Genomic DNA, 144,179 nt, shown 5'->3' with positions numbered 1-144,179 from the left:
TGTCAATTCTCTCTGCTGGGCAGCCGAGCCCTCAATCTGATTGTTCAAAGTATGGTTAGTGTAATGACTTTAAGTAAATTGACATTTTAAACAACTGTGTAAACTCCTGAACATTCGGGCTCATTTTACCTGCTATCGTTATAGTTAATAATATGCACAAAATAATGTTTAAATGAATTATGACATCTTTGAAAATATTTAGGTAACAGTTCTAAAAAAAAAACTAAAAAAAAAAAAATCTTCCGTTAAGTTGACAATGCGTTGATCAGTTGAATCCTAGTATGTGAATGAGTATTACCTGGAAGGTCCACTGATACAGGTAAACATGTGATGATCATGCTTTACTTGACCAATACTGTGTATCTAGTTTGACATTCACTTTCCCCGGGGGCGGTCACTGGACTGTATCTTTACGTATAGTTCTCGTTGATATCGGTCATCCTATATCTATATGCCATTAGTAACACACGATGTCTGCAATCACACTACCCGGTATAGCAAGATTGCTTAATTGACCGATATTATAAATACGTAACTCTAAATGATCAGAAATGAAGACGGTTTACCAATGATAAAGACATAAACTAGTATATTGGAAAATGTATACAAAATACATACAATTATGGAGAAACCTGGAAAATCATTTGTTTTAAAGTTAAGTTTAGGGGTTTTATTGAATGAGTTTATAGTGTGGTCACAATGAAATATATCACATCTTGACATGAGTAACATTTTACAAAGAATACTTTACTTGTACCAATTTTATAAATTTTGGTTCGTCTCTGTCATAAGAAAGAGTCCATAAATTTCTCCGCTTGGATGTTAACTCAACACCAAGACAAAGACGACGTTTTGCTAAGTGAAACGTCACGGAAGATATTTTAGGTTAGGAGGAATGATTTTATTTCGGTTGTCGTTTTCTTGACACGGCAGAAATTCTGCAAATTTCAACATTACTGCGTTCTTATACAAATTCAGCGGGTAATAAAAGGAGTCGTTTTCTTAAATATTCTCCGACATGTCAGGGTTTTAATTTGAGAATAGACTTAGTCTAGAAAATAAAAATAACTAAATAAATAAAAAGATAATCAATAAAAAAACAAATCTGTAAATAACAAACAAAACAAAACGCCAAACCAAAAAAAAAAAAAAATATGTACAAAACGCATACATCTTGATAAACTTGCCGCTTTAGTGTAAAATATCGTGACCATATAAGGAGATGTCCTGAGGATTTCATGATGTCAGAAAAACAAAGTAGGACCAAACATATTTCCCGATATGTGTATAGACAAACCCTTGTAAGTGTGAGACAGAGTGGATCATATCTAGGTGTCGGGACTTCCTCAGGCGGTACTGTGATGGCTGGTACCGAAATATACAATACCGCTTATACACTGAACCATAGTACCATTTTGTTTATTAGAGATTTTTAACCTGTTTTGTTTTCAATAAAGGACCTTTATAAGAATTGGTTATACATTTCTACATAAAAATTGTCCAAAATCTTCCTGATTTACAGTTGTCGATAGTAGCTAGTGTTGTAGTCTTCCAGAGTTCTATCATTTAGAAAATGTATTATCTTGAAACACGAGAACACTTTTGTCTGTGTTAAATAAAATTTTGCTTATTTTAAGATAAAAAAGCTACTGTTTAGACTTTTTAATCTTTTATGAGATATAGGGAATTATATATTATACATTATCATAGTTCAATACAACATTGCGAACCACATCTATCCCCTTTAGGTTGAGTATTGACTATGATAATGCTGGATATTTATGTCTGTGTATATAACATACATCATTAACCTGTCCAGCGATTTCCATAAATGGTTATATAAACACACAATTTTGTTGTAATTGTGAAAATGAAACTAATGTCACATGTATTTCTTAAGCTTCAGGAGTTGAAACTGAGGTTATCCGCATGACAAAAACAGTCTATTTCAGTCCCGCTATCATGAGAGGAAAAGTATCGTTTGAACTGTCATCGACATTGACATCTTTCCTATGATCATCAAGATGTAATTTCACCAGCCTAACATCCATTAACCTCTTGACCGATTTCGCCCTGATCGGATTAAATCTTAAATTAATTCATTTAGGATAAAACAGCGACATCGGACAAAATAAATTGCTTTTGATCAATCAATAATCTCATCCAGTGATATATGTAAGGTAACGTATGTGTTCCAATGTCAACTACACCTTAGCTGTTTACGTTGTCAGTAACCTAACGATTAGCGACATGAAAAAGAACAGAGCAGTGATTGTCTTTACGCGACCGGCCCACACTAGAAATAAGTCGATCTTACTTTAGACTTCGACCACGCTAACTCTTATTTGAGCTTGTGACTGGACCTGTCTTTGATATAGATTTGTAGGGCGGCAGACGCTTACTCTCTCAGAGCACAGCACAGTAGAGTCTAATTGTGCAGAAATCTGGAGTACCTGGGGAAACCCAACGTTCAGAAATGTTAGATTATGCGTGAATGTCATCAAGAACTCAGTCGGGATGCACAATCTAACATTCAATTTGTTTTGTGTCTATTTCAGCCGCCTCTTTCAAGTGTCAGTGTGAGCAATGGTTCGGCATTAAGCAATGGTGTTAATGGCAATGTCAATCAAGCGTTCGAAACTAAAGACGAACCAAACTTCCTGACCTGGGATTGCAGATATTCCGGAACGAACAGATCTTCGTATAAATGCCATATAAAACATACTTGTGAGATTCTAGGGACGGACAATTGCAAAAGGTGTCTTTTGGAATCAAATTTACAAGGATTATATGACCGCAACTACAACTCCATAGTAGGGAAAGGTCGAGGAGATGACGCATGCGTATTATCATTGGTAATAATAAACTTAATCGTAATTTGTATTAATATCTGAAATTATAATTCTGCAAATTTTTGACCAGTTCAGATTTTTTGCTTTTATTTTCTCGTCTAATTTTATAATTTTATACTTTGTTGACATTAGTTTGATTTTTAATTGAAAATGTTAACCCGTAAACGCAAAGCAATTGGTTTGTTATTCATCTATTTTTTTTCCTAAAATATTACTTCCTTCCGTCCTAACAGTAACATAAATTGGTTTATATATTGTTTATTTCGTTCACACATTTCTAATGTGTATATATAGCCATATTTGAAACATGTTCGTTAAAAAGCTGGTATCTTCTTGTATATCAGAGATCCCATCTGTTAACGGAACTCACCGGTAGCGGAAAAGGAAGTGGACACCGTAAAAAGTCATCGTCTGCTCCATCATCAATTCGATTACCAAAACAAAAGCAAAAGTCAAAAATTAGCAAATGTCAAGGTTGGTGATGAATCGGAACATGAAAAATCACTTTTTTGCGAATATGGAGGATTTACTCATAAGATTGATGACAACCACTTTTGTCCATTATAACTAATAGGTTGATACATTTGAATTAGTATTTGAACATTGTTTAGTTATGCTTCTCATTCAATAACGATTTTGAGATATACTGTCACTTTTGTACTGGTGATAATGATAGCTCTCTAACAAAGTTTGAGTAAACTGGACATCAGGTTAAAAAACAGTCTTCAATACAAAACTTTGTTATTGAAATGTAAACTTTAATGAAAATGCAATTATAAATCCTGAAAAAACCATGGGAAAATAAATGTGGAATCATTTTATCTTTTATATTTCCATAAAAAGCAACTCTCGCCAAAACCAACGATTCCATATATTGTTAAAATAAGAGATTATGGTAACATTTTGTAAAAGTCGAAATGTACCGAAATCAATATTGATGATAAATATGAAAAGCAACCTGTTTCATAATTTATAAAATGCAAGTGTTATAACATTGCCGAACTGAATCAACTTTGATAGTTCTTAATTTTCCATAACATGTTCTATCCATGCTTCCGAGAGAAAGTAAGGTGTTTTGAACTATCTAGCAACTGATGAACAATTGAAGCAGAAAGATTTTATATACTAGTACTCTATTGTTATGTCACAAAATTCAAATAATTCAAAATATATATTCATCAATATAATGTAGACTGTTATCGTACTTATTGTTTTTTTTACTTGACAAAAGAGGGACTTCCACGTTATCCATCTTGTATATCAAACCTGTGTTTTTTGATAACGTATTATACTAATCTGTGTCAAAGTAGAACTATCTCTCACTCACCTATCTCTTCTACAGGTTCGTCTGATACATGGAAAATTAATCTGGATCAGTTTAAAAGCGGAAGAAAAATACTCGAGAGCGAAAAAGATTTACCCAAGTCGTTAAGGTAAATATCACGACAATTTATTTTTGCTGTAAACTGCTTTACGGCTATAGAAAGGTATTGTCTCTTTTCATAACCATTTACTGATCTGGGTTCTTTTGTTAAGTGTTCAGACCCTGTAAAAGAACCGATATGAACCGATGCTAAGGGAGCCGATTTTGTTAACAGTGTATCCACAACCATTTTATGCATTTTTCTTTTTCATCTTGTTAAACGATGAATAAATAAATATTACTAAGAAGCTCCTATTGAAGTAGCTACACTTATACGGAGATTTTTAAGAGGTAAGAAAGTATGTCTTAAGTTTTGCCCAGTGTTTACTCATTATTTTATTATTGCCAGGTCATTCTACAAACAACAGGCTGCGTTGATTGACAGCTACGAAAGCCTCAGTAGGGATAGCCAATCATGTGATGGCAGAAATGCAGCGGATCTTCTGAAAAAGGCAACATTTTACTCCAAACTCACATTCTTTGTAAATCTGGTAAGTATTAATTCGTTTCCCTAAAGAACAAAAGACATAAAAAATGTCATACGTTTTGACACAAAACTTACCTCTTCTGCCTTACAATACATCGATTGTTTGTTTCATTACTTCTGGTATTTTGCTATTTTATTTCAGTTTCTCTTGATTGCCAAGAGTATAGCAGCAGGTATATCCGGTTCAATGGCGATCATCACAAGTCTGGTGGACAGTGTCGTTGACTTAGCGTCAGGAATCGTCTTGTGGGTCACAGCCCGGACGATAAGGAAGGGCAATCTTTATTCCTACCCTCAAGGTGAGTTATTAGAATTCATGAAAAACAGTTCTACTCATGTGTTACGTTGGTACCAAACACACAAGCTAAAACAAGTCACATATTTCATAAATTCAATAACAATATCATCAGAAACACGAAACCATCGAAGTAAACCATAGTTCAGAGTGCTGTCATTGTTCTGCAATGCATTTTGATACTACAACACATACCTTGTAGACATAACCTGATTCCAGCAGTTATCCTAATAGTCATGTGGAACTTACTACTCTTATGATATAGACCATCACAATGCAATAGCCAAGTTTATATTTGGGGAGGTGAATATTGGAATAGTATTTAAAAGAAATTATGCCTCATCTAAGAGAATCAGGTTCGTTTGTTTTGCTTATTTTCTCTTTTCTATAAAGTCGTTCACCAAAATAGCCAATTACCTAAACATAATTTCCCTGTGTTGTTAAAATATTTATGCCATTTTGTTGGGACCCTAGGTAGGAGCCGACTGGAGCCATTAGCTATCATAGTACTGTCGGTTATCATGGGAGTAGCCTCCCTTCAGCTGATAAAAGAGTCGGTCACCAAAATAATCGGTCTCTCCGACAGATCAATGAAACCTCCAGTGGTTGATGCAATAACCATTGTCATCTCTATAACAACTGTAGGTAAGTATGGTGTCATCTCTATAACAACTGTAGGTAAGTATAGTGTCATCTCTATAACAAGTGTAGGTAAGTATGGTGTCATCTCTATGACAGCTGTAGGTAAGTATGGTGTCATCTCTATGACAGCTGTAGGTAAGTATGGTGTCATCTCTATAACAACTGTAGGTAAGCATGGTGTCATCTCTATAACAACTGTAGGTAAGTATGGTGTCATCTCTATAACAACTGTAGGTAAGTATGGTGTCATCTCTATAACAACTGTAGGTAAGCATGGTGTCATCTCTATAACAACTGTTGGTAAGCATGGTGTCATCTCTATAACAACTGTTGGTAAGCATGGTGTCATCTCTATAACAACTGTTGGTAAGTATGGTGTCATCTCTATAACAACTGTAGGTAAGCATGGTGTCATCTCTATAACTGTAGGTAAGTATGGATTAGAGTTTTATTAATGATCAAGTAATTATGCTATAAATAATCGACGTACATTTGGTAACAATAGGGTATTGATAATTGGATCTACGAATGTGAAAGAACGCCTCTTGTGTGGGGACATGTATTGTGGTAGGTGCTGACCTCCATGGCTCCCAAACCCTGGCAACCTATTTATCTTTGTTGGGGGACGGGGTGGGAATTTAATTGAAAATAGGTATTGTTAGATTAGACGTCTACAGCATGTGCATTGTACTTTACTTCTTTTAGATATCTTAGTCATAATATAATAATAAAATAATATTAAAACAACAAGGATTCCGAAATAATAATGAAACCATAATTCAAGCTCAAAATAGATACAACGAGGGCGAAAAATGAACAGAACTATATATCTGCACTAAGACTCCTGAAAAAGGATAATGATGATTAGACCAGGGCTCCGGAAAAAGTAGGCCTCTAGCTTAAAAATCAAGAACTTTATTTCAAATATTAATCTACATCAAGAACATAGAGAATGATATACAATTTTTGTACATGCAACCGGATAAAGTATCTGATATGTTGAATTATTATGTATCTATTGTGAGTCTGGTATAGAGAACTTTATGTAGTTCTTAATCAGAATAAAATTTATCTTATATCTAAATCTGGTTCACAATCTCAAATGAAAGTAAAGGGGTGACAACGGAACATCTAGGCACATCAAGTTGTACAATACATTACGACATGTTACTAAATGCCATGTCCTTGTAACTATTATCTCATATTCCATATTTGTAGTATGCAAAAAAAAAAAAAAAAAAAACCCAAAAACAAACAAACTTTTATCCAGACAGAACTCAATACTACATACGTACATCAGCGCTGGATATCGTCTCTTACGGATGTTTATGTTTGCTATTTTTACAGTGGTGAAGTTCGTGTTATTTCTGGTGTGTAGGAGAATAAAGAGTCCAACAATTCAGGCCCTCGCTCAGGATCATAGGAATGACGTCATCTCCAACACCTTGGCTATCCTCTGCGGCTACATAGGTAATCTTAATCGTCTTCAACTCTCTAACATTTTTCATGAACTTCATAGTCCTCACTTTTGTACATGATCTCAAATTCCACGTCACTATCTAGGTATCTATACTGTTTTACATTAACAATATGCATGGAATTTTCGCATTTATTATGTTATATCAATATAACCTACTTGGGGGAGATTGAATCGTATTTCATTCAGACGAAATTGATAATTTTACATTATTTTGTTTGCAATATATATATATATCCCTTTGTTGCATTATGTTGCTTCAGGTTCGGAGGAAATTCGACAACAAACCAAGAATATAAATCTGGCTTACGTAGACCCTGTTGGTGCAATTTTGATTTCATTGTATATTGCTGTTACATGGTACATTCTTGGTCGGAGTAAGTAATACATACATTCTATTCATCTAAAAAAAATACTCGCAAGTTTTCGTTACGAGTTACTGAATACTATTCATCTAATACCAACAGGATTTCCCCTCCAAATCACGATACACACCATTTGCGAGATTGACGGTTCCGCTCTCGGTTTTTACTTCATTTTCATGCAGCCTATATATATCTTGACAATTAGAAGGCCTACAGTAAGCATTTTGATGCATTATAGAAAAAAAACTGACCAATCGCTGCTCGGCTTATATCTGTGAAAGGTTGTAATATACATATATGATTACATCTACCGAAATTCATAACGAGACCGCAACGCCTATATTTCTTATAGTTTCTGTATATGGGTGTTTCCTTCTGTTATTTCAGAGATGTGTTCTTAACTCAAATCTTCAATTTCTTCTAAACTAATATTTGTCCAACTAAAATGAGAAGCCACTTTCTAATGACAACACTCAATGTCATGTTAAACGGTGTATCAGCGTGGATGAGGTGTATCTCCTGCTTAAATAAAAGGTCAGCAATAATCAAGTAGACTTGCGTTCGTTGCCACTTTCTTATTTAAATGGATTCTAGTATATTGAGCTCATAGCAAGCGTCAGCAAGTATTTGCTCATTTTTATCACACTTCAATTCTGAGCGCAAATAACAATATTTTGACTGAATGTGTAAAATTTTAATCTAATTTTAGTTCAGGTAAGGATTATAACCGGACTGACAGCCAAGCCAGAGTTTCTTAGTAAGATCATATGGATTTGCCTGAATCATCACAGAGACATCCGGTACGTCACATCCGTTAAAGCAGTACACAGTGGATACACGTTTGTTGTCGAAGTTGGAATTTTGCTTCCAGAGGATATGTCTCTAAAAGCTGCACACACGATAGGAGAATCCCTGGAAAAAGTTCTAGAGAATACACAACATGTGGATAGAGTATTCGTCCACATGAACTGTACAGAAAATGATAATCCCACCTTCTATTGACTCAACCTATCTATGACGTCACAAGATAGGAATATGGTATTAATTCATGTGAACTTACAGAAAATCATAATTCTTCAGCTATTGCTTCCATATTTTTGTGACGTCATACGTTGTTAATTATTACTTTTGTTACATTGATTAACCATCACATACAAGTGTTCCCTAGTTAACTCAGCTGCGACACTTTGTCTTTATTACAATCTATCATATATTATACTCAGTTTTACTCCCAGATAGTTTCAAATCGGAAATCTTTTTCATTCCTGGCATAGAAATCTTAGAGCAGTGTACAATAGTCTTCTTACTTGTTCTCTCAAAACGAGAAAGGGAAGTATTAACAGGTCCATCATAAACATAATTTGTGTATGGTCGTGATTTTTTTACTTAACTATTTGCAATGGATTATCAAACATTACCTGTCAAGAAATAAGTTAAAAAATTACGTTAGTTAATAAACAAATGCTTCAAAACGCGACCCTTAATTACATAGAACATGACTAAAGATAAGTAATATCATGGCGTTTATTGTTATGTTCGATTGTTGATGCTGAATTTGTTCTGTGCCTCCTATCCGAAGTCTAAGTGTAGTCTGGTTTAGAGACTAGTCCTGGATTAGTCGGTATTTGGATTAAATAATCAGAGGCCTTTGGAGAAGATGTAATGTCAATCCTCTCTTAAAACAAGCTACGGATATTGACAGTGAAACAAATACAGTAATCAGTTTCACAATCTGGCGGCATACATAAAAACAATGAAAAACGGTGCTGTCTCTTTAGTTTGAGTAGCAATATATTGCTGCATAATGCAATTACTATGCATTCGACCAAATAGTGCTTTGTCTATTTTGTATCTGTATATCTTAATTCTACAAAATGATACAGGATATATGTAATCTTCATTTGCTGTCAAATATTAAACAATACAATCGAAAATATATGTTGACATATTTGTGTTTGTGAGTTTTGTTTTAAATTGATTTCGTTGTTGAATTGGATGCTTCATTAAAACTGATACATATCGAGATTATAAAATCACAATTCAAAATCGATTATAGAAAAATATAGATATGCAAAGAGATTTGTGAAAAAAATAAAAGACGGAATGACCATGATACTCCTGAAGGGAAAGCGTCTTCTACTTCATCGACAATACCCGACAAACCAAACTTGATCAGATCCGGGTTATGTCACAGGAAAATTAGGATGGTGACAACGAAAGGACTAATAACAAGCATCAAACACGTCTTCAATAATATAACATATAAGATTATGAAACTTTACCTTGGTCAATCAGTGTCTGCCAAAATGTTATCCCTGGCTCAGTCTTGTATACATAGTGCCAAATTTTAAAAGTCTGTTTTTCAATTGGTTGGTTGTTCCCTTAAATCTAAGAACTTAAGGTTCATGTATGTATAGCGAATCCGGTGATATTTTGACAATGAACCGAAGTTACTTGACCTATTGTGAATATGTATCAAGGCTATCTATATGTCTTGATTATTACACGTAATCTGAAAAGATATCTGTAACTTTTGGCTAAACATGCTATATGCCGTAATTGTTTAATATAATTCACAGCCGCCATTTGCATTTCAAAGTCAAAAGAGAATCCATGTTTATGTTTTAATAAAGTCAAATTTTAGCAAACAATCGCGCGCACTACCTACTATAGACATTTATAAGCAAAACGTCATGGTCATTTTGCGCAGTATGTCTGATCCACGTGAGCTTTCAGAAACTAGCATTTTACGTATGTGTTGGCGAAATTAACTGGTAGGATAACAAATCAAATGTCAAAATCAAGACCCATGGATAGTCATAAATGTCAAAATCAAGACCCATGGATAGTCATGATTCATGCTAACAAGTGGTCCAGTTACTTCTGTTTAATTCCACCAGAATAGTGATTTCATTCTGGTAAAACATTACTCGATTTACTATTTCCATGAACCTTAAGTTCTAAAATCCTCAGTATTACAATAGCGATAACAAGTCACCCCACTTTCTCTGACGTAAGAATTTACCTTGTAAAAAAGAATTAGAGAAAAAACTGATTCTCCTTAAATGGTCTTTCCCATTAATGTACGAACGTATGTGACCGTTCGTCTTGGTCTATCTATATGCCATCGTTTCTGTAATGAGTTAATTATCTACCGATCTATCTGTTGTATGAGCTTTTCTAGCTGACTTCGGGTCAATCAACTCTAGACGGTTCATTTTTGTGACTGTGTGCATGTTTTCTTTGATGTTAAGCTGTTTAAATTGTCTGTCTTCATATATACATTTATCCTGCGACTGGCATCCGCATTCTCGGAATACACCCATCGCGGGTATTTTGCTGTATTCGGCAGAGACGAAAAAGAATCTTAGCTGCATCAATTCGACTGACCTACTTCCAAGTGCGAACATATTTGGGACATTGTTGATACCGTTTCACGTAAAAATGCCTCTTTTTCATGACTGTTGCAGGATACATAAAATACGTGGTCAGTGTCTTAAACACATGAGCTGTATATTCTTTACCCTCGCCAAAATTTAGCTTATATTTTAGGACACTGACCATGTATTCTCTGTATAGACTGTATATATAGGGTAAAGTCCGATATTTTCGCAATGAAATTATCGAAAGAGATCATTAGAAAATATTGATTTATTCACAAATGTGACTTCACACAATGTCATACATAATTATCCAATATCACCGTAACCAGTAATCGAATATATTTAAATTCACACATATGTAAATTGATGGATAAACGTGAAAAAAGTGAACGAACTAGTGTATACACTACGCGATTCCGAGTGCTTAATTACACACACTATGACCTCTCTATTCAAATGATTCAAGGTGTAGGTTTTCACAAAATCCTTTCGTTGGTAGTTAATCAGGCCAAAATCTAGTACGCGAACAGAGTAAACTTTAAAAAAAACTTATATACACAAAAAGACATGCAGACATATATATTCACAATCTAAAATCTCAAGATATTAATCTTCGTACTATTCATTAACAGTAACACCGCCTAAGTTTTACGTTTTAAAAATATATTTAAGTAAGGATTTCCTGTTTTGTCGGTTATATAAATCAATAAATCAATTTGATTATTTTAGTGTCATATATAACAACTACATTGTACAAGTATATAGCTACAAAGTATAAAACACAGCTTGATATCGGAGATAAATCATCTTAACCATAATTATATGTAAAATATTGATATTCTGAAAAAGAACTGTTACAATAATGTTAGATAAATAAAACCAATCACAAAATCACAAATTCCAATCCAGAGAGCAGATAGTTTGAAACGTCTCTCCCTACTAAACTATCTGAAATCTTACTGCCATATTCATATTGATTGAAAGACTTCTTTTAAAATTACGTTTTAAAATTAAAACGTTATTTCTTGCTCTTCATAGAAGTGAAATTTAGTTTCTCAATTTTGGGGAGAGCCCTACAAGTGAGGTCTGCTCAATTCACTCTAAGCTAAATACAATATATATACGTTACACACTGAGAGGCATGACACATACATGCATACGTACCCGTTTATCTACCTAGATATGTAGAGCTTACATGCAAGACGACCTAGATCATGACCCTATTTTATTGAATGCCCTTTATATATATATATATAATCGACATGGATATCAATTGGGCACTGACAAAACATTTTCAGAAGCAATAACGAAACTCTCATCCGACCTCAAAAAGTTTTGTATCATTTCTACTGTAAATACATTATCAAAGAAAAAGTATCAAATTAGTACGACTTCGTCGTTAACTATATGTTTTACCGATGTGACAAGACAGCTTGATAACCTACCAAGGCACGAAAGTTTATCATTACAAACAATTCTATACATCAATGCGATATCAAATTCATATAAATGTAGATAAATAAAGAGATTTTATGACATCGTTGCTTTGAATATTTACACTCACCAATTGAAAACGTATAATACAATGTTCTTCTTCAATATGTAAGATGACTACTATTTCTTGCTCAAATTATCACAGGTCACGTGATTGTGACGTTACTGCTTGCCAAATATTGAGTAAAGCCGTATAAGGGCATCCTATATATATATATGATATAACCGTATATGTACAATCCCAGGTTTGCACTTTGATGCCTCACTCAGTAAAGATTATCGACAAGGCCGACAGAGCATAAGTATTTGACTGAAGTGACCTTCACACTACCAAAGCAAACCTGTCATTTACAAATATAGCTCATTACAGTCATTGTCGATTATCAACAGCATTTCGAAATATCTTTTTCATCTAGGCAGAGGTGATATAATTCGTCGAAAATAGTTCATTCATCTAATGTGTAGAGAAGCGAACGGTTTATTGTATATGACTTATACCGACGATAACACCAGGAGAACGCCATGATGGAGTCAACGGATGAGAAACAACCTCTTTTAGGAGAAAAGGGATCAACGAATCAAGACGAGGACGATCCAGACACTTCAAAGTCAACGTAAGTATCACTATTTATTTATTTATCTTTTTATATTAGTTAACTAAATAAAATATATATTTGCATTGTTTATCGATAGACACTAGTGTCATATGTTGTTGACGTTGAAGATATATTAAAGCAACCTAAGACGTCCTTCTTTCATATGCTGTCAAATTCATAATAATGTTTGCACTATGCACAGTTCGGTTATTTGATTCCTTAAAAAAATCACGTATACAGTTACCTGTACTGTCAGTCTGGGGAATGGCTGAATAATGGCTAAAAATAGATTACATGTAGACCAGTACATGTATGTAAACTAAATGATCGAAAAGCAGGTAAAATATATATGCTGATACGAAAATGTAGCTCAGAGTAAATTCAAGTATTATATACAGTCGAGTCTAGTAAACACTTTAAGATATGCCGGACATTCGAGGCTACCGATAGATTTTATACAGGATGTTACAGGCGTAAATGAATTTTGATTTTTATTTCAGCAGGATCTTTGATTTATCAGAGTTCGAGTAAACGAATTTTGACTACAGTGAATTAATACACCGCTAAAACACATTCAAGTATTAAAGGCTGACTAAACATAGAATTAAAGAGACAGCGTGAGGCTTACTGAAATCTCTATTGACATACCATCAGGAGTTATATGATGTCTCTAAGCCGACCCGTTGTTAAAATAGGACAAATCATAGAATTGAAAGCAATTATTTGCTACTACAATAAAATGAGAAAATTATAATCGGCCTGATGAAACAAGATGCGGAGTGTGTGCTTATATTGAGTATTTAGTATACATGTAATTCAATCTCGTTATCGATGTAACCTACGTATATACTAGTTTTATACAAGACGATGGTGTTAAACTATTATAAACATGAGGATTGAAAAACAAAATATATCATTGAACCTCCTCCTCTGAATACTATAAAATGATATGGTTGGTGGGTGAAGTCTAAATATTTAACAAGGAATAGAGGACTGCATTGGCTAACCACTAACATCATAATCCCATAATATAACGATAAATGTAAGACAGTTTAAATCATTCTAATAGTAATACCAATTTGGTTTTATTTATAACACTACTTGTAACATCTATGGCGTCGTATATCATTAATAAGGCAGTGTAGATCCGTTAAGTTAAACACCACGTTCAGTGATAAGACATGCCCTATATACATGTAGTACACATTCGTAGATAACTGACCTGGTACTTTATCGCAGTGACTGACCTCAGTATCTTATATTATAGTAACCCACGGTGTATGTTTCATCACATAGACTTAGCACCTGATGACATAAGCTTTAAGTGAGGAGAGGATTGACGAATTTTTTTTCTTCTTTGTAAGAAGCGGCAAAAAAAAAAAAAAAAAAAAAAAAAGTTTGGTTTACATTTGAGCATAATATTTAAAAGAGTTGGAAAAAAATACATGTAAACACCTGCGGTTAGTGGATTCAGGCATAATGCCGTCTAGAAATGGAAAATTAACAATAAGGAAATTGAAATAATAGATAAAATTTGATTATTATTTTGTTACAATTACAGTAAATCTCAAGTAATGAATATATAGATGCAATCTACAGCTCTTTGTAGAACTCGATGCTAGAGACAACAAATTCAATACCGTTTCTTATCATTTTTATAAGACGTTTAATCTTTGTTGGATGTGTGCATGAAAACGACACCAGATAATCGATCATCGAAAGACGAAATATCATCTAATATTTCAATTTTCTAATCGTTAATTTTGCAAAACAATTAAATGAAAACCGGTTTATAAACAACACACCATACCTTAATATGCAACAACAAACATCATCACAAGTCACAAGGCACCAACGGGACTAGATCGTCTTTAATGCTATAACACAACACAATCCTAAGTCAAAAGGCACCACCCGGGCTTGATAGTCTTTGATGATATAACACAACCTAATCCCAAGTCATAAGGAACCACCCGGGCTTGATAGTCTTTGATGATATAACACAACCTAATCCCAAGTCATAAGGAAGCACCCAGACTTGATAGTCTTTGATGATATAACACAACATAAACCGCCAACAATAAGTTGACGAGGAAAAGCAGTGACTGGTACAACACCAATTTGTCACAGCGTCACATTTTACAATGAAGCTTACATACTTCTTCAGGAGAGAAAGTGCCTTTTAAATGATGTCTCTCTACCTATCTATAAATCTTATCTTTCCAAAAAAGTTAACTCGTCGCAAACATTTTGTGTGCTACCAGGAAGATGAACTGCGAAGTGCCTGAATGGGATTATACCCAATTCTGTTCAGGAAATAACGTTAAATTCGCTATATGTTATATGGTAGATCTGTACACATATCTTCACCTTTACCTACCGATAACACTCTCGAGGACGCATTGACTTATCATGAAATTCTTTTGCAGGAAATTTGTATTATTCATACATTACTGCCTTCATTAGAGGGCACTATCATCTGATAGTATTGTCTCGGCTACGGAGTATTCTATTGTATCTCCAGACAACGCTATCAGACCACATTGCCCTCTAAAGACAGTAATACTGTTTTAGTACACCACACTTAAATTTTACTCTACTCATTTCAATGATGCACACTAAAAATGTCACCATCGGACTGCCTGTCAGCGTCAGACATTTCGTCGTCTATGTCAAATGCATTAGAGATACGAACATTTAATTCACGTTCAATCTTGCGCTAAAGTTGAAGTTATCTTCTTTTGTGAAAATAATATAAATGTAATAATAACTTATATGTTTCATATATAAGCCGAGGAAATAGAATCTTCTGTTAACATCTATGAAGAGTTATTCAAGGGAGATAAACCACACATAATCTACCTTTGAGTCTGTGTATTGTGTATTAGTTTTGATGTCTCACAGCACTGATAACCGATATATTTGCAGCTATAGTCACTTGACCCTATCCCCAGTTTATATATTTTATAAAGGACATATATGAGTATTATAATCAAGTCTAGATAACATCGATTAGGAATAGTACAAAATCTAAATGAATAACACTTTAGTAATATATAGGTGGAAACGAAGCCTGCGTCATATCTTGAAATATTTTTTTTTCATATGTTATATATTCCAGAGTAGATATATACCTTATTTGAAGGTCGTCTGCTTTAACATATACCAAATGGCCTTGGGTAGATATGGCAGCATATCAATTAAAATACTTCGTAGTTATAGCATAAGATTAATTAATACAATTAGGTATATGTATTCAGTGACAGCCGGCGTCGAAATAGAAAGGGCACATTTTAATCAATTAAAATTTGTATCAGTATTTTCTTTTTACTCAACATCTGATCTTTCATCTAGGCGGTCGGGGTTCGACTCCCCCGCCGGACTTAAAAAGTTACGAGGTCACCTGCCCGACCATGCGGTTTTCTCCGGGTACTCATGAGTTCTCCTCGGTAACACCTCTCGTGTTCTTCCGTCCGGCACACAGTACTGATTAGTATAAGTTGGTATAACTTGTTTTGTCATTGTTGTAAAATCAATAAAGTTTACAGAAAAAAAGACTGAATCAAAATATTAGCCCCACGAGTGAAATATATTTGGTATTACTGAAGACACTGTTAGATATTCCGTTTATTACATTTTTTATCAACGAAAAACCTACCCCGTATGCTAACTAGGCCTACAGCGAAAGTTTGAAAACAAAAAAAAAGTAGTTTCCCCTGTCCAGGTGCTGACATATATGTCAGGCTTTCTGATTGGTCAATTATTTTGGTATTTTCTAATCATTAATTTGATTGGTCAAATCAGCAAAAGTGGTATTTTTGATAATATTTCTCACTAGTGAAAAATATCATTTTTATAGAATGAATAATTTTTGATATTTCACTGGTAAAAATGTAATAAATAAAGTTTACAGAAAAAAGACTAAATCAGTATCCATAATCCTACGGTTTTTATCAACTACAGTTGTTCAAAAGAGTGTTATCTTAGATACCAATAGCCAGGTATGCCTTATACATAAGCGGATGGGCGTGTTTCACAGGATAGGTACAACAACGTGAGGTCCCCTGTGATAAGTATAGCGCTGTTATCTTGGAGGAGACCCTAACATTGTCAGTATGCATACGACTTAAGACTACTACAAAATGGCTGTTAACGCCACGACAGTTGTTAAGCTAAATAGTGTCTCCATTGGTGTAATTTGCTTATATGTGGCCGAACTATTCTGACAGAATCTTTATGGGAAATCTGACGATGAAAGGATAGCATACGTGATATACCCCTGTATATAATGGTGATATATCTAAAGATATAATCGAATTTTCCGGATATAACGAGGAGAAAACAGTTACACGAAGACAACTTAACAAAATCCAATATGGCGCTTATTCCAGATGTTCCGGAAGGGTAAGCATCCTCATGTACGATTCCTGCAATGCAAATCTACGTCAAAAAGATGAAGTTCAAATGAAGACAATAATGGAGACTTCACTACCTTGCCATTGTCATAAATTGTATATCATGCCTACCTGTAATATGTAAACATAATGCCGAGAAGCAGGGTGTTGTTATTATGGAATAGAATATTCCAATAGTCGAATGTTGATATACCATATATCTCTGATTAGCATGTTAGATGTTGAGTCTGTGCCAACTACAGCCAGGACCTGTATACCTATAAGAGTACAACCTACAAAAGCTCATTGTAGTTTTCGATATCTTATCGTACATGTAAGCACGACTAAAATTAGGTCTGCTTGCGATCCGGTCACGCTGAAATTGAGTGCCTGTGTAACGTTGAAAATGGACCCTGCAGTCATTTGTCAACGGAAAGTCCGTTGTTGATCGCATTCCGGGTCCATAATAAACATTGAAATCTAACCCCAGTTCCATTTTAACAGGTTCCACTGGCTACAGAATTATTACAGAGTGTTGTTTTAGACACTTTATGGAGAGTATGCAATATCAATCAATTTAATTTTGCCTTTATCATGTGACGTAACGTACCTTATACTTATCTTTGTGTAAAAGAATGTTACATATACTTCCGTTCCGTAGTATGTGAGGTTATACACCCTCTTCCGACTCTAGCTGGTGTCTAATGTCTATTTAACTTCGGATGCGGTAGAGAATATATGTTTAATATTTCCCCGGGATGTAATATATAAATTCCATAATATCTGTCGTATTTGGAAGATTTGTGTATGGGGAAATGTTAATACTGTATTCGTTACATCAAACACATACCTAATCGGTGACACTGGTGGTCAGCACACCACAATGGACGATAAGACTATGCGACGGTTACTGTGGTTAGATTAGAGATGGCTAAAATGTGGATCATTTATCATTTCCAATTGTCTTTTTCAGGCCAAACGCGGCCACATTTGGAGATCTTGTAAGTATTTTTTACATCTTGTTGTCGCACTCAGAGTATAATTATTCATATCGCAAAATAATTTCCAAATCGTGTTACAAGCAATTCCAAACAAGACTTGATTGCATGTGTTTATTGTGACTTAATGCTAGATATACGTTTAATAACAATGTATTATAAGCACCCGCTCTGAATAAGCACATTCCCGAATCAAGAAACAACAGGGCACCATATCCATTACCTGGACGAAAAATAACAATGGAATTCCTTTCACCATTTCTTTATCGCTTTTGATGATTTGGATGTAAGAATACATGTTATTTTTCCAAAACAGTAGTACAGCAACCAATGGTAAAATAGGAACAACAAAATATAGATTTACATAGAAAGTATAATGAAATTAAGACCAGGTGCTCAGGAAGAGTAAGCTTCAACAGCTTCATCAGCAACACACGCTTACCAATCTAGGTCAATTCCACGTTAAGTCACATACTCAAATACCAATCAAACAGTTCAGAAATGTTGAATAGCTTACAGATGTGAACATTTTTACTACATATATGTTATCAACGAAAACATGTTCTGCTGACGTCTATTTAAAATGACGTCATGCATGAATAATCATTTGTTGACATGTTATCAACATTAATTGATTTTCTATTAAGTAACTTTTGCTATAAATTTGCAGTTCCGATATGCTACCTGTCTGGACAAATTCCTCATGTTCCTCGGCTCCATGTTTGCAATTGTACACGGTGCTGGGTGGCCGGTACTTTCCATTGTATTTGGACAGATGACCACTGAGTTTGTTTTTGGTGAGTTACTGAAACTATCAATTTTAATGTTGCACGAATCAATTTTCTTCCCTTTGGCAACACCAGAAAGAAACAGGTTTTAAACCAATATATGTGATTCTAAAGTAGCATTACTATAATGAATCGCATCAGATGGTATTTTTTAACGTGCAATTTTTTTTTGTTTTTGTATTTTTTTTTTTTTGATAACACCTTTATTTGAAATCAAACTAAAGGTGCCATAAGTACCAAAAGCAATATTCGAACATCATTCGGGATATGTTGGCAAAGAACATGTACGTCTTAGAAGTAGAAGTAGTGTTATGATAACATCATCATATCATTTGTATCTTTCTAATGAGATTAACGAAAGTCATGTTAACAAAATAGAACCTAAAACTTTATCCAAAATGTTGTTTTATGCGTGTATGCTTTTAAATGAAGAAAACATTCCTTTAATTACTCTTTCATAGGTCCAGGAGGTACGAATGACACAAAAAACGACACGTCAAATATTGTGGTAAACGGTTCAGACTCAAATCAAGAGTTCAGTGACAATATGACCAAATATGCACTGTACCAGGTATACATCGGCGCCGCTGTATTCGTCGCTTCTTACTTTCAGGTAAATTTCATCATTCATGTTTTTGTCGATTGTATGTCGCTTTAAGGCGAGGAAAATTATCAAACATTATTTATCAAGTTTAAGCAGCAACTGTTTTTGGTTGCTGTAAACGTGAATATGTTAGAGGTTATCTTAATTTTGCCCTGGAAGAAATGCGAAAAATATCTTTCATGCTAATATAATGAACATTGGCAATGCGCAAAAACATTGGTGTTTATTAAATCTTACTGGCAAGGCAGACAATTTCACTTTTTATTGTTTTCTCTAATGACTTTTGTGTTTGAAGTCCATATTATGATGAACGCTTAAGAAAATAGGGCTTTATCATGCATGATTAGCATAATTGCCTGTTACGTGATAATAACAAAAAGATAAAACCCAGCAGCTAAGTTCAGAACACAATTTAATGATATATACAAAACTAAGCAAGTTACAGAGATAATTCACAATTAAAATTAAAGTGGTATACAAGGTGGTGTATTAAATTAACACTGTTAATTACTTATTTTATAACAGCTGTCCTTGAGTAATCCTTTCCTGTCCGTTTCTCCAGAATTAAGAATGTTTATAGATCCCACATTTCACAGTTCCAGGCAATCAACACTCCAACAGAATTCATACAGCTCTCCTCGATAATTGTAGACCAGTTCTTAGCATCAGGCAATTAATAATCCACCAAATTTCATATAGCTCTCCTTGACATTTGTAAACCAGTTCCTGGTATCAGGCAATTAATAATCCAATATAATTCAGCTCTTCTTGACAATTGTAAACCAGTTCTTGGTACCAGGCAATTAATAATCCAACAAAATTCATTTAGCTCTCCTTGACATTTGTAAACCAGTTCTTGGTATCAGGCAATTGATCATCTAATACAATTCATATAGCTCTCCTTGACATTTGTAAACCAGTTCTTGGTATCAGGCAATTGATAATCCAATAGAATTAAGCTCTTCTTGACAATTGTAAACCAGTCCTTGGTACCAGGTAATTAATAATCCAACAAAATTCATTAAGCTCTCCTTGACATTTGTAAACCAGTTCTTATAATAATTTGTCTCTCATGCTATTCATACTATATTGTCAAATCTTTTAAGTACATTCTCCAACTATTTCCTTTCTAGATTTCTCACACACACATCTTGTAAACAACCACTTGTCAATAAACACTTATAAACAAAATATTATGACACATCTGTCATCAAGAAGATTCCAGAAAATATATTTACATATATGATTGCAAGTGCTTTATATTTCTGTAAGAGTTGTCTCCTTTTAACCACTAGTATATGTAACATTCTTTACAGCAATGTACTTTAAAACAATTTTTTTTTAAGTATTTAAGTGTAAGTAATGTTTAATATTATCTAAAACTATGCATCAATTAGTGCGCTATACAATACTGCACAAGGACATTGTTGTATAACTTTACCATACCATATACTTTCATTGAATATTTACTTATAAAAAGACTGCCTGTTGGACAACATCATGCGAAAGACAGGCCAACAAGATCCGACTGAGTTTTTTCCGGTCCATATTGAGACAAGATATTGCCTGGTACGACACGAAAAAGAGCGGAGAACTGACCACCAGATTAGCCGAGTAAGTGCATTGTTAACTGCTTCCTTCGAGGACTCATCAGTGATGATAAAGGTATAAAGAGCGCCTGGTTGCATGCTTTGTACTTTCCTTGGAATTCATTTGTGACATTCGTCCTACCTTTTATTTATGTATATATATCCCTCTCAACGTTTGCTAAAACCATTTGATAAATCGTTGATGTTTGTTGATTTTGCCAGATATTCTTCATCTACAGGCCAGAATACTAGTATTTGTGAAACAACCGTGAAACATATCTAACGTGGAATTGCACGATTTGATTAAATTAATAATATCTGATAATCATAATGAAGTATTAAAAGGAAGCATTAGTATTAAGATCATCCTTCTATCATACATAACCTTATTTTTTTTTTCTTTTCCGCCTTTTTACATTGACATCTGTTTTTGACTTTGAACAAAATAAAGATACTAACATCACACATATGATAATATTTACAACCTTGTGAGATACTCTTCCATAAGATACAACAGATGTTTTGTTTCGTACTTTTGGTAAGTGCATGTGGCCATTGTTTTCACTGCAGTGACCTTGAGAGAGTAAGGGAAGGGATTGGTGACAAGATAGGTTTCTGCGTACAGTATTTGGCAGCTTTCTTTGGCGGTTTTGCAATTGGCTTCTGGAAGAGTTGGAAGATGACTTTAGTAATGATGTCACTTACACCTTTTATGGCCATCTGTGCAGCTTTATTTGCGAAGGTAAATAATTGATCTTGTTTCAACTATACCAGAGAATAATACATCATCATTTATCAATTATTATCAGTGCATTATTCTATTGAATAACATTATGCATTTGCTTACTTTTTTCAGGTTTATACAAGGGGTTTGTAAACCTGAGAAAGGTGATATCGCCTTTCGAAGGTTGACAAATCCTTGTATTAACCTGACAAAGTAAACTGTTTTGTTATAGGACAAATTTATCGACATTGTGTTACAAATGAAATGCGGTACTTAATGCACATTTTGTTACACAAGTAAACAAACCCGAAGACGAATTATCTGCATTTTCATTGGTCAAAATATGATGCGTCACGGGAAGCCCCTTGGATTCTTATATCTACCTCGCGTGGATACATTATTTATTTTCAGGTTAATATTAGATTTTGTCAAAACCTCTTAGCGACCTTTAGACCAATCAGAGACAAGGAAATATCGAAAGTCATATAATATATATATATATATATAACTGCTTTTAAATATCCCCACTTCTATGACGTCACAATAGAATCCTCATTGATGATGTCATGCTGTGTTACAATGTAGGCAACTAAATAGGCAACTAAATAATAACAGTATATTATTCACTTTGGTTGATGTTTGTAAACAATGATACACAGAATGCCGAATAGAGTGACGATGGTGCGAATGACGACTTTTGGCAGCAGTTCTCCTCTTGTACAATATGCATTCTTGTAGGGAACTACTGAATTGTAACTTTATTTGCACATTTTTTTCCATTGATTTCGGTATTTGCAAAACACTTTGTGGACACCTTTAATGTTCGTAATAAATAGGAAGCATTTTTTATATATATTTAAAAACAAAAATGCTTGATATTTTTTCCAACAGGGGTTGAGTTTATATCCATTCCATATATATGTATATGTATATATATCGTGGTATTGAGTATATTTTTGGATAACGTCGATGTTACTACGATACTACGAGATCAACCCAATAAGCCAGTGTTTGAAACATGTTTTACAGAAAATGCAATCTCTGTCCAAAAACGCACAAGCATCATACGGAGACGCGGGAAGTATCGCCGAAGAAGTGTTGTCGTGTATCCGTACTGTCATATCCCACAATGGACAGAGACAGGAACGCAGCAGGTACCCTATCGTTCTAAATTCGTCCACCATTCTAGTATCCTTGTTACACAAAGCTGGTCTATATATCTATCCATTTTAATCAAGCAGCTGTGGTATCTAAGAAATATGACTGTTAACTTCAATGGTGTTGATAGGACAAATTCCACAGTAACAAAACATTATTCCTTATATGAAAACCGACTAATTGACTTCAATATGAAAATGTAGCCACATTGGAAACGTATTAGATCAAATTTCTTTGAACGCTAAATTCATATGCTAGGTATGGTGTCAATTCAAATATAGATATTTTAGCAATTGAACGAATTTCTTGAAATTACTAAAATATGTTCCATTTCCCTGTCAATATAAGACCATATCTCATTTTCAAACTCAAGAGCCGATTAAGGATATAGGCAATGCAAAATTACCAGGTATGAAGTAATACACTGAAAATGAAATCATAAGCATTATTGAACTTCCTACTAGATAATAACATTGCTTGATGGCAAGACGATTTATTTACATGAAATAGGACATGAAGTTTGATGTCTTTGATACTCATTAGTGAACACCTTAATTACGTTGTCTTTTAACCGGTCCTCAGCTTGGGACATTTTTTTGGATTCGATTTTAATTTGCCATAGGCTCTTCCTGGGTATATTTTTTTTCCTTTGTCTCTTTTCTGTCATTTCCTATGTTTTTTTCTCGTTTTCTCGTGTTCAGTTAGTTTTCTTGACACATAGATACCCTCTCCGTCTCCTTTTTATCGTAGCAAATCGTGCAAAATATGCAGCCGGATAAACCTACTACTGTAGGACACATCCAACTGTCATCATATGCTTAGACTTTGAGGAGATTTATTTAGATTTTTTGACATTTTCAGTTAAGAACCCCTCTTTAGATTACAAAAGGGGAGTATTCACTTGGAAATGCTTTCGGAGACATTTGTCAAAACCGTTCAAAACTCGGGTCGCTATATATTGTATTTTTGTACATTTTCATGTACAAGAAATTCCTCTTATAAAGGTTTCTGGTGACATCAAATATCTCATAAAGAAACATATCCATTTTTCCGTTTCAAAATATTTTATTGCGCAGATCGTGGGACAAAGGGAACTGACCAACAGGCGTAGCCTGTACCTGCGCTCCCCACGTGATATGTGATGTTTATTTTATGTACACGTTTGTTTGAATACGTTGATTTATATGATATATGATATTTCTGTTATCTTTGTAGATATGAACAGGCTCTACAAATATGTAAGACGATTGGAATTAAAAAGGGTTTATTGCAAGGGCTTCTAATGGGATTTCTTATGCTCACAATGTTTTCAACTTACGGATTAGCATTCTGGTGAGTGATGCAATACTTTTTGCGAAATATTGGATAATTAAAAATTCAAATTTGCCAAGAGTTCAAATGATATACACAAGAAAGAAACTTTGAAATTATCTTATTGATATTAGATAAAATACTGAAAATTATAAAAAAAATCTTCTATGAAGTAATCGTACCGAGACTACTGTTTGTTACCGACGAAACCATAAAATATAATATCAAGAATGTACTGTAGGAGCATGTAGATAGGATGAAGATAGAACTGTACTACCAAGCTGTCCTTTAAGGAACAATTATTGGTGTTAGGGACCATGCGTGTGAAAATCCAGAAAACTATAATTTCTATTATATATATATATATATATATATTTATATTATTGACATTCAACATTGACATTATGTGTCTAAGACATTCAACGTGGACAGATTTCAGCTGGTTTTGCTGTTGTACATTACAGGTATGGAACTGAACTTGTCAAGGATTATTTCACCAGTAATGGAGTGGACGGCATAGAGCCAGGAACAGTGTTAACAGTATGTTATGTTCGGAAGTTATAGGAGTTCTTATATCAGTCTACCACATATGATTTGGTGTCTTAACCTATATTGCAATTGATTAAATACCCCCCCCCCCCCTGCTTCCATTTAACCTACCTAGTCGTTACACTCTAAACCTGCACATACAGTGAACACTGGCTTTACTGATGGGACTAAGTCAATGTGGTAATACTGCTATGGCTGTGTGCTGGTAAAGTCAGTGCTAAGCAAGGACAGTGGAGGATGTCGCAATTCTGGTCGGATGTTACCGGATGTCGTTAAAATCAGTTGTCAGATCTTACTGTATGTACAATATATGTGTAAGGTATAATTAATTTCATTATCGTGATGCATTTGTAACGGATGGGCGATATTGTACGTACAACTATAAGATTCCCCGTTTAAAACACATGATAACCAAACATAAATGATTTTTTTTTAAAATAAGATTGCATACAAATAGCATGAACGTTAAATAAATGCATAATATTGTTTATTGCATAAAAAATCACAAACCTAAATTAAGTTTCCGTCATGTATATCCGTCTATTATGAAATGATATGTAATCCTAGTTTACCTATTAGTATATCGCTACAAATGTTGTTTGTTTCAAGGTGTTTTTCTGTGTTATGATTGGATCATTTTCGATCGGAAATGCAGCGCCATCTATCGGCAACGTTTTTATCGCCAAAGGTTCCGCAGCAGTTCTCATCGAAATTATTGACCGAGTAAGTGGAAATCATTTACCAATAGACATGATCATGGCTATTTGTCATACTTGTCTATTATTCCATCATTTTAAGACCACCATTAATTGTGCAGTATAAATATATATATATACTATTCTATTCAATTGGTCAAAAAATGAAAACAGTCAATGTATATTTGGTAATAGTTTCGGGTGATGTCATTCGCGATGTACGCGCTTATTAAATATACCGATAATGAATACCGATGCATCGTATATCTGTATATACAGCCCCAATTTTAAGAACAATACAGTATTTATTATATCATTATCTGAACAATTTAGAAGAGTGACAGTTGTACTGATTCTTTCTTAATTATGATGTTAATTAATAGATAATTATTTTAAAACACGAACGACTAGATATAATGCAATTACTGATGCACAATATTCGTTTTAAATATATGCGCTCAGTAATCTTATCTTTGAATTAAAAGAATGTATATATAATTTATTTAAGATATTACTTATCGATGGTATTACCTAGCATTGTATCAGACTCGAAGTCAGGATGTTTACTAAAAGAAGGTTTCTCTAATGATTTAATAAATGTAATGTATAATAATATGCATATAGAAATGGAATGTCAGTTTATTTTTATATTTTTGTATACAAACAAGACAAATTGAATGAAGAAGCTAGCTTTTTGAACATGGGTAATACATATTAGGTGTCTGACAATTTCGACATATACACTGTACATATACTAAACAATACATGTTTTTACTGTAGGTGCCGCCAATCGATGCTTCGTCGTCAAGTGGACAAACCCTTTCAACTATAAACGGTAGCATTGAATTCCAAGATGTCGACTTCTCTTACCCAGAGAAGGAAAAGCGTCCCGAGACAAAGGTATGGCACCATCTTACCAATTGGCAATATCCACCTTATTTAAAAAAGAGATTTTGAAAGACATACATCAGTAAATAACAAGATTCTTTGATATTATCGGAAAATGATTTACTAGTGTATATTCATTATTGCATTTTGACCAAATCCATCGTAAAAAAGAAGATATAATGATATAGCAATGATAGCCAAAGGAGACATATTTCGGTCGGATAAATGATTGATTTGATGCCATTTACACTCTTCAAAACACATGCTAATGTTATCATAAACAATAGGTTGTGTGTATACACCTTTTTATTTCCTCATTTATTGTAGGTTATAAGTAATTAATGAAAAAAATAAGTAAGAAAATTGTGAATGGCATTAATATTTTCAGTAACTTGTAGAATCAATCCTTGTTAATGTAGTTACTCTGACGGTTTTAGGTCCTCAAGAAGTTTAACATGTCAGTAAAACCAGGCCAGACCGTTGCGTTAGTGGGGCCCAGTGGGTGTGGCAAGTCGACTGTGATGAGTCTGTTACAAAGACTGTACGACCCCAAAAATGGTGTGGTAAGGCATATGCAAGGGGCTTACTAAATATATCTTAAATTCTGATAATATGAGTTCCGAATTCTTAGTTGTTCCCTCAAAGCTAAAAAAGTTATATTGGCATTCCAAAGCGTTTTCTTCAACAGCAAATTCAGAGGTGAACTAGTCGTAAACCATTTGCAAGTTTAAAGTAAGCTATCATTTGTTTTCACGTAGATAAAATGCTGTACTACTTTTCCTATATGATCCATCAAGGAAAGCAATTTACTCATTTATAAAGCATGTAATAGGTTTCCCTTGATGGCGTGGACTTGAAGGACCTCAACGTAAGATGGCTAAGACAAAACATCGGCGTCGTGTCACAGGAACCAATCCTCTTCGGCTACTCTATCGCACAGAACATTAGGCTGGGGAAACCTGAAGCAACAAACCAAGAGATAGAAAACGCAGCAAAGGCAGCTAATGCGCATGACTTCATTACAGCTCTTCCTGAGGTAAGGGTCTCCGTAAGCATGTATAAGAGGAGATTATGTAGAGGTTTTTACTGCCGTGATTAAATTTTACTGAAAGGTAATTAATTTTACTAATAAAATAATGTTCTTCGTGTGTGTCAACAAGACTTGTTATATAACTTTGGCTGTTGCAGTTCCCTAAAACACCCGCCAATGAATTAAATAGTCAATCAAAAATAAGCAAGCAAATTAGGCAACAATTCTAAGCGTTACCATATAAATTGTGAGTTATGTTTCTCCCGTTAAAATTCACACAATATCGCCTTCTTTCCGTCTGGTCCTTACCATCACTTAACACATCCTCCATACTCCAGGAGTACGTTTACTTTCCCTTTCTTTACTTACCGCCTTCTGGTGGATAAAACAAAAAGACTATATCTGTAGTTTTATTTTTTTCTGGGCTTCAAACAAATCTCGATGTCGCCGCACCATTAAATTGACTGTTTTGGAACTTGGTTGTCGTTGTTATGTAATTTTGAAACGAAATGCACCAGGGAAGTTCATTCGTTAGTTTTTTTCTGACATTAATCAAATAGCTAGCCGTGTGCCTTCGATTTTGTTATGACATATTCTAGAGATGTGTTACTGCATGTTGTTGCTTAACATCTTATCCTAGCATGCTTTCTATCACTTGCTATATCCTGAATATATATATCTTCAGCTGTTCACCATTTGTGTGTCTATTGTATTGCTATTGATGTCTTTTTATGATTTTGTTATGGTCATGACAGGGTTACAATACAATGGTTGGAGAAAGAGGCGCACAGTTGTCTGGAGGACAGAAGCAGAGAGTGGCTATCGCTCGTGCCCTAGTCAGAGATCCTCGTATACTTCTCCTGGATGAGGCGACTTCAGCTCTTGACTCCAAGAGCGAAAAAATCGTCCAAGATGCTCTGGACAGGGTAAGAGTGAACATGCGGTAATCTAAGCTTTTTAGCTTTTCGTTTTAGGAGTTCAGCCTAATATTTGAAATTCCTTGTTCATCATTATTTGTGATTTATGTATATCTTAGTCGGCTGTCAGGAATATTCAGTGGATGTCGAAATCACTTTATAGACAATATTTCAATATTCTATTTTTTCGTATACTCTTATAATATAGGAGCAGTAATATAATACAGTAGCGATAATCTAATAGTTTGTCCGTCATTTGAATACATATTAAGCTTAAGCCATTCATTATTCAAACGTATCAGAAGGAAATTACGCTAAGCGCTTTGTTACATTAATATAATCGGCAGTGTGTGCTGAAGCTGAGAAAGGTAAATGAATGTTACCAAAATTAAATGTTATTATATCAGATGTCATAATTGACATAATTATGTGATATGTTACACTTCAGGCACGAGAGGGAAGGACCACGATAGCTATCGCACACAGATTGTCCACCATACAGAACGCAGACCTCATTTGTGTGGTAGATGACGGCAAAATATTCGAACAGGGCACACACGACGAACTGATGAACAAGAAAGGACTTTACCACGAGCTAGTAATGGCACAAGCTCTCGCGGAAGAGGAAAGTGACGAAGACGACGACGTCGATGATAATGATGGAAAGCAGATTGATGAAGAGGAAGGAGAGGGCAAAAACTCAGGTATTTTGATTACATTTTGATTTTTGATTCGTCAACAAAAATCTTTGTGTGATTTGTGAATCCACCATAAAATAATGACGATACATCTATAAATAGACTAACATTTCACAGGTAACAAAAACAACTTAAGTATATTAGGATCACATTGAAAAAATGCATACGGTAATAACACGTCAATCTAAAGGAGAAATGTGTAAACAAGTACGTTGTATGTATGTGGGCATTTTAAACATGTATGTAATGAAAATGTTTCCAGGTAGCAGTAATCTATATGTTATTCCTGGTAGTAACATATTATGTTATCATACGTTCGACAGGTTATTCGAATTTTAGTAAATATTTACATCTTAGCCTGTAATCCCAATCAACCTAACGAATGCTTCATGAAAGATTTATTCTAACATGTCAAGCCAATGAGTATAGAGAGAGTGCATATACAAGGTCCTTATAGAAAAGGCTTGACAGATATCAGAATTATTTTTATCATTATATTTAGAACAAATAATATATTTTACAGCTGCTGAATTAGAAGTAGGGCAAATTCACATAGAAGCTAAATTCAAAGCTAAAAGATCACGAAAAGCGTCACATAGGTCTTCAACCTCCGACAAACATGTAGTACGTCAAACGTCCCGACAGATGTCTCGACAGATATCAATCAAAGTACCCACCGCTAAAGGTGACAAGGAAAAAGAGGTAGGTTTTGCTTAGTAAAGATTCAGTTAATTGAAACAATGCTTTAATTCTTGCTTTTCTTTGTTTATTTCTTAGGTGGGCCGTTCGTTCGATATTTAATTTAAAAACATACACAAAGCTGTTTCTGATAACGAAAATCAAACTTTCTACATAAACCGATGATTTTGAGATCACCATAGTTAAAATTATCTGTTTTCCTACGTGGAACTAAATCGCAAGGCGTAAATCATATAAAGTATGGCACATGGTTCCGTTTAGACAGCTCTTAACATTAAAACCAGAATACACTAATGTAGGTTATACAGTCATTCTATTATGTTGGATTATAAAGATACACATTTAACATTTTACCAGGAAGTTGAAGAAGAGGAGTATGATCCACCGAAGTATTTACGTATTTTACGTGAAAATGCGCCAGAGTGGCATTTCATTTTGCTCGGTTGTATCGCCTCAGGAATCGGAGGATGCACAATGCCAGCCTTCGCCATTTTCTTCAGTGAAATGATTAAGGTATTGTATGGTTTGAAGGATGGATGTGTGAATGAAAACAAAAACATTTTGAACATCAGTTTTATTATCAAGTTCTAAAACAGACCCTAATGTAAGGTAATCACTCAGTTTGACTTGATGTGAGGACGAACATGAAAACCTAACTTTTATTTTTATTACAGGTTTTCATTAAACAAGGAGAGGACAGTGTATTGTGGAGTATGATGTTTGTCGGTCTTGGCGTTCTTAACTTCATTGTTCAAACAGTATCAGTAAGTACAATATTATGTGGCCAATCGGTTACTTGGAGTAAGAATTTTGTAGCATAATACCGTTATATGCATTGCGGTATTAAAAGACGTCTAGAGAAACATTCATTCCTAATATCCTTATTACTAAGCTAAATTCCCGTCAATCCCTTTTCGTTATAGATGAAATATATATCAGAGCCATTATCAAGTTATACGGTTTAAGTTGGCTATTGTTTGCTTCAGATAGGGAAAAAATTAATAAGAAAAAATAATAATGAAAAAAAAAAAAATGAAAAATATAGGAGCATTTCACTAAAATGTCATTACAAGGATACAGTAAAGTAAATTAAGGTAAGATCACATCAACTATCGCCTAGGTATCTGAAATAGAAAAAAATGAAACTTAATTAGGTAAAATTTGCAGGTTTTGAAAACCTGTTGTTCTACAAAGTTTTACAAAGCGCTTTAACATTTATTCCGAAATATTTGTTTTAAATGCTGTATAGAGTTCTCAGTCGGAACTAGTGCGCGGACATTATTTTTGCGCATTCAGGCCTTGTTAACATTCTGCAGTAAACACTTTTACATATTTGTATGTCGCTGGCTATCTATTTTAGCGCTACATTTAATGACGGATCATTACCAACTATACAGTAGCCTGTGGTGATTTATCCTTCAGGTGTTTTCCTCTATTGCTTGGATATTATGGAAAGATTTATCATTGATAACTTTTCTCTGTTTTATTATAGAATGTTTGTTTTGCATTTTCCGGAGAGAATTTAACATTACGTCTTCGTCTGAACACCTTCACTGCTCTGTTACGTCAAGATGTGGCATATTTCGATGATCCAAGACATGCCACGGGAGCCTTGACCACCCGTCTCGCTACTGATGCTACTTTATTACAAACAGTAAGAATGACTTAGATGTTAGTTTTATGAAGTTTGAAGAAATATAATTGACGTGACTATGTATGTTTAATGAAATATCAATCCTGTTCATGAAAATCCATACTCGCCATATCATAATTGGCGATTCCTGAACGTTTTTAAGCCCAAGAAAGTTGAATATTGAAACATCCAGCGGATAAATGCTTGTTAGCTAAAACAATTATTCCTCAGTGTGGGTTCCTCTCCCATTGATGTGGTTGCACACTACCATATGCAAACCATGCATCACTACGATACTTTATATATACAGCATAATGTCCTATCATTTCAGTATTTGTATACCCAAGAACTGTTCGGCATATGGGAGTACAAAAATAATAAAGAAACAAATCTTGACGTTTCATATTCAAAATATCAAAAGTTCCATAAAGCTCCATAATAGCCTTTGGCATACTTATATGCGGCGAGCTTTCGTGAACGAAGTATGACATTTCGATCACTATTTATTTCAATATCCCTATGTTACATGGTACCAATTGGGTTTAATTTGGCGCTACTTTTCTTGTATCTGTAGGTCACGGGTATACGACTGTCAATCGTGGTATCATCCTTTGTGTCACTAATCGCCGCCCTAGTCATATCCTTTATCTTCGGATGGAAGCTTGCCCTTGTCGTTTTGGGCGGTGTTCCTATACTAGCAGCTGCAGGTACATTTTATGAATTGAAACAATAATTTGCCTAATTCAGCAATGTAAACTGTTTAAGGGGAAATGAATGAAAATTCACACAAGTGAAAACAAGTAAGTTCTCTACATATACATGTAGTGTCTCATCCTGTATGAAGGATTATGTTGATTGCTTATAGACAATGTAACAATACTATTGTAACGTCATTAGTATGGAATTATCACATAAAAACGCTTAAGTAACATCCCTACAATAAACAATTCTTACATATATGTATATTGTGAATTTGTCCAGGGTATCTACAGTTCAAAGTGATCACTGGGCAACATAAAGGCGACGAGAAAACGTTGGAGAATGCTGGGAAGGTATGTGTAATATTTAATTATTGTAAATCCACTTATTTTCGCGTGCGATTAATTTTCTCGTATTTTGCAGGCGATTACAATTCGCAAAAAATGATCATCGCGAAATTGTTTCAATCACAAGAACAGAAGGGTAAATGTATTACTAAATCGTCAAATTAAGTCGACACGATATAAGATTACAGTATATCGATCTACATAAATTGTAACCACACAGTAAACTAGGCTTAAATATATTATATACGGCGTTAGTATAATCATGTAAGTGTACATATTGTTTCATTTTACAACAAATGATTTAAGATAGACAAATACATATAATCTACTGGCTGTCTCAGGGCTCTGTAACGGTGCGAGACATCTACACTTTGTGTCACTAATTTATGACTAAATTCATACGCCAAAGGAATATTCACGTGTGTGTATCTTTAATGAAACTTTGAGGAATACAATACTGAACTGGATGTGTCATAAATACTGTGAACAAACCTATTTTCGTGGCGACATAATTTCGCATTTAGTTGCCTAATGATCTATTCTTGGCGATTTAATTTCGCGATTTACAATCATTTAAGGCCCACTGTACCTATGATTGAAGCTAGTTTGTGACAATTAATTTTCGGAAATTAATCGCAAGCGAAAATTATGTTTTACAATAAAGTCTTTACTCAGCTAAAATAACCTCATTTAATACGTCTCTAAAGAGCATTACATTTTCTTCATGGAATAGATTTACCATGTCTGTATTTTATTGAGTAAGAGAAAACAAATCAAAATAGTGTTTTCTGAAAAGGTTTCGAAAAGGTTTCGTTACATTAGATAGTGTAACAGACTACCAGTTACCGGGGTAACTCCATGTCAAATAAAAAAAAAAACGTAACTCCATGTCAAATAAAAAAAAAAACGTAACTCCATGTCAAATAAAAAAACGTAACTCCATGTCAAATTAAAAAAAACATAACTTAAATTTTGTTGGTATATTTTTCTTTTTAAGGTTGCAAGTGAAGCGATAGAGAATATCCGAACAGTCCAGACTCTGAGCAGAGAAGAATTCTTCTTCAAGGAATATTACGACAGTCTTAAAGGACCACTCCGGTAAGCAGAAAAATGCCATAGTTAACAGCGATAGATCTAGAAAATGCCACTCAGCATTGACAGTCCAGGACAAGGATAAGTGACATGAATGTATTTTATAATGGGTCGCGATCGTCAATGAACCCTAGGTCTTCATTTTTCAATGGTCTTTTACCCTTGTTTTATCGAATGTGAGTTAAAGTTATGGCCGGCAATATTGTTTCAATAATGTCATCCGGGCGTTGGGAAGTAAAAAGCAAAGACGAACAAAAATAAACGAAACTAATTTGCCGATATGGACAAACAATACATACACACTGATCAAATGTAATCAGACATTCACTTCTCCGTTACTTGTTTCATCAGGGGACACTGAAATGATATTCTTTTATACTATTTTTTGTGCTTTTGTGTGAAGTTCAAACATTTGTATTGTGCATTTAACATAGGACGTTCCTCAAACAAGCACAGATGGCTGGGATTGCGTTTGGCTTCTCACAAGGAGTTATTTTCATGATTTATGGTGGAGCTTTCAGATTCGGGGCTTGGCAAGTCGAATTAGGAGACATGACCCCCGAAAATGTCTATCGGTAAGTCTGTTCTAATCAAATGAAAGTGGCAGGTAACAATGATTTATATATAATTAGCGTGCGTTTTGTCTATTCAAAAAAGGAGGAGAAATGAAAAACATAAAGGTAAGTGAATATTCGTCGGTGGCTTTTGAACAATTTCGCGTAATTAAATTTGAAACAGTCGTGTAACATGTAACAATATACACATCTATACCTGTACAAAGATATTCAAACATTTATACCATCATATAGCAATGCAATGACTAACACTAGACATTGTGGGAGCATGTTTCCAATAACATGAAGAGCTCCCTCGGTCATTGAATGTATGTCACTTAACGGTTCACTAGTAATTGTAATTAATAACAAATCTTAATGCATTGTTTGGATTCATTTATTCGATTAAAATGTTTTAGCATAAATGGACTGTCATCACATGTTATTTGTAAAACAACTTCTGAAATCAACTGTAAAATCATAAAAAGGCTACCAGTAACATCCTATTAATATAAAGGAGCATGTCCTTTCAAGAGAACATGTGACAATTACCAGTTGATATCAACATTCCATAAAACGGATAATTTAATAACTGATATATAGATAATTTATTTGATAGCAATTAAATGGTAACGACAGTGAAAATAGAACATGCAAATGAAAACGATTGTGACAAAAAATACGTGTATTGCACAAAATCTATAGAGAAACCCTATTTTTCTTCAATGCCTTCTAATGGAACAACAAAACCTTAATGTTGGGTTAAGGAACATGTGTTAGTCACCTGACAGGCAAACATACCTTAATAGGTCTGCTGACTGGGAAAGAAACAAAAATTACCTGGAAATTTTGCTAAGACGTTTCATTTAATACTGCATTTTTGTTTTTGAAAAGTCACAGCCGATTTGAATGATTTGTGTAAAGGAATGTACAAACGGCTATACTTGTATATCGATTAACCACCGATCATCCACAAGCACCAGATTTTAGGGAAACCTTTGGATGGAAATTATATTGCAAGGAGCATGCTAATTCAATATGTATTCCCATAAAACCAACTACGATATTTCTACTAGAGGATCGAACTGGATCAAAACCACTGTATGACAAACATGAAGCATTGAAGTAATACTTAATTGCATTGATAACTTAATCAATATTATTGTCAATTATAAATTGGTCGATAAAAGTATAAGAGATCATCGGTTTGTTGAAATTAAGATATGTTTAAAATATCATTTAAACATAATTATGACGGAATAATCATGTAAATTGTCAATACATTGATATATTCAATCACAACCGGTTACCACATCAAAGCTTAAATGATTTTTGTAAAATGTGATCACTGTGAATCTAGATATGAATAAAATATAAGCAGCATATGAAGTGTAAACAGCTAATGAAATGAGATGGATTTAATGTAAATATGACATTTTACATATATTCGTGTTTTAAAACATTAGTATTGACGTGTTGGGTGAGGGGAGTCAATCCGTTATATAAATGTCCCACTATGCAGAAGCATTTCGGGAAACGGAAAATCCCTGGAGTTTATTATTAGTAAACATTCGGATGTTAAAGCTACAATCAAATTATAAGCGACAATGTTTGCGTGATTCAGAACATGAAAATGAATTTAACGGCTGTATGGTTTAACTTTTAAACGATTCGCATGGAGTACATAGTCTCATGAATGACATCGCTGATAACGATTCGCATGGAGTACATAGTCTCATGAATGACATCGCTGATCTGATATGTACATTTTACATTTAAGTAAAAGCATCGAAATTCTGCAGACACTGCATGAAACTGTCAATAGACAACGATGTCGCGTGCAAATCAATTACAACGTTTTAATTTGTTATAACCATTTGCTACATTTATTTTGCTTTAACAAATTACAAGTTATTGACATATATTGCGTGTCAATTTGTAACAATCAGACTGGGTACTGCTAAAGCAATACATGTCTCCTATCGGCGCCCGCCAAAAATAGTAAGAGTTACCCTACCTTGACTCGAAACCCCGAAACTCGAACTTGTGTGAGAAAGCACGGTCCTTTATCATTGTGTGAAGTATATACCGGGACTCGCAGCTGGTAACAGTTCTCATTATAATATTACATGTACTACCGAGAATCTGTAGTCGGAGAAACTTGTCAAAATATCATCAAAGTACGAAAACCACAAATTAATAGTATCAACGAATATCGCGAATCACCACAACCTGTAGCTCGAGCCGGCTTTATATTAACATCACTAACGAAACACAACCTCCTGCATCTGTCAATATGATTTTATTACAATATGCAGTAGATATCACTTCTGAAAATAATTTGAACAGCGAATCACCACAAACGGCGATATGCGAAATACACTTCGGACAGAATAGTTTGCAACGTGATCATATTTACCGAAAATGTGGGTATTGAAAACATGACACCCATATAAGGAAACATCATGATAATAAATTTTGCAATTTTTCAAATGCAGAAAGGATGATCTGTTACGGTAATGTTCTTACAAGTTGACCACCCCCTGTTAAATTAAGGCAATTTCGGAATGTGACAAAGCGAGATATCGCATGACGTGATTAGTCCTTTCCATCTCCTTCATCTTTGTAGACGAAGGGAAACAACTCTGTTTCTTTTCTGTTTATTTTACATTATAGCAACTAAGGGAAATAACTCGTCCGTGTCTTATCAAACGCATAGTCAACCGCAGTTAAAAGTTTGGTTAAAACGAACATTCATCTAGATTGGAAAGACAAAGTATTGCACAATATATAGAATTAATTCCAAATTGACTGACACATAATGATAATCATGATAAAAAATAAAAATCAATAATGTATGACATTCAATGGAATTTGATACAATCACTTTCATAATATTATGAAATTGTTTTCATTGTGTTAGTAAAGAATTAGATATTTACTCATTGACTAAGAAAAATTAAAATGTCAAAACAACATAAACCAATTTGGATGTAAGGCCAGATGTTGGTAAACAGTTGTCGAATTCGATTGCAAGGCCAGATTACGGTTAACAGTTGTCGAATTTAAATGCAAGGCCAGGATAAACAGTTGCTAAATGCTTGTAGTTCATCACATGTTACGATATAATTTTTGTAGTATTATGTATATCTATGTATTTGATAAATATCGGTGTTCATATTTCGATTACCGCCAATTTGTTCTTCACGAGTATTAAGATACTCGCTTAAGTAAAACTGTGTGGCATTATAAGATTTCAGAGATGTCAATGATACTGAATTGGTAGAAATGTAAGTCGATTCAATTGTTTTACACATTACAAAGAACAAAAAATATCGGAACAATCATGGCAGTAAGTACAACATACCAATAACAATGGTTATTTACAATTCATAATCTCGTAGTTAAGTATTCTTCATCATGTATATCCAGTCCTTGCTGGAAAATCGTGATGCCAATTATTTGCTGTCAAAGCATAAATGATACCATGTCTTTTAAAATTACACAAGCACCAGAAAGAACCTTCTCCAAGGGGAATCTATACGTGTAATTATTGAAAAAGATCCAGTATTCGGTGATTGCTTAGGGGTGAACGACGATCTGAGGATGGCAAAGTAGACTTAAAATAAATTTTATTTCGGTGTGCATAGAGAAAGAAGGCGAGTGTAACCCGACTATTAAACTTATTTGTTTTAATTTTATAGTTATAAAACGTCTGGAAAAATAAGTACAATCATTTCAAGCTATTGTTTCCTCAATTTGATCAAAGGTGCATCACATAAGTATTTAGAATAAATGCCTTGCATTATATACGTAGGTAAATACATTTTGCATATTTTGCAAACGTCTGTTTACTCGACCAAGTTATTTCACTCATTTTGTATAATGTATCGTAATATTTTTGTTTTTGAAATTAAGGCGATCAACGTCAGAGTAATTGTTGTATGCCTTTAAATCATCAAAATCTTAAAACATTATAATCAAACCTACTGTGTTATCTACATCCATAACACAAGGTTTTAATGTGAACACAACGAAAGAAGGTATACATATACGTACAGTTAGCCTAGGCATGGTGGGGTTATGTGATACTTTAACAAGACAGTCAAGATATAAATCTCGGAGTTCGCTTTAAAACAAGGTGATGGTTCAGTGATGGAAAAACGGGAAATGCGTGTCTTATCAAGGGCCACTATAGACATTGATCGTTTTTTTTTTTACTTAATCGTTAGACATACATAATATCTCATATATCAAAGGATGTTAGTAATAGTATCTTTCCAGCATTAAGTAGAGATAAAACACGGATGTAGAGAATCACTGAGGTTTGAAATAAATCGTACTGAAATGTTACGGAGCGTGCAAGCACATGCTTATATATGTATCGGAACACTGTTATTTTACATGTATATTACATACCATAATCACCGCTTCTCAATTTTATAGATATATACCATTATTACCATATTACTATCGCACATGCATGTACATCATAATTACCATTTCGTCAAATTACATCCTCATTAGACAGTTTTGGACTTGAACGTCCGTCCACTGTATTGATCATGGTCCGCGCACTATGCAGTAAGTCATGACGTTTTTGGGATCAGCGGACAATACCCATTAAGTGGTCATTTGAACTATTTTATCTTAAATCATCCATCGCCAAATCGATTTCATTGTCATCGACGGCCACCTGGAGTTTTATCTCTTCTACATTGAGTGATTCAATCACAGACTTTTTAAGCATCATGCCTTCAATTAACTCAGTAAGAAGTCCAGAGCGTTCGTCAGCTTGAATATTTTTCACCTGTTCACATGTCATACATATGTTACAGATGACGAGAGTGTCTTCGCTACAATACACCGACAAAACAAGGGTTCCTCTTTCTTGTTCAAAATATTTCACAATCTGCGATTTAACAGCCACATCTTTGTCAACAATGTCATTGAATTTGTCAACGTGTTGGTCAAAAGTTGGACCTCGACTTTTCCACATCACACAAAATTCCACTGGCTCCTCGTCTCCAGATAAAACCGAATCACTACTTCGACTATGCGTGTTTTTAATACTAGTTGCATGCTTTTTAGGTGTACTGGTGCCTGAAACGACTGGGGGAGTGTTTTCTTTATTTTCCGACCTTGAACTATGACTTTGCGCACGAGATTCACCTTTTCGACCTCGCTGGTTGACACCATTTTTAGTTTTCTCTTTGTGTTTAGTACGGTCACTTCCTGTATGTTTGACTTTGGAATGTGTTACTGAGGGTGTGGTGTCTTTGACATTGTATTGCACTTTGCCGGATCTATCCTGTCCATTCGAATTCCGTTGCATAGAAACTTCTGTCTTTTTTGGGGAGTATGTATTTGAACTTTCACCTTTAATCTTTTGTTGACCTTTGGCAGAAGAGCTGATATCACTCATAAATGGACTACTGCCTCTTTTGTTCGTGGTTCTGGAACGAGGCTGAACATTTCTTGGACTTTCGTTCCTTTGTCTCTCTTTAGCAGGCCCCGGATAATTTTGTTTGTACTTTTTCGCCTTCTTTCTACGAGGAATACAAAGACACCAACAGAAGCCTTTAGACTTTGCCCCATCTTCTTCTTCCTCGCCTGCTGTATCATACCCTTCCTTTTCATATGAATATTCATGAATTCGCCACATCTTTGACTTTGACCCATCACCTATTCCGTCAATCATTGTCATATTTTCGTACGACTTGTGCATACGGCGAGGCGTCAGCAGCACATTGAGATCGTTGATATTTGTTCCACCATGAGGTTTGACCTCTTTTTCTGGTGTGTCTCCATGTTTCTCCTCTAGCTGGTCACCTTCCTCCCATTTTGGGAAAAATCCCTTGATTGAATCCACTAGAATCTTAATGGTCACCTGACCTGAAAAAACATCGGCGTGTTACCAGCAACTTACAAAAAAAACCGTGTTACCAGCAACTAACAAAACAGAAAGTTTAAAACTTCTTTAACAAATTATCTTACTTCAAATCGCAAGAGCAACAGAATCGTTTAATAATTACGTAAGGAATGGGTAAACTTTAAAAATGTAAAATGAAAAATTAAATAACAGTGGTGGCGATTTTCCTACATTGACCATAGAAGTAGATTACAGGAATGGCAAAAGATACTAAATTTCAATCAAAAGATGTGTCGTTTTATTATCCTAAATTACAAATCCTCCCTGAATTTTAATCCTCACCTTTATATCGCTCCTTCCCTAGATAACCTGGAAATAAACAAAAACATCAAATGATATTAATATTCAATGGATTTCTATAGGATTTATTTTATTGTTAAACGTCCTATCAACATCAATGGTCATTTAAGGATGGCGGAGGCAATGGAATTTTCTATAAACCGCTTAAGGGTATTATATAAACGATGCATGAGTGAAAGTGTCTGATTCTGAAATACTGAAATAGCTGGCTTTGCCAAAATTCAGGAGACATGTATGGGGGAAATAATTCTAAAATACGGAATCCGGTATAAATATTGAATCTTCCACGTTCATGAACCTTCTGAACAGTGGTGTATAACCGTATCATCTTTTGTTTTCTGTTGCTTGATAAAACGTAAAATTTCCCTTTGCCTTGTTCATGATTTTCTTATTACTAGATCAAGGATGGAAGCAGTGTGATCAAAACATAACGTCTATGAGGAAAGCCAAACTAAGATTGCGTTATTGCAACATTGGCTATTTATTTTGTTGGAATGATAGCTGAGCATAAATGAAGTTGGAAATAGTATGTTTCAATAAAGGCGCCAATGATTGTCCTTTAATGTGACAAAGTTTCTTGTAGCTTTATCATAACACAAAATAAATGGAAATATAAATGATAGCAGGATAACCAAGGCTCTATTATACCTTTTGAATATTATCATTACATAAGCTTGCAATGTAACCTACCTGATCCATAGGTCGGCTTAATTTTACTTGTCACGTCCAAGGAACTTGCTAGTACAAGCTGACCAGATTGTCGAAGAGCATTTATAAATAAGGCAATTGCGGAGTCTCCGTTCCCTTGTAAGTGTTGCAATAATGCAGTATTTCTTTGAACCTTGGTTGTCTCCCCTCGAATGCCATCCCTTGTTCCTTCATCCAAGACTCCATGTTGTATCAAGTAATCAAATATGGCTTCTGAGTCGAGAGACTCTACCAGGTCCTGTCTCGTTGGGAGTTGCTCTGTCAACATGACTGCTAGGGAAGTCAGGAAGGCAAGATGATGGAATAGCCAAATAAATTGATGGACGAAACTGCTAGCTCATATTGCCTACAAAAGGCAAAGAAAAAAATCGTCAATTACATTATTATGAACAGGATAATTGATGACTGTTTTTGACGATCAATATTTGCAACATCTTTGAACTGTACATAAAGTATCTGGGTGCGAATACATATGCACAAGCGACATCATGGCATTAGAGCGGAAGTGTTCGTAAGACATTTGAGAATGAGCACTTCCTTGCACCGTATGCTTGCAAGTCATACAATCAGTTCATACAATCAATACAGCAAAAGGATATCCCAGTAGCTGCATTGTGACCTGCTACCTACTTCCACATTTGATCATCACTGTATATGTGTACTTCAAATGTACGAATAATGTATTGCTTCTAATGATAGGTTTACCATGTGCCATGCCACATGAATGTAAATTCTATAGCAACACTTCCCAAATCAGATGCACACTCTCATGATGTGAATTGAATAGTCTACCTCCGCAAAGAGAAATTATTCATCTTTGAAAATCCATGGGAGGAAGACCTACGAGATAAGACTTCAGCTGTCGTCATAGAAAATCAGATGTGAACCACTAAGCCAAATCCTTTATACGACCTCGCCTACCATCAATGTTGCGCAATACTCCACAGTATCAATATTAACCCCATGTCTTATGCTAATGACTCAGCAAGTATTTACCTCTTGTGTCTAAATGAATTCATCCAGTCTTATAATAACTCAGTCATTTGTACAGACTGACTTTTACATTCTGATCTATGTTTATTTTGTGTTACTGATGCGTTGATATCATGTTCCTGCAGAAACCACAACATCCGTAACCAGGACATACAAAGAAAAATATTGATACAACAGCAACGAAAACATCACCACCATGATCTAAGATTCTTGTTATATTTCCACCCCCAGGTATATTTATACTGACATTCATTATTTCTCATCATTCTCAACACTGCTTTACAATAAGCATACTGGGTATTGCTAAAGCAATACATGTCCCCTACCCGCTCCCGCTAAAAAAACATTGACCTTAGCATTGGCTCAAAATCCCTGAAACTCGAACTCGTCCTAGATATTATGATCCTTTATCATTGTGTGAAGTTTGATCAAAGTCCCTCGAGGAATGAAGGCGCCAGAGTGCTGACAAAATTTGACATTACGCATATATGTACAAGTCGGATGGAGAGGAAAGCTATCGTCCTCCCAGTTTCACCAGGTGATGAATTAAAAAACAAAATGTCTGTCCCATCCAGCCTACTGCTATCTCTCCTTTAACGTTTGTTTTCTTCTAAAACGTACAAAGATATTATTTCATTTACTTTTTAAAGCTCACTTTTAACTGATTTTCATAGTTTGAAACATGCATACTTCTGATGTTATTTGAGCTAATAAATTAATTGGCAGTAGACCAAAATGCTGCAAGGCTACGTAATTGTCTAAGACTTCATTACCAAAAGGATTCATCTAGAGATCTAAATCTGTATTTGTGAGAAAGAGTGTTCTGCCATGATCTTATTAAGATCATGTTTAAAAAATATTCAGCAGAAATTAATATCCAACATAAAATCTGTCCATGTCAATTTCGTTCTCCTCCAAACGTCATTCAAGAACTATGAAGATACTATTTGTTCATTAATTGAACCGAAATTTCGGTATGACAAAGATAAAAACAAAAATTAGCTGAAGTGTTTCGAGTAAGGATCATGAATCTGTCATGGTAAATCTTTTCTGGGGATTTACTTTTATTTTCATCGTTACTGTACATATTGCAAACACTCATCGCTATCTGGAAAATCAATGGCTGTAAGTGACTTGCATCTTCATAATCTTTATATCTAAAGCAGCTTCCAAACAAGTGAAAACAGCCAAGAGTCTAGATGAAATGGACACGTTGTGGCAAGATTCTATTCTAGATTTTCTATAGGATTCAAACACTGATTCAACCAATCATGTTGATCAACGTGCTGCCGTCATAATGAGAAAATTATCAGTTGTTAAATCAGTCATACTACTATATAACATTGGTGTGATTTGTGCAATGTGGGGTGTAGCATATTTAGCAACAGTACTTAACTAGTCAATATCGGTACGGAGAATACATTAAAATATTTCACGAAAAAAATGATTGAGATTAGTGTATATACTGTTTATGTGTCTGTTGGCCAAAATACATTTGTATAATTGATTACGAAATTACTATCTGTTGGACAAGATCTAGACTTAAACACACATATGTATATCTTAATAAAATACAAAACTGATACCTATACGCAATTAATATATTTCACGAAAACCTGATTGTTGAGGTGATAAAACTGTCGAATTGTCGGTTGGCACATTAAAATTGTTTACATAATGATTAGAACACAAACATTTTGGTGATTATGAGTAGTTCTGATAGTAGGTGAAACTATTCTGGACAGCCATCTATAGACCAGTCTAACTAGCATACATTACTTTATATTTATACTTTATTATAACAGCCTATCTTCAATTACAAATAAGGTTGATGAACAAAATAAGGCTATAATTATATAAGCTAAACGATAAATTCTTTGCAGTAATTTGCAAAGTACCAGCTGCCACATCACTAACAGACAAAAAATTAGGGAAATAAAATGGTATTTTCATTAATTTCTGAAACGAAAACCTCAAAAACCCTTCTATGACATATATAGAATAAAATCAATAAATACATCTGGATGACAGTATTACAATATCATGTTGTCAAACTTATATTTTACAAGAATCTGAACTTATTCAAAATTGCATATTTCATATGATCAGAACCTCTACAGCTTGTATATAAACTAGTGTACAGGACACTATATATATGACTCCAGTCTGAATACAATATCATATAAAGTGTTTAGTTATATAATCAGAAATAACTTTATATTCCCATAATCCTTTTACAAAATCGCTTACACAGGAACAAATTGCATGTTTATTATATCCACAGCGACGCAATTATAAACTCTACCAGTGAAGTATCCAACCAGAAGTGATTAATTGATTTCTGCTTTGGATCTATTGAACATTACAACCGCACAAGGCCAACCGATCTGGAAAGGTTACCATGGTGATAAATACAAATGATGTAGAATAGAATCTGCTCTAATCCTAGCTCTGCATATATACAATGACACTTCCCAATGGCATGATACTGCGACAGTTCCCTAAAATAATATCTAGACATATTTCACATATTACATAAAGCAGGCATTTTTAATGGTGTAGCTTGGTTGTAATTAATGGTAGAAGATCACATGACTTCAAATGACAACGAAATGACAAGGTGGCAAGCTAAGTATTGGTCTTCATTTTATAAACCTCTTAACTACAAAATGTACGGTTTGCCATATTACCCGGTAGACCTTTCATTTTGTAGTCAAGTGATTTAAAATAAGACTATTGTTTACCAGATTCGATTATAAAGAAGGTCCATCAAAAGGATAATGTTGAAATATCAGTTGTGTAAAATAATATCAAATATCAAATTTTCAGCAAATTTTCGCAGTGGAATTCCCAATAACAGCAAAATCGTGACATTGATGATATGGCATTGCATAGCTTTGTCATTGATCAATTTGATTCCTCTTTCTCTGCAAGCTTATCTATAGCATGTAGCTCATAGTCAAATTGTACGAAAACTGTAGAGAGCATCAAAACTGTAGAGAGTATCGTTATCAATTGTATACTTAGTAGAAAACAGGATTGGAGTTTAAGAATATTTGACCTACATTTCCAACATATCCATCAACACCTATAGCTGAACAGGTTAACCTCAGATAATGAATTATTCATGGCACACGATCAGTTTCTTTCATGACAGTTTGTCTATAAACATATATATAGTGTATCACTGATTAAAATTGCCAGGTCACCAACATAACAAACACACCTAACCTACCTTACAGAGAGAGCCACACACATCCACCATCATAGACTGTAATGTACTTTAGAACCGCCAGGTCTTAGAGAAACATAAACAAATCGATAGCACAGAAGGTTACATCATGGCCACTTTCCATCAATCTCCTGAGATTCTGGTTTAAAATTCTGCTCACACTAGCATCACACAACTGACAAACACTAAGAGTTGTGGTTCAATATAACTGAATACAGCCTTGAGCACAATATCACCTTCTGTATGTTGTGGGTGGGGGGAGGAGTGATGACTGATGTAAGGAACCTGGACAGGCAGAAGGCTGATTGATGGAATGAAACTGATCTGGGGGATGGCTACAGTCCTTGGTCAGGGGAGAGAACCCATTGATGGAATGGACTTGTAATTGGTTCGTGGATGGATGCAACTTGGTAGGGTGTTGAGAGCTTATTGATGGCAGGTACTTTATCAGAGGAGGGAATTCATTGATTGAATACAGAGATGGTTTGAATGAGGGGGTTCATTGCTGTAAGGAAAGACACCTATTATTGGAAAGACATGCATCTTTTTGTGAAGGGAAGGGGTTGCTTGCTGGAACGAAAGCATCCTGGTTATGGAGGAAAGGGCTTATTATTTGAAAGAAAGACATGCATCTTTTTGTAAAGGGAATAGGGTTCATGGCTTGAAGGAAAAAGATCTGTTTATGTACAGTGGGGGTTCATTTTTGGCAGGAAAACATCTGGTTTCCAGGTTGGTTATTGTCAGAAGGAAAGACACTTAGAAAAAGATGGGGTTGTGGACAGATAGAGAGTGCTCATTTCTGGAAGGGAAGACATCTAGTGTAAGGGGACTTAAGAAAAGACACTTGTAAAAAGATGGGGATGTGGACAGGTATAGAGTGCCTATTGATCTGAGAGGGGGGCTCAAGGAAAGACACTTGGTTAGGGGTTTAAATTTTATCAAGGGACAAGGGGGATCTGTATGAATATGTGATATGTGGAGAAGAGGCCAAAATAACACAGAATAACCATTCATTTACAAGCTGATGACCCTCTGTAATCGTATATCATAAACAACCAATGTTATCTTAAGGTAAATTATACTTCTTACCTAAAAAATCTCCAGCTGTGAAAATAACACATAGCAATCTGACAACTTTACATATAACAATGTCTATTGTTTTCCTTACACTCAAAGCATAGGAATCCTGCTAACTTGACTGATTCACAATGTTTCTGGTAAACATCTATTTGGAGAACAGGTATACTTCCAGCTGGTCTCCAATTAACCTTGAGACTGTGACAAGCTACCCTGCACTGAGTTACAACAGCAGGGAAGCGCATTAGCAAGGTTAAAGGTCATTTATAAGGTCAAACGTTCACTGTAGAAGTACATCCTAACCATTTCATACTGTTCAGCTACAGAGGCAAAAAGCAGTAATGTTCTTTTTATCTCCATTTTTTTGTTTTCTGACAATGATTGGGAGCACTGCATATTTCAGATATTTAGCACTTGGTTCAAATGTATATCATATCATACTCACAATGCCAGTATGATATGCAGAAGTTAAATATATCAATAAGATTATGTTTTAGTATAGTATATCGTTAGTATTGTATTAATGCCTGGAATATTTAATAAACTTCTTCGTTTGATTACCTTATATTCACTTTCTGTGATAGTAATTAAGTCTTGTTTATCTTGTATAGCTGTTTTGTGCCTTGATTTTAATTGTTTTGTTTTATTGGTCATGCTTGTCATAAAAAAGCCCCCAAATCACTAATTTTCTCTCTATTGTAATTTAAAAAAAAATGAAACCTGACTTCATATTCATAATTGACATCCTGTAATATCCAGCCCTACCCACCAGAACTGCGACATGCTCCACTGTCATTTCCAACTCTGACTTTACTGACCACTGACTTTACTGACCACTGACTTTAACGACATCCTGTAATATCTGACCCTACCCACCAGAACTGTGACATACTCAACTGTCATTTCCGACACTGACTTTACTGACCACTGACTTAAATGACATCCTGTAATATCATGACCCTACCAACCAGAACTGTGACATGCGCCACTGTCATTTTTGACACTGACTTTACTGACCACTGATTTTACTGACCACTGACTTTAACAACATCCTGTAATATCATGACCCTACCCACCAGAACTGTGACATGCTCCACTGTCATTTTCAACACTGACTTTACTGAAACGCTGTCATATCCGACATATTGACCCAGACATCCCACCAACTTTCACTGTACAGAAGATGGCTGACAGAAATCGGTCGCTATAGAAAACAAATTAGCGACCGCCATTCCGAAATCACCGGTCGTTAGTCACATTAGACAGGTAGTCGCTATACAGAGGGTCGTTATATAGTAAAATCTCACGGGGAATCTTAAAACCGGTCGTTATAGACAGACAGTCGTTATATACAGGGGGTCGTTAGAGCAGGTTTGACTGTATATCTGTGACATAAGATAGTCTGTTTTCCTATCCTTTACCTTGTACCACCAATCAATAAATCCCATACACTGAAATTCCTTCCATTTTACATGTACATCAGCTGTTACACACATACTCACCCATGGGCCTCCTGGGTGGTTTTATCCAATATGGTATAGGATGACACTGACATAGGTCTACATACTTCTCCAAACAAACAAGCCAAGTTCTATGTAAACTGGTTCTATGTACACGGCCTCCTTAACTTCTCAAGCACAAGTGAGGTCTTGTCATGTTAGATAGCTATCTGTCAAACTAACCTGATGGTAGGCTATACTGATAGATACTGAGGCTGAGGGATGAGAATCACTCCCCCAAACAACATGCCTGTATCAGCTTTCAACCCTAACCATGAACTTGCACCCGCAACCTGTATACACTCATAACTATAAGGCCCAGGACTGAGCTTACAAGAATCTGAAGCAATGTATCCGCCCTCCACTATCATATATATAGACTGGGATCATATGATCATGAGTCTGAGAGCTACACAATTATGCCTGTTTAAAAGATTCCTTTTTTCAAGTCACTTTAAATCCCATTTCTCATATTTTTAATCTTATTCAGAAAATACTTACACTTAAACACTAAAATAAACCTAAATCCATATAATTGATATATGCAGGTGAAAATGTTACTTCAATCAATATGTACGTGACATGCCTATATAATGCACTTACCTGGTCGCACCTGGATATGAAAGTTTCACCATCTCCCAGCATTACCTTGTTTACGTAAACAAATATACCAGACATACAGGTATATGTACAGGTATATATCATCCCTCCCTTAGTACTTGTTATATTATATGACCATGGCTGAAGCTATGTGGTGTTGACCTTTGAACCAGTCACACCTCTATCTGTATAGTAATAAATAAGTATACATTGTATACCTGTCCATCTTCCTACTATCTATATTAGTACTGACCAGCCTACCAGGTAAGATCAGCTGGCAGTGACTTAACGAGATAAGATGTACCTGTCCCGCATAGGTGTGATTACTGTCACCTCAAAGGCTAATTGCAAAATTACCTTAGGGGCTTGAATTCAAATAATGACCTGCTGGGATTCCTTATTCTGGACATAATTGCACCAGACCAAACTCTAAAGAAAGTGAATGTTACATTGTATATTCAGTTATAAGCTGTCTTGATATAATGAAAATATCCCTCAATGATCTACTACGTATATATACGTAGGGTGCTCGTCCGAGATATATGAAGTCTACTAATCCTATCTGTCTGGGACATATATGTTGCATCTCATGATCAGTAATTATCGAAGAAGAGTCTATATTTGTCATTATAGGTAGACAGGTCGCAGACAATACTTTCCGTCATGTACTGTAGAAACTGTCTTAGAGAGATCACGAATATTGTCATCTACAGCAATATATTAGTCTGATTAACTATCACTACCAATCAATGTCCACATTGACTGGTAGTGATTGGAGGAGACCACATTGACATTTCTGTCGCTGCCACAAACCCTGAGTTTATGGACCATTTTTTACCACCACCAAAAAACCTGTCAAAAGGGACCACCTTTTCTGCCACTACTTTAAACCTGTCAAAAGGGACCACCTTTTCTGTCACTGCCACAATCCCTGTCTTTAGGGGCCATCTTTTCTTTCACTGCTGTAAAGGACCATTAATGTTTGTCAGAACATCTTGTTAATACATCTTGAGAGCCATCTATGCTTGTATTGCCAAAGAACCTATATCTCTATTCAAGTATTTACCAGGTAAACTGATATATTATATATGTATATGTGACTGTATCTTGATACCAGTATGTGTATATTTATATGAATAAATTGGGTACAACAGATAGGAATATATAACCTATAACCTACATAAGAAATTTCAACAGATAAAATGGAATTACATAAGGAACATAACAGTAATAGAAAGGCACAAGTCAAAAGGTCAAACAAGAGCTTCTACTCTATCTTGGGTCGTGATCACTTGTTAGAAACTGATTAGGCGTTTTGATATAACTATTACTCAACCTGTACACATACTGATCAGAATCTGCGATCAGTTAGGGTTCCATGACTCAATCTACTTTGCCGTGTCTATGCATAGGTACCAATAAAGCAATCATGTAATAAGCAGTGTATACACTTGTCAGGGAGGTAATTATTAACCAATGGAGGGGGGTTATGTGTAGTAGATATATTCATTGTGCTGCTGGGAAGTTGGAAATAGGTGGGAGTGTACGGAAGTGTAGCTGTATATCTTGGTGAGGGCAGTGGGGGGCGTAGTTGGATATAAGTGGAGGTGGTCAGAACTAGCTATAGTTGAAATGTATAGTAATTAAGATATTGGTGAGGGCAGTGGGAGATGAAGTTGGATATAAGTGGAGGTGGTCAGAACTAGCTATAGTTGAAATGTATAGTAAGATATTGGTGAGGGCAGTGGGAGGTGAAGTTGGATATAGGTGGAGGTGGTCAGAACTAGCTATAGTTGAAATGTATAGTTAGATATTGGTGAGGGCGGTGGGAGGTGAAGTTGGGCGGTAATGAATTTTAGTGAGGGTGGGTGGGAAGTAGAATTGTAAAGATGGATTTTTTTAAGAGGTGGGAGGCGAGCTGTTTAGTTGGATATTGATGGTGGTTGCCAGGGTAGTAGGCAAGTTGGATATTGTTGGGGGTGTTGGGAGGCGAGTTGTATAATTGGAGATATTGGCGGGGTACCGCAGTGGGAGGTGTGTTGTATAGTTTGATATTGGCGGGGGTGCCACAGTGTAAGGTGTGTTGTATAGTTTGATACTGGCGGGGGTGCCACAGTGGGAGGTGTGTTGTATAGTTTGATATTGGCGGGGGTACCGCAGTGTAAGGTGTGTTGTATAGTTTGATATTGGCGGGGGTGCCACAGTGTAAGTTGTGTTGTATAGTTTGATATTGGCGGGGGTGCCACAGTGTAAGGTGTGTTGTATAGTTTGATATTGGCGGGGGTGCCGCAGTGTAAGGTGTGTTGTATAGTTTGATATTGGCGGGGGTGCCACAGTGTAAGGTGTGTTGTATAGTTTGATACTGGCGGGGGTGCCACAGTGGGAGGTGTGTTGTATAGTTTGATACTGGCGGGGGTGCCACAGTGGGAGGTGTGTTGTATAGTTTGATACTGGCGGGGGTACCACAGTGTAAGGTGTGTTGTATAGTTTGATACTGGCGGGGGTGCCACAGTGTAAGGTGTGTTGTATAGTTTGATATTGGCGGGGGTGCCACAGTGTAAGGTGTGTTGTATAGTTTGATACTGGCGGGGGTGCCACAGTGTAAGGTGTGTTGTATAGTTTGATACTGGCGGTGGTGCCACAGTGTCAGGTGTGTTGTATAGTTTGATATTGGCGGGGGTGCCGCAGTGTAAGGTGTGTTGTATGGTTTGATATTGGCGGGGGTGCCGCAGTGTAAGGTGTGTTGTATAGTTTGATATTGGCGGGGGTGCCACAGTGTAAGGTGTGTTGTATAGTTTGATATTGGCAGGGGTGCCACAGTGTAAGGTGTGTTGTATAGTTTGATATTGGCGGGGGTGCCACAGTGTAAGGTTTGTTGTATAGTTTGATACTGGCGGGGGTGCCACAGTGTAAGGTGTGTTGTATAGTTTGATATTGGCGGGGGTGCCGCAGTGGGAGGTGTGTTGTATAGTTAGATATTGGCGGGGGTGCCACAGTGGGAGGTGTGTTGTATAGTTAGATATTGGCGGGGGTACCGCAGTGGAAGGCGAGTTGGATATTAGAGGGGGCAGTAGGAGGCAAGTTGTATAGTTAGAGATATTGGTTGGAGTGCCGTAGTGGGAGTTGAGTGGTATATATAGCTGGCCATTGAGGTACCATGGTGGGAGGTGAGTGGTATAGCTGAATAATGGGGAGGAATCGAAGCAAGTAGTTGTTAGCTGGAAAGAAAACTTGTGAATCAATTGTTGATTGTTTTTTACTAGAGCATGGCAGTCAATATCTAGACTTTCACATAACTTAATTGACATTTGAAAGAACAAATTAAGTCTCTTGAAAATGTTCAGAGCAGCATCAGACAAACCCTGGTGATCGATACAAGGAAATCCTGATTGATTAGTCATAGCGTCTAGTAAACTGACTAACTAGAACAATATTTATAGTGAGCCATATCCGATTATATCCCAGCATATTCTCCTGGTAAAAATCATTCTTTTAAACATATCAAACTTGACAGAAACTTACATAAACCCAGTGGACTGATTTCTCTGGGGGTTCACCGTAAACACATTATGTTCATTGTTAAATAAAAGAGCTTCTCTGATTCTCTGTTACTCATTATTTCTTTGTGAGCATTACTCTGAGGTTATTGTCGGACAGACAGACTCCTGATATTTCTGTCTTGTTAGCTGTAAATGATTCATAAGAATCAATTACGGAGTGTACTCTCTCGTAGAGTATGGTGATATCTCAAAATACAGAAGCACCAAACTTTCACCTACAAAGCAAATAAATCATGTAATGATGTTGCCTTAAAAAGATTTACATGAGAGTACAGTCAGTTTAAACAATCCATTGGCTGCTGGACAAACATTGATTTATGTTTTTTTTTGTTATTTTGATGCCAGGAGGCATGATAATGAGTGCATTTCAATATTTAAATCATGAACAAACTTTTACACCAATATTATATATTCAAAAATTAATGCATATGCTGCATTTGAACGGTTGATACCAGCTTGTACCTCTCGTATCAGCCTCTCATCACATCAGTCATGTACTTAATATCTATGATTTCAAACACAAAATATAGATTTGATTTCCACGTTTTCCAAAGTTGAAAAAACAATAAGAAAAAAGCAAAGCACACAGATTTTACATTATATAGTAAACCGAAGTACAAGTCCCCTTTATTGTTCGTTCAAACATGACTTGGAATATGTTTTAGCAGTTTCCCAAAGTGTAACAGTCAATATTATATAATATCTCACAATAACAATACCTGTTATACAAGAGATTACGATGGAGTAAGCTAAGGTTTATAACCTTTAATATCATTATATGTAATTACATGTAATTATACATGTATATATACCAAACCATGATTAATGTGACCGTGGATAGCGCTAAATGTTTTGATAGGGTATAAGGGTAAGAGAATGACATAAAATAACTGGGAGCAAAATTAAAGCACCTTCACATCCATCCAAAAATTAATTGAAGGGTGGGGTGGGGGTATAATCTGGCGCCAACTTTAATGTTGGCATTAATATTGAAATTAATTGAATGTTGTATGTAGGTTATAGTGTTGTATGAAGGTTGTAGTGTTGTATGAAGGTTGTAGTGTTGTATGAAGGTTGTAGTGTTGTATGTAGGTTGTAGTGTTGTATGAAGGTTGTAGTGTTGTATGAAGGTTGTAGTGTTGTATGAAGGTTGTAGTGTTGTATGTAGGTTGTAGTGTTGTATGAAGGTTATAGTGTTGTATGAAGGTTATAGTGTTGTATGTAGGTTATAGTGTTAACGTTGTATGAAGGTTGTAGTGTTGTATGAAGGTTGTAGTGTTGTATGTAGGTTGTAGTGTTGTATGAAGGTTGTAGTGTTGTATGAAGGTTGTAGTGATGTATGAAGGTTGTAGTTTTGTATGAAGTTTGTAGTGTTGTATGAAGTTTGTAGTGTTGTATGAAGGTTGTAGTGTTGTATGAAGTTTGTAGTGTTGTATGAAGGTTGTAGTGTTGTATGAAGGTTGTAGTGTTGTATGAAGGTTGTAGTGTTGTATGAAGGTTGTAGTGTTGTATCAAGGTTGTAGTGTTGTATCAAGGTTGTAGTGTTGTATCAAGGTTATAGTGTCGAAGGCTTCACTGGTGCAAGTAAGACAAACATTTCCTTAACAAAAATACTAACAAACATCACATATAAATGTATCTTGGTCGACTATTGTACAACATGTGAACCTGTCCTAATAACGACAAACAAAGCTTGGTTATATCCTGTCTGTTACTAGTAACCGTGCACTTTTAATTAAAGTACTTTTTAATTTACTGGATGCCAGAGTTCTACAACAATTTTTTAACTGAATATCACAAACCAATATTCAAGCATAGATTACTACAATAAAATTGATGTTCACAATACCTTTCAAATACCATTATTTTGAATAATGTTTATGTATTCATCTTTTAATTAACCTCTGTTAATTAAGCTGACAATACCTTAGTCAAAAGGTAGAATGTCTAAGTATCTCCAGCTGTAACAACTCTATAGACCAAAGCATGACCAGCTTACAACAACTTATCTCCAGTTAATCTGTTTCTTGTTTTCCTTCAGGTTAAACACTTACACAATACATTTGAATATACTAAACTTTTCAGGAAAAGAGAAGTTATGGAAGGAATCTTGACGGTTTTGTTTTCCTTTAATAAGCCATCTTTGTAAAATCAACCTAAACATCTGTGAAGTGGAATCTGGCAGATTTCAACACATAATATAGCCTGCTACGCAATATGACAACTTGACCTTTACTTGTGCTTCCAGCAGATGTGTAACAGACTTGTTATGATGGAAACAATGCTTGCTCTTCACAGACATAACACACAACTTGTCCAATTATATCCAACATGCACGCCTAAATGTTTACACATGCATGCAGTGAAACCTTTTAACAATATTCCATAATTACTGGGGAGCTTTGAGATGTGCATCTTTTGTATAAAGAGTATAATAAAGGGGTATTGTTTGATGGGTATAGCTGTATCTGCAGTACCGTATCAATCTGCAAACCTCTCGCTTCAGAACCGTACCGTAATAGTAATCTGCAAACTTACAAAGAGTGTTTAAGTCAATAAATGTATCCTAGCTTTTGCTCAAGTTCAGCAGAGCTAATTATATAGGGTAAAGTCTGACCAAAACTTTATATTTTCATGTAAGTTTTTAATTTAATTTGCTAATGAATTCATTCAAATGCAATTTACTAAATTTAATATGGTTTATATGGAGCACCATGGTAATTGTACTGAAAATGTATTTTACATTAAATATATATTACAAACGGTAAAAACGTTAACATTGATGCTAACTGAGATCACAAATGATATTTATGTTATTATATTTCTGCCAAGTAAATCAAAGTCACATGTTTATAGCTCTACAAGGAACTACATAATCAATCATGACTTTTCGTTACATTATAGTCATATACAAATTAACCTGGCATTAAAATTAATTCAGTCATTACACAAATTAACCAGGCATTCAAATTGATTCAGTCATTACACAAATTAACCAGGCATTCAAATTAATTCAGTCATTACACAAATTAACCAGGTATTCAAATTGATTTAGTCATTACACAAATTAACCAGGCATTCAAATTGATTCAGTCATTACACAAATTAACCAGGCATTCAAATTAATTCAGTCATTACACAAATTAACCAGGCATTCAAATTGATTCAGTCATTACACAAATTAACCAGGCATTCAAATTAATTCAGTCATTACACAAATTAACCAGGCATTCAAATTGATTTAGTCATTATACAAATTAACCAGGTATTCAAATTGATTTAGTCATTACACAAATTAACCAGGTATTCAAATTGATTTAGTCATTAGACAAATTAACCAGGTATTCAAATTGATTAAGTCATTATATGAATTTATCTGGTATTATAGTCATTATACAAAATAATTCAAATTGATAACTGAAATTACATTTTAACATAGATATTCGTATACCTGATTAGACATTTAAGACAAATGACAAAAACATTCAAAACAGTTGTAGGCCTATATTATATTAAAAAAGAAATAAGAACATTTGTTATTAATCATTGAAATGGAGTATATGGCATATAATTGTCAATAAATTACAATGCGTTAACCACGGACAATTGCCTTATACATATGAGGTAGATATATAGATCTTATCTTGTCTTATCCATTTTTTCAAGAGGCAATAAACATAGAGAAATTGATAACTGATTTACCAAACTGTCTATCGATCATCAGTAATATTATAGGCAATGCATATATTGTTCTATTTCTCATGATAAACCCATCAATTTCATTGTTACATATATATATATACTAATGTATGTACACACTTAAATGACTTACCGTTACAAGATCAAGTAGTACACATATAGCTGACCCTTTAAATTCCTAACGAGAATTGATATACTTATACCTGTATTGGCCAGGTGTAACCAGCAATGTGTGACATACATAGCTTATAGACATAAAGGTCAATTGTCTCGCTGTAACAAACGAGTTATTATCACCACTGACTATTACAGTATTAAGTGTAAACAATAAGTCTATATACAAAACACTTAACACCAGAGATCATAACAAAAGGAACTGTTCACTGGTCTGATTGTTTCACAAGTCATTTTAATACTATTTGCTTAAAAAAAGTTAAAATTTATCTTTTAGTCGCATGAACAAATACTATTAATTTTTGTTTTTATTAAGTTCCAAATATTTTAATGGTAAATTATAATATCCTGAAATAAATAGAAAATCTTACATGTGTTGGTGTACTTAGAGTAAGATTAATTCAATAATTTGAAATGTTACAAGCCTTCATAAATAAATAACATATCAAATAATTTCAGGATTTTAATTAAATTCCACATTATATACATTTATGTATTCTGTCACATTAATGAGAAATTCAGCAAAAATTTTGAAATTAATTACCCTATATAAGACAAGACAGTTTTGAATCTTGTTGATGTTCTTCATTAACATATTATGACATTGTTTCTTCATTACATGCCACAATTACGTCTCAGATATAACAGAAAACTGTATGTCTACTGTATACAGTACCACGTGTGCGTATATCTTGCTATAATGTCAAACAGTACATTTGTTGCGTTATCGGACACGGAAAAACTGTGGGACGGTTATATTAAATTAACTCCCTAAAATTAAAACATTTAAATGATCAAGAATGATTTTATCAAACTACTGTTTACATATCAGTTTGACGTCTATAAATGTCTGATGGTTATCTCCGATATGACGGTGGTTTTTATCTGGTATATACGTCTCCAGTGTCATTACGTATCACCAACAACTCCTTGGCCATTGTTTCAGTAAATACAACCAGACAGGAGTTGTAATTTAAGACCATGTAAAGAAATCTTACATGATATACAATGATATATACATACCATTGTATGTGTACAGGTATACTGAGGGCAAAGTTTAGACAATAACATGTAGAAATACATGTTATAGTAAAACATGTTGTAAAGTGGGTGGGTGTGTTTTAGATTTTAATTAAATCCTTTTAGGGGCCATCAGAGGAGAGGGGGATTGGGTTGATTTCAGTGGTGGTGGGGATCTGGAGGGGTGCCATGGTTGGTGGGGGATCTGGAAGGGTGCGATGGGTGGTGGTGGTAGTGGGGGTCTGGAGGGGTGCGATGGGTGGTGGGGGATCTGGAGGGGTGCGATGGGTGGTGGTGGTGGTGGGGATCTGGAGGGGTGCCATGGTTGGTGGGGGATCTGGAGGGGTGCGATGGGTGGTGGTGGTGGTGGGGATCTGGAGGGGTGCCATGGTTGGTGGGGGATCTGGAGGGGTGCGATGGGTGGTGGTGGTGGTGGGGGATTTGGAGGGGTGCGATGGGTGGTGGTGGTGGTGGTGGTGGGGAATCTGGAGGGGTGCCATGGTTGGTGGGGAATCTGGAGGGGTGCGATGGGTGGTGGTGGTGGTGGGGAATCTGGAGGGGTGCCATGGTTGGTGGGGGATCTGGAGGGGTGCGATGGGTGGTGGTGGTGGTGGGGGATCTGGAGGGGTGCGATGGGTGGTGGTGGTGGTGGTGGTGGGGAATCTGGAGGGGTGCGATGGGTGGTGGTGATGGTGGTGGGGGATCTGGAGGGGTGCGATGGGTGGTGGTGGTGGGTGGGGAATGGGGGTTGGAATACACCTGGTAAAATGCTTTGAAATAATACAATATTCAAGGGTTATATGAATATAATATCCATCCACTTTATGCAGCTTTACGTTTTTTTTTTAAATTACATCTTTGTAAACCTTTAAAATCACCATAAAAATAGAAAATCTTCATCCACTTACCCAATTGTATGAAATTTTCCACAAAACTTCACTTCAGAGAGTTCACCGCAAAGAATTATAGAACAGAGCAATTCTGTAGGCTATATAACACTACCACATTCCAACACTCCAGAAGTAGTATTCTAGTAGTGTTGGGTATTCTCAGCTGATTTATCACAGAATAGTGCCGTATTCCAACTGTACACACCATATGTTTCAGCCAAATGTCATGTTGATAAATCTGGAGTCTGCCCGACGTCCTCGTGTAGAAAAGTCAATGTCCCTAGGTCTAGACGGCTTACATGTATTTGATCAAATTCTTTTCCATCACGAACATTCAATGTAATTACTTATAGTAAATACAACGTATGTACATGTATATACACCTAGAGTTTTTTTTTAAATGTGTGTATACACATCATCGTAGGTAAATATGTGGTATATATGTTGAAACCTCAATCATACCAAATAATGTATATTATTATCTTGGTCTGTTAAAGGGAAACTGTTCAAGCAAATTAAAATGTTTGTACACTACACATAAAGTGTTTTTGTCAAGAGGGAGAAATCTTTTGAACAGAATTAAATGGCCTATAAGATGTATTAAAGAGTACAATTAAATAATTATGTGAAATGATTGTACAACACAAGTGACAAGAGTTTTACCAGAGGAGATATGATCAGCACCAGACAATGTTAATACTTACGTATACATATACCTTTATAAAATAAAATATATTTTACAACTGACTTAAGGATATATGCTACCTTCTTGTAACATATTACAAAAGTTTTCCAACATTAAAAAGCTGTATCTTTGATGAGTGTCAATATTAGTGAATATGAGATTAAGCTATATATTTGTTATATATTTCTGTTGTATTGTCACATCCACAGTGTTATACTGTACAACATTCAGTGTTGTAGAAGGTAATTATGAGAGAATGAATTGGAATAATTTGATATTGATTAATGTGCCTTTTCATATGTCTTGACTCTTACTTGACAGCTAGTTAACCACAAGAATAATATTTGTGGTGGCCGAGCTATTGTTGTTGTTGATGAGAATCAGTTTGGGTCGACTTATACACGGACAACACTTTTAAATAAGTATACATTTAATAATGGTGCGTGTTTGAACAGCCCAAGAGAAGTTTACCTTGCACCTTCATGCTAAGGGGTGTTCATTTACTTATACATGTATATATGGTTAGTACTTTGTCAGAATAATGTTTTATTACTCTACTGGTAAACTCTGTTATTGCCATTTTTGTCAAAGTTATGGCCCCTTGTAAGAGAGTTATGGCCCTTTGATCTGATACAGGATATATACTGGCTTATACCTAGTCTGTTTTATATTTTAAGAGGTGAACATTTCCTTTTTTACATATATACATATACCTGGTAGTACTTTGTCAGACAACGTTTTATAACTCTGCTAGTAAAATCTATAGCCATAGTCTTCTTCTCTGGCTATTCAACCCGAGAAATTCTCCAGATTTTTTTCCCATCATGCTTATAATAAACTAAAATTTTGCTGAAATAGCTTTGTAATAAATTTCACTATGTTATGACTTGATCCCTTTCTCAGAGTTATGGCCCTTTGTGAAGAGTGATTGTCCGTAACAGAGTTGTGGCCCTTTGAACTAAAACAGGATATTTAAGCTATCTAGTCTATCTTATAGTCATACTGCAAAAGAAAATCTAAAGTATTTGTTTGGCCATGCAATCATGCAGGTGTGATTTTCTATATATTCTAATCAGATCTCCCCGGTAAGATAAAACATTGCGCATGTAATATAAAGTTGCGTGCAAAGATTATCTAGAGCCATATATACCTCCCAAAGTAATGACAGAATCTGTATGATTTGCCTGCTACAAGTTATTTATAGGTTTTAAGCAGATGATATGGTCAGCTTCAGCTGAGGAAATATGAAATCCAGACAGGTAATACTGTGTGAAAATAATATTTTTACCTGTTTAAAACATATATGTAAACTCTGACAATCTCTCTCCTCAGAATCTTTTGAGAAAACCCCACAGAACTACTGAAATAATTTATACAGTTAAAAGTTTTGAGATGGTCCCCATTTTTATCTGCATTCAATTTCAATGGCACAAACAAATTTTTGACATGCTTACATGCATAGATAAGTGAGCAACACCCTTATGTACCTGTATATATCTAATAAGCAATATTTTTTTAAAATATTTAACATGATGTTTGTATTACATCAGACCTTACTTTGTATACAGTTTATCTATAATCAAAACAAGATTCTACTTTCTAACTAAAATACACATAAACAGTAACATTTAACACAAAGGTCAAAATATTAATCTTTCCTATTAAACGTGTTTTTAAATGTATGAAAATTTGAAATACATAGGGATCTATACTGAATTCAATAATTATACAAGTAAGAGTTTATATCCTTTTGGTTTCCAACAACTTCAAAAATTAGTATGCTTTATTAAGCTTCTGTCAAAAGGTTCTAACTTATTTAACTTATTATTACCGAGGCAGACCTGATAATTACATGAATAATAGCTGAGATGCGAGTTCAAATTTACATCATATGCATTCTAATTCAAGATTTTCATATATAGCTTATATTTATTAGCTACACTAATTTGTACCAACAATGTCCATGTAAAATGTACATCAAATTCAAGCGAAAATAAATATTTTAATTTTTCCAATCCAAAAACTTCAACATAAGCTCAATTAGCAAAGATAGAACTCTGCATAAATAACTGTATCAGGCTAAATGATAAATTACAATACACAGAGAAAGTGTCAATCAAACTTTAGTGTGAATGGTGCTGATTAAATGGTGAAAAGTTGTGTATTCCTCTTGCTGTTATGTTCGACTTGGAGAATTAAACATTTTCTGTATGACATACAATTGTTAAGGAAGCGTAAGGACGTACTTCCTGTCCAAGAGTTACCTCCTCTTGGCAGCTTAGATTTGATACATCATACACATGTACGCTGTAAAAGCGTTACCTGTACATTTTAGCCCTACTTCACCATTCAAACACTTTATTTGATATACAATACCATGGACCTAGTATTCCGGAAATACCAGTATATAGCTATAGCTGTTGTGGGATTCCTGTGGATTTCAATTAAAGAAGAAAATAGAAGACAAACGGACAAGTTGAGACCCCCTAGAGGTGATGGGTGAGACCCCCTAGAGGTGGTGGATAAGACCCCCTAGAGTTGGTGGATGAGATCCCCTAGAGGTGGTGGATGAGACCCCCTAGAGGTGGTGGATGAGACCCCCTAGAGTTGGTGGATGAGACACCTTAGAGGTGGTGGATGAGACACCCTAGAGGTGGTGGATGAGACCCCCTAGAGGTGGTGGATGAAGACCCCCTAGAGGTGGTGGATGAAGACCCCCTATTGGTGGTGGATGAAGACCCCCTAGAGGTGGTGGATGAGACCCCCTAGAGGTGGTGGATGAAGACCTCCTAGAGGTGGTGGATGAGACCCCCTAGAGGTGGTGGATGAGACCCCCTAGAGGTGGTGGATGAGACCCCCTAGAGGTGGTGGATGAAGACCTCCTAGAGGTGGTGGATGAAGACCCCCTAGAGGTGGTGGATGAGACCCCCTAGAGGTGGTGGATGAAGACCCCCTAGAGTTGGTGGATGAGACCCCCTAGAGGTGGTGGACGAGACCCTGGCTACATGCAGTGCTGATCAATAGGAGATTACAGTATGACTGTTACACAGCAGAATCACCACATGTAAGAACAAAACGCCACACCAACAAAACCATTATGCAGACTGCAGTACCTAACCCATCATATGTACTTGACTCATTACTGTAACCAAATGATACGGCCTTGAACTTCATACAAACACCCGATATGTAACAATAACCTAAGCCATACTCTACACATTATGGCATGTATACAGCAACTTTCAATCTTAACAAATCAATTTTGAGAAATTATGTCCAATTTTTTGCAGTTTGACCCTCAGAATAAATTTCTGTAGAATCTAGGTTATGCCATTACATGGTCGAGACTAAAATATTAGCAACAAAAAGATAGCAATTTTTCAAAAAATGTCTTTCTGCAGAATGGTCATGGATATACCAGACAGACTCTACAATTATATAAACCTGACTCCTTTGATGAAACAAATCTTCCTCGTAGACTTCTGATATGTATGGTGTGGCTCCAGGTTTACCAATCATGTGATCTGGATATAGCTATATAGGGTGCTGCAGAATATTTGTTACTGCCTATATCATATACCATCAATAGACATAGATCTACAATATGTACATTGCGAAGGAACAATTACGTAGAAAGACAGTAAACAGAATAAATTCAATTTGCCAAGTCTGGGATCAAATATAACCTTTCTAATAAACTACAGAAAATATATAACTTAAAATCAGTTGAAAATAGTGCAATTCACAAAATATATTTCAACTGTACAGTATTTACTTGAAATGCTCTTAACATTTTCTTCCCTTGAATCAATGCAAGTATTATTGCTATCTCTGTGTCTTACCAGAATGATTACGGTAAATAAATATGACACCAACGGAATGGAATTGTTGCATGTTCCCTGCACCAATTTGAACGTCTGTAGAATTGCGAGGGACAATGCTAGGGATGATTCATAGCATCAGGATAGGGACGTCTGTATCGTATTTATTATCACGTTTATACTGATCAAACAAAACAACATCACAATGTACATTTAATTAGTAAGAGCTCGGTATGTATACAAATAAGCTGTCTATTCATCAGGGTAATGATGTCAGTATACAGACATACACTGTATGTATAAGAACGATGCGATGACGTCATTAATTCTGTGAGTCGACAATCATATAAATATACAGTGCAGTGTAATGTTGTTTATTTGTTGTGTTATTTTCAAAGTTATATAATTATACAAAGGTGGAGGCTTCTCATTAGTTTAGCTTCCACTAATTATCTAGTCATACCAAAGATAGAGTAGAGTGAGACAGAGTATTTATATGAATTCTATATAACAGAAAATAGATATGAGATTTGGTACTGTGAGATAACAATGGAGAAGAGTTAAGTCAGAAACATTAGGTATGTATCATTATATATAATTAAAGCTTGTATATCTTGCACACATTATGTTTTTATCCAAATGCATGAAATTCTCAACCACAATTAGCACATTATGCAAATATTTGATAAAGTGATATGGGCCCAACTAGATTAGTATATGTATTTTACATTGAAATTAATATTTACATTATCAATTCCACAGTAAATATGAACGATGAATCATTTGTAGTTTTACTAATACATATATTGATCACACAGTCGTATAATTTACCATAATCAACCTAATACAACAGGAATGTACGTATACCAGATATAAAGGTTACCATACACATCCTAAAGCAGTAAATTTTCCTACGGTGACAGGTATGGCCAATATAATAATATTCCTGTTACATCATTATAAGGGTTTTAGTTAGGGCACAGGGGTTTGACACATCGCTATGACCCTGAATGAAACAAGTGCATTAGTGATTGCGAAGCTCACCGGCAGCAATAATTACACTAGTACTACGCACTAATTTTTTATGTACGTATTTTGCAGTAATATCACATGTAGTCCTCAATGAATGCATAAATTGATTTGCGCTTTTTTAAGTGCACAGTGGGCTTATTAAGTCTAATACGGTAATATTGTATATACATACTTCATCCTGACTAAAAAAAATGTTTAATTGGCAGTCATGCACTACTTAAATGTTTCCTCTATAATTCTTTTTAACCAATAAAATAAGCAAACATGCCAATTATATTAAGAATGTTAGATTTTTATCATACAATATCAATGACCTGTTATGAAGTTCTGTGACCAACGATCTATACCTCTTTCTTGTGTATACATACATTAACCTCATCACATTTTATCATGATAACCTTTCATGAAAAAATGTATTATGGAAATTTAAATTGATCATGGGTAATTTTTGGTAATTTCTTGAAGCCTTTAAAGTTTTACATGAAAACAAATTCATCCCAAACTCAAAAGGAAGGGTAGCCTTGACCCATTCTGACATTTTTCAACTAGGTGAATCTGCTTTTAACATGTCTTCAGTGTGTTGCATCAGATTGGTCCGAGATAAGATATCATCCATGAACAGTTGTATAACTGACTATATACATGGTTTACTATTTTTTATCAGAATCAAAAGATTATTATTCATACCATATCAACACTTTAAGTAACTTTTCCGATGCCTTGAATTAAGCCATCATGTGTGTACTGAATATTTACTTCACCAGTTGTTCCAGAATAATCCAAACTCCGGATGGATGGTGTTTTAATTTATGGTTCCGACCAAAAGGATCCCAATAATGTTCCAATAAGCATATAAGGTCCAACCAGGAGATCCTATTTCTAAGAAAATTCTGAAACAACAGTATATCTTAAAATCCAATATATACTACATGTCTATATGAAAAGCATTCATAACATAGAAACTCATGTAAATTTCCTTACCCTATATAACCCAGCAGAATTAAATCCCATCTACATCTCTCAACAAAACGACTTCGGTATCATAGATTATCACAGTTATAAATTTATGAGTCAATTTAATGTGAAATTATGTTAACATGTTAAAATTAGTTCATCTATACTGAATTCCGACAACAGTTCTTGATAGGTTCTTGAAACTGTTCTCTAGATTGGATGAAGAACCTGAGTTCTAGAACTATCAATGAAGTGGTTCTAGAGCTATTGTATGTTCCTGATGTTCTAGGACAGTTCTTTTGATCTCAAGAACTTGATTTCACAGGGAAACAATGAAATTAGGCTATTTAATGCTATTTCATTGTTCTGCAACAAATTCAATCCATGCGTACTTTGAGTCAAAGTTTATGTGGACATGGGCTTATTACTTAAATTTTCTCTAACAATGTTTCCAAAGGAAAAGGCGTCAGCTATGAATTCCTTGAGTAGAGGAAATTTGCTGTTTACAAGCCCACATTATTTGAATTCTATAAAAGAGAGGTTCCAAATAATAATAATCGCTCAGAACTGGCTCAGAACAACATCCAAAGAAACAAATGTTTGTTACATATACATATAATCATCAAGCTTATATGTTAATTCCAATACTTTAGAATACAATAAGTTCTAGTGTAGTTGACTTCGATTACCAATTAAGACTCCGTACGTTAATTTATTCACCAAAATAAAGGATAGTTAGTACCAAGGTAATCAATATGGTTATGATTAAAACAAAATTCTGACTCCAAGCTTCCACACAACTGTACAATGAACAGTAATCTTTACCAAAGCAGCAGCTAAAGCATAAAATCACCCTGCATTAATACCAGTACAAGAAAAGGCTTTCTTGTTGCATGTAGAAAGTCCACATATTACATCATGTACTCCTAGGTTAATGCAGATGATTGTATGCAAAATCAGGCCTGCCACATCTTTTACCTTGTCCTCGCGATCAATACATGGAGCTTGTCATTATAGTATCCAGACAACCTTATACACACACATGCTCTTCTGGTGCTGTTCAGAAATTCATGTACTTTGAACATGTTGCCTTTTTGACGCAAGATATCAAAAAACAACAATTCAAATTAAATGTGACCAGAGTATTTTTGGAATTAATTGTAACACCTTCCTTAATGAGAAAGTTCTCTTTTAATTAAAATCTGACATACGGTATTAGAAAAAACCAAAAAACTTAACATTATATTTAATTAAAGTGGTTTTTTTTCTTGATAATTAATTTATTTTGAACTTTAATTTTGATGTCACATTCCATTTAAAATATGTTTCTTGTCATACTTCAGTATATACTGTATGACATTAACTAAAGAGAAATTCATAGATCTGCCCCAGGGCCATCCATCACTCCAATACTGCCAGCACAAAACATGTCTAATTCCTTCATCACCTTAGAAAAACATCCAACACAGGCACCACAACACCCCAACTCAATATCACTCCATCAGAAAGCCTTGTTAGCATAACCCACACATACAGTAGACACCACAACACCCCAACTCAATATCACTCCTTCAGAAAGCCTTGTTAGCATATATAACCCACAAATACAGTACAGGCACCACAACACCCTAACTCAATATCGCTCCTTCAGAAAGCCTTGTTAGCATAAATAACCCACACATACAGTAGACACCACAACACCCCAACTCAATATCACTCCATCAGAAAGTCTTGTTAGCATATATAACCCACCCATATAATACAGACACCACAACCCCAACTCAATATCACTCCATCAGAAAGCCTTGTTAGCATAACCCACACATACAGTACAGACACCACAACCCCAACTCAATATCACTCCATCAGAAAGTCTTGTTAGCATAACCCACACATACAGTACAGACACCACAACACCCCAACTCAATATCACTCCATCAGAAAGTCTTGTTAGCATATATAACCCACAAATACAGTACAGGCACCACAACACCCCAACTCAATATCACTCCATCAGAAAGTCTTGTTAGCATATATAACCCACCCATATAGTACAGGCACCACAACACCCCAACTCAATATCACTCCATCAGAAAGTCTTGTTAGCATATATAACCCACAAATACAGTACAGGCACCACAACACCCCAACTCAATATCACTCCATCAGAAAGTCTTGTTAGCATATATAACACACACATATAGTACAGGCACCACAACACCCCAACTCAATATCACTCCATCAGAAAGCCTTGTTAGCATAACCCACACATACAGTCCGGCACCACAACAACCCCAACTCAATATCATTCCATCAGAACATACAGTAAAGTTTTCTAATAAAAATATTTTTCCTGACCTCTGATAATGCTTTAGTATAAGGACAAACTGAGGCTTAGGAACTGTCTTTGTCTTTGATCTCTGTGTTCGTATAGGTGACTTTAACCTATAGGCATGCCACTACAGCTGTAAACAAAACTTCTATATGAATCTCAAGTTAATTAATTTTGCAAGCCAATAAGCTTCCCATAAAATTATCATAAATTTTTGAAAGCATAGATGATTGTAGGCTCCGGGGTCTTGCTAAATATTATTCTCCCTCCAAATTCCCCAGGGTTCACAACCTGGCTATAACAACAAGCGGTATACCTCCTCCTGTATCTGTGTAACCCGACCTAAGATTACACAGTATTGCTGCCTTTTGCCTTCATGTAAGCTCTAAAGACCAACAGCTGTGTGTTTTGATTCCAATCTGATCTGCCTGGTACTAAGACTTCCAGGCTGAACCTTTATTTATACACACATGGAATAGGTCTTAGTTAAAATGATAAGTAATTCAGGATTTTGGAATCAATGCTGAATATAAGAATTGTTTGGATAGCTAAGGTTCCAAATTTGTTTAGAAGACTGCCTCAAGAAAAGTTCTCAAAATTCAGAAAAAATCACACAGTGCAAAAATCTCTCTGAGTGCAAAAATATGTATACATGTACATCACTCATAACATCAGTTTAAGATTTTGAGTAAGTATTTTTTTCCCAGACAATCTTGCATCTATATAAATTTAATGCAGCCCTTGTCTATAGTTATGGCCTTTTCAGAAGTCAAATCACTATTTCTCAGAAATATGAAGGATCAGAATATTGTCAAAAGAGATATATTCCCTCTGAACTTTGAAAGTGAAAAACATACTCAGGATAATCTACCCTGAAATAGATAGACAGACTGATAAAAAACCCATATGATTGTGCTAAATATAGATTAAGTAATCATATGAGTAACAAGTCCCATCAATGATTGCGAAGCTCACCGGCTGCAGCAATCACACTATATAACAGTATTCATTTTTTACATATGAATAAGCTTGTCATTTTGAAATTGTACATCACATGACATCAATCCTATACTTATAGATCTAGACCACTAACAGATGTATAAACCAAATTAGAAGGGTGTGAGGTGTATACTTTTGGACTTACAAGCTTTTCAAAAACTTACCCCAAAACCCAAAGTATCAGCATTTTGGTGCCAAAAAAGTTAAAATCCACAAAATGGTAAAATGCAAAAAAAACATAATTTTTTTCTGCATGATTTTGCCATAACATCACTCCTAGACCTCTAATGAATGTATAAACCAAATAAGAAGGATGTGAGGCGTTTAAATTTATGCACTTATATAATTACAAGTTTTCCAAAAACTTCCCCCAAAAACTTTAAAGTCTTGAGGGTGATCGATGCTGATGCAATGTGGACGCCGGGGGCACAGCATTAGCTCACAGTTACTTACAAATTTGTAACCGGTGATCTTTAGCCAAGGTTTCATTCTGCATAGTCATGTGTTACTATACTACCAGTCTACCACCTATAAATGCTACACAAACACTACTAATAGTTTAATACTATACACATTTTGCTCAGTGATAGACCGGGTTATTGATTTTTGTAGAAGATTACATATCCTTACACCTGCAGAGGTGATGTACAGTGGAGGTGCAGAATCAATTCAGCTACTCATAAAACACTGTCAAAACCGACTGATGATAAAACACTGTCAAAACCGACTGATCATCAGTGTTAATTATGCATAGAAAAAAAAACCAACAAAAATATTTCTAAACTTCCTCAGACCAAGTTAAGGCTCTTTGCTAAATTTTGATTCTGAGTCAAGTTATTTTTTTAGTTAAGGTTCTTTGGTAATAAATTAACACTGACTTAAAACCAAGTTTCTGTACAGAATAAAGGACCTTTGTAGTTTATTTTATACTAAGTTCAGATTATTATCATTAATCTGGATTGTAAAGCTCTGGCTTAGCTTGTACTTCATTGAATATAGAAAAATGTGTTTTTCTCCAAAGATCTATACGTATACATCACGTCTCTACCAATTAAAACAAATGACAACATAATATTTCATCCACACTCACAATATTCAGGAGTGGTGTTATATATATGTAATGATTTATGTGGAGTCGCGGTCTAAACACAGCTGTATGTGATCATGAAAGCATACTTGATTGATTTACATACCGACAGTTGACGAAAGCCTGAATATTGCATGAACACATGCATATTTTTTTCGGATATTGTCTAGTTTTGCGGCGTTCATGCTCTGGATTCCTGTAGTGTTGGCCTACAAGGCGAACATCTGTACGCTTCACGAACCACGTGCAGATCTTAGTTCGTTGGACTTGTAAACAAGCTCTACAATATGCCTTGTGGACGGAGTGTTGTCCATGCTATAATGTAGAACTGTAGCGACTGGCTGTATAATCATCCAACACATGACAAATGTTGGTCCTTGTGTTATTGATTCCATAGCAGAGTCATCAGTATGAGCAACGTTTTGACCGAGTTCTGATTCAACGTTTTGTTTATTTAGCAGTTATTTAGACAAAAGTCTACATTAAACAGCATGTTATTATCGTCGAATATAAAATAAATGAGCATAATAACGAAGAGCTTACCTTCAATGCTATTTGCGCCTACAGGCCATTCCGTCACTTGTTTGTTTTAATAACATTTGCATGCATCTGTTTCGCTTGCAGCGGCAGGTCCCCCCTTTCTTGAGTTCAAATGTGACGAGAAATCCGATTGGTTGATATAGTCACGTGGGTGGATTAATTATAGTAACTTAAAAATGTGGGGATTCCCCTTTGTTATGACTCGCTTTAAATAGGTAATAAACACTGAACACAATCTAACAAAACCGGTATAATATGAATATCGAACAATATTGAAATAAAACGAAATTACGAATATACTGTAATTATCATATACGTATACCCCTATATATGTTTCGTTTATGAGTTGTAAAAGTCACGAAATTAAATTGAATTTTACCATATTTGAATTTTGATATGAAATGATATCGTTATACCCAGATTGTGTATTTTTTTTCTTTAAAGTAGTTTATGTAAACAAATTAATATCGACCTTGACTCACCGAACAGTCGCAAAGGCACTGGAAAGTCCATCACCTTTTATAAAACAGATGTAGTTCTATTACGGATATTTAGCAGAAGAAAAAAAAACCGGGATTATTTGACATTTACAGAAGATTGTAACTAAAGACGTTATTCTTAATTACCCTGTGTGATCACGAGATACAATAAGCAGAAGGTTTAACGAGTTTACTTGCTATCTGAACATGTACCGACCAAATCTTTCCGTGAACTGGAAATTCTCTCATCCCAAAACTTACAACACACATCTTTAAACGACTGCATCCGCTAGCTTATAGGCTGCGTTACGTTGGTATTAATAGTTTTATTATCTTCATAAAATGTCAAACAGTTACCGATAAAGGGAAACTGGCTGTTTAATTATCGCCGTAAAATGTCGTAACATACGTAAACAGCGTGTACTGTGTCTCGTCAAAAAAAAAACTCTCCACAAGACAGAACGCCTAGACGCCCGAAGCCTGGTGAAGCATTCGCATAATTTCTTTTTCATAGTTTCAATATTACCTCATACTATTTTTCGGTGTTCCGAACCACAAGTTTAAATAAAACTTAGCCTCATTCGGTATTTGAATTTTAGGAAATTACAAAACATCTTAAATATGATAAAATTAACTATGATTATTCAATTTAACTGGATATAACAAACGATACCGAATAATCGGCATCATAAGAAGCGTAATCCCCTGTCTGAAAGCAGCAGTAGTTTATCTTTCAGAGTGCACTATCTGTCCAGTACAGAAGGGAAACTGTCATAACATACAGTACCAATCAACCAAAAAATTATCCGGCCATCTCCCGGAGCGACTAAATTTTAACACCAGGACTTCGGACACTCTCTAATAGTATACAGTCTTGTGGTCATCTGGAGTATCGATAATGTCAAATACCACGGTCCAGATGATATGTATTTTTTTATATTCATACATGTGCCGTAATAAAATACATAAGTTTTCGTTGAAACTGTAGAATGCAAGAAAAGGGAGGTAATTCATGCAGACAATCGATACTGAGCAAGATTTACGATTTTTAATTTCTGCGATTTTGATATGGTAGTCGCGAATTATCGAAGACGTAAGCTATGAACAAATATACCCTATGTACAATGTATGGACAGTTAGGAATCCGTTCCAAGTCCATGTGGAATGTAGCCCCTACTCCTCCCTGGGCTTTAGTATGTTAATGAGAGCCTAGACGGTGTTTATATTTCGGTCAGAGAGATCGTGGGAATGATATGGACAATTTAGAAGACACGTACGAATCAGACTTGTTACAAGAGACCACACATCTTCTTCTCTGTGCTGGTTCATTTAACAAACTCTGTGGAAATGCGGTAGACAATGATATAAGTATAATTATCGTACAAGGATACATAAGTATAATTATCGTACAACGTTGACGTGATACAGGAAGAGAACAGACACATCGATCAATGCCCGGAAATGAGCATTATTATTCTTTTTCTAAACAGAATTCTTATAAATGTTTGTCCCGCTCCCTCTATACATATAAAATACCAATAAATGAATGGACACCTGTACAATTGTGATGACGTCTGATAACATTGTGTGGAGTGTGTAGGAGGGGCAAGTGAAAGTAAAAAAAATAAAATATATATAAGGCCTATCGCCAAAGCACTGACAGATATGTCGACAGTGGCCCGGTCCATCAAGGTGAGATAAATACTTCATAAATATATATTTGACACATTGCAGGGTGTTTTTCGCCGTTGCCTTTACCGGGATTACAATAGGCCAAGCGTCATCCTTCCTGCCTGAGTACTCGAAAGCCAAGCATGCAGCCGGCCTCATCTTTAAAGTGATTGATACCATTCCTCCGATAGACATATACTCCAAACGGGGTGTTAATATGGTCAGTATAAACAAACAAATAAATAAATAAATAAATTTGTGATTAGATTATCTCTATAAAGTTTACATAATTGACAATCTCTTATTGTTTTTGAGTTACAGTGCCCCGAGTTTCCTCTGGTCCTAACTCGGGCTAGCCTTCACAAGACTTCTATCACAGGTACTTGTGGACATGATTATGATGTTTTTAATTTAAATGTTACATTATAAAATATGTCGTACCTTGGCCTTATAAATAGTATTCATAAGGCCGAGGTACGATCTATTCTTTTTTTTACAAATTAAACATGCGACTGTAATACAATAATTTATTCGTCTATAATGTAACACTTAAATTAAAAACATCATAATCATGTCCACAAGTACCTGTGACTTCTATCAGTTAGTGTGTCTAGGTCTGATTTGAGGGCCTGAAGAAACTCTGGTTACAGATGTATATAAATATATAAATCCATATACACGAGTCTATACATACGGAGATCGTATACTAGAGATCCAAGTCGGATCCGTGAATATACTAACAGGTTTCCGTCTTACCATCTTCCCCGGCTTCACGTCTAAGATATACTTATACTCAGGAAATGTCATTTATACTTCTAGGACAAGATGGACGGTCAGATAAGTGTTAAAGATGTCAACTTTCAATTATCCTTGGAGAAGCGAAGTCAAAGTTTTGAAGAATTTGAGTTTTGAAGTCGAGGCAGGGCAGACGGTGGCACTCGTCGGCTCCAGCGGCTGCGGTAAATCCACAGTTGTCTCCCTTCTCCAGAGGTACTACGACCCACTGGACGGAGGTCTGGTAAGCATCGAATTGTCGAAATATATCATTTTATGAACATGTGTTTTGGAACAAATATTGTAATAATTCATCCCGTTAGCGGTTAACATTTTATATTTCGGGTTTATTATATCAGTTGCCTCCCGCGTGTAATGTCAATAACTGTACGTTTACTTCAGATTGTAGATGGACGCGGAGTAGAGGAGTTTAACGTGCATAATCTTCGGTCAAATATAGGAGTGGTTAGTCAGGAACCAATCCTGTTTGATTGTAGCTTCAAGGATAACATTGCGTACGGCCTTGACCGCATAGTCGGGATGGACGAGGTCATAGAAGCAGCAAGATCAGCGAACATACACGAGTTTATAAGCGGTCTTCCAATGGTAAGCCTCCCTACCTCCCCCTACCGTATATAATACATTTTTTTTTATTGTACTGTGTCTTTTATAAACAAACCTCTTTTGAAAATACATGTAAATGATCTCTAAATAACGAGCATCTTTCTCGACAATCTATTGGAAGGCATCAAAAGAGTCGAGATATAGAGGTCTCCAAAGGCATATTTCCATTTGATTAATTCAAAGTAAGTTCGGTTTCGATCTTTGTGAAATGTCTAGAGTGCTTTACAACTCAGTGAATGATATAAATATATATAGTGATCCGTAACTGTGTATGTGTTTAGGGATATGATACGACTGTAGGGGAAAAGGGGACGCAACTCTCGGGTGGACAGAAGCAGCGCGTGGCAATTGCACGAGCACTCATCAGGAATCCAAGAATTCTTCTATTGGACGAAGCCACATCCGCGCTAGACACTGAAAGTGAAAAGGTAAACATCATTTTGAAAAACGTCAATAACATGGAGATTTTATCCTCATCCCTTTCTTGCCAGCCTTTTCCCAGATGGAAAAAGTCAGCTTTCCAAGTAAAAAGTAAACCATTCAAAAGGCAATGAACTATGCAAAATTTCTATGTATAGGACTTCATTTTAAAGTAAATTTCACTGAGTATGTACATCGTTTAGAGAACTTAAACGGTTACAGATACGCTTTCCTTTACATGTTATAGATCTGGCCCCGATCTCATCAAGCATTATTGTGTCTAATTTTAGAATAATGTATCTAAGGAAATTTCCTTAAACCCTGTAATGCTTTCCTATTGGAAAATTCAAGATAAGGGATAAGGAAAGTTGATGACCCCGGGGCATGGTGCTGTACTTCATATATTATCGTTACAAAATGTACGTCACATTGATGTGAAATAAATACCCGGCAACTTTATATCAGACCACAGTGTCATCAAAGCATTGCAGAATTATTAAGGAATATCGGTTAACTAAGATTTATTACATTTATTCTTTGCTATGGAAAATTTTACGTTAAGGACTTTCCTTGACGCAACGAACTTTGATGGCACTGGCTGGAATCGGCAGAGTTAACATGTCTGCCACTGGGACGTGTAGTTTTTGTAGATACAATGATAATTTGTATAAATGTAAGGATGTGGAATTCGTATTATAACAGTTATCATTATTTGTGAATGTCCTACTTACAACGATATACGTGCTGAGTTATTTTTAAAATCTTGTACACTATGTAATGATGTTTATTCTTTAAATGCCAGAGACAAGTTTGTATATATTTTGCAAAATAATGATATTCAATATCTTTTATCGAAATCTATATATTTTATGATGAAGCATAGACGTTCGCTCTTACGATAAATTAGAACAAAACTTATGAATATTTAAACGGCGACAAAGGCTATGTTGTATGAAGATAAATGTCTGACATTTAATATTCAAAGAGAATACATATTTTTTAGTGTCTCATAAGCCGAATACGGCCGGACATCATATACATTTTTAATAAGCTTTTATCTTTACCCTCTTTGTACATTTGTAATATGATGTGTGACACTCAAATAAAATATTATTGTATTGTATTATATTTAACAGCTCGTGCAAGCCGCTTTAGACAATGTTCAGGAGGGTCGTACGTGCATTGTGATCGCCCACCGACTGTCCACTATACAGAACGCTGACGTCATATATGTCATGGACTCCGGACAGGTCGTGGAAAAGGGAACCCACCAACAGCTTCTAGCCCAGAAAGGGGTTTACTCAGCATTAGTAAACGCTCAACATCTAGCAATGTAACACATTAGGTAACAGTCGTTAGGAAATGTGTGCCGCTCTCCGTTTAAGGAATTATATTTTGCTTACTATATTTTACTCAAAGAAGGTAGTGTGTAGAGAAAGCAAAATCACGTTTATATGAACTTATTGCAACTCTACGAATGAGTCTGGCATTTAATTGGAAACAAACGTATGTAAATGGCAATAAATCGTGATTATTACCAGCAAGACGACCATCATGGCGATGCTGTATATTATGTTTAATGTTGTTTTATGTCAAGGTCATCTATGTATATAAGCTGCTTTAGACAATGTAAAACATTGTGTAAAACTGATATATTTTACATGTATTAACAATAAACGTCTTTCCAGAAAAAACTGCGCTAGGCCTGGCATTTCTTCACTGCTTCAAACGTAAAAAATGTTAATTATTGGGACGTATTGTATCAGTTCATGTATGTCGATATCTTAGAATACTTAATACGCATTATTTTTATAAATTGTCTAAATAGGTCAAGGTCACAATGTTATAGACATTGACGTTAACTGTGTGGTTGTTTCATTGGAAATTGAGCAATGTGGTATCGACTCGTATAATATACATGTATCAATATCCTGACAAACATGTGTTTGTTCCTCTGTGCGTCTTTCCAGTAACTTTTCTACCCTAGTTCGTTCCTACATTCATTACAGCACGCGAGAATGTGTCATTATGTATAGGTAAATGTTACGTCTCGGAAGCTTGTGGTGACACTTCATAACTTATGTGCAAGTTCATCCCTCTGGAAATGAAATTTAAATACCACAAACAACTGTTTTATTATCTATATACATGTATTTCCTAATGATATATCGTGAGGAGCAACCACGATATGATTACAAATTTCTGTTTATCTTATTTAATTCATTTTCTTCAGTAAAATTATTCTTTAATCAATATCAATATGCCTTGCACATCTTAACATGGAGACTTTTACATTAATTATAAGCCCACACAAATCCAGGTTATCCTTGAGAAAATAGCCTTTTCTGTATATGTTTTGAAAACTTTTTTTGACATACTGTATAAGCATGTCTGGTGCTAAATCCACTCTATATACATGTAGTAACTACACACATACAGATGTATGGAGTATGTTGTTTTATTAGTTTTATATGTTGTTTAATTTGATTCGTTTTGTTATCATGTGACACGGTCAGTACATCAACAGGCCATCTGTAATAAATGGTTATGTCCAAACCGATGTCTTTCTGTTTTTTAAAACAATTTTATTGATACAAGGTATTGTACACCAGAGTGATTGGACGATAGACTATGTCAATACTAGCGCTTTCTTAACATTCTAAACTTCCGAAAATGTATTAGTATATTACAATGCCCCCGAAATGTTCAAATACCGAACTTAGTTTAATATAAACTTTATTTTATTCACTCAATTCATACATATACAATACGCAATCATACAGTCATAAATTGAAAGGGATTCGGAAACAAGTATTAAACTTATATTAAAATATTGAAACGTCTCCTTTTTATGACCCATTAAGTAAACGGTAAGAAGTGGGTGAATAGAACAGTAAGCAATATAATGCTTGTAAAGATGAAAAATGAGGAAATTGAGAAAAGAGGAGAGATGAAAAGATTGGAAGAAATAAGAGAAGAATTAAGTTTGATCAGGTAACGGAACAAAGCCTTGGGTTATTACGATTACCAACTGAGGATATGGTATCACTGTGGTAAAACATCCTCTAGATATAATGTACGCTTGATTTTCCATTCACATTGCTTTATTTTCACAGAAAAAAATCCAGATTTTTAAAATCTCATTCCGGTGAAAATAACGCTTGAGATTACCATGTAAATATAGTACTGATACAGTACTGATACAGTACTGATATAGTACTGATATAGTACTGATACAGTACTGGGATATTTACTCCACTGTAGGCTAATCTTCATGTAATATCAATTTCGTTATTTTTCTTGTGTGTGAATATGCTAGTACTGTGCTCACAGTTTGCTGAATGACATGAACAAATAAAGTAAAATATGACTTTAAGTAGTAGTTAGTTTTCTGTTACATGTGCGGTATACCGGTTACTGGAGATTATGACTTTAAGTAGTAGTTAGTTTTCTGTTACATGTGCGGTATACCGGTTACTGGAGATTATGAAAACCTACGCCTACAAAGAATTTATTTTACGATTTGGATGACTTTCGCATCAAATGCTTTGATCAAAACAAAGCTAAATTTTAAACCAAATTCGATCAAACGATTGTCATATATGAATAAAATACATATGCATAGATTTACACGAAGACAATTGAAACAAGAAATATCTTTAAAAACGATAAACGGCATAGTTTTAATGCTGGTCGTTATAATGTAAAACTACCGGTGAAATAAATCGACGAACTAATGCGTCTCAGCACGGATAACAATTAAACTTATATCAGTTTGAATCATTTTTGGTGATAATAGGACTGCATTTGAATCAGGAATATAATTTTATCAATGTGTCATTTGAAAAGATATATCCACTTATTAAGCTTGCATTCAATCTTAACTTTGTTTCGTTTTTACATTTGTAACTACACTTTTTCATTTTGCATTTACCGCTACTATTAGTATTACGCAGTCAGAAGCCATGGCTACCGAGGATGGGTGATGTCATGCCCTCAAAATGAGAAGATAACGACAAATGAGATACGATATCGACCATGAAAGTCAGTTGTAACCCTGATATAGTCAGAAGCCTTGACTAGCGAAGATGGAGTGTAACGCTCTCAGAAGCCATGGCTACCGAGGATGGGTGATGTCATGCCCTCAAAATGAGAAGGTGATAACGACAATTGAGATACGATATCGACCATGAAAGTCAGTTGTAACCCTGATATAGTCAGAAGCCTTGACTAGCGAAGATGGAGTGTAACGCTCTCAGAAGCCTTGGCTACTGAGGATGGGTGATGTCATGCCCTCAAAATGATGTCGACCATGAAAGTCAGTTGTAACCCTGATATAGTCAGAAGCCTTGACTAGCAAAGATGGAGTGTAACGCTCTCAGAAGCCTTGGCTACTGAGGATGGGTGATGTCATGCCCTCAAAATGATGTCGACTATGGAAGTCAGTTGTAAACCTGATATAATCTTTATAGAATATATTGCGGGAATGCTCCTTGTTGTAAGGTGAATACGCCTATGCAGAAAAAAAGTGTCAAAATCTCCAGACCGATTGAACAAATAACTTTAAAGCTTGTAAAAACGCTATTTGTTTTCAATGGTCTTCCTAGCAGCATCTCTCTGTCTGAAACTATCGATACATGTATAAAATAAGTCTGTCCTAGAACAATTCCCGAGTGTTGGACAACGACATGACATGTGTCGGCAGAAGTCAAAGCCAAAGATGTATAGGACAGGATAGCCGAGTGTCAATCGCCATCCAAATAGTTTCTACACTTGTAGAAATTTGATATAGAAATTTAAAGAGTAAAATGAAAAAGGTCGGTGACAACCAAAACAGGCAGTCAGTGCTCATTTGAAACTGAACTGAAAGAACTTGAAATAAATTGACTGCAACTTCGATTTATATACAAATGGCGGGGATGTTTGTAGATAGATGTAGATATATAGTGTGTACACGAATAACGCTATACGAAAGAAAATATCATGAGTTTTGATGAAAATATTTGGAACCCGGATATATTTGTTTTACATTATAATCCAGAAATGCTGTATCTACTTTACGGTTTATTTTCAGAGAAACAACAGATTTTTTTTATGACATAAGACATAAGGGTATGACGTTGAAAATGCTGGCTTCACTAGGCCTACCACAATTACCAAGAAATGCATATGTACGTTACTAACAACCAGTAATATATGATTTGCCTATCTATAATGCAATCAAACGGAATACGGAATCTTATACTAACAATGTGTTGTAGGGGAGACAACTCTGACCATCTTGCGTAACACACAGTAGCTTAGTGTCATTGATATTCTTCTGGTACTTACAGGGAAGGGGTCATCCGGAAAAAAAACCAGACCGTCTACAAATCAAACATTTCCTCACAGATTAATTTATTATCATACCAAATAATATTGCCACAACTTGAATGTTTAACTGAATCAAGGTGCTGTTCAGATATCAAAACCTAACTACATGTAACTAGTAGGTTATATTCATTGTTTTCAATTATGAAGAATTTTGTATATTGTAACACATCGATAAACTTTAGTGATTATTAAAACATGAAATATTGCCCTCAGAAACGGTAATTGATCCCGGCTGATGATGCGGGCACCTGCTACTTTTAGTTTCTGTGAACTATAATTTGGTTGGGTAAAATGTATAAACATCATCCAATCAGAAGATCCGTTACATTAGCAGTCGCTTCTCACGAACAGACACGATGAACATAGAGCTGGGTAAGTCTTTGTAGTATTTTGCTGCTTTTACCCTTTTGAGGGAAATAATTCTGAACGAACTGCTGACATTTCGTTTAAACATACAACATAGAATTGAGATATTTTACGTTTTTGTGGTGAATCTGATGAAATCTCGGGGAAAATCCACATTATCATCATCATGACAATACACAGTCATTGTTGATCGTGTGAATCATAAACTGTATCGTCTTTCAAATTTTTCATCGACGTTTCATACTGATTCGTCGTTATAACCACATCCTTTTGGTACAATATGAACTTGAAATCGCGCAATTAGGCCGCTAATGTATCGTGTCACTTCAAGTCTAAGATTACCGTCTGGGAGAACGGTGATGGATCAGGGGAGGTAACTGTTTCTTACACCGGAGACTTATTTAACTTACTGATTCACTTCGTTTGATATTGGTGGTTTATATTATTTATACAAGATAAGTTCATGCATTTATATTTAGTTATCTCAAATATACTTCAAGAAAAAGTTGTCAAGAGCACTTTGTGATAAATTATAGTGTCGTAATAATAGTGAAAATCGATCAATACAATATTGCTGCATTTAATATTGATACAAAAATGTCTTTCCTTCAAAAAAAAAAAAGAAAAAAAATGTATGCTGATAGTAACACTACAGTCTGGAATATTTTGTTGGAAAATCACATCGCCTGTGAATTCTTTTTGAAAAAATAATGTATTTAAATGATCAGGAAAATTAAGCAGCACATAACAAAATAAAACCATACCCCATAGAATTTATTGATTATATATACTGGACATGGAATTATATACCCACAAAGCATGTAGTTCTTCATTATATTGTTCAGTCATCAGCAATATTTTCTGGAACATAAACTTCATGCAATTTCCAAATTTGGGGATATCAAAAAATAATTAATTGAAAACTTTGAACTACTTTTTAAACTGATACTTCAGTAGCCTCTTTTGCATTTCAATACTTCAGTAGCCTCTTTTGCATTTCAATTAATCCTCCCAAGTTCAATTGATGGAGACTTGATTCCCAATGATTGTCTTACCTTTATTTTTTAAGGGTCTTTTTTTATTTTAATCACTTCCATTGGGAACAGTGGTATTTTTTGCTGATTGGGAAAATATTATAAACTGATCTTTTATGTTTAGTTCAGCTGTGATAAAGAGAAACTAGTAGCATAAGTACATCTGCTTGAAATACATAAGGATCAGCATTTCTTTAATTGATGTACAGGGACGCCCTTAATATTTTGCAATTGCAATTTATATAATATAAACATGAAATTGGGAAAATACAACAAAATCTCAATAGGGAAATGGCAAATATATATATTCAGCATGAAATGTACTCAAAAAATTATTTCTGTTTTCGACTCAATAAAGCAAAAAGCTAGCAAACCCTTTTTTTTATAAACTTTCTGAAATGGTTGAATGTTTAATTTTAAAGTTGTAATATGAGAGTGCTGTTGAAGAGAACAGGAATTATAGGTCAGCATTAAACAGCAGGTTGGTAATGATAAGTTAAATTACTGCAACACTCTAGATCTGTGGTCAGTGTTAAAATGAGATTATAAGGTTGTATTGCAATTGGTCAATGTTTTCTTTATATTCCAGTAGTCTGCTGGGTAATCACGCAAATATAGTATTTAAATTCCATGGCAATTTAACCATCCATTGCCTATATCTTTTAAGCTAATTACTGTTCCTTGTATAGCAAATCATTTTTGATGGCTATAAGGATAAGGCCAAGAGAAGTTGGCATATATTTCAAAGATGTACAGTAATTGCTTATTAAAGATAAAAGATACAGACTTGATTAGCTGGAATAAGATATGAGTTAAAACATAGCCATATTACAGTTATTAGGCCTCATTTAAAACATTTTTTTTTCTACAATAGACATGATCAATTTATCTGAAATATAAACAGTCACAGGAAAAAAACCCACTGATGATTGTAGAAAATAGTTATGTAGCTAGTGTGAAAAAGTCAACCCATTGAAAAATTGTATAAAGTTCAGATATATAGAAATTGAAGTGTGTGAGTGTTCTTGAAGTGTGGGTGTTTCTTGATATATGCCCAGATCCTGATAAAGTCTGTAGGTGTTCTTATCATAATTCTTTCTACAGGTGGACTGTTTGGGTTAATAAATCTGTTTTTAACACATATGATGATATAAAATCTGTATACACACACTAACTTTACATGTTAAAACATGTATCTGAGATCCCAAAGTTTGTGTGAATGAATCGGGTTTGTTTTAAAAGAAAAGGTCGATATCACCCTGTAGTCCTGGCTGCAACCATGCATTGAAAGAATCAATGAAACAGACTGCAATTCTACATTTTCAAAAAAAAAAATGTTTTAGGATCTTGCAACGTGTAGTAACTGTTTTCCTTAATTTCAAGCACTTGTTGAAATCACTAATTGATTTTTTTTTTTTAAATAATGTAGAACAGCTTATGCACATTTCTTGTACTGGCCTAGTAAGATGTACTCATTTACAGCAGAGTCTACTGGAATACAAACAGAGTATTAATACAACTCAGTGCCCCTGCCAAGATTCAAACTAATGACCATTTGGTTACGTAGTCATGCTACTATATTTCATGTTTCATTTGATGTCATTTTTGTGAGTGATTTCTATACCAGATATTGCTAGAAAATAAGAAATTCAATAATAAGTCGTAAGTGTATGGAATCTGATTTGTGACTTTAGCTTTAGTCTTTTTTTTCAGCATCTGCCGTCACAATTGGGTCTGCAATGCTCATGTACATCTACATGTATTTCAATTTTGCACACGAAGGAAAATGAGTTTTGGAATGAAATAATTATCATTGATACATGTATGTTGGAAAATGAGATTTTGAAATGAGATGATGTAACGAGACCTTATCTTACATTCATGTAGGAAAATGAGTTTTGGAAATGGGATGAAGAAACAGACGAAGAACTAGCAGACTTAGTGAAATTTGAACTGAATTTTGCTGATGATATTATGTATATATAGCTTTGTTTTATCGGCAAGGAGAAAATCCGAGGCATTGTGCAGTGTGGTATATGCTGACTTTGATGTGTAATGTTCTGGAGTAGAAGATTGGAGAGGCTACATGTACTGCAATCATCAATTTAAGGTTTCTATATCGATTCTGGTTTAGTTCCCCTAGCTATAGGCTATCAATTATCTTTACATTGTCTTGCAATTGTTGTCTAGTGAATTGCAGACAAAAAAAGAGAGATCTGGAGATTTAAGCCCTGTTTTTTAGCAATGAAATATTACTTTATCATATTCATACAAAATCAAAATTAAGAGGTAAAGTCAGATTTCTGTATAAAAAATGAAGCTGTAGTTTCCTTTTAAACAGACCATATGGTATCTGTATTTCAGCCTTTCTAGATATCCCCAGATCACCATATGGCATCAATATTTCACCCCTAGCCTCCTGCCATTTAAACAAAATTGAAAAAAAAAATTTGGTTCAGGAAGACCAGGACTCATGATGTATTTGTAAATTTGTATCATAACTTGTCCTATGTAGAAGGTATTGGATACATCGGGCAAATTAGCAATACTTGATATAATAATGATTACACTTGTACAACAGTACATGTACTTGACATATATATTTATTATTATATCTATATATATATATATATACGGTAGTCTTGTAGCCCTATTCATTGAACTAGCCTGCTCTGTCTCTTTCATCCTTAAATTGCCATACATGTTTATGGTATTTATTCGAAGGGTGTCAACTTGTATAAGCTGTTCAATTATTTTGAACAAATAGATGCGCAATCATGTACAATGTAAGTACATTGCTATAGATATTGACTTCAAATTACATTTGTATAGGTACTCTGTAACTCATGAACATGATCTTGACTCTATTATCAATCATGTGATAAAGTGATGTTGATTTAAAAAGTTATCAGTCACATAGTTTCTCGGCATTCTTTGTCATGAGGCAAATTACTAGTGGTTGTGGATTCTTGTGTCATTGATATGGTATGTTCAAATTAGAAAATGACCAATAAGGCAAGATAGTTTCTATGTATTACCAACACTGTCGAGATACCAACTGTTTCAAGTGTTTGCCACCAAATTCTTTAATATGGACTTATTGTCTAGGAGAGACTACAGAGAGCTACTACTAATGTCTGGAATGAGGTACAGCCACCTGTTAAATCCTCCTGTACCTCTACTGTAGGGAAACCTCCATCTCCTCTATCATGAAGACTTCAACCTGTCTAGAGAGACCACTTCAAGTGAGACCTCCAAATATCCAGAAGAACTTGAACCTTTCTAGAGTAACTGCATGCTACCTCTATGAGAAATTCTACCAACTGGAAAGACTAGATACTGCTTTCTCTAGACATATATACCTCCACTGATTAGGAAGGACTTCAACCTGTCTTCAGTGACCAATACCTCTGGAAAGATTTCTACATTTCTGAAAAACCTGTCCTGAGTGACCAGTACCTCTGGAGAGATTTCTACATTTCTGAGTGAACTGCTCTTCTACCTCTATGGAGATATTGATGTCCCCAACTTATAATCCAGGACTTCACTTCCTGTAATAAAACTTCACCTGTTTAAATGACTTCAACCTGTCTACAGAGACCACTTCCTTTAGTTACCTGGTAGACCTCCACCAGTCTTGAAGAACTAAGGTCTAATTCCTTTAGGGAGACCTAAACTCAACTTATCTGGAAGGAGATAACCCTTCCTGCTGGTCAGTAGTGAGACAAGAGCCTCTACCTCTATAAATAACTCCTGTCTAGAAGGAATTTCAGAGTTCAGAGACCTCTGTTGATACTATCTACTCTCATGAAGGAATTTGAACTTGTCTAGAAAGACCACTTCTTTGGAGGAAGTCACCACACCCACAAATATATATCTGAAAGGAATTCAGCCTGTCTATAGAGACAGCTGATCCTCAACTTAGAGGGAGATGTCTGGAAGGATTTCAATGTCTAATTAACTGACAGGAAATTGACAGTACGATACATATATGAAATACATAATTCATAAAATGTTACAATATATATATAAATGTGTATTGAATTCTAAAGGAAAATACTTGACCTTAAATTATTTGGTAATATTTTTTTCTGTAGGAAATATATTAAAGTCAACACAACAATGACACCAATTCATAAGTGTGCATACAGGCCAGGGTAAACTACCCAGTAAGACCACAAAATGTCAGTTTCAATATAGGAACTGCATTGTAGGTAAAACTACCCATATAAAAGGTTAACACCTGGCAGCTCTAGGGAAATTATAATAAGATGGAAAACAATGGAGGCGACCAGTAACGTACCTGGAAGCTGGTGGCACAGGTCTACCCACAGGATCTGTCCCCTATATGGAGGAAGTCCTATCATTAAACCATGGGTCGGCCTGACCAGGCTTTGTCAATGTCATTTGATATGAATTTATGGTATTTGGTTGGTATGTACAGGATGATGTTTACAGTAGATATAAGGTAGAATTTCTGGACAGGGAACATGGACACTGCCTGTCCAGGGAACACCAGTCCTGTAATGTGGCCAGGCCATATCTATGTGGTCTATAAAGCCTGATAAGATTGTCCAGAACCCTCGCTCTATATTGACAATACCTCCACCCCTCCCCACAACCAAGGAATCACAGGTGACTGCTCAAAATTTGAGGTAAAAACTTGAATATTTGGGCGTGGCTTGTCATTTTGAGCTGTTTACACTGTTGTATATTGCCTTTATAGTTTATATACCATTGATATGTAATTTCATATCAGTTCCTGTGGGCTTGGTGTATGGTAAGTGTTTCTATGTCTCTAATATTTATATTGGGTGATATTTACAGCACAATAAATCTGTCATCACTTGTAAATCATAAAAAAGTTGCAGTCGTTGACAGATCTGTTAAAAGCATTGTTGTAATGTGGTGTGAATATGTTAAATAGTTGTCATAGAACATATATAATCATGTATGTTATAGCTTTTTACCTACCATGTAGTTTGATTTGTGTAGAGTGAGTTGACATTATATTCTTTTATTAGCTTTATACTTTTTATAATCATTATCATTACAAAATGCCTACATTACAAAATAGTTCAAAGCCAAAACTTGGCTATAATTATATCACACGCAAAATTGTTGGCAATTTCAGAAGTCAAATCACTTTTTATTTCCTAGAACCCTGAAGGTCAAAACATAGTTAAATAGACAGGTTCCAGCATTCCCAAGAAACAAATCTAACTTTAATATTAGGGGAGTAAAAAATATACACAACGTTCAACAGTCACTGTGACTGTCAATCAAATGACTGGGTGTGACCAGGTTATAAGTTGTTATATTTGTTGATAATGATATTGTTGTGTTCTAAATCTATATTGGTCTAATTAGGATCTTGATTATATCTGGTGGTAGTCATGGTATATATAAATACATATATATACACTCTACTTTCTTGATGTAGAATCAGCAGAATCAGAAACAGACTGTTCCTGTACACCCTGGGGAAGCACTCCCCGAGCAGCCACTTAACATTTTTGTTTTGTGGAGAAAATATCAATAATCCGACAAGGTTGTACTGTGTGAAATATGGTTTAAAATCCTCATAAGAGAAATTGTGATTAAGTGTAATCTGGGCACTTTTGATTTTCTTTGGAAACAGTTGTATAGTTTTCTAATGTAACAGCTTGATGCAGGGTAACTGTATGGGAAAGTATACAGGGAAATATTTCCAATTGAGTACAATCTTGGTGGAAAATGACAGAGATCAGGAAATGAATTTTAAAATGTTAACAACTGATCATGAATGCTCAGAGCTTTGAAAACAAGGCTGTTCAAGTTGTATTATAAGTTCACATGTTTTTCTGAGCATTGGTTCTGTATAAATTCCATCCAATTCTTGATTAATGTTATCAGCTTTCAATATGACAATATAAGTAATAATGAGATTACTTTGTCAGAAATTCCAATAGCAGAATTCAGTCGATGTACACATATTCCTTTGACTCAATTGAAAATCTTTGTTAAAGAAGTATTGATTCATAACTTTAAAAGATTTACGTCAATTGTATACATGTGAATTGCTGTGTGTTAAGCACTCAGTATGCATATGGATACCATATGTATGCAGTCCACCAGTCCACCATCATGGGTCATATTAAAGTCCATGTCAGGAATACGACTTAAGTATTACAGCTGTACACATATATACAAGCAAAATTGAAAGTTGTTTTCATATGTTCACAAGTTCATTATCTGTAAAAAATTCAGTCATTTAAAAATATAGAACATTTGCTGTACAAAACTTAATAAGGTCTGTTGTGACTCTTTTTTCCCCACCTCAGCAGACCCATGAAGATCTGTATTTGGCATCTGTCTCGTAAGTTGACATAACATATTTCTCCACCTTAGCAGACTTATGAAGGACTGTATCACTTGAGTATCCATCTCGTAAGTTGGCATACTCCACCTAATAATCGCATCTGTTCTCCCAAGTGCACCCCTGCCTTTTTCAGAAAAAAAAAAAATTCCTACCCAAATTTCACATGGAATTTTTTCTCTGTACATGGTTTTATCAGAGCACTTCTTTTGTGTTTTTGTATGTGCTCATGCAGTGCATGTATTAGGTCGATTATGGTACATACAATGTGTAGTGACAGTGGCTAAAATTGTTGTCACAGGTTCCGTATTCGGTTGTATTTCCTGTATCACAGCCTTTATTCCACTGTCACAGTCAATTCCATGCTGAGCTTGTTTAGATATCACAGACGTGAAACATCCCTGGCACACTGTTTTGTTCTCGGTGCTCATGCGTCTGACATGACACCTCCGACTCTGTGGTTTGGTTCCTGTACGTTCACAAGTCAGGACCATTATATCGGCAGTCCCACACAGTAGTTTGTTCTCTGTAACAACACATCTCACTTCCTCCCAAGACATACATCACAGTCTCAAACTGTGATTTTGTTCTATACTGCACTGCCTCACGATCAGGTAGACTTGGATTATTTAGCAGACACTATGGATGGATGCGAGACTTCAACGTCACAGGTACATATCAGGGTTTTTTTCTGGGTAAACTTGGTTCATTGTCAAATACAATGTCAGTGAGAACCAGTACTTAATACTTGTTGTAAATCATCCTAAGCTTATATAATCATTACTACAGCAATATGTGTTGTCATCTCAGAAGATTTCATTCTGTACCACATTTGTTCCCGTCATAAGTATATATAGCTACACTGTGCATTATGTAATTGTATAGCAATGGCTTGATTACTTAGGACAGATTCGTTCTGAGAAAAGACGAATCGGTCCCATTAGTATCATTGGTTGATTTGAATTCATTAATCAGTTAAACAGAGTATTGATGATTTGAATGTAAAATGTAAAGTTTATTTATTTTACAACAATTGCGAAACATGTTATATTAACTCTTATTGGCCCTGATGGAAGCGCGCGAGTAGTCTTACTATGAGAGGAAATCAGGAGTACCTGGGGAATACCCACTTGGGCCAGGGCATGTGACTCAATAACTTTTCACATCCATCGGGGAGTGATTTGAATACTGATGTGACTTCTGTATCATATGGTTGTATGTATCATTTTCTCTTTGCTTCACTAGACTACATATGTATATATACATTGGTGATGATCTTTATATCTGATGAGGTGCATAATTTTATTAACTGGAGGTGGGGGATGTAATATTTTCATGATCAAAGTGCAACAAAGTGCAGTAATGTTTAAAATCTACAAAGAATACCAAGATAAAATAGCAAAACTGTAATTCCAACTCAAAATTGATAGCCTAAACCAAGAACAAAATACAAACAAAATGTAAATTTGCTTGATAATTTGAAAAAAATCCAAGAAGAATAAGACCAGGTGTTCCAGGTGAGTAAGCATCTTCTGCTTAATCAATGACACCTATCGTACAGATCTAGGTCAAATCCAAGTCTCATTCTCATAATAAGAACTAGGGTGGTGACAATGGAACCACAAGACAAATCAACGAGCAGCAAACAGGTATCGAACAAGGATATATATATATATACATGTATAATACATATATTTCCAAATGAGATCATGACCAGGAAACTTTCCCATATATACTTCATCAACCTGCATCTCTCAGAACTTTTTGTTGAAATTTGTGTTGTTTTTCATCTATCACAGAAGTTGTGATTATGGGAACAAGCCCTTGAATATCAAATCATTTGAGACATATATATATACACACACTGTAGGTAGGGGATGAAATTGCAAAGATGTTACTATCTAGAAATTGAAAATAAACATTTGGGAAATTGAACGCATCATGCTTATCATGCAGCATCATAGTCTTAAGTTGTCCATGCTGTTTACGTTGTTGGTAAAGACTGTAATATAAGCTGCTGTTGAAAAGTCTATAATATGCTTGATTTTTAAGTTCTTCAGGGTCCATATAACTGATGGACATGGTCAATAAAGTATACTTTTAAAAGATAACATATCATCTTTATATTTACAGGTGAAATTAAGGGACTTCTTACGGTCTCTGTTACCTATTCTGATAATATATACATATATATATATATATGCCAACACACTGTAATTACCAAAATTCAACAAAGATGTTGTCAGTCAGAAATTCAATAATTCTCACGATTTCATCCTCGGTGAAATAAGGACCAGAAATTTTAAGGCTAGAAAAATTTACAGAGGCATTGATTGAAATAAAATGCCAAAGGTTGAAGCCAATGAAATGTCATGCTACAACATGTACAAGAACAGACAGTGATGAGGTAACTGAAGAAAAAAATTCAGAGGTCTGATTCATGTCTTCATTTTCAAAGCATTGATTCTTTTGATATAAATGAACACTTAAATATCACTTGTACTGCTGAAGAGAGTGAAAGATTAAAATCTTGGCTTTATTTAGCTCTTGTTTAACAACTGTTGGATATTAGATTACAGTTACCCCAAGATGGATGTTATTTTATCTGAACTTAACTCAACCAAGGTTATGTTTCAGTGCTTTGAGGTTTCAGATTTTTTGGTTGATTAATTTTCAACTACCAGCTTCAAATACAAGGTTTCTGTAGTTGGCAAAGGGTGAAATTAAAGTCTGGTTTTAAGCAAGCCATAATTCATTGACTTTTTTATTTAAAATAATATTTTCCTTGGATAAACTTGAGAACAAAATGGATCTGCATGGGTACCATACCCTTAAGACAAAGGCCTCATTAAAGAACATAAGAGCCTTGATTGCCCCTGGCAGTTTTTATTTTTTGACTTATACATGTACAGGAATATTGACAATTAAAATGATAAAGCTAGCTATAGGTTATAAGTAATATGCAATATCTCATGCAATTGTATACGTGTAATGCTGTTTGTTTTATCTGGGAGATTTAAAAAAGTTTCATTATGCTTTCCATTTCTTTACCACATACAAAGGGAAGAACATATAATTTAGCTGTTAATTTACCTGTTCTCATTCATGATGACCCTTGCCTAATATAATGAGCCCAAACTTAGCAAAAAGGTCAATAAAATATAGGCTTTTAAATTTTTGCAGTTTTACGTTTAATTCTTAATGTTTAAGTCAACCTTAATGTGTTTCTTGATATGAATGTCCTTCTAATCTGGTGTTGTTTGGCCCTTAATTTAATGACTCAAATTGTGGTGGGCTGTAAAACAATACAATACGACCTTGACCCATGACCTATATAATGTTGATATCGTATGTATATGCCTACAAGGTATGTAGTATGCCATACTTGAGGCGTGTGTTGGAAACTTAACACCCAGGCACTTCCTAGGTGGGAAAATTTTCCAGTATCTATAAACTTGATCATTTGTGATCTGATATATGTCACAGTACTCCATGAGAAGTGAATGACCAGGCTTCAATCTTTCAAAATGTTAATATCTCAGAGTTACACAGGATGACTCAATTATTGAAATCAAATTTTTCCGTTTCTGTTTACAAAAATTTGGGTGTTACATGTCTTTCAAAACTGGTAAATTCATTATACATTATGTATACTTTGTAATTTTTTGACAGGACTTGTAGATATTGCACATTTCAAATAAGATTTAAACAAAGGAAATTGGCAATTAAAGACTGCCATCATGAAGACCAAATTTGTTTTACATTGGCACTGCTCACTTTTCATGTACATGTGTTAACATGAATCAGATGTTTCACAAAATCTGATATAGACTCCTTTACGCCTACATGAATGCAAACATTTTTTTTTCTTTTTCGAAATTTATATGAAAGAGTCAACATGTAATGTTCCAGGAGGTATCTTTTTGTTGTTGGCATTTGGAAAACTCAAGCAAAATATATATATCTGTTTTAAATGAGTCCTGCAGGGCCAGTCTGTTTGTTTATTTGTTTGCTGAGTTAATTATCCTGTGAACAGTTTTGGTTATATTGAGGCAGGGTCTTTTTGTAGTAGCTGGTGGCTACCTCACAGAATAACATATGGAAAGCCTGTGCTAGCTATGCCATCCAGAGCAATAAAGGTAAAGTGTCTTGCCCAAGGAAACAATAGAAGCACATAGCTTTTCAAAAAACAAGCCACCATATGGTATACTTTGTGAGCGCCAGACCTGCATCTCGGATCTTCACCTGAGGGTATGTAAGCTAATGTTCTAACCAACTCTGAGGCTCTACATTACTACAGTAAAGCATGCATGTTTATGATGAACCATACAGTAACAATTGTTAATGATGAACTGATAGATTTAGTTTGGTATTGTTTTTACATTTTGTTAATTAACACATGAATAAAAGGTGTGTCTATATGAATGATTGGGCCATTGATATTCTGGTTTTATAGTACCATCTCACTGAAATATCATGTCTGGACACAGTAGCACCTCACCTGGTCACATTGTACTGACATCAGTGACAAAGGGCCAACCTGTCCTGTACAGGCACTTTCCTGAATGTCAAGAAGGTTGAGTGCTGCAAGAATCAGCTTTGGCTTATCATAGCCAGGGGACAGAGCCTGTCATTATACCTTACTCACAAAGACAAAGACTGACAAATGTAAGGCAGTATCAAGAGACGTACATTAGGAAGAAAAAATAGAAAAGATATGATCACCAAAAGTTAGTCTCCTCTCATGTATATCATGCAATAAACTTAGACAGCAGGTACAAATCTTGTGCCCTAATAACCTCTGGGGCCAGGGACTGGTGAGATTTAAAATTATTGAAGTTCTCTTCAGGAAGACATGTTCATAATATAACAAACCTGAAGAGACAGAGAATATATGCTGAGAAACCACTGACTTTATGACATCTGTTGACATCTAACCATATCCAACAATATGGTGACATTTTCCACTGTCATTTGTGAAACTGACTGTACGGACACAGTCATATCCCACACATTTTGACTTGATCCTATATAAGTGTTTGTGAAGTCAGATTTCACTGTATATTCTCCAACAGTAAATGATATACATTGGATGGGGCACATGAGCAGTTTTATGAAAGTGTTAGTTTATAAATAACAATTTAGGTTAGCTGGGATAATCATACTGTCTTTATATTGCTGTGAATTTTCCAAAATTCTAGATTGATCCCCAGCATGATAACTTGTGGTAAAACAGGTGTGTTATTTGTGTATAACAGATCTAGGAGGTAACAGTATGTAGTCACCACGGAAACCTGTACATTGTACACAGGTGATTGGTACTTAGTAAGATTGTGGAGCTGCCTGTAGCTCTTTAGTATGTTGGATGTCTGGCCCGTATCCAATGATGGGCAATGGAGATCTATCATGGCACAGGATCCTGTTTAGATAAATCCAAGATAAAAATAGCAGTTTGGTGTTTTACCGGTAAGATGACAGAAAAAAAAGATAATAAGTGGAAAATGATTTTCCTGAACTCTTTTTTTAAAACTGATTCCCAGTATCATTTTGCCAAAGTTCTCCAAGCTATCTGCACGGCCATTTATACTATACCAGTAGTATTACATCCTTTCATTATAGATTTTTACCCTAAGGTTTTATAATGAATATGTAAAGCTATATAGTAAGCTGGCCCAGTTAAGTAAATAGCCTATTCCTTTTGTATGCCCCTTCATTGGTGGTAGAGGGTCTCGAAATGAAAGAAGACAATTTGGTGAATTAGTACCTGAGTGGATGTAGGTTAAATTCAATTCAATTAATTATAATGACTTTAAGTTTTACATCTCATCAGTACATTTAACATTATACAATACAATGAATTGTAAAGTGCCAAAAGTAGGTAAGACCTAATGTTCTTTTAAAAAACACAATCATATACCCCAAAGTCCCTCCCCACCCAGTCCCTGGGGTACAAATCAGGTCATGTCCTACATTAAATCATCTTTAACTTATTGCTTATTAGTTATTGTTGCATGTGTTAATATCTGTTTAAATAGATACCCCTCTTTTTATAAAAGAATCCTTCAATCATAATGTCTGCCCTTGATGGCTCAATAAATTGCTCTTTCTGCATATTAATAATATTATATTTTGTCTCCCTGTGTTGTTATGCACTTGTAGCACAAATCCTTCAGGAAACTTGAAACACTTGTAATGGTTGGTAATAAGTTGTAACACTTCAGCACATTTCCTACTGTTTGTTGCTGCTGTGTCAAATGCTGGATCAAGACCAGCGTTAATGTGGATAAGACATGTAAAATTTATCTTATCTTATAACAGGTATAAAAAGGCTTCAATGGCCATAAAGGGCTTTCACCTTTAACCCTGGTTGGGGGGAAATGCGTCCACTGTCATACAGCCAAGTAGACATGTGTGTACACTGTAGCTGTATACAGGTATGCAGTTGTTGAGATTTAATGTAAACAACTTTATTGATTCTTCATGCAGCCATGATGATCTAAGTTTGTGTTTTCTGGAAACTGGTGAGTTATGGCAGAAAGATTAGTCACAAATAGTAACCACACCTGTGTGCAATGCAAGTTGTTAATTGATCAATTAATGTAAAAAATGTGAGGTTTTCTTTTACAGATTTGTTTTTCTGTTTTATTATTGGTTATGATTTTCCCTTGCGGCCTACAGTTGATCCTACAGTTGATAATAGGTAATGTTCTCAATGCTGTTTATAAGGTCGAGACTCTCAGAATTAAAGGATGCATAGGTTTACAGCCAGTCTTTTTGTCACTTTGTCATGTCTTTATGCATTTATAATTAAGCAAACGTGTTTCTTGTCCTGTGCTATATATACTGTTACTGTCCTTTACTTGTGAGTCTTTACAATGTTGATTGATTTATCAAAGGCATTTGTCTCGTATGTATATTCTGTCACCTTGGGATGATGATGAAGTGTCAAAAATTAAAACAAATTTCAGGTCGCTAAGTCGGGTGATTATATATGGCCCTTTGATCCATTTTTGACCATGTGTATCACTTTTTCTGTGACATCTCATACTAATAATTACAGGGTGTCAAGTACATTTCAAATCATGTGTATGTGTGTAATGAGTATAAATATCCCTTAAAATATTGGGATGCAATTATATAAGGACTAGCAATGCTGTTGTTGTACTTGGAACAATTTCTTCTTGAAAATGTTTTCTCTTGGAAAAATGATAATGGTAAATTTCTGAGATTTTTGTTTTGTTTAGATCATAGGTTTTCGTTTCTGTTATTACAGCATTTGGAAGCCTTTAATTATACCAGAAATTAACATTTGTGTATAGACAGCACAACATTATTTCTAAACTTGTAAGAGGTGGGTGATATATTGATCAAAGACAACATGAGATTCAATAACCTGGCCAGGAATTCAGCGCGACTGTTGGCAGTAGGTTCATCCTGTCTGCAGTAGCTTAAAGGTTACAGAACTAAAATGGGATTTACTGCAGCCTGACAAAGAACTGTACATAAAATCAATTCCTAGATGTATATAAAGTGCATCATTTGGAAGAAGTAATGCTCTTAGCTTGAACAAGTTCCACCTACATCTATACTGGACAATGAATAAAATGAATTTATAGAATTCCTTTGTCAAAGTTAGAAATTCTATTATAACAGCTAGTATATATATGTATCCATATTAATGGCATCTTTTGACACTCTTTGACAATAAAAACTTGATGATATCAAATTAGTTGCTTCCATGTAGTTAAATTGTATGCTATTATATATCCACAACTTTATTTATTTCTAGCCAAAAATGTTCATGACAAAATCCTTAATTGGCCACCATAATTTTGTTTGGTTGGAAAAATTTGTTTGTTCAGGGTTTACAACCCCTGAACAGCCAGGGTAATTTGAATTGGAAAAATTTGATTGTTGGGTTTACAACCCCTGAACAGCCAGTAGGACAAATTTTTAGACATGGCCTTCTTTCAGTAGCTGGTGGCCACCTCACAAACAGGAGGCCCTTTTAATGCATACCATCCAGAGCAATTAGGGTATAATTATATATAAAGTGTCTTGCCCAAGGACACAACCATTTCTGCATTTGAGCTTCCTGAGAAACACATGTATAAACCACCTCTAGAGCATCAAACCATGCACTTAAAATCTTCACCTGAGGTTATGTAGATAAATAGGTTCTAACTGACTGAAGTATTGTGCCCCATGGCCACCAAATATAGTCTCTCATTGAAAAAATCTACCAATGCTCAAATATTTGGCCAACTGCACTCTATTGGGATGGAATGCCCTAGAATGAACAAGCTGCAGTACTTAAGTCCTAAGATGGAAAAGGGATGGTGACAGGCAGAGAAGAGGGATGGTGATATAATTATAGGCAGACAGTGTTGATCTCAGGTTCTTAGTTAGGTTTGGTATAACGTCCTATCAACAGCTATGGAGACCATATGGCCTCCCCTGTGAGTGAGATGCATGGGTGTGGTACCTGTGCATGTGTTTGAGGAGACTACGGTTCGTGTTTGTCTTAATGCCACATTTATAGTGCTACCTCACTTAAAGCATATGCATACTGCCAGACCATCCAACAGGATGCCCCATTCGCTCACATTGTACTAACAACACAGCGAACCAGTTGTCCCTGACTCTCAGAATGCTGAGCATCAATTATATAAGCAAGAGTATACGTAATAACCATGTTTATTATAGACTCTAATATGTCTCAGGGGTGAAAGGTGAACACTCACTAAATATAACGGTCAAAAGTGAGGCAGTGTCAAGGGAGACATCAGGACGAAGAACGTTGGTAAGATCCCAAATTTAGTCACTTCTTATGACCATGGGGACAGCGTGTATTGCAATTCTCATGCCCTAGCTACCTGCAGGGCAGGATCTTCGCCAGGGACAAGCAGTATTGAATATATAAAATAATTTAAAAGATAGTATACTATGTATATTGCAGCATTGATATAATTCTGGACATCATTTGTGTCATTTCATTACTCTATTCCTAATAAATTAGCCACAAAGGATTCAATTAAGTACATGTGCTAAACTAATTAATTCTGATGCAATTCCTTTAATATCTTTTAATCACTTAAAAAATGGCATTAGTACATACGTACTTAAAATATTTCTGTCATACATACATGTGTCCTAATTAATTAAATATCGTACTTATAATGCTACATACATGTGTGTACATGTGACATACATAATGAAATAATTGAATATGATCACAGTTTGACGCCTTGACTACTTTCCCATTGATGATTCTTCCTGTAAACATTTTGATGGGTCATCATTCATCCTACCATGTATTGAGCTCGGTATACTTTGTGACAGAGGTCATGATCCCTTAGGCCTCCTCTAATTATGCGTAATCTTACTCGTAAAGTTCCCTCTCATCTTACCTGTGATTTACATTTGACAGGTAGGAATTCAGGTCAGGACTCCCAATAAGATAAGAGATAATTTTATGGACATATCTCACCTTCAACAGTAAATTTCAGAGGCTTAGTGTATAAACTTTTTACATCGTTATGACTGTGATATGTTCTACTGAATATGAAGTCTATGATTATTGATTCATAGACAGCTAGCTGGATCTGTTTAAGCTTCTACACGTTTTGTTGACAAGACTAGACGACATATTTGAAATATAAACACTATACAGGAATATAATTTCATCAGGTATACCATGATCAGGTAAGAGAAGGAAACTATTGATTTGTTTTTCAGTAATTACAGAAGCTGCATGTGTTGTTCTGTGGTATAGGTTTACAACGACCGACCGTAAGGATTTGGATGTGAATTTTAATAGTTCATTTTTTTTCTCTGGAGTGTTTTCATGAAAATAGGTTTTACAAGAGTAAATACATAAAAATAATTAATGTACAATACTGTTATGTTCTTGAAGATTACTTCTAACGAGGTATTGTAATGAAAAAAAAATCATTAAGTAAATTTAATCCTCTTTTCAGATTCCGCTTTTAAAGAACTTCAGTAGAGATACATTATGACCGCTAATTAATTGTCGAAGAATTTCTGTGACATCTCCAAAATTTGATGTTTGTTCTTAATATAATGATAGCAGGACCTATAACAAAACGATCGATGGACATGCAGTATATATATGTGGCCATGTCCAGTTGATAAGACAAACAATTTAGTACCAATTACATTTAGACATTTTACAAGTTTCTCAGACAGATTAAACCAATGTTTGCATGTCAGCTTGGGGTTCATATTTCAAGTGTAAGGCTGGCTGGTTCTGAAGTATATTATGGTATACATTACATAAAAGTTGTCAAACTAATTTTTGACAATTACCAGTATCTGGCAATATATGCCTTTATACCTAGCAATACAAGTCCACCCATATTTTCAATGGTTTGTTTTTTAATGATCTAAGCCAGCTACTTAGACAGGTATTGCCTCGATCCCTCAACTCTCTACCTCATCATCCCCTTCCAGAATGATGACAGAGATCCAGTTCTCTACATATATATAACAGAACCTTGGACAGGAAAATCCACAATTTTACCGGTGTGAGATTTTCTTTTCTCTTACCCTGGACAGAGATATCCGCAGTTTTACCGGTGTGAGATTTTCTTTTCTCTTACCCTGGACAGAGATATCCGCAGTTTTACCGGTGTGAGATTTTCTTATCTCATTCTGGGGTTGAGACAAGTTACATGTGCTCTTCGCACATTCTCAACAGTTGTATGATGTCACGTCAACAATTCAATCACATCACGTCAACACTGTCTTGCATTGATGTAATGGCAATATTAGATACATACGAGGGTAAACATTATAAGAGAAAAATTAATCATTCACCCTCTTGGGAATGAGACAGGAGGATCTCGGACCTTTAATAATTAGGGTAAGATCCCCCTCTCTCACTCCCAAGGGGTGAATGATTCTATTATTCCTCGATATGTAAGGGTTGTCTCCAAAATATATTTCCCCAATAAAGTGTGTACCAGTAGGTTATATGTCCCTCATGACATGGAACTCATAAAGGTTCTCGTTAATTCTTCCGGGACAGGAATCTTATATTCTGTGTTGATCAGTACATCTGTTGTACAGTTTACAGTATTTGTGTGACATGAGTGACACATATCATTAGGAAGGAAATATAAACATTGGTCATCATTGCCCTGGGCAATGTTTATTCTGATCGTAAAAACATGTGCACGGCTTGCATGGATGACTCTGCTTTACATTAGATCAGGTAGTAATTTTCAGCCCCGGGTCATGATCATATTTTGTTGAAAGAAATTGGGCAGTTTCTAAAACTTTGGCTGAGCATACTTTATTATTGTGGTCAAAGATATTTTTCTTGTACACATTTCATCATCTTTCCTGTCAGTCATTGTGATCTGAATCAACTAATTTCACAACTTGAGTGAAAAAGGCGACAGCCAAATCGAGCCAATCTACAAACACTTTCTCAAACTAACCCCATCTTTCTTCTTTCAGATTCGTCCATAACTCCATAGTCCATGCAGATCTAACAAGTAGAGTCATCCAAGCATCTGAGTGATTCAGCTGAAATCAAAGCATCCAAGTGAATAAGAATTGGATTTTAAACTTCTGTGGCCTAAGTTAGCTCATCACTGTGGATATTTAGCTTCTCAGTGGTAAAAGTGGATTTGAGATACAGTGCTTATATAAAAAAAATTGCAGTGAAACGAGTCACAACATTATTGTTGGAGAAGTTTACATTCAAAATTTCTCAGTTGTGAATCGTTGAATGAACACACCTGCTTTTGACAGGTGTTGCGCAACAGAATTTTGACTTGTTAGTGTTTCTTACACAAACATCATGAGTGTGAACGGAGATAGCCAAAGCAGCATGCCCACAAACCATGTGGAGCTTTACATTCGCGCTGGGAAGGACGGGGAATGTTTAGGGGCATGTATCAACTGCCAGCGGTTTTACATGATTCTGGACAGGAAAGGAAAAGCAGGAGAGCTCACTTTCGATGTCATCACCATCAACATGGCCCGCCCACCAGCAGAATTCAAGAAATTGGCCAACCGTCTTCCAGTCTTAAAACATGGTGACGAAATCTTGTCTGATAATGATGAGATTGTACAGTACCTTGATGAGAACTTCCCATACCCAAGTTTGAGATACGATAACATGCTCGCTCACAGCGTGTGCTTAGATATCTTCTCCAAGTTTTCGTTTTACATTAAGCAGGTGAGCCACGGGCCAGAAAACCTCCTTAAGGAATTACAGGCAATTAACGACTACTTGGAAGGAGTTGATTGTCTTTACCTGTGTGGGAATGAATTAAAACACCTGGACTGCCTAATGCTTCCGAAATTGCAACATATCCGAGTTGCAGCCAAAGCTTTTAAGGATTTTGATATCCCAGCAGATATGGTTGGACTTTGGAAATACCTTAAGAATGCATATGCAAATGATACCTTCCGCAAATCCTGCCCTTCTGACCAGGAAATTGTTCATTTCTGGGAATCGAAACCTGAAACGCCCAAATTGTCTGAAGAAAAGAAGAAGGAATATGGTACAGATGGATATGCGGAACCAAAGTTCTCGTTCGATGTACCTCTGTAAATCTGATTGGTCCAGTCTCTATCAAGAGTATCATTTCTTATTCAGCTTTGCTTTAATCCCTTGAAAAAACACCTTATGGACTGTTCCATAACACCTTTCAATGGACTGTTCCGTAACACCTTTCAATCGACTGTTCCGTAACACCTTTCAATGGACTGTTCCGTAACACCTTTCAATGAAACTCGGAAGGAATGATATAGCATTAGTGTTAGTAACCTGTGGCTTGTATTCCTCACAGAAACTTTTCTGTAAATGTGAAAATCTGAACAAGAAACTGGGGAAAGCTGATGTATACTCTATTGTAATGCTAATACATAATCAATATTTATGATACATAGGAGTGTTAAGGCTCTGCACTATAATTTATACTTTTGTCTACTGAGTAGTATCAGTGTGTTGCAGTACTTTAAAAAGAGGAGAGATGTGAGAAGGATTGTTTTAATTGATTTTCATATCACCAATTGTTGAATTTTGCAGTAGTGACAAGTTGTCTTCTTATATTTGCTTTGGAAGTTTTATGTATAATTTTCACAATTTTGTGATGATTTACATACAAGAAAATTTACAAATATTGTATTGCTAGTCTAAAATATAACATTATGTACACTGCAAGATTTTGCATGGGTGTAGCTTTGTGAATTTTCGGTACAATTCTTTTTATAAGAAATATTATTAAGGTGATATTAAATTGTTTTGTTGTTTGGTCCAAATTCCAACAGCTTTAAAAAAGAAATTGAATACTGTATATCCAATATGGTGTTGCCTTAAAATTTTACACAATGATGAAATAGGCCAATTAATCCTAGAGATTAAGACCTAAATTAATTGATTTCCGTGACAGAACTAGTCAGTATACTGTGGTTTACAGTACATATATGTATTGGTTATTGGTTGTCATGTTATTTTTGGATTTTTTTCGTGGAAATCCAATTGCAAGGATCTGTTGCATAAGATTCTAGTCTTGACTACCTGAATAATTAATTAAGTCAATTTATAATTATTGCCAAAAATTCCTGGAAGAGATTGCTTCTCTTCAATAATGTATATAATAATGTATCCTGTCCAACTCTTATGCAATGTATATTTTGTTGAAACCACAGTCATGCTTGTAATAGTAATGCATTTTCAGTAACATTTTACCAACAGTTTGAAGCGTTTGTCAGAAGGTTTTAACTCGGTATGTATATGATTTTGGGCATTTTGATGATGTGTTCTATCATCACTGCCTCCTATCCTTTTTCTTTGCAATTTTGAGAGAGAAAATATTCTGAAAAAATTCTTGTTACTTGTATGATTTATGTAGAGGATTCTGCTTAGGTGAAAAGCACAGAAATTTAATTGAATATTCTGGAATATTCAGATAATTATATAACATCATGTGTAACAGAATATTCTAATTTCCAATATGTAGCTATATAGGCTGTATTATTTGTAAATTTCTCTATAAGAATGACAATGTGAATAAGTTTGCTGATAGAAGTGCATAGACTGATGGAATATTTTAGACTTATTTTAGGAAAAACTAATTTCCTTTTAAAGTGAAATGACTCGAGTTTTATCACTGATCGCCCCTGGTGTAATTTCCTATTCACAAACCTGACTCATTTTACATCAAATATTGTTATCTTAATTACCTTTTAACTGATGACGGTATTTTTGGACAAGCATTGGTCTCTCTGAACACAACAGTACATTATGGCTGTTTGTACCTTGAACCAATTTTGTTTGAAAGATAAAAAGACTGGAAAGCAGGATGCAGATACAAGGTATTTCATTATTTAATCATTAAACATACTGTATAGATTACTGATTGGTATACTGGTATACTTGTTCTCCCTAGAAAGTTAATTACTAAATGGAAACGTGTGTCAGTACTACATGTATTTCTGTTAAAATGTAATTTTAAAGGGATAGATAATTTGATGTTGAATTGTATTTTATATTTAATTTTCTATTCTTATTTGAATACATTATTGTAGTTCTGTTAACAAACAAAAAAAAATAAGGAAAATTTCAGAAGCATGTCACATCTGTAGAGTAACTGCATTTATTTTCAAAAGATTTTATATGACGTATGTGATCCAATGGACTCGTTTGATATGTATTGTTTTAATAGTTTTTGAAATTAATTATTTATTTCCTTGCCATTTCATATTTTTATGGCATTCTTTTATATCGAAATTTCACAAAATCTCAATAATTAGCATTGACTGATAAACAATAATGGGAAAATACTAAAATTCACAAGTATTTTTCCTCTACATGAATATATGTTTGACCCATTTGCCAAACAAGTCTACCAGAGTTGTCTTCCCATAGGTACTAATAGAAATCTGAAAGAAGGGAGGTAACTCTCATTAGTTTTACTGACATTTGTTTTGTTGGATTTTATAACCTATATATGTGCTAAATCTTTTTTTTTGTCACTAATGATATAAGCAAATGAAAAACTAGAGTGTACATTTTTGTAAACATATTTTTTTCATTGTCTACTTTGTAGCCATCATCTCTTAGCAATAAAAAATAATCTGTAAATCTGCTAATGTAGGGATTCTCACGGCCAGTGAAAGTGCTTAATGAAGGTTGCTGTACTTCGAATCATATCGCAGCATGTAACGGAATATTTTTCCACGTACAAAATTATTTTGAAACTTTGTGTAAATTGATGGGATTTTTTTTTTTTTTTTTTTCTTTTATGATATACATACTATATATTTCAATTATCTCTGCCCTAGATCTGCTGCTAGATACATTTATTCCAATACTTAGTTTTTAGTTATAAATATTCTTGCCAATTTTAATGTTAGTATACATGTAATATTTTAAATATTTGGTTGTATGTATTTGTTTTAAAACGTGGTTGTGGATTTTATTTGGTCCTACTTCCAATTTATGTACAAAGTTTTGAGTCTTTTAAAACTGCTGTTGTATTTGTGTTATGTAATTTACATACTACTATAAGTCATTTATCTATATATATTGTGTAATATTATTTTTGAAGGTTGTAAAATTTCCAATATACATGTACCCATATATCTTTATTATCACATGTTGTTAGTCAGCATTTTTGTTTACAATTTGTTTGGTTAATGCAATGCCTATATACAATGTACACAATGTTGTAATAGAAAATTTAATGTGAAATTAGAGGATACATATAAAAAATCTACAATATTTGAATCTCCAATCCAAAACACTAAAGATGAAAGCACTCATTACATAAAGAATTGATATGAAATTGAATTTTTTTTTATCTATTCTCATAATATGAAAGATGGGGCTACTGAAGCAGATGAAAACAAATTTTAGATGAGACCATATTTCATGCCAATTTTTATGAATTACCTGGTTTGTTATAAGTTTTCTTGCTGAGCCTTAAATAACCTTTTACCTCTAAAATTTGTACATGCATAGTTTTGGATGCTTTGTTTTATTGTTTGTTACATGGTTAAACTTAAAAAAGATTAGTTTATTCATTAATGGTAGTTGTTATTTGAGTCACTTTAAACAGCAAGTCATCTATTTTTAATCTTCTTTTTACTATACACAATCTGATAAGCTGGTTGAAATTTTTTCTTTTCTTCTTCAAAGCTGTTCATAAAATATTTCGCACTGAAGTCAAAGAAGTGGTTCATTATCATGAGCAATGATGTATTGTACTTAATAATGTAAATATAACATGTTTTTACTAGGTAACAATTTTACCTGCAGTGAATCTTAAGCTTGAGATAAATATCTCGCATACTAAAAACTTCACCAATAAAGTGAAGTAGCTATGTCTTCCAGCTCTAAAGTGATGAATTATTCAAAAGTGTTTATAAAGCAATATCAGTGTAGTTTATGGATGCCTTTTGATATGAAAAAAAAATTAAATTTGGAAATTATTTTGAATAAAGCAATGAAGAAATTTTCAAGATTTACTCTATTCATGCAGTGCAAGTGCTATCATTACATGAGGAATTATGGTACAGAGAGAAACATTCTTTGGACAGTCAGGGAGAGAAAAAACTCAGGTCCGATGGCCTGGGGCCAGTAAATTTGGTATGTGGGCAAGTAAATATTGGTGACAACTTGGCCGATTGGCAAGTGCAAAATTTCTCAAGATCTTTACCTTTCCCCAGAGTAATTGAAGATATTACTAATTCAGTTTAATTGGACCACTATGTTTCACCTTTGGGCAAGTACTTTTGAACCTAAACTTCCCCGAAGGACCAATGATGCTGAACATTTTCTTCCCGCCCTGACAGTGCATGTTGCCCTTTTCAAGCTTAAAATGGGATAATTAATTCAACAGTGGTTCATCATCACCTATTTAAGTATAATCACTTATAATCTAGTCACAAATCCGAACAATTTTATCTACATCTTCAGATTATTTTCCCTTAATATTTATAAGTTGATCAATCTTAGACCTCATTAGCTGTCAAGCTTATCTTTATACATGTACCATCTGGTGTAGTTTAACAAAGGGAAGTAACTCTGATATATCAGAATTTATATTGACCTTCTCTCAGCTTGGTAAATGTTGGACATAGATAATGAAATTCTTATAATCTAGTCACAATGCTAAACAATTTTATTTGTCTTAAGATTATTTTCTGTTAACGATCCGACATAGTTAAACAAAGTGAAGTAACTCTGATAGATCAGGATCTATATTGATCGACCTCTCTGCTTGGTAAATGTTAAGATTTGTTTAGAGTTAGTGGAATTCTGGTCATCATTTGTATTTATTGTAAACTTATGGCTTCCTGTATAAATGTATACACATAGACAGTATTTACTCATCTTTAGTTGTATGTTCATGTTTCTCTTATAGACGCAAACCTGTATTATGTTGATTATTATATACATTGTATATGTTTACTAAAACTGCCAGTATTTTAATCAGTTTGTGCTTTTATTATGAAAAATCAATAAATTCTTCACAATAATTTGATGTCTTACTTTTATTTTGAAGATATAGAAAAAAAAATTCACAATACGACTTCAACTTTAAAAGGTGCCAGCTTGTTGTAGGCTCTCTTAATTTTATTCTCTTAATGAGCCTCATCATGACTAGGGACTAAATACATCCTACATAATTAACATGGAAATGATATGTGACAGAAAGTTGCAACTATATATTTCATATGTGCTTTTGCAGCTGTCATCATCAACATTAGATTTTGTGTTTAGATCTGATGCCAAAAAGGTAAAAAGTCCAACTTTAAACAAACTTTTTTTATAAATAGATAGCAATATGGATTTCATCACAGGATATCATACAGAATGTTTGGATTTCAACACAGGATATCATACAGAATGTTTGGTCCATTGATGGTAAATTATTGATGCTTGAATTGGGAACTGGCCATTTCAAGATATTTGTGTTTAACAAGATTTCTCAAATCTAACAAGATTTTTTCCAACTAAACCTGAAATATGCAATATTTATTTCCTTTGTTGTATGGGTATATTAACACACCCTATAGACTACTTGAATTTTTACTTTGGATGTAGTTTGGGTTGAAAACCGAAGATTTTTAGAAATTGATGTAAGATTTTTATTGCTTCTCCAGTAGACATAAAAAGTAATTTATTAAACTGACACAATCAGACGTTTTTTTCTCACTTTGGACAAGAATGACATTGAGAATTACTATTCGTGTTTAATTTTCAATTTTTTATTTTGCAATATTTATTTTGTGGAATAACGTTCAAAACAAAAGCAAAAAAATTGCAGTGGCCTCCTGTCAGTCATTTTGTATGCACAACTATAGGAACCAAGGAGAACAAAATAACGTGGAGTTTTGAGAAAGCTCCCTTCAGCAGTTCTTATTATTTATGGACCAAACACAACTGTATGAGCTAAGAAAAGCCGAGAGCAAAAGTTAGATCACGATGGTTTGCATAAAACTTGCATGTAAAGTTATAATTCAATATCATGTGTTGTGATTTTCCGACCTGGTATTCATTGTTTCACTGCTAATTTTCTGAATAAGGCTGCCTTCATTAACTAACATTGCTGTAAACTAAATAAAGGGGAGCATATACCTGTGATTTACGGACAAGCAGAACTATTGTTAGTTGGAGAGCATTATTCTAGTATTCAGGTTTATTTAACTTTTGTGTACTTGTCCTTTGAAGTCTGCCCTTAATCATGTATTTGTCATGGTGTCGAGGTGTTGGACATCCTAAACAGAGCCCAATTAAAACGATGACAGAGAAGCCACTGGTGATGTATATATCACTTCTTATGTGCTTAGTTGGGTTTATATTTGAAGTGAAATAAAACTAAATAACATGCAGAAGAAGAGTTGGTTTCCTGTCAAATATCAGATGATATGAATTATGAATGAAAAGATGAAATATTAAATGATAAATGCTGTGATGATTAAAATGATAAATGCTGTGATGATAAAGAGAATATTATGAAATCATTTTATATTATGAATTAATAAGTTACCATTTTGCTGTTTTCACTATATATAATTAAGTTTATTGATAAATACACAAAAACTAATGGTTCTGTATTCAAGTTTATTGATAAATACACAAAAAATAATGTTTCTGTAAGTGACTTTTGCTATAGTCCTAAAATAAAAATCATTTTGCTGTCAAATGGTGCTTATGTTTCTAGATCATGACCCAACTGCTTTTTCTATGTTTTTAAGGTAAATGATTGAAAATTGTTAATACCAGGTATATTATTGTTAAATATTCTTTAAATCGTCTGTTTAAAAGATTGTAGTTTTAGATTTTGTCTGCAACTCGAAATTATATGATAAACCACAAACAATGGCTGTTGTATATTGCCTACAAAAAAACAATGCAGAAATATGTATGAGTTAAGTTTATTTCCAGTACAGGATTACAATCATAATGATATTTATCAATTGTGACAACAGTTCAAATTTCTGTAGGTGTTCTGACTTATAATTGTAACAGGAGAGGAGAAAATGTAGCGGCCAGACCGAGGTTCGAACCCGGGACCTCCGAACACTAGCCAGATGCTCTACCAATTGAGCTACCTGGTCACCGATGATCGACCCAGTCCAGTCTCGCTACATAATTATATACTAAACAAAGAGTAATAGCTGTTACACTGCCCATTGTCTGTGACCTATTTTTGATAATTCACTGTTGGTGCCGATATTACTTATTCTGGTAGATTTAAAATGAATTTTACCTGGTCTCCAGTTTACCTTGTTGTGGAAATAGGTGTTTGGAGTGGGCCCTTGACATTGGACCTTGTCCCTCCACATTTGAAGAAAATCCGCTGCCAATACTTGTGTGCTCCATGAATGTTTGTTGGGAATCATACTAACAAAAATATATACCAAGTTTCTATCAAAAGCTAAATCTGGAATTAAAAGTTGGTAAATAATGAATTTCTGTTTTTGTATGTTTTAGGTTCTGATGATAGTGTGTCCCAAAGCGTGATGTCGACCCCCGGGCCTGGGGGAATGGCCCAGGATCCTGTACATCAAGAGAGTAAGACAGCTGGCGTACCACTAATAGACTTTGTACAGCAACTAGAGGATTATGCACCCACGGTAACTTATCTTCACTTTTAGTTACACCTTCAAACAACTATATGGAACAATATTTTTTTGTGTTAATTTTTCGGCAAAAATCTGATGTTTTTTTTTACATGTTTTTGATGAAAATAATAATAATAGATAATCCTGTTGCATATTTTCTTATCCCTTCTTGTCAGTTTTAATGTTTTTCGTTGTACAGCTTCTTTATAAATAAGTCTACAGTTATGGTAATCATCAAGTAGAAAGAGTGATCAATCATGCCAGCATGAATTATTATTACTTATACATTTAACTTAATAGTAATCAAAAAGACTAAGACTGTTTTAAAAAGCCTCATAAAGAATAGGGGGTCACAGTGGCCGATTGGTTAAGGTGTCCCGACACTTTAACACTAGCCTTCCATCTCTGGGTTGCGAGTTCGAAACCTACGTGGGGCAGTTGCCAGGTACTGACCGTAGGCCGGTGGTTTTTCTCCGGGTACTCCGGCTTTCCTCCACCTCCAATCCTGGCACGTCCTTAAATGACCCTGGCTGTTAATAGGACGTTAAGCAAAAACAAACCAATCATAAAGAATAATAATAATAGATAAATAAATAATTTACTATGAAATCACGAGATAATATCCACTTAGCATATTTTGGTAAAATATATTATAGCATATTTTGATAAAATATATTTGGTCAAATGAATAGCCCCGACTTGCGTTAATTGCCACAGGTGCTTAATATGTTGAATATTGCGCTGGCTTTTCTAAAGATAAGCAGTTTTGAGATTAACACTATTTTGCACATCTGCCTTGAGGGCGACCAATGTTTTGGCAACAGATAAAAAAGAAACACCTTGTCAATTTCGATGAAGCTTCTTAAATAGTTCTTTACATTAAGTTCCTGGGCCTAGATTGAATTTCAAAGTTGCATGAACTGGCAAATAGACCGCTGTCAGCTTTTGTGATCTACCATCGGAATAGGTCATGTCCGTACAATTTAGTGATTGGGTCCTAAGGAATCATGTTGCTTTCGTTAGACATCATTGTTCAATCTTGCTTCAGTTCGTAAACAAAAGACATCATGCATACAACAAGTATCTGCAGGGACGTACTTATGACCCAGAATATCATTTCCATGAGTTATCCTCCAATAACACACGAATTTGTCAGCAATCAAGTAACTGTGGGATAAAAAAGACAGAATTTTTATTTCGTTTAACTCTCCAATCCTCGTCACAGCTAACCATTGTACTCATCCAAACAATAGAACAGCGTCCTTCTATGGATAGTAAATGCCATATGACTTACGCGGTTATTACTTTTTAGGAACAGACACACGGTATCTGGTCACAGGTTTTGTCCTTTCTACTTTGATTGACATAGACCAATCTCGACCTAACAAAGCGACTTTGTTTAAAAATCACAACACAAAATATAGAATCTAGAATATAGACGAACTGAGCATGATCCAAAATATTTAATCAGATATTTTTGAAGTCGTTTTTGTTTCAGTAATACAATATAAAATTCTTCTTTTCAGATACCAGATTCTGTGACAGCGTTTTATCTCAACAGAGCGGGACTTGAATGCACTGATCCAAGAATGTACGTACACTCCCCAAATATATGTATTTGTTACATTGTTACTGCCCATTACATTGCCATTCGATCAGAATGTTGTTGTCAAGAAGTCAATCATGCATACTGTAATATCTGCTACTGTAGATTGCCGATGTTTTATTCACTACATCACATACGTAGTTAATTAAATTGAGCCGATGCAAAAATGATATTGTGATATAATATAGAGATTTTAAGTTTTACTTGAGTTAAGCAGTCTTCAAATTACATGTATCAGATTTCAAGATCATGAAGTTAAACCAAAGAAACAAAAATCGTTTCATGAATCGAAAATACACAGTGTTTGCAGTATTCAGGAAATTGCAGTATAGTTTCTGAACGTTGGATAAGACAATTTTATTTCTGTGTGTAAGTGTATGAAATTTAACATCATCCCAAAATCTTTAGAATCAATACCTTTCTGGGAGATCTGTTCGAGATTATACTTTCATTTTCACTCTCTGTTCAATGAGAAATGTTTTCCTCATTATAGTATGACAACTCCATCCCATCATGCAATCCTTGACCATGTTAAAAAAATGGATGGATGAGAAAATTGTGAAATGGGCAGTCATAGGCCGATCCTCGTTTGTATATATCTCTCAACGTGAAAATATTGTGAGGTGCAATGTCAGTAAGTTATTTATTGTAGGGGAGATAACTTTCATTTTACCCTTTTGTTTACAGCACACGTCTTATGTCATTGGCAGCTCAGAAGTTTATATCAGACATTGCTAATGATGCTTTACAACACTGCAAGATGAAGGCTTCGGGCCAAAGCTCAAAAAAGCAAAGCAAGGTAAAAAACAGATCAAAATAAAGGATAGTAATGGATTTTGATGAAAATTTCTATTTAAAGGTTAATATTTCAAAAAGCATTTAATTATATAGCTACAATATGAAAGAAATGAATCTAATGCTGTGTGCTTTTTTGTCCGATCTTTGGTGTAATTTGACCTCGATTTGTAGAGCAGGAGTTGTTGATTAAGCCGAAGAAGCTTACTCTCTCGGATCCCCTGGTTCTATTACTTTGCAGGTGGTCTCCATGTAAATCTATATATTTGTTCATATTTGACCTCGTTGTATCGACCATGAGTTGGAATAATAGTTTCATTACTATGTCGGAATTCTGTGAAAATCCATAAGTATCCTGAGATTCACATTTAGTTGTAAGAAAGGAATTCTTGGATCCTTCTCATTCCTTTTTATTTGAGATGATAATGGTATCGCCGGTTAATATGGTGACGTAGAACAGCAACATATGGTAGGAAGGGTCATTCTAAAAATGAGAGGACTATTTGGTATCTAACGTACAGTGGTGTGTTGTTATCGACAGCATGCTGCTGGCATTTATAAAGCATGTTTCTATCCGTTCTTGTAAAAACGAATTCCAAAAATGCTAACTTGTTGAAGTTTTGATGCTGCCTGTAAAGACCATATTTCTATGTACGTCATCAATAGGCAATTTGATGTCGTAGACGACTTTCAAATATTTGCCTTTATAATCATTTTCCGGCATGTCTTCGTTATTGACTTCACAACATCTTCAAATCATTTTTTTTTCTGTTTCCAGGACAAAAAGTTAGTTTTGACAATGGAAGACCTGACACCTGCCCTTTCAGAGTATGGCATCAATGTAAAGAAGCCGGCCTACTTTGTATAATAACACCAATTCATGATGAATTTGCTATGTTTCGTAAACATTAAACGGACATTACTTAAGATTAGCAAGTGAAGCATCTCATCTCGCAGTGTTATATGGAATGCTGAAACCAAAATGTTAAAGATTGACAAGGCTACGCTGTACACAGATATCAGGCGTGAAGACACTAAACTCGATTACAAGCCATTGACCGGACCGGAGGATCCTTCTCTGTATAGGCGGAACACATTTCCATTACACAAAAGATTCTCTGATGATGTGTATATTTGGTTACAAAAATATGACATGCCAGAATTACACACAAATAAAATGAAAGAAAGAGTATCGTTCCTATCAAACGATGAGAATTTAAGATGTACTTTAGTGTTTCTATTTAGCATTGTCATTATTTTCGTCGTCATTGTCATTATCATCTTCATCATCGTCTCCATCACAGTCACATATGCTTAAGTAATGCTCGACTGTTACCTTTCCTTGGACGTAAAAAACATCATTGTTGTTGTCGTTGTCATCGTTACCTTTCAGTATGACGATGATTAAAGGAATACTACACAATATCTACGATTTTAAAAAGCTAAATATTCTCTCTAGCTACAGATTCTACTTAGATAATTGATGGATACAAGGGTTGATTCATATTTAATGACATAATGAAAATTCGGTTTAGTTAAACGATTTTGCATTTTTACATCACAATTTTATTTCAGGTTTTGTACATTAAACAAACAAGATGGCATGATAAGGCTCAATTTAGTTATTAAAGTAGGAGCACACTGTTGCTTATTTTATTTACCCCATATCACGATTACAAAGATGCATTTCGATATATATGCTATAAGTTCTGATAATCACATTCCTAGAAAGTAGAGCCTATAGGAAAATGTGGATAACCTTATACCCCTTAATTTGCTTCATTTGAGGATATTCCAAGAAAAACGTATTGTATGTATACAAAAGGTACCATTCGATATTTTCTGCTGAAAAATAGGTGAAATGTTTTTAATTTTATATTGTGGTTGAGATAAAAATAAAGTATGTTTGTATTGATGTCCTGTTTTTGTTATCATTCTTCAAATTTTACATATATATCTGGAAGATATCACTATTAAGATAAAAGTATGACATACACCAGTGCATGATGAAGCATTTCGGTTGGACAAATATGAAGACATTGGATTTAGGACAAATTTGGGAACCAAAATCAAGAATTCTATGCGAGAGGTCATCACCGACATTCATCAGTTTTCATAAACAATCTGAAACTCTCGCTTTGTTTAAAAATGAACAATAGAAGATTTGTGATGTTTTTGGTACTTAATTAGTATTTTTAACATAACGAGATTGATATTACGTTATATATACCATCATCAACAGTCCTGTCTGCTTTTGTAAATCATTTTGTCTAAGGTTACAAACATTTTGGAATAAAATTATGGTTGCTTTGCTCATGTTATTCATTTTTTAGACAATAGAATGGTTTGGTTTTATATTGTAAATCGTCCTATCAAAATATGTTCATTTAAAAATGGGATTCCAGTATCTCAATAATGCGGTTCTCCCTCACCATTTTTACAAGTGATTTTACAAGCATCCATCTACAGGTGTCTTAACAAGTTGATGCATATGAGCAGAACGGAACCTATATGTATTACTTATGCCAAGATTCCCTCTTGGCGTGGACCTCAGAGTATAGCACACTGTATTTTCATATAAAATATATTGATGATCCTAAAATGGAATATAATGATATATTTATATTGAATTCTTTGTGATAACTAATGCATTTTCATTTTAATTGCTTGATTCAAATGTCCTTTGGACTTGAAAAAAATATTTGTGAATCATAAGCTATTTGGTATTTACGTTCAATTTTGAAATATATATTCATATTATGTCATTATAAAATACATAGTAAACATGTAAAAATGAAGGACCTTTGATTTCGACCAATACGGTCTTATATCGACCCAACAGAGTGATATTGACAGAGGACGAATGTAACACCACAGTGTCATCCTCAAAGGTCAATAATTTATAAATTTACATATTTATCGTTTTCTTTATTTTTCGAACTAAAACCTACAATTTTGTCATTGTCAACATCACAAATTCATTTAACGAGGAGGAAAAATAGCAGAAAACTCGTTAAAAAAATTCATGGGTGTAGTCAAAATCTATTCCTGAATTCATATTTACCACAAAAGCTTATGGACATCCTAATATCGCCATTAAGCCTACGTGGTCACTGCTCACGGTGAACATACTCTACATTGTATTACAAATATAGCCGACATTAACATTCGATTATTTGAAAACATCACAGGAAAGCAAGTCATGTATACAAATATATTTTATTTAAAAACGATAAAACTTAAACATTTCTGTGGTATATTTCTAGTGCTATTGTACAGTGATGCAACCATGTCAAGCCAAAATATGTCCGGCATTATTGCTTCCGAAATATTGTTCAATGCTTTTAATGATACACCTTTTGCAGTTCTTTTTCAAATAAGTATTTTATTTTGTATTCTTAAAAAAAATCGCATTATTGTACCACCAGCATCCATATAACAGTTCCTATCTAATAAATCAGTAAATGCAAGTTATTTCCCAAGATTCTCTACAGCTAGATTGGTTCCAAATCCGACATCAATGATTTTATTTATTCAAATTACATTACATCGAACTATTTACATCCATATTACTATTGCGCACAGAATTACGTGATAATGATACATTTTATATTGTCTACTAGTGCAAAATACTATAAGAAAGCTTGCCACATATATTTATAACGCAAATTGAATAAGATTTTTTTATGTTATTTCAATAATTGAAGCTACCACTATACATACCTGTTGATCATTGTGACTATAATGTGCAAATATCAATGCCATGTTTCTGTAGTAATATAATACCCAACAATACATATTTTATCACTTTGTTCTGACACACCTTTTGTACCACTGTACGTTTGCTGTTTGCAGCATAGCGTCATCTTCTGCCTTTTGTTTAAATGACAGAAAAAAAGATAAACACGTTACATACATCTCTTTTCATTGTGATGCGTCCATCGTTGTAGTGATAATAGTTATTGTTTTTTCTTTTCTCCACGACGAAATATAGCTTTCTCCAGACCCATCATTGGAGACTCGAAGGCCAGTGATACAACAAAAGCCACAAGATATGCTGTCACCAGATGCCCAAGGAAAAGATAGATCTGATGGAAACAAAGAAAAAGAAGTATTGTTCTGTTAATTGGATATGATTTTGCATAGTCATTTAAACAGTTTCAGATATAAACCACGTTATACATCGCCATTAAAATTTAGTTGCAATAATTGACAATTTACTCTATATGCTGCATAGATATTTCAAATATGTTGCCATGGCTGCCGTAAGTGTCGTAGATTACTAAATGATGCACGCTACACTTACAAATGCACTATTTCATTTCCCATTTAAAATTGATAATTTTCGTTTTAAACTAGTTTGACTAATTCTGCCTTGTAACTTACAGGATGAGCAAGAAAATCATGTATGTGTTTAAAAAAAAATTGTGACGTCATTTTTCGATATGCCTTTACAAATGTTTATTAACTTTCAATTTCCGTGGTGTTGTTATATGTTGTTTTTTTTTACATTTAAAACATTTACAATCTTGATGTTTAAAAAAGAAACATTGGCATTACCGGGAGTGAAATATTAACTTACCATGACGAAATCCGTGGCGTACACAGCCTGCCTGAGGGATCTCATGTACACGAACATGATAATGGGATGGACAAGGTAGGCACAGTAGGACAAACGGCCAAGGGGGATGAATGGACTCCAGGACAGAAATGTGTTAATGAACCCTAAATGATGCAGACGATTAGACAGAAGAACAGACCAATATTAGCAAAAGCTGTGGCACATAGCTTCTGATATCGACACCAATCTCACTTAAATTTATATTTGTTCCTTTTGTTCATGCTATTGGTACGTTATTCTTATTAAGTTTTAGTTATTATTTCCATCTTTTTATCAGTTGGTCACGAACATAATTTTGTGCACAATTTTGCACTGATTAAATTATCTTTGAAATGCTCACAAAATAAACAAACGAAATAATGACATCAACCAACCGCCATTTCCGGTCACGCATGCGAATATGACCCAGGATACACACACTCCCCACAACGACTTGTGAGTAGCATTATAAAGGGCGGCAACATCAACACTCATCCAATTCCCCATAGTCTCTTCGTAAGGACCATAGGTAACCAGGCAGGCCACAACCGTGATCACAATCCATATGAAAACATTCACTGGCTGGAAAAATATCATTTTACATGATATGATATTTTTGTAAAAATCATTTAACCATTATAGTTTGTTACACAATAGTTAATCGGAAAAAATTGGTTACCCTTGATCAATCAATTGTAAACGTACACATTAGCGGTATTACTAATTTTGCGCAAAGTCATAATTGAGCTTATTGCAGTTTCCGTATTGTTTTTGTCGAAAGGTGGTATTGATGCGTCCTAACATTTTTGCTCTAATCTGTTAAGATTAAGTTTTGCGCCAAAATAAATACGCTTACAGCTAGATTGATATAAAAGATTTTATTTAAATTCAAATGTCCGTTTACAGATAGATTCATAAATTTTATATGAAATCACATTTTCGTTTACAGCTCGATATATATTTATAATAGATTTTATATGAATTCACATTTCCGTTTACTGCTAGATATATACATATAATATATTTTGTATCAATTCACATTTTCGTTTACAGCTAGATAGATATAAAATATCTTATATAAATTCATGTTTCCGTTTACTGCTAAATATAATTAATAGATTTTCCATTTCCGTTTACAGCTAGATAGATATAAAATATTTTATATAAATTCATATTTCCGTTTAAAGCTAAATATATATACTAGATTTTCCATTTCCGTGTACAGCTAGATATATATAAAAGATTTTATATCAATTCAATTTTCCGTTTACAGATATATATATATAATAGATTTTCCATTTCCGTTTACAGCTAGATATATATAAAAGATGTTATATCAATTGAATTTTCCGTTTACAGATATATATATCCAGTTACTAAAACATTATTCTTATTGTATTTTATTGTATTTCCAGTACTTCTTATATATATTATGTGATTGTATTTGTAATTTTTTTGTGTTTTGATAAAGGGGCGGATTGCCTCGAAAATTTAACAAACCTTATTGTTTACACTGTTTGAATTACTTCTTTGCCCATATATATACGTTAAATAAAATCATTCTGAAGAGTCGCCATGACGCGACGAAAGCGCTAACGGAGAGTTTTTTTTTTATTTTACTTATATATATATATAATAGATTTTCCATTTCCGTTTAGAGAGATATATATATATATAATAGATTTTCCATTTCCGTTTACAGCTCGATATATATGAAAGATCTGATATCAATTCACAATTGCCTTGCTATCGGGCCGCGGTGGTCGAGTGGTTAAGGTGTCCCGACACTTTATCACTAGCCATCCACCTCTGGGTTGCGAGTTCGAAACCTACGTGGGGCAGTTGCCAGGTACTGACTGTAGGCCGGTGGTTTTTCTCCGGGTACTCCGGCTTTCCTCCACCTCCAAAACCTGGCACGTCCTTAAATGACCCTGGCTGTTAATAGGACGTTAAACAAAAACAAACAAACAAACAAACCTTGCTATCGGAAAATACAGTACTTACCGGTTTGATCTTATATTTGCCTTTTGTCCTGTAGAGGATATAACCCGCCATGATACCGACAATGTAGGGTCCCATGCGACAGTAGGGCTTGATGTAATACTTATTGAAGTATGCACCGCTGTGTCTGTATAACATAAATAAAATAGCAGGAAATAACGTAAAATGACACAAAATAACGTAAAATGACACAAATTAACGTAAAATGACACAAAATTACAAACTACTAGCATATAACATTACCTACCACTGGGACATATAATAATAAGATAACAATCCACTAGCACATCAAAATAACAAAATAACAAACCACTATTATAAATAGGCTGACTGATATGTTTACATTCCGGTTGTAGATTCTTATATGAAAATATCAATATTTGACCACGAAAACACTATAAATACAGTATGAAAAAATCGTTTTAGCCGCTGTTTTCGACATAATACCTCATTTAAACATCCATACGGCAGAATAAAACGATGGCATGGTGCATTTGAGGGATCACCGGCAGTTTCATTAGTTTTGTATCGTTACGTATATAGCTAACTAAAGTTTAAAAAAAGAAATATAAATGACTTTGTTCTTTATGTTTTTATTCCAAATCACCCTAATGTAATTATTCCACTTCACACTGTACAGATAGAATGGCTGAGAACGTTATAAACACTGTATGTAATTACAAAAATGTATTATAAACTTATTTATCTTACAGTAATTGTGAAAATAATATCAACATATGTAAATAACTTGTGTTGCCTTGAATGGAAGTTTGCGAGATTTTATTGTGAACGGGAATCAGAGTACTAGGCGACGTGGTCTGGTAGGTGGCTCCATACCTGTTCACGACAAACATATATACAAGTCTTTGTAAATGAATACTCGTTTACCAGGGAATATCCTCTGTTGTTAGCTATTTTTCCTAAATCGGGTACTTACGGATTAGGTACGATGGAGTACTGTGTGGAGGGTAGCTCATAGTGTTTAGATACTATTCCACTTGCAATTGTTGTTCCCAATAAGAATAAGAAAGCAATCACACTCCCGATCTTCTTTGAGCTACAAAATCACACATTCAATTAAAACCACTATAACACCATATTTCATACTGATGTAATGGTGATAGATAGTGAAATGGTTTTAAGATATAGCGACACACATGCTTATCCATCCAAACATGTTCTATAAATATCGTTATTACCAGCATGAGCATATCTCTTCTAACAATTTTTCATTTTGACCCCTAATATCACTGAATTAGTCCTAAAAGAATAAAACTGCTGCATGATATTTGTATGGATTACAAGGATATCAAGGGATGTCCTTCAATATACAACCTTCAGCATTACTACTCTTAACTGAAATACCCTTAGCTGTCATTCACCTACATAAGATCTATCTCTCCTTATGATCCTAAAATATATGTTCCATACTCTTCTCCGTGTTCTTCCTCTCCCTACATATGGACAGCGTCCCTCGTTACATTTACCCGTGGATTATATGTCAGACCTTCCCATCGCTGCCCACATACAGTTTTCACATTCCTTCTAATTATTTAACAATAAATATTTCACGCATACCTGTTGATTATACCTTTATACAGTTTACGCATTCCTGCTCATTGTTGCGCTTATATGCATTTTCCACGTACCTAATCATTATTACCTATAAGCATTTTGCACATTCCTCTTCATTATTGCCCAACGTTACATATTTTCCACATACCGCCCCATTATTGCCCTTATACAGTTTACACATTCCATCTCATTATTGTCAATATACCTTTTAAATATTCCAGTTTATTGTTGCCCGTATACATTTTACACAATTCTCCTCATTATTGCCGTTATGCATTTCACGCATTCCTTTTCATCATATTTTGCACACTTCTTCTCATTATTGCAAAAAACACCTTTTTCACATACCTCCCCATTATTGCCCATAATTGAAACAGGGCTCACCTCTCTTCACATTATTACTTAAGCATTGAACTGCTTTCAGTTGGAAGTTATGGGCTAATTAATGCCAATTGGACAAAGGCAAATTTAATGAAGCACGTTATCAGCCCATAACTTCAAACTGAAACCAGTTCAATGCTTATATTTTACATTTGACAACGATTTTTAATGTCGATATCCTAGAATTTTGCTCCGACGATGAATGAACAAATTATTATCGTCAAAGACGGAATAGCCTTTTAAAAAGCCATCTTTCGTTATCGCCGACGTGACAATTATGACGTCACTATAATAATGACGTCATAACAAAGATTTGGAAGTTATGGACAAGTAACCTTCAAGTGAGCTTGGTAAAGTTATATAGTGGAACTGAAGTGTAAATGTAAATATATGTTGGTAATTACACATTCCACCTTGCTATATCTTTACGATTATAATACTTACAAATACAAAGGAACAAGAATCACTGGACTGATCCAGTAAAACTGCATGTCATTGGCAAGATACCAGGCCCAGCCGAAACACTGCGTGTAAAAATACTAATTATATAACCAGTCGACAGATGTTAGAAATCGGCTTTTGGGGTGTACTAAATAGACTATCAACAGGTACATATATATAAGATCAATTTGAGCACACCCAAATAGATCGTTTTTCGGCATAGCCGTATAATTTTCTTTTGGCCCCGGATATGACGCGGGAGGTGGCGTTACTGGTCAAGATGAAGTATGTGATTGTTCAAGGTAGCAGTAAATGCAAAATGCAGATATGCAGTTAAAAATGAAACAAAATTAAGATTGAATGCAAGCTGAATAAGTGGATGTATCTATTCAACCACCGCCATTAAAACTATGTCGTTTATCTTTTTTAAAGATATTTCTTGTTAGAATTAAGCCTATTATCATAGTCATATATATAATTTGACTTATATGCCTTTGTGATTTCAAACCGTTTCAACACTATTCAAAAATAATTAATTGATATAAACACATATTACTAGTTAATTAAAGAATAACATATCAAATCATTGTTTTATTTCTTAATATCAAACAAGAATATTTTGCATTAGTCCCGAAGCGAGGTGTTGCAGTTACAGAGTAAATTTGATGTATTATGAGAGAAATTGATGATATGTTATTATTTCACGAACATCAAACCTAAACGCATGAAACTATTCCAGATTGTGTTACAATTACCGTTTTATCTGTTTTTACAAAATTGTTCACGTAAAGAAGATTTGTCCACCATGATTCTTTACAGTAGTCTGTTTCCAAACCATCTGGGGTCCACATCGGTCCGTCACCAAGGTAACGGAACAACACGATATCGAGCATCATCACCAGCATGTAGGGAGGAGTTAACCTGCAGAGCAAGTGTTCATTATAAAGTCAATCAGCATGATATTAACACATGTAGGCTTTGTACAGATGGAATATGTCAACACGTGTCTCTTATTATGCTTGAAACAGTCAACCGTGTAATAACGGACACCCATATATAGCTATGTTCATAATAGACAGTGTGAGGAATACCCAATGACAATCAATATATAAATATCCTGTAGATATCGCACACCTTCCTACTGCGGACAACGGACACTTGTTTTTGTTTTGAAGTTGTTAAAAATCCCGTGTAATGGACGCGAGGAATCATTGTCATGTGTTATTAAACAACAGAGCTGAATTACTGGAATATGCTTATGCATGCACCATTCCTGCAACTGAAACCTTTTTGAAGTATATCTAAAGAACTTAGCCTTGTCATTTTTTTCAAAAAAAAAATTGTGACTTGAGAATGTTTGTCACGTCATCATATAGGTTTGATCTCCGGCTCATGTAGAACATGAACCATTTGACACGACTTCTTTATCCTATATATCCCTACAGAAGAGTTGGAGGCCAGTAGGCAACATATGATTTTGTTATATCTGTGTGAAAGACTTACCTCCAGAACCTATGGAAGTAGAACATGAACCAGTTGATGCGACCTTTTTCTCTCTTCATCTCCTTCATAAACACGTACGCCAATAACAGGCCGCTATTTAATAGGAACATATCTTACATCTTATCATACAAAATATATCAAATATTGAAACATTAGATATGAATTTAACTAATAAACGGCTTTTAAAAAAAAACTACAAAAAACATCTTTCAAGGGATTTGTGAACCTTTTCCCATTGAATCTATTTCAATAAATCAATCAATTTATCTTTACAACCTAGATACCATCATACAAACAATATTAGTTTATCTAGCATATATATTCAATTTAATAACTACGATTAATTCTATGCAGGAGAAATATAATGTTTTCAAGTTTTAAGCAAGATTTTTTATAAATTCCACAAGCGTTATGAAAGTTCAAATACACGACAATTTCACCTAGCGAATGCAGGACATGTTTGTTTTTAAAGCGTTGAGCAGGACAAGTAGAAATACCTCAGCGTAAAGAAAGTGTCTACAGACAAAAGACCATTGGTTATAACCATAAACGTCCTCCTTTCCAGCATCCTTTTTGCAAATGGATATGCATTCACTGAAAAATGATTAATGGCTAATTTTATTTAATAAGGCGAGTTTTCAAGTTGCAATCACATGTGACGGATCCCATTGTCTCTAGACATTAATATATGATTAAACTAAACGCGTTCCTTTCTTTGTTTATGTAAGGGCAAAGTATACCTTATGTTCTGTAAATGTACAAATGTGAATAGGAATATCATGTATGTGGTTTTTGCGTTACCTTCATCTCTCTATACTATAATTGTGATTATATCTAAATGTAATGACTAAGGTAAATGACATTCATTATAATGGTTATCTGATAACATTTAATTATGTTATCAAATTGAGCATTTTTACAGTAACTCAGGTACAGACATTAATGGCCATCACATTAAGTTTCACAAAAGTCATTATGTCCAATCACCAGGATTTTTCAAAGAATCAAATAAAAATACGCAATGACAAAACTTGACTTCAACCTTTAATGCAGAGGAAAAGTAAACAGTGCGATTTCAAACATTAACTTAATTTTGCTGGTATGATCAAAGGGAAAATGAAATAAAAAAAAAAAAGGTAGATAAATAAATAAAAAAATAGATATAAATAAATAAAGGAACATTAAATCAAATAGATACATAAACAATTGAATAAAAAATTAAGAAAACTTACATAAAATAATATTAAAAAATAGATGATAATAAGCAGATACAAAATGAATGACAACACTTTTGTCGTAAGCATTTGTACAGTTAAGCTGCTGATTTGCGCGATTGATAACTTGAATAAAGTTGTTGGTTAAACGCTTGATTTTATAGATGTTAGGATGCTTACTTACCCATAGCTTGCTGTAAAAGAAGGAATATGTAGGTGTGTCCCAAAATAACCCATGACATGCTGAAGAAGCGGATACCATTGATAGCTCCCATGCTTCCCCCAGCTTGTTCCGCATTGAGCAGCTTCCTCCCATTCGACCAAGCCGAAAAGGACAGGAGCAACTTGGAGCACAGTCCTGAAAATACAGCGAGGTTACACAGATTGACGAAAAGAGGAGATAAGTAAAAAGAGGAATAAAAAGAGGAGAAAATAACATTGTTTACTATAATAATAGCAGTGATATTTCAAATCGAAAAGGAAACGACAACATAAAATTTTAGCCAGAAATTTTTGAACTATTATATTTCATTGTCAGTAAAAGCACTCTTTGACTTATTGAATCACAAGCTATAACTTTGTAACTCCTTGAAAATGATTCATTTTCAGTGACAATGACAAATTTTCATGAAGGTTACTCATCCCGATGAAGTTCCAGGGGATTAAGGAAGGGACTTATTTTCAATATATTCCAAAAATGCAAACAAAACGTTTTATAAAAGTTTCACCATACCATTACACTCTATGAATTATGCCTTTAAAAATTTATTATTCTGTAAAAATATTATCTCAATTAAACAAAATTTAAGGATACATTAATCTTAGTGGTGATATCTACACAGACAGGCAACTAACCTTCTCAAGTATTGATTTAGCAACAGCTTAAACAAACACGTATTTGCCAAATTATACATAAACTAATGTACAGTTATTTTGTTTGTCAATTTGAGACTCATAAGTGATGGTAGATAACAAAAATGTGGATGCCCAAATCGAAGATAGTGAAATCTAAATAGGCCTAAAATGATAAAATCTAGACGAACTAACCACACAATTGTATCAAAGAGGTATATATGGGTTATTGTTATCACCCTAAATGTCGATTGAGATTGTGAGTTAACCCAGGTTTGACCTACATTTGTTTGGTATAAGTCGTTAATAAAGCTGAAGACGCCTACTCTTTAAGAACACCAGGTCTTATTCTCCTTTTATTTTTCCAATGGTCTCCGTCCAGATCTTTATCTTTGTTCACATTTTCCCTGTTTTTTTTTTCGATTTTGAGTATGAATTATGATTTAATTTTGAATTGAGTAGGACATGGAATACGTGCGTTTATTTTGTACCTGTGAAGCTAATAATGAGATAAATTTTAAAACAGATAATAAACACTCATAAAAGAACCATACAAACAACACACAACTTAATACCACTTTTTTAAATACCTTTATATTTAGTAGCGACTGCTGGCTTATGGTCCATCGTTTGTATAACACCAGGTTTCATAGGAATATCTACTTTTACATCTTTTACATCTTCTGGAGTCGGTTTACTCGCAGTAATATCAGATAAAACAGGAATTTTACTGATGTTCTTTTGGTATGGATGAACAACGAGTATCTCGAATAAAGTCGCCAACGTGATCAGAGCAAGGAAGGCACCGCATACACATCTACGATAAAAAAACTATGTAAGTATTTGACATTTTACTATAAACAGAAGCTACAATGTATATTGTCTTGTCTTGAGTGTTTCTCTCTCCTTTCCATTCAGGAGCTGCCCAGGTAAATTTCTGGAGAATCAGTAGTTTTCTAAAACGCCACCCTGGCATATCATTATTCCCATTGGAGAACAAGTCCATCACAACATCCACCTAAATAAAATATTCACAGCTACATGCATAAACACAACTTAACATTAATCGGTTTAAACATGTATCGGTTCTTAATTCAAATGTTCTAATTAAATACACGGTAGAGTTGGTAATATTTGAGGGAATTTAATTACGTTATGTATGCGATGAATTAATATAACGCAAAAATATACACTGAAATGTTTACAAGGCGGCGTTACATGAAATTCAATACCTGCTGATTTGTTCCGCCTGGGACAGCCGGGGAATATTAGACTTGAAAAAATAACAACTCGTCAGTAGTGCTAACGTTTTTATATTGGCGCGTTCGAATTTTAGAAATGAAACAGATTAACACAACAATGAATCCGTACACTACAAAACTTGTCTCAGAAAACAATACACAGTACTTAGCGCACTCATAACGGATTGAATTCAGAGCAATAAGATGACTGCTAAAATATGTCGGTTTACATGATGGCATGATTGTTCGTTTAAAAAGTTGTCACGTAATTTCTGCCCTGAAATCTTAAATCCTCACACTCTCATTCATAGTCGGGTTAATACTGTACATTAAGGATGCCACATCACCGACAGTTGCTTCTAACAAACATCCATAAAATTAACAGCCACTTTATAAAAATGTTTCTAATTAACACCAACAAATGATACCTTCTGTATACAAATATTTGTATCAAAATAAACCATATATAATCAACACAAAGTAATGGTACCCATGGTATACAAATATTTCTAATTAACACCAACAAATGGCACCAACTGTATACAAATATTTCTAATTAACACCAACAAATGGCACCAACTGTATACAAATATTTCTAATTAACACCAACAAATGACTCCCACTGTATACAAATATTTCTAATTAACACCAACAAATTGCATCCATTGTATACAAATATTTCTAATTAACACCAACAAATTGCATCCATTGTATACAAATATTTCTAATTAACACCAACAAATTGCATCCATTGTATACAAATATTTCTAATTAACACCAACAAATTGCATCCATTGTATACAAATATATCTCAAAGACGGAGCACAATAGAATTTCTTCGGGATATAATCAATTAGTTATCCACTTCAAATTTACAAGATAAACAGAGAAGCTTTTGAATGATGGTCATAGCGTAAAATATATAACATTTGGTTTTGTATAAAAGTGAAATTTTGCTTTCAAGCGATTATGATTACTTGAGATGTAGCACCTGTATGAAAATCGCATTGATTTTAAATTTAAAAAATCTAGATAATCACGCATGTCCTGAAATACAAATGACGTTAATCTTACATTGTTATTGTTGTTCTGAGGTCGTAATCCGGCTCTGTTTGACACCAGGCAAAATTCGTTGTAAGTTTTGGAGTGGTCGGGATGAATGACAGAACTGTAATCGTAAACGTATTATTATACAAACAGGATTTGGTAACCTTGAGTTTCAGTTAAATATTTGTACTTTACCAGGCAATTTTCGTGAAATATTTTTAATCTTCAACCTGACTTTTTCTTCAAAAAAGAAAAAGAGGGGGAAATCTACGCGTCGAAAAAATCGCAGGAATGTGTAGCAAAATCGTTGACGTTGTATCCTTACGACGTTACGTTGAAAAACACGATGGTGCCATATTGAATTGCCTACTCAATGGAAGTTTAGCATTTTCATGTCTTCTCCGATGACAAATGAATATTGCAGAAGTGCAGCATTTGGATCTGAACCGAAGAATCGGCGTATTTGAATGCACCGTTTTTATTAGAAAAAAAAGAAGAAGAAAAAAGGAAAAAAAAAAACAATTTAGAAAATAAAGGTTATCTGTAATCATCACGTTTATCACATAGACTAATGATTACTTTATGTTTCACGAAATATATTTCTGCTTAGTTCACAACAATATAGATGTATACTTGTATCGCTGTTGAAAATATTTCAATATTTAAGGATTGAATCTTGATTTGGGCGATTTCATGGGGTCATGAATTGAGTTGCTCTTGAGACAAATTTAATGAACTGCGAACTTGTTAGTCTCAGACAATTGAGATAGGCCTGATGACACTTATTTTGCAACTGTGTAAGAGTTCTCTCCCCTTAACCATGTATTCATACGCACTGATCAGTGTTAATCTGGTCAAATTCATGAGCAAATGAAACAGATTAAGTTTGGTAGTTTCATTGAGTCCAACTTGAGTAGAAATTGAAATATTTTAAAATGAAATTATCATAACAAGAAATAGAAACGAGTATGGTATACACAATCGAACTGTGATATTTTAAGTTCTTCAAAATGCACATTCGGCTTGGTTTTCTTCTGTGATATAGAGTAACACAATACGACTGTGATTAAATAATGCTTTTGTTAATGGTAGCCAGCAATAAAAGGCTGTCTATAAGGTTTGCTGTGATGGTTAGGTAACCAATACAAACGAGGTAGGTACGCATACTTCACGTTAACGGGTTATCTGGAAGAGTGTTATACTAAATCAAGACAAACCACTATTTCATCGGTAGAAAAAAATAAAACGTGTAGGTGGGGTTTTCTCGGTTATCAAATCAGCTTTAAGTGAAATGGAGTGGTGTTTGAAAACTAGGGTCAAGTTATTAGATGATTAATATGTAGCCTTAACCACATGCTTATCATTCAGATAATTTAACATTTACTTGTCATCGGAACAATTCATACGGATTTGAGTTTTGTTTACATTTTAGATTTTAATAGGTGATTGACCTGATGGATGTACTTTACCCTAAGATAAGGTCCAGAACAGTTCTCGTTTTACCTATGCTCTGGCGTCGCCTGCCATAGAGGATCCTTAAGGCGACACTAACGGTAGATTTCATACTCATTGAATGTAGATTTCTTCTGATGAATAGCAACAAATAAAGCAATACATAGCTATACCGTAAAAAACTGGTCTATAGATATATGTTTACCGGTTTTAAAACACTGTTTGAATAGGTACGGGGCCGCGGTGGCCGAGTGGTTAAGTTGGGGCAGTTGCCAGGTTCTGACCGTAGGTCGGTGGTTTTTCCCAGTGTACTCTGGCACGTCCTTAAATGACCTAACGTTAATAGGACGTTAAACAAAAACAAACCAAACAAAGTTTGAATAGGTGTATGTTTGTAAACAATTTTACACAGAGAAATCAAAGTAAAGTTGGGCAGTTATTCGTTATTTGTTATTCTGTCTAACTGTCTAACTTGACTTTGCCCATGAAGAAAATATGCAAGTGACACGCCACACACACAGACCTACCGACGTAATGTTATTGCGTTGCCCTGATTAAGGTACTTAGAAAACACGGCCATGGACACTTTAAATATTCGTAATGAAGGGAAAGTCTTAGTATGATATGTATTCATAACATATTACACTTGATCATTTTTTTTTTTTTTTTTGAATAGTGAAATTTTACAGTTTTTGTTGCCTTTAAATATGCTTCTATGGCGGCAAACTCTTATAACAACCTAAAGTTTGGCTGAGGCGAGATGAAATAATAAAATGAAAATATTCAATCATGTGTAAAATAATCTTTATCTCACATATTCTTGGAAAAAAATTTGTTCTTAGGAAATAAGAGGAACATGTGTGTTTTGAAACCTGTGTAATCCGCTTAAATTACACCGATAATAAGTTATCTACGTAATGTTAATGTCCTGTTTATATATTGTGCAATAAAGACGGTACATTTAGATGAAAGACATCACAAGCGAATAAGGAATTTTCAAGAAAATTTCATTAAAAAAGGAAAGCTACTAAACCATGTCTAGTAGAAAAAAAAGCACTAAGATATGATTGTTACAGAATAACCTTAAGACTCGTGTACACATAATAGAGTCGTGTACACGTGATAGCGTCGTGTACACGTGATAGAGTCGTGTTCACGTGATAGTGTCCTGTATATTGTGAAATCTCTCTGTCAATATATGAATTTCTGTGTGTCCATGCTAGCTATATATGTCAAGCACCAGAAGACGGGTTCAGGTTGTCCACAACAACAGAGCAAGTGATTCAACATTCTACCCGAGCTATAGACAGAAATACAACAAAGTTAACTGTACCCCAATGTACTACTTAAACTCCTAAACTCCGACAGAAACAGTCTGTCTATAAAAATAGGTAAACTTTGGAACTGCGCAACATCTGCAGATAACAAATACAGTTTTTGTCACATGCAATACGTCCATAAAATACATACCCCAAAATGCTGAAAAATCTTATCTCTGAATGTAAAAAATATATATATTTAAATTTTAGTAAATACGATTCATTATGTACTGCGAATTAGAGTTTGTTTTATGATTGGTAGAATCATCTACTGGCCAAAAACAACCATTATAGATAATGTACTTAATATGATTATTAATCGAAATGGCTTCTTTATAGAATTTTACTGTTAGAAGTGAATTTTTACGTCGAGTTAGGAAGGATCTTAGTGTTCGGGTGAACGAGGATTGGTTGTATACTTATATTTTATATGCTGGTCAAACGTGTCAATACTGTAAAATATATTATGCAAGTACATTGTGTATTACGTAATCTGCTGCGTAATACTGTGTATGACTACGATTGCATAATCGTCTGTGTTGAAATAATCGTTTTATTGGTCACGTTTACACGTGCCGCGAGGAGTGTGCTCAATAGAACATATCTAGATTTTAGGCTGTGTGAAGTTAGCTCAACATACGACATACGACATTCAAAACTTCATATCTTGTGTTTTTACCAGCCAACGAGGTAACTTTTGAATGTTCAGCGGCTCAACATACGACACACGACATTCAGATTTTGAATGTTCAGCGGCTGAACATTCAAAATTTGAATGTCGTATGTCGTATGTCGAGCCGCTGAACATTCAAAATCAAAATCTGAATGTCGTATGTCGTATGTTCAGCGGCTGAACATTCAAAATCTGAATGTCGTATGTCGTATGTTGAGCCGCTGAACATTCAAAAGTTACCTCGTTGGCTGGTAAAAACACAAGATATGAAGTTTTGAATGTCGTATGTCGTATGTCGTATGTTGAGCTAACTTCACACAGCCTAGATTTTATATCTGTTTGTGAGTTGTGATTATTGATGATAAATATGACAGACTGTGACGAGTGGTGACAAGTTGGGCATGTAAAAGACGTGACATTTACATTTCTAGTCTCGGATATTAAAACTACTAGAGACAAATAACTTTATCAAGACGCTTTGCAAACGTGAAGGGCGAATGTCAAGATATCGTTGGTGTCACTTTGGTTGAAATATCCAAGACCTCAGCGAGGAAGAGACATTACAATAAAGTCAATAATTAATGAATTGTTCTTATGGGACCTCGATTATACTATCACCACCTTTACACTAAAAATGGTTTTCATTGGACCACAATTATACTATCACCACCTTTACACGTTTAAATGGTTTTCATTGGACCTCGATTATACTATCACCACCTTTACACTATAAATGGTTTTCATTGGACCACAATTATACTATCACCACCTTTACACGTATACATCACTTACACGTATAAATGGTTTCATGGACCACGGATAAACTATCACCACCTTTACACGTATAAATGGTTTTTTATTGGCCCACGGATAAACTATCATCACCTTTACACGTATAAATGGTTTCATTGGACCACGGATAAACTATCATCACCTTTACACGTATAAATGGTTTTCATTGGACCACGGATAAACTATCATCACCTTTACACGTATAAATGGTTTTCATTGGACCACAATTATACTATCACCACCTTTACACGTTTAAATGGTTTTCATTGGACCTCGATTATACTATCACCACCTTTACACTATAAATGGTTTTCATTGGACCACAATTATACTATCACCACCTTTACACGTATAAATGGTTTTCATTGGACCACAATTATACTATCACCACCTTTACACTATAAATGGTTTTCATTGGACCACGGATAAACTATCATCACCTTTACACGTATAAATGGTTTTCATTGGACCACGGATAAACTATCATCACCTTTACACGTATAAATGGTTTTCATTGGACCACGGATAAACTATCATCACATTTACACTATAAATGGTTTTCATTGGACCTCGATTATACTATCATCACCTTTACACGTATAAATGGTTTTTATTGGACCACGGATAAACTATCATCACTTTTACACGTATAAATGGTTTTCATTGGACCACGGATAAACTATCATCACCTTTACACGTATAAATGGTTTTCATTGGACCACGGATAAACTATCATCACCTTTACACGTATAAATGGTTTTCATTGGACCACGGATAAACTATCATCACCTTTACACGTATAAATGGTTTTCATTGGACCACGGATAAACTATCATCACCTTTACACGTATAAATGGTTTTCATTGGACCACGGATAAACTATAATCACCTTTACACGTATAAATGGTTTTCATTGGACCACGATTATACTTTCAAATCGACACGGGTAGGGCGCGTCGTTACACCAAACTCGGATCTTCATCTGAGGTTTCGTGGCCGGCGCTCTAACCGACTGAGATAAAATGGTATTTGCATGTTGCTGTTAAAGTATATCATGTACCATCAGGTCTATCCACTGTAAACTACATCCATGTATAAATCTATATATGTGTTGTATATTGTGTCGTTTTTATCCTAATTATTTTGTTATATTCTTAAATAATGTATTCTAGAATGTTGAAGGAAATCAAATGCTCACATGAGTCGGCAATGAGATATGGGTCTCCATTGACACAGGCAGACGGTAGACACATTCCTATGATTATCTCTACTTTTCCAGTCGGACCCTGAAACAGACAGTAAGTGTAATTAGATATATATTAGTTGTTAATGTTGGTGGGAGTTTGGTATTGTCTGATGATTTCAGACTGTTTTGTAATATAATGTACTGTTTTGATATAGATGTTTGATGATGGTTATGTCTGAAACAATGTTTGACGGCGTCTTTGAAAGCGGTTGGGCTTGTTTCTATTTTCGACCCATCCGTAGTTAGGTTAACGTTATTATTGCCAATAGAGATACATTAAATACTCTCTAAATAGTTGAAAGTTTGAACAATTTACAAAAAAAGTATTCATTTCAAATGAAATGGGCGCAGAATAATGATATTTATAAGGAAGGGCCAATGACACACAACCTGTATCTGTCAAACTTTTCATAGAATGTTTGTCATGAAATTGGTCAAAAACTAGTTGTTAGATTTTAATAAATACTTCAAATGTTGACTTTGATGACGGTGTTAAAATTTGCTTTGATATGAGTGATATTGTGTTTTTGTATTTGTGGATAGAATTTGATGGATAATACTTAAATATCGTGAATGAATTATCAGAATGGCCGATATCGAGGCAATCTCTATGAATGTTTATTAATTTCACTGGTGATAGAGACGTACCATTAGGGGTGTAGGGATGTTCGCACCACACGAATTTGTCTCAAATGCGATTTTCCCGTCAACTTCTGCCACTGTGTCCATACACTCGTCATACATTCCACGCCATTTAATGTTTCCTTCAAGTAATCCGGCTCGCGGTTTACCCCACGAGTCAATCACTGAAACAAAAAATACACATACTCTAATTATTTTATCTATACATGTATATATCTTTTAACCATCCAATACCCAGAACAAGACTCGTATTATATAATGTCATGTAATCTTGACAATTTGTTATATTTTGATAATATTTTCTCTATCCCGATTTACCGACTGGTGATGACCTCCCTTTCATAAAATAAAAGTGATTGATGTAAGTTGATATGATTTGTTTCCCATATGAGTGATTGATGTAAGTTGATATGATTTGTTATAAGAGTGATTGATGTAAGTTGATATGATTTGTTATAAGAGTGATTGATGTAAGTTGATATGATTTGTTATGAGAGTGATTGATGTAAGTTGATATGATTTGTTTCCCATAAAAGTGATTGATGTAAGTTGATATGATTTGTTTCCTATAAAAGTGATTGATGTAAGTTGATATGATTTGTTGCCCATACAAGTGATTGATGTAAGTTGATATGATTTGTTGCCCATAAGAGTGATTGATGTAAGTTGATATGATTTGTTATAAGTGTGATTGATGTAAGTTGATATGATTTGTTTCCTATAAAAGTGATTGATGTTAGTTGATATGATATGTTGCCCATAAAAGTGATTGATGTAAGTTGATATGATTTGTTATAAAAGTGATTGATGTAAGTTGATATGATTTGTTGCCTATAAGAGTGATTGATGTAAGTTGATATGATTTTTTTTCCCATAAGAGTGATTGATGTAAGTTGATATGATTTGTTTCCCATAAGAGTGATTGATGTAAGTTGATATATGTTGCCCATAAAAGTGATTGATGTAAGTTGATATGATTTGTTATAAGAGTGATTGATGTAAGTTGATATGATTTGTTATAAAAGTGATTGATGTAAGTTGATATGATTTGTTATAAGACTGATTGATGTAAGTTGATATGATTTGTTATAAAAGTGATTGATGTAAGTTGATATGATTTGTTATAAAAGTGATTGATGTAAGTTGATATGATTTGTTATAAAAGTGATTGATGTAAGTTGTTATGATTTGTTGCCCATAAGAGTGATTGATGTAAGTTGATATGATTTGTTGCCCATAAGAGTGATTGATGTAAGTTGATATGATTTGTTTCCTATAAGAGTGATTGATGTAAGTTGATATGATATGTTGCCCATAAAAGTGATTGATGTAAGTTGATATGATTTGTTGCCCATAAAAGTGATTGATGTAAGTTGATATGATTTGTTGCCTATAAGAGTGATTGATGTAAGTTGATATGATTTGTTGCCCATAAGAGTGATTGATGTAAGTTGATAAGATTTGTTATAAGAGTGATTGATGTAAGTTGATATGATTTGTTGCCCATAAAAGTGATTGATGTAAGTTGATATGATTTGTTGCCTATAAGAGTGATTGATGTAAGTTGATATGATTTGTTTCCCATAAGAGTGATTGATGTAAGTTGATATGATTTGTTTCCCATAAGAGTGATTGATGTAAGTTGATATGATTTGTTGCCCATAAAAGTGATTGATGTAAGTTAATATGATTTGTTGCCCATAAGAGTGATTGATGTAAGTTGATATGATTTGTTGCCTATAAGAGTGATTGATGTAAGTTGATATGATTTGTTTCCTATAAGAGTGATTGATGTAAGTTGATATGATTTGTTTCCCATAAGAGTGATTGATGTAAGTTGATATGATTTGTTTCCCATAAGAGTGATTGATGTAAGTTGATATGATTTGTTTCCCATAAAAGTGATTGATGTAAGTTGATATGATTTGTTGCCCATAAAAGTGATTGATGTAAGTTGATATGATTTGTTGCCCATAAAAGTGATTGATGTAAGTTGATATGATTTGTTTCCTATAAGAGTGATTGATGTAAGTTGATATGATTTGTTTCCCATAAGAGTGATTGATGTAAGTTGATATGATTTGTTATAAGAGTGATTGATGTAAGTTGATATGATTTGTTGCCCATAAGAGTGATTGATGTAAGTTGATATGATTTGTTTCCCATAAGAGTGATTGATGTAAGTTGATATGATTTGTTGCCCATAAGAGTGATTGATGTAAGTTGATATGATTTGTTTTCCCATAAGAGTGATTGATGTAAGTTGATATGATTTGTTTCCCATAAGAGTGATTGATGTAAGTTGATATGATTTGTTGCCCATAAAAGTGATTGATGTAAGTTGATATGATTTGTTATAAGAGTGATTGATGTAAGTTGATATGATTTGTTTGCCCATAAGAGTGATTGATGTAAGTTGATATGATTTGTTTCCCATAAGAGTGATTGATGTAAGTTGATATGATTTGTTTCCCATAAGAGTGATTGATGTAAGTTGATATGATTTGTTGCCCATAAGAGTGATTGATGTAAGTTGATATGATTTGTTGCCCATAAGAGTGATTGATGTAAGTTGATATGATTTGTTTCCCATAAGAGTGATTGATGTAAGTTGATATGATTTGTTTCCCATAAGAGTGATTGATGTAAGTTGATATGATTTGTTTCCCATAAGAGTGATTGATGTAAGTTGATATGATTTGTTGCCCATAAGAGTGATTGATGTAAGTTGATATGATTTGTTGCCCATAAAGTGATTGATGTAAGTTGATATGATTTGTTCCATAAAGTGATTGATGTAAGTTGATATGATTTGTTGCCCATAAAAGTGATTGATGTAAGTTGATATGATTTGTTTCCCATAAGAGTGATTGATGTAAGTTGATATGATTTGTTTCCCATAAAAGTGATTGATGTAAGTTGATATGATTTGTTGCCCATAAGAGTGATTGATGTAAGTTGATATGATTTGTTTCCCATAAGAGTGATTGATGTAAGTTGATATGATTTGTTTCCCATAAGAGTGATTGATGTAAGTTGATATGATTTGTTTCCCATAAAGTGATTGATGTAAGTTGATATGATTTGTTGCCCATAAAGTGATTGATGTAAGTTGATATGATTTGTTTCCCATAAAGTGATTGATGTAAGTTGATATGATTTGTTGCCCATAAGAGTGATTGATGTAAGTTGATATGATTTGTTTCCCATAAGAGTGATTGATGTAAGTTGATATGATTTGTTGCCTATAAAAGTGATTGATGTAAGTTGATATGATTTGTTGCCCATAAGAGTGATTGATGTAAGTTGATATGATTTGTTTCCTATAAAAGTGATTGATGTAAGTTGATATGATTTGTTGCCCATAAGAGTGATTGATGTAAGTTGATATGATTTGTTGCCTATAAGAGTGATTGATGTAAGTTGATATGATTTGTTGCCCATAAGAGTGATTGATGTAAGTTGATATGATTTGTTTCCCATAAGAGTGATTGATGTAAGTTGATATGATTTGTTGCCCATAAGAGTGATTGATGTAAGTTGATATGATTTGTTGCCCATAAGAGTGATTGATGTAAGTTGATATGATTTGTTGCCTATAAGAGTGATTGATGTAAGTTGATATGATTTGTTTCCCATAAGAGTGATTGATGTAAGTTGATATGATTTGTTGCCCATAAAGTGATTGATGTAAGTTGATATGATTTGTTTCCCATAAGAGTGATTGATGTAAGTTGATATGATTTGTTTCCCATAAAAGTGATTGATGTAAGTTGATATGATTTGTTTCCCATAAGAGTGATTGATGTAAGTTGATATGATTTGTTGCCCATAAGAGTGATTGATGTAAGTTGATATGATTTGTTGCCCATAAGAGTGATTGATGTAAGTTGATATGATTTGTTTCCCATAAGAGTGATTGATGTAAGTTGATATGATTTGTTTCCCATAAGAGTGATTGATGTAAGTTGATATGATTTGTTGCCCATAAGAGTGATTGATGTAAGTTGATATGATTTGTTTCCCATAAGAGTGATTGATGTAAGTTGATATGATTTGTTGCCCATAAGAGTGATTGATGTAAGTTGATATGATTTGTTTTCCCATAAGAGTGATTGATGTAAGTTGATATGATTTGTTTCCCATAAGAGTGATTGATGTAAGTTGATATGATTTGTTGCCCATAAAGTGATTGATGTAAGTTGATATGATTTGTTGCCCATAAGAGTGATTGATGTAAGTTGATATGATTTGTTTCCCATAAGAGTGATTGATGTAAGTTGATATGATTTGTTTCCCATAAGAGTGATTGATGTAAGTTGATATGATTTGTTTCCCATAAGAGTGATTGATGTAAGTTGATATGATTTGTTGCCCATAAAAGTGATTGATGTAAGTTGATATGATTTGTTGCCCATAAGAGTGATTGATGTAAGTTGATATGATTTGTTGCCCATAAGAGTGATTGATGTAAGTTGATATGATTTGTTTCCCATAAGAGTGATTGATGTAAGTTGATATGATTTGTTTCCCATAAGAGTGATTGATGTAAGTTGATATGATTTGTTGCCCATAAGAGTGATTGATGTAAGTTGATATGATTTGTTTCCCATAAGAGTGATTGATGTAAGTTGATATGATTTGTTGCCCATAAGAGTGATTGATGTAAGTTGATATGATTTGTTGCCCTATAAGAGTGATTGATGTAAGTTGATATGATTTGTTATAAGAGTGATTGATGTAAGTTGATATGATTTGTTGCCCATAAGAGTGATTGATGTAAGTTGATATGATTTGTTTCCCATAAGAGTGATTGATGTAAGTTGATATGATTTGTTGCCCATAAAAGTGATTGATGTAAGTTGATATGATTTGTTTCCCATAAGAGTGATTGATGTAAGTTGATATGATTTGTTGCCCATAAGAGTGATTGATGTAAGTTGATATGATTTGTTGCCCATAAGAGTGATTGATGTAAGTTGATATGATTTGTTTCCCATAAAAGTGATTGATGTAAGTTGATATGATTTGTTGCCCATAAAAGTGATTGATGTAAGTTGATATGATTTGTTATAAGAGTTATTGATGTAAGTTGATATGATTTTTTGCCCATAAGTGTGATTGATGTAAGTTGATATGATTTTTTTTCCCATAAGAGTGATTGATGTAAGTTGATATGATTTGTTTCCCATAAGAGTGATTGATGTAGTTGATATGATTTGTTGCCCATAAAAGTGATTGATGTAAGTTGATATGATTTGTTTCCCATAAGAGTGATTGATGTAAGTTGATATGATTTGTTTCCCATAAGAGTGATTGATGTAAGTTGATATGATTTGTTGCCCATAAGAGTGATTGATGTAAGTTGATATGATTTGTTTCCCATAAGAGTGATTGATGTAAGTTGATATGATTTGTTATAAGAGTGATTGATGTAAGTTGATATGATTTGTTGCCTATAAAAGTGATTGATGTAAGTTGATATGATTTGTTATAAAAGTGATTGATGTAAGTTGATATGATTTGTTGCCCATAAAAGTGATTGATGTAAGTTGATATGATTTGTTTCCTATAAGAGTGATTGATGTAAGTTGATATGATTTGTTTCCCATAAGAGTGATTGATGTAAGTTGATATGATTTGTTGCCCATAAGAGTGATTGATGTAAGTTGATATGATTTGTTTCCCATAAGAGTGATTGATGTAAGTTGATATGATTTGTTTCCCATAAGAGTGATTGATGTAAGTTGATATGATTTGTTTCCCATAAAAGTGATTGATGTAAGTTGATATGATTGTTGCCCATAAAAGTGATTGATGTAAGTTGATATGATTTGTTATAAAAGTGATTGATGTAAGTTGATATGATTTGTTGCCTATAAGAGTGATTGATGTAAGTTGATATGATTTGTTTCCCATAAGAGTGATTGATGTAAGTTGATATGATTTGTTTCCCTATAAAGTGATTGATGTAAGTTGATATGATTTGTTGCCCATAAGAGTGATTGATGTAAGTTGATATGATTTGTTTCCCTATAAAGTGATTGATGTAAGTTGATATGATTTGTTGCCCATAAGAGTGATTGATGTAAGTTGATATGATTTGTTGCCCATAAGAGTGATTGATGTAAGTTGATATGATTTGTTGCCCATAAGAGTGATTGATGTAAGTTGATATGATTTGTTATAAAAGTGATTGATGTAAGTTGATATGATTTGTTGCCTATAAGAGTGATTGATGTAAGTTGATATGATTTGTTTCCCATAAGAGTGATTGATGTAAGTTGATATGATTTGTTTCCCATAAGAGTGATTGATGTAAGTTGATATGATTTGTTGCCCATAAAAGTGATTGATGTAAGTTGATATGATTTGTTTCCTATAAGAGTGATTGATGTAAGTTGATATGATTTGTTTCCCATAAAAGTGATTGATGTAAGTTGATATGATTTGTTTCCATAAGAGTGATTGATGTAAGTTGATATGATTTGTTTCCATAAAGTGATTGATGTAAGTTGATATGATTTGTTTCCATAAAAGTGATTGATGTAAGTTGATATGATTTGTTTCCATAAAGTGATTGATGTAAGTTGATATGATTTGTTGCCCATAAGAGTGATTGATGTAAGTTGATATGATTTGTTGCCTATAAGAGTGATTGATGTAAGTTGATATGATTTGTTTCCTATAAGAGTGATTGATGTAAGTTGATATGATATGTTGCCCATAAAAGTGATTGATGTAAGTTGATATGATTTGTTGCCCATAAAAGTGATTGATGTAAGTTGATATGATTTGTTTCCTATAAGAGTGATTGATGTAAGTTGATATGATTTGTTGCCCATAAGAGTGATTGATGTAAGTTGATATGATTTGTTATAAGAGTGATTGATGTAAGTTGATATGATTTGTTGCCCATAAAGTGATTGATGTAAGTTGATATGATTTGTTGCCTATAAGAGTGATTGATGTAAGTTGATATGATTTGTTTCCCATAAGAGTGATTGATGTAAGTTGATATGATTTGTTTCCCATAAGAGTGATTGATGTAAGTTGATATGATTTGTTGCCCATAAAAGTGATTGATGTAAGTTGATATGATTTGTTGCCCATAAGAGTGATTGATGTAAGTTGATATGATTTGTTATAAGAGTGATTGATGTAAGTTGATATGATTTGTTTCCCATAAGAGTGATTGATGTAAGTTGATATGATTTGTTTCCCATAAGAGTGATTGATGTAAGTTGATATGATTTGTTTCCCATAAGAGTGATTGATGTAAGTTGATATGATTTGTTTCCCATAAAGTGATTGATGTAAGTTGATATGATTTGTTGCCCATAAAAGTGATTGATGTAAGTTGATATGATTTGTTGCCCATAAGAGTGATTGATGTAAGTTGATATGATTTGTTATAAGAGTGATTGATGTAAGTTGATATGATTTGTTTCCCATAAGAGTGATTGATGTAAGTTGATATGATTTGTTGCCCATAAAAGTGATTGATGTAAGTTGATATGATTTGTTGCCCATAAGAGTGATTGATGTAAGTTGATATGATTTGTTGCCTATAAGAGTGATTGATGTAAGTTGATATGATTTGTTTCCCATAAGAGTGATTGATGTAAGTTGATATGATTTGTTTCCCATAAAAGTGATTGATGTAAGTTGATATGATTTGTTTCCCATAAGAGTGATTGATGTAAGTTGATATGATTTGTTTCCCATAAAAGTGATTGATGTAAGTTGATATGATTTGTTGCCCATAAAAGTGATTGATGTAAGTTGATATGATTTGTTGCCCATAAGAGTGATTGATGTAAGTTGATATGATTTGTTATAAGAGTGATTGATGTAAGTTGATATGATTTGTTTCCCATAAGAGTGATTGATGTAAGTTGATATGATTTGTTGCCCATAAAAGTGATTGATGTAAGTTGATATGATTTGTTTCCCATAAGAGTGATTGATGTAAGTTGATATGATTTGTTGCCCATAAGAGTGATTGATGTAAGTTGATATGATTTGTTGCCCATAAGAGTGATTGATGTAAGTTGATATGATTTGTTTCCCATAAAAGTGATTGATGTAAGTTGATATGATTTGTTGCCCATAAAAGTGATTGATGTAAGTTGATATGATTTGTTATAAGAGTGATTGATGTAAGTTGATATGATTTGTTGCCCATAAGAGTGATTGATGTAAGTTGATATGATTTGTTTCCCATAAGAGTGATTGATGTAAGTTGATATGATTTGTTTCCCATAAGAGTGATTGATGTAAGTTGATATGATTTGTTGCCCATAAGAGTGATTGATGTAAGTTGATATGATTTGTTGCCCATAAGAGTGATTGATGTAAGTTCATATGATTTGTTTCCCATAAGAGTGATTGATGTAAGTTGATATGATTTGTTATAAGAGTGATTGATGTAAGTTGATATGATTTGTTGCCTATAAAAGTGATTGATGTAAGTTGATATGATTTGTTGCCTATAAAAGTGATTGATGTAAGTTGATATGATTTGTTGCCCATAAAAGTGATTGATGTAAGTTGATATGATTTGTTTCCTATAAGAGTGATTGATGTAAGTTGATATGATTTGTTTCCCATAAAAGTGATTGATGTAAGTTGATATGATTTGTTGCCCATAAGAGTGATTGATGTAAGTTGATATGATTTGTTTCCCATAAGAGTGATTGATGTAAGTTGATATGATTTGTTTCCCATAAGAGTGATTGATGTAAGTTGATATGATTTGTTTCCCATAAAAGTGATTGATGTAAGTTGATATATGTTGCCCATAAAAGTGATTGATGTAAGTTGATATGATTTGTTATAAAAGTGATTGATGTAAGTTGATATGATTTGTTGCCTATAAGAGTGATTGATGTAAGTTGATATGATTTGTTTCCCATAAGAGTGATTGATGTAAGTTGATATGATTTGTTTCCTATAAAAGTGATTGATGTAAGTTGATATGATTTGTTGCCCATAAGAGTGATTGATGTAAGTTGATATGATTTGTTTCCTATAAAAGTGATTGATGTAAGTTGATATGATTTGTTGCCCATAAGAGTGATTGATGTAAGTTGATATGATTTGTTGCCCATAAGAGTGATTGATGTAAGTTGATATGATTTGTTGCCCATAAGAGTGATTGATGTAAGTTGATATGATTTGTTTCCCATCAAAGTGATTGATGTAAGTTGATATGATTTGTTGCCCATAAGAGTGATTGATGTAAGTTGATATGATTTGTTATAAGAGTGATTGATGTAAGTTGATATGATTTGTTTCCTATAAAAGTGATTGATGTAAGTTGATATGATTTGTTGCCCATAAAAGTGATTGATGTAAGTTGATATGATTTGTTTCCTATAAGAGTGATTGATGTAATTTGATATGATTTGTTGTCCATAAAAGTGATTGATGTAAGTTGATATGATTTGTTTCCCATAAGAGTGATTGATGTAAGTTGATATGATTTGTTGCCTATAAGTGTGATTGATGTAAGTTGATATGATTTGTTGCCTATAAGAGTGATTGATGTAAGTTGATATGATTTGTTGCCCATAAGAGTGATTGATGTAAGTTGATATGATTTGTTGCCTATAAAAGTGATTGATGTAAGTTGATATGATTTGTTGCCCATAAGAGTGATTGATGTAAGTTCATATGATTTGTTTCCTATAAAAGTGATTGATGTAAGTTGATATGATTTGTTGCCCATAAGAGTGATTGATGTAAGTTGATATGATTTGTTGCCCATAAGAGTGATTGATGTAAGTTGATATGATTTGTTGCCCATAAGAGTGATTGATGTAAGTTGATATGATTTGTTTCCCATAAAAGTGATTGATGTAAGTTGATATGATTTGTTGCCCATAAGAGTGATTGATGTAAGTTGATATGATTTGTTTCCTATAAGAGTGATTGATGTAAGTTGATATGATTTGTTTCCTATAAAAGTGATTGATGTAAGTTGATATGATTTGTTGCCCATAAAAGTGATTGATGTAAGTTGATATGATTTGTTTCCTATAAGAGTGATTGATGTAAGTTGATATGATTTGTTGTCCATAAAAGTGATTGATGTAAGTTGATATGATTTGTTTCCCATAAGAGTGATTGATGTAAGTTGATATGATTTGTTGCCTATAAGTGTGATTGATGTAAGTTGATATGATTTGTTGCCTATAAGAGTGATTGATGTAAGTTGATATGATTTGTTGCCCATAAGAGTGATTGATGTAAGTTGATATGATTTGTTGCCTATAAAAGTGATTGATGTAAGTTGATATGATTTGTTGCCCATAAGAGTGATTGATGTAAGTTGATATGATTTGTTTCCCATTATAAATCAATAAAACGAATACAATGTATCAAGTTTGAAGCTTTACAAATACGCCTTCTTGCGAGTATAGACAAACTAGGCCTCAGTTTCATCAATATTTCTTTGTCTAAGGATATTCCTGGAATCCAAAGGAAAGTAGAAAGTTCCTTAATTAAGATGTAAAGAAATTCATGAAATCCAAATAAAAACAGAGTTCACTAATTAAAATATTTTCAATAATTTAAATAAAACTTTCCCGTTACGTTAAGGGATTTCCTGAAATGACTTTGAGACGTTAACACGTTGTCTAAAAATCATAAGTAATTAAAATAGGTCACCATGACTCGGTTAAAGCCCCGCCATAAAGAACTTTATCATAGCACTAAGTGAGTATCGTCGTCTTTTCACTGCCTCTAAACAGAAGTGTCAATAGAGCCAAGGCAACACCCTTTGACACATACTAGTAAACAAGGCGCTTGCGAATATGGTTCAGTTATACTTTTTAAAGAAACTGACAAAACGTTCTAATTGTATACGTATCTATTTTTTTCCAAAAGGAAAGTAATTTATAATTATGCTTCAGAATTTAAAACATCATAATCACGAAAAGTTGTTATTGTTATTGAGTTTTATATATATCTATACAAACCATGTGTATATATATATATATATGTCAAATATAGACGCCCGACATATTGATAACAGGAATATGTATTTTAGTCTTAGTAACAGTAATGCACGTATTTACCTTGGTTATCTATATAGATTACACAGGTCAGAATACGGTACGACAGAAGCTATGTGGTCATTATAAGTAAGGTCAGGGTAAAATTAATATCAGCTAGCATTGTATTTGTCCTAGATATACATAATACCGTTTAACCTTTCTGGATATTGCGACACAGATAAATATATTTTTATTTTATTTTGATTTTGTTAGTTAATACGTCCCCGAAACTATGTCGGGGTTTCATTGTGATTACTCTGATTTTCCTGATTTTCTTGTTCTTCTTACGATGGACCCATTCCCGATCGACCAACCCAAATGATCGCTACGGCCTCTGATACATATAGTTTAAAACATTTGAAATTTTTTTTCACTATTTAATGGTATTCAACAAAACATTGATGGGAGGGATGGTTAAAAAATGTACTTCAATTTAATTCTAAAAGTGAGATGACTTCTGATTGGTCGGAATTAGTATATCGTCCGATTTCGATGACATTTGGTATGTATGTGAAGTATGACACTACAAAAACAATGGCGACATTTATTTTTGAAAAAAAAGTAACCTCAGTTTCACGTTTTAACAAAATCGCCGCCATTTACTGACCTCTTGTTTATCGAAATTTAGATATTGTTAGAGTTCAATGAAAATCGGTTTATAGGGATATTAGGAAATAGGAATTCAACTGCATATACTTTGTTGCCATAACAATCACACGGAAGATTCTGGTTGGTCGAAATTTAATATTGTCCGGTCTGGTAAACATTTATATATAGGGGTATTAGGGGACAGCGATTCCAACGACATGGGTTTCGTTACCAAGACCACAACAATTGCATCTTCAGAACTATGGGAGACGTTTTAGGGGCTTCTGTAATGTTTTCCCATTATAACTGGTACTTGTTAGTTATGTGATTGGAACACAAACATGTACATATCATTTTTGTTTGGTAAGTCATTGCCATAGCGAATGTCATCTAAAAACTATAGCCATGGATAGTAGCTATTTGATTGTACATTACAATGACATCTCTGGGCATTGCACCATATGGTTAACCACACACTTGCAAGGAACTACAATTGTATATGCAAATATTAATACTCTAAATTGAGCCGTTTTTACAATTCTATAAAGCTCTAAACTCTTAATATTTTAAAAAATATATAAACTCACTTACTCTGCAATGCCCACTGCTTCTGAGATAAAAGCTGAGAGCCCAACGTTCCCATGGCTGCATTACATGCTGGACTCAGCATCTTCTGATAGTTCTGGCTTGCCTGGAAACTTGACTGGATTGATTCTCCTATTGGTTTCAATCTGCTCAAAGAGCTGTTCAGGAAATTCAGAGCCGCGTATGATTGTGATTGCGTTGGAATGGAAACATTTAACCTTTGTAATATCTTAAGAAAATTTTGTACGTCCATCTTGGGGAAGAGCGACGTAAGGTCCGAGAGGTTTGGAATCCCCTGTGTAGATACGTTACTCATGAGGTTTGCTATTCCTTTCTCCAGCAGTGAAATGTAATCTATATTCTGTGATTTGGGTTTTGTTGTGGTGACATCTCCGTGAATATCAGCAACACAAAGAAACACAAAAATGGCTCCCGCCACCAGTAAAGTCCTCATGGCTGAGACAGGTGTGATATAAACAGACGGACACTGTTTATATAGTATAGTCACTGTCGTATCAACCCACGTAAAAATACCGATAAGAAGAGCAAAGCAAAGCTATCTATTTGTGATGTGACATAGAAATCAGGTATACAGACCCTGAAGCGTTTAACGTTCCCTCCAAACGCGGACGAAACGCAAAACCAAACGCAAACGCTACTAAACGCAATGCAAAACGCTCGACGAAAAACGAAAAACGCGTTTCCGTAAACGCAAAACGCAAAACGGAAAACGCTCGACGATAAACGCAAACGCAAACGCAAAACGCAAAACGAAAAACCCAAACTGACAGTTATGAATGAGACCGGAAAAGCAAATCTTCATCGTAGTTACCGATCCGGAGTCCGGTCGTTTAGTGATCCGGCACTTACAAATAATATCGGTGCTTGGATTCTACGGATATCGTTATCATTTCAATTTTTCTTTCACAACTGAAAGTCGTCTCATATAAAATACTATCGTTTTGCACATATATATTACTATTCCAAAACACTAGGCCCTATCTTAATATATTTCGCGGCACTACTGAAAATCTAATCGGATAATGTGTGATTTTGCATCTGCATTTTAGGGGGGGGGGGGGGGGGGGGGGGGGGGGGAATAATAAAATTATAAATATGAGGTCAAAACACATCAGAAACATTTTGGATTATTCTTCTCTGAACCCTTTTAAGACATGAGGAAAGTAGCATTAAAAGTAATAAACGGGTCATTTTTTTCATTTTTTTTTTAACTTCCGACTTGTATCTCGCGAAGTCAGTAATTCACTTAAAATTTGTAAAAATACATGAAGAGTACTGCAGTAACTTTTATCCCTTTTTCCCTATCTTCAGGAAATATAAGTCTACAATCATATTATTTCTTTGGATTTTTCATAATATCAATCAGTTCCCGTGGATGTCACTCCCCGATCAGACTGTCCGTACGTAACTTTTTCATTGGTAACACTCTGAAGACCAGTGTGTCAGTCAAGGCCCGAGAGACGAGGATCGTTCCTGATTGGTTATTGCATGTTATATAGTTGCTACATGTACATGGACTTTTTCGTAACACATGTGATGCTGTTACCTGTTCGATTATTAATTAAACAAGACTACACACGTACTACCGTACACAATCAGACGATGGCGTACTTTAGTCGGTATATGTACATGTACGTGTACAATGTATAGTCAATAGTCATCGTAAAATGTATTAAAACTGTATGTTTTGAGTAAAAAAAACTCCCACACTCCTTAGCAATGAACAAGAAATAAAATGATAATGTGTTGACGTTCTAATAAATGATGGAAGTATATATTTTCATCTACAATATAGCCGCACGTCTGCTTGACT

The 144,179-nt window shown here is 34.4% G+C and overlaps 4 protein-coding genes and 1 pseudogene across 15 annotated transcripts in view; 3 read left to right on the top strand and 2 right to left on the bottom strand.

Annotated features, from left to right (window-relative positions):
* LOC117345216 (metal tolerance protein 11-like) overlaps positions 1-9,487 on the top strand; it is a 20,649-nt gene extending 11,162 nt beyond the window's left edge. Inside the window, exons 2-11 of one of the 3 annotated variants that reach the window (XM_033908234.1) lie at positions 2,559-2,855; positions 3,197-3,326; positions 4,195-4,285; positions 4,625-4,766; positions 4,905-5,061; positions 5,532-5,679; positions 6,076-6,098; positions 7,047-7,169; positions 7,440-7,553; positions 8,251-9,487. In XM_033908234.1, coding sequence (XP_033764125.1) covers positions 2,559-2,855; positions 3,197-3,326; positions 4,195-4,285; positions 4,625-4,766; positions 4,905-5,061; positions 5,532-5,679; positions 6,076-6,098; positions 7,047-7,169; positions 7,440-7,553; positions 8,251-8,543 — 1,518 coding nt within the window. In that variant the 3' untranslated portion in view covers positions 8,544-9,487. Of the gene's footprint in view, positions 1-2,558; positions 2,856-3,196; positions 3,327-4,194; positions 4,286-4,624; positions 4,767-4,904; positions 5,062-5,531; positions 6,099-7,046; positions 7,170-7,439; positions 7,554-8,250 lie in introns of all 3 variants that reach the window. The other 2 variants (XM_033908232.1, XM_033908233.1) reach the window with 2 other exon arrangements.
* Positions 9,488-12,761: 3,274 nt separating this feature from the next.
* LOC117314820 lies at positions 12,762-76,859 on the top strand (annotated as a pseudogene).
* LOC117314821 lies at positions 34,763-69,624 on the bottom strand. 5 transcript variants are annotated; one of them, XM_033868926.1, is made up of 4 exons: positions 69,519-69,624; positions 41,304-41,667; positions 40,596-40,622; positions 34,763-40,276 (listed from the first exon to the last, which is right to left on the bottom strand). In XM_033868926.1, exons 2-4 carry the CDS (start codon positions 41,587-41,589, stop codon positions 39,027-39,029), a joined length of 1,563 nt encoding a protein of 520 aa, XP_033724817.1. In that variant the 5' UTR covers positions 41,590-41,667; positions 69,519-69,624; the 3' UTR covers positions 34,763-39,026. The 5 variants fall into 5 exon arrangements, with proteins under 5 accessions (XP_033724817.1, XP_033724819.1, XP_033724818.1 ...); XM_033868928.1 differs by lacking the exon at positions 69,519-69,624 and adding an exon at positions 58,084-58,376; XM_033868927.1 differs by lacking the exon at positions 69,519-69,624 and adding an exon at positions 48,726-48,897.
* Positions 76,860-79,175: 2,316 nt separating the features above from the next.
* LOC117344983 (transcription initiation factor TFIID subunit 10-like) lies at positions 79,176-111,045 on the top strand. 6 transcript variants are annotated; one of them, XM_033907891.1, is made up of 5 exons: positions 79,176-79,228; positions 106,599-106,741; positions 108,256-108,320; positions 109,023-109,134; positions 109,909-111,045. In XM_033907891.1, exons 1-5 carry the CDS (start codon positions 79,213-79,215, stop codon positions 109,996-109,998), a joined length of 426 nt encoding a protein of 141 aa, XP_033763782.1. In that variant the 5' UTR covers positions 79,176-79,212; the 3' UTR covers positions 109,999-111,045. The 6 variants fall into 6 exon arrangements, with proteins under 6 accessions (XP_033763782.1, XP_033763779.1, XP_033763781.1 ...); XM_033907890.1 differs by lacking the exon at positions 79,176-79,228 and adding an exon at positions 87,249-87,285; XM_033907889.1 differs by lacking the exon at positions 79,176-79,228 and adding an exon at positions 93,036-93,135.
* Positions 111,046-112,330: 1,285 nt separating this feature from the next.
* LOC117344982 (O-acyltransferase like protein-like) lies at positions 112,331-142,799 on the bottom strand. Its single transcript, XM_033907885.1, has 15 exons — positions 142,352-142,799; positions 130,116-130,273; positions 129,420-129,507; positions 124,013-124,106; positions 122,288-122,514; positions 121,030-121,203; positions 120,129-120,225; positions 119,632-119,724; positions 118,884-119,049; positions 118,132-118,211; positions 116,669-116,788; positions 115,735-115,858; positions 114,126-114,312; positions 113,713-113,855; positions 112,331-113,218 (listed from the first exon to the last, which is right to left on the bottom strand). Exons 1-15 carry the CDS (start codon positions 142,797-142,799, stop codon positions 113,090-113,092), a joined length of 2,328 nt encoding a protein of 775 aa, XP_033763776.1. The 3' UTR covers positions 112,331-113,089.
* Positions 142,800-144,179: the final 1,380 nt, after the last annotated feature.

The sequence above is a fragment of the Pecten maximus genome, chromosome 16 (assembly GCF_902652985.1).
Source record: "Pecten maximus chromosome 16, xPecMax1.1, whole genome shotgun sequence".
Classification (NCBI taxonomy): domain Eukaryota; kingdom Metazoa; phylum Mollusca; class Bivalvia; order Pectinida; family Pectinidae; genus Pecten; species Pecten maximus.
This window is presented reverse-complemented; position numbering and strand designations above follow the sequence as displayed.

What these genes read in the sequence shown, in the direction of transcription:
- LOC117314821 (XM_033868926.1), bottom strand. Translation starts at nt 41,589, where the DNA reads ATGTTGACAGAGCAACTCCCAACGAGACAGGACCTGGTAGAGTCTCTC. An exon ending in TAAGCCGACCTATGGATCAG is followed by an intron (nt 40,623 to 41,303) that starts GTAGGTTACATT and finishes GTTTATTTCCAG; the next exon opens with GTTATCTAGGGAAGGAGCGA. An exon ending in AGGGAAGGAGCGATATAAAG is followed by an intron (nt 40,277 to 40,595) that starts GTGAGGATTAAA and finishes ATGTTTTTTCAG; the next exon opens with GTCAGGTGACCATTAAGATT.
- LOC117344983 (XM_033907888.1), top strand. Translation starts at nt 98,445, where the DNA reads ATGAGTGTGAACGGAGATAGCCAAAGCAGCATGCCCACAAACCATGTG.
- LOC117344982 (XM_033907885.1), bottom strand. Translation starts at nt 142,799, where the DNA reads ATGAGGACTTTACTGGTGGCGGGAGCCATTTTTGTGTTTCTTTGTGTT. An exon ending in ATATCTCATTGCCGACTCAT is followed by an intron (nt 124,107 to 129,419) that starts GTGAGCATTTGA and finishes TTACGATTACAG; the next exon opens with TTCTGTCATTCATCCCGACC. An exon ending in ATTCTTGTTCCTTTGTATTT is followed by an intron (nt 116,789 to 118,131) that starts GTAAGTATTATA and finishes GTGATTTTGTAG; the next exon opens with CTCAAAGAAGATCGGGAGTG.